Source organism: Schistocerca americana, chromosome X, assembly GCF_021461395.2.
Source record: "Schistocerca americana isolate TAMUIC-IGC-003095 chromosome X, iqSchAmer2.1, whole genome shotgun sequence".
Lineage (NCBI taxonomy): Eukaryota > Metazoa > Arthropoda > Insecta > Orthoptera > Acrididae > Schistocerca > Schistocerca americana.
In genome coordinates this window covers 902,203,334-902,347,512 of record NC_060130.1, presented here as the reverse complement: position 1 = coordinate 902,347,512, position 144,179 = coordinate 902,203,334, and the positions used below count along the sequence as shown (strand labels likewise).

The following is a 144,179-nucleotide window of genomic DNA, read 5'->3' as shown; positions in this document are numbered from 1 at the left end:
GAGGCAGACATCAGTAACTGCCAACCTATTTCACTGCTGACATCATTTTCCAAAATTTTTGAGAAGGTGATGTATTCTAGAATAGTATCTCACCTTTCCAACAATAATATCCTCAGCAAATCACAGTTTGGGTTTCAGAGGGGTTGCTCTACGTGTTCATGCACCAGATATTACAAGCATTAAATAACAAAATAGCACCGGTAGGTATTTTCTGTGACCTATCCAAGGCATTTGATTGTGTGAATCATAGTATATTCCTTGATAAATTGAAGTTTTATGGGATTGATGATACAACCAACCAATGGATCATGTCATATCTAACCAAAAAAATGCAGAAAGTTGTAATTAGTAGTAATTCAACCAACAGAGTCCGGGGACATAATTCTGACAGGGGAGAAATCACATATGGGGTTACCCAAGGCTCAATCTTAGGTCAACTACTGTTTCTCCTATATGTAAATGATCTACCATCTAATGTACAACAAGCAGAAATAGTTCTTTTTAGAGATGACAGCAGTATTGTAATCACTCCCAGTGTACATACAGAAATGGAAGAAATGGCGAACAGAGTTCTCAAAAGTATCATTGACTAGTTTTCTGCAAATGGTCGCACCCTGAACTTCACAAGGACACATCATATTCAGTTCTGCACCTGTATGGGTACTGCACCAGTGATAAGTGTAACACATTGTGATGAAATAATACATAGGGTGGAAACTTCAAAATTCTTAGGTGTCCATATAGATGAGTATTTAAATTGGAACGAACACATTTTGGAACTCCTAAAACAACTTAGTTCAGCCACATTTGCATTTAGAAACATAGCAAATTTTGTGGAGAGAGAAATCAGCAAGTTGACATATTTTGCTTATTTTCATTCAGTAATGTCATATGGAATAATGATCTAGGGTAACTCATCTTTAAGAAAGAAGGTCTTCATTGCCCAAAAACATGCTGTAAGAATAATATGTGGTGTTCACCTGTGATCATCCTGTAGAAGTCTGTTTAAGGAGTTGGACATTCTGACTACTGCTTCCCAGTATATTTATTCCCTCATGAAGTTTGTTGTAAATAATCCAACACAGCTCAAAAGGAACGATGAGGTACATAATTACAATACTAGAAGAAAATATGACATTCATTACTCAACATTAAGGTTGTCTTTAGCACAGAAAGGGGTGCACAACCCTGCAACAAAAATTTTTGACCACTTACCCAGTGATATAAAATGTCTAACAGGCAGCAAGGTAAAATTTGAAAATTATTATTATTATAATATGTAAAATGACTTGTTCCACATCATGACGATTTATCGTGCAAAATGATCCATGGAACATGAAAGTAACTAACTAACAATAGGGGAATGCCACTGTCATCAAAGCTGCCACTTACTGTATGGCTGTTGGCCACCGCTCGACCTGATGTCACCATCACAGGATGCCTAAGCAAGCATCTCCTCACCAGGACGGAAGCAGCTGTCATGAGCTGATGCTAGCCAGAGTTGCCGAAGTGAGGTGTATCTGTCTCGCATTACTAACAATGTGATGTGTACTTAAAGCTGAATAAAACATTTCTCTCTGTGAGTCTGGGCCCACCGGCCAATCACCACCTCTATTCACCCTACCAAGTGTCATCTCCACTTTACAGAGTGGTGTCAGAACAACTGATGTCACAACCAGTGGTCAGTGGAGGGTGTTCCACCCCGGAAGGATGATATCTGAACCACAGGCTGCAAAACCTTCATTGTAGTGTGACTAAGACTGTTATTTATGTTCTGGTGATAAGCACAGGGGCAACAGTTAGGGGGTGTCACAACTGCAGGGTTACTTTTGTGAGGCCAGAAGAACTGTTGGATGTCTCTCAGTTTAAGGGTAATTCTAGGGATGAATGGCTAGAGCCCATGTGATGTGCACAGTGTAATTTACTAGGGCGTTCTGCCACTTGTGCAGAATCTGTGACAGTTGTTTTTTCATGTGTCTCGTCATATGGCCGTGCAGCAGCAGAATCCAAGACCATATAGTAGTCCAGGTGGTTCATGACTAGGCAAAAGAAATAAGTGTGATAGTGTGCATAGCTAGGGAGTGTTTTACCCTTGTTATTGTTGAGTTGTTATTGCTGAGTTCGTGAAAATGAGTAAGGGTGGTACAATGGTGCAAATGGAGACACAAGGTGTCACCAGTGAGGAAGCTGTGCAATCATTGCATCAAGTAGTGCATTTAAGGGCAGACAATATATTTGGTAGTGAGAAGATGGCAGAGGAGGAGGACGAAGAGTTGGCACTCTTTAAATCACACTGTCTAGGGATGTCTCTAGCTATAGGGAACCTTGTTTCTCTTTTCCAGTAGGGAAACCAAAGACGTGTTGTCATTTATAGAGGGCCTCGAGGTCAGAAAGGCACTTACTGTAAAAAGCAAGGTTATATTTTTTGGGGGAAATGAAGTCATTTATATGCTGCATAGAGGCACTGGAAAAGGCAGATACTTTTGAACAACTCAGGCAAGGATTGGTACAACAGCACAAAAAAAGAGAATAGTGCACAGTTTTTCCGTGAACAGTAGAGTATAACTCCTAAGAGGCATAATGGAGCCAGAGAGGATTTTGCAGACAGGATTAGGAACGTTAACGTGTTTCCACATGAATTGACACAGAGTGGAGAGCCAAACAAGGTGTTGCTACAGGAAGCCAAACAATGGGCACTCGATAGTTTCCTGAGGGTTTTAGCATCAGAAATGTATAGAAGGGTGCACTCTGGTCTGCCTAGGTATTTCCATGTAGGAGTTAGACTAGCTATGGAATTCGAGGAGACTGATGGTGCAGCAGGGGTGAGTGATTGGAAAAATGTGTTTACAGCCAATATAAGATGTTTTAATTGTGGGCATATGGGGCATGTTCAAAAGCAGTGCCACCAGGCACAGAGTAGTGGGATGGAAATAATTATCAGTGGTTTTTTGGGAATAACAGTACCTATAGTATGGACCAGTGCCAATGTTTAGAAGTAATGGTAGGGGTGGTAAAGGACACCTGTTAAAACTCCAAAGGGATCCACAGACCCACCAAAAAAGCATTCCCAGTAAAAGTGAATGTGGTGAATAGGAACGCAGAGGTGGAATATGCCATAGTGAGTGTAATAGGTATAAGAAGTAGAAGTTTTTGTTGGATTCAGGGGCACGTGTATCATTGGGCTCAATAGATTTAGAGGGTAAGAGGCAATTGGTCCCACCACATTATAATTTGTGTCAGGTGGGGGATAATGAGATATGGCCACTGGAGCCGTAATGGTGAATTTTCAATTAGAGGAAGCCGACTTTAGGTACTGTGTGGAAGTGGACTCATGAAAAGGACTACAGCATGATCCTAGGGTTAGACTTTCTGCATCAACATCATGCCGTAACTGACCCTCAACGGCATTTGGTGGAACTTATTGGGAGGACATTCAGGCTAGGGGAAGCTGTTGTCAATTTTGATATGTTGCAAGGATCATCTGTTGTACAAGTCAATCCAGTTAAACCACGAACAGTGACATTAAGGCTGAATTCATATGATTATGTGTCAAGTGGCATTGGGAAGTCACTATAGGTAAATGTGGAGCCTGACTTATCAGTTGATATGTTGCATATAGTGGAACTGCTGGAGAACAGTGAAGTATTAGATGCAGCATGCAAGATAATACCTGTCAATGCGGATAATTTTGGGGCTGAGAAGGTTAAGTTGTTAAAGTGAATGTTAGTGGCAACATTAGAGGAGGAGGAGGAAATTAGTGTTTAACGTCGCGTCGACAACGAGGTCATTAGAGATGGAGTACAAGCTCGGATTAGGGCATGATGGGGAAGGAAATCGGCCGTGCCCTTTCAAAGGAACCATCCTGCCATTTGCCTGAAGTGATGTAGGGAAATCACGGAAAACCTAAATCAGGATGGCCGGACATGGGATTGAACTGTCGTCCTCCCGAATGCGAGTCCAGTGTGCTAACCACTGCGCCACCTCGCTCGGTTGGCAACATTAGAAATTCCAGAAGAGGAATATTGCTGCACGGAAGGTGTAGGCTATTAAAGGGCACAGGATACTGCTAAGACTGCAATGCATTAGGAGGTGAAACATTTGAGGGGAGGAGAGAAAGTACAGATGGAAGAACTGTTGCTAGAGTTTCAAGACTTGTTCTTTCTGCGAGGGCCATTGCTTGCAGTGCCAGCAATGCAACACAGGATTCCAATTGGAAATGAAGCATACCGTGGTCTCTGCAGCTGGTTTTGGAGCAGTTTAACAATCAACAGTTGACCAATGGCATAACAGAAGACAGTAGTAGCCCTTGGGTACAGGAATTATAATTGGAGCAAAGAAGTCCATGGCCAGATTGAGAAAATATTGATTCCGTTGAGACTACCACCATTTGAACAGTAAGACTCTGACAGATGCTTACCCCACTCCAAACTTCACGGAAACCATTGATAATCTGGAGCAGTGCCGATATTTCTCAACAATGGACTTAAAAAGTGGGCACTATCAATTAGAGGTGGCTCCAGAGTATAGAGGGAGAACGGCATTTTCAGTACACTGGGGACATTGTCAGTATACAAGGATGTCAAGCATGCTCCAGCTACATGCCAGCATTTATTGAACTGTTGAGGATTAAAGCCTCGTCAGTGTTTAGTGTATCTGGATGACATAATTGTCTTTTCAAAAGATCTGCTAGAACATAGGCAATAACTGAGGGAAGTATTTGACACTTAGTACTGAAGCATTGAAAGAAGTAAATTACTTAGATCATTTAATTAGTAAGGATGGTGTAAGAACTGATCCAAAACTGATGCAGGCAGTGCAAGATTTTCCTGTACCAGCAATGAGCAAAAAGCTGCAGTCCTTCCTGGGCCTTGCATATTATTATACAACATTTGTGAGGGGGTTTGTGGACAGAGCATAATCACTTATGTAATTACGAAGGAAAAATATTAAATTTCTGTGGTCTCAGGAGTGTTAGAAAGCATTTGCTGAGTTAAAAGAAGTTCCAGTTTCCAATCTGGTGCTGGTGTTTCCAGATTTTTGGAAGGAATTGATATTATCATGTGATGCATTGAACCATGCTCTTGGGTATGTTTCAAGTCAGGAGGTCAATAGGGAGGAATATTGAATTGCTTTTGCATTGAGACACTTCAAAGAGCTGAAAGGAATTATTCTACCATGGAGGAAAAGAGATGCTTAGCATGGTGTATGGAATAAAATACTTCTGTGTTACCTGTAAAGGAGAAAGTTTAGAACAGTAACTAACCATGCTGACTTGAAGATGTTACTGGGTTTGAAGGATCCATCCAGTAGACTAATATGATGGACATTAAAACTCAGGGTATTTGAGTATGATGTATCGACAAACCAGGGAGGAAACAGAGAAATGTGGATGTATTAAGCAGGAAGGTAGTGGTGATACAAGCACTAGGTCAGAGCATTGCCGATTGGCAACAGTTCAGCAGGCGTGATGGGTTATTGTGTAGGGAGATGAGATTAGGGTATTGAGTGAGTGTATCAGCGAATTTAAGGGAAGAAGTTCTGAGGGAATGAATGATTGCATTTTGTCTGGCCATGTGGGTTGTAGAGCAACAAATTGGAGGCTGGGAGAGAAATACTGATGGAGAGGAAGGAAATGTGATGTGGATCAGTATGTCAGAAATTGTACAGTGTGCACACCATACGGATTTGATTCAGAAACATGTTGCCATAAGTGATGGAATTGTTTAGTTTTATTGTGGTGGATGTGTTTGGACCATTCAATGAACACCAACAGGGAATCATTCTGTGTTGATGTTGTGTGGCTACGGTTCGCATGGTGCAAGTCTTTCGAGTTGACACCACTTCAGCGACCTGCGTGTTGATGGGGATGAAATGATGACAATAAGGACAACACAACACCCAGTCCCTGAGCGGAGAAAATCTCCGACCCAGCTGGGAATTGAACCCGGGCCGTTAGGTATGACATTCCATTGTGCTGACCACTCAGCTACCACGGGCGGACATTCTGTGTTGATTGTAACAGATCATTTGTCTCATTTCATTGATATGGTGCCAATGCTGAACCAGCAGGCAGTACATCATGCAAATGTTGGTTAATAGATGTCTGTTGAAGTTTGCAGAGCCAGAGACAATAACTTTGGATAAAGAGATGAACTTCAAGTCAGACCTGATGAAGGAATTGTGTCGGCCGTTGAAAGTGAAGAAATTAAGAACCAGTCCACTTCATCCTCAATCAAATGGAAGGACAGAATGGGTTCAATTGGGAGGATGCTTCGTTATTATGTGAACTCGTAATATGGTGATTGGGACATGTATTTATCTTTTTTGGTGAATGTGTATAATTCAAACATACATGGTAAGAACATTCTATCACCATTCGATATGATTAAGCAGAAAGGAAGCAGGAACAAGGAGCCAGTCTCAGAATTTGCGAGAAGGGTGAAAGAAATGTGAAAGAAGGCCCAACAAGTGAACAGCAGGGCACTGAAAAGACAAGAGGAGGGAGTAAAGTGTATGGGAATTTTACCTCAGTACAAACTGGGCCAGCGGGAGCTGTTGCTGAGCCCAAATACTCCAAAAAGGGGAGACGAAGGAGTTTGTGACGTGGTACAAGGGCCCATATCAAGTAACTGAAACCATGTCATCTATGAATGTGAAGCTACAGTTGCCAATGTGGTAAACGACTGTACACGTCAGACATTTACAACTGTTCGTGTGTGTGCTAGAAGCAATCCCAGAGGGAATATTAGGGGAACCAAGGAAGAAAGGGAAAAGTAAGAAATGAAAGAATGAGCAAAAGGAGGATGAGGTCCAGGTACCTCGTACACTGTATACATTAAGGCCAGGGAGATATTCATGTTTCGTGTTTTTATTATTCTCGTGATTTTCATTATTTTCTTTTGTGTGGGTTGCAAACGTCACGGAAGTAATTTTAGGTATGCCTGTATGCATATAGTAGGATAATGATTATCTTTAGTAGTTGATGAGAGGTGCTGTTCAGAGACAGCAGGCTTGGGGGAGGGGGGGGGGGGGGGAAGACAATGGTCCTTGACCTCAGGTTGCTGCCTGGAGAAGGCAAGGGAAGAAGAATGCTAGTTTTGGTGACAACGCAGCTCTTTGCCGGGAGCAGAGTGGAGGCACTGCAAGAACATCAACTGGAAGGAGGAGTGTTGTTTTCAAGACAGCTAGATGTCCTATATTCTAGTCACAAATGGTCGTTGAGTTTGGTACTCAATGTTTGAGAACTTCAGAACAAGATAAGGAGGTTGGAAGAGCTGTTTTGGGTTTGTAGCAATTAGTAAATAGTAATGAAGTACTCAGCGATGTGTCGGAAGAACAGAAGAAACTGCTCTTGGTTAAGGGGACAGATGCAGGCAGTAGTAGTAGTAGTAGTAGTAGTAGTAGTAGTAGTAGCAGCAGCAGCAGCAGTAGTAGTACCACACAAATCACAATGACTAAAGGATGATAGTGTATTACTGGTGGTGAAAGACAGGGATCGGCATGTGGCAATGACCAAAGGTGAGTCACAGCAATGCCAAAGTGGGTTGGTCACCATATGCCCTTCCGGTACCGCGCGCCGCGGAATTTGAATCCCCGCCAGACGTCGAAGACCCCTACAGGTTTCTGCACCATCGCACCGTAAGCTGTGGCGGCGTGCGCCTCCTGGCCTGCATTTAGTGTGAGGGCGCCACAGTGGAACACGTGGTTCCAGTGGCCAATAGCGGCGCCCTCGATAGAGTATTTAAGCGCCTGCCTCTCGCTCAGCCAGCAAGTCTTATATTGCGTACGTCTCAGGATACATCGCCTCACCTTAGACAGCTTATTTACTTTCTTGTTCTGTGTACGAGTGGACGTGGTTGTTAGGTTTTCTTGTGACTCCGTTGTTTGGATCTTGTTGGTGTTCGTTCTGTCCTTCGTTGGTCGTGTCCATCCTCTCCGTTGTGTTGTTGTTCACGGGCTGCTCCGCGGGTCCCGTTGTGCTTTCCATCACTTCAACCTCATGGCCATTCCGGTCGTCGTTACAACATTTTGGCGACGAGGTAAACGGTGGTCGTTGTTGGTATGGAGGTGAAGTTGGTCTGTCTGCTGGAGCAACAGCAGCAGCTCATGCAGCAGCAGCAGCAGCTCCAGTTAGACATCTTACAGCAGTCACTGCGATTGTTAACAGACAAAGTCAATGCCTGGGACACGTTACCACAACAGCTTCCGAGTCCTCGGGTGTCTGATGCTTTCCCGCGTCCGCCGTCGTTTCCACCCTTCAATGACGCTAAAGATGACAGGGAAACCTACTTACATCGGCTGAAACAACATTTCACGGCTTTTCAAGTCATGGACGACTCCTTGCAGCGGTCGTTGTTTTTGTCTTGGGCCTCCCCAGACACGTTCTTTCTTCTCTGCAAGTTGGCACCATTGTCCGATCCTGTGGCTCTCTCTTTCCGGGAGATATGCCTTTTGCTGACAAACAATTATTCCCAACACTACCATGTGGGTGCCTCCTGGCTGGAGTTCCACCGGTACCATAAACAGCCTGGTCAATCGTATCGTTCCTGGGTCACGAACTTGCAGGGTCTCAGCCGTCGATGCGATTTTACGTGCAAATTCTGAAGGTGGCAGGGTTAAAATAGCGGGAGCGAAAGGCTATTTACAATTTGTACAGAAACCAGATGGCAGTTATAAGAGTCGAGGGGCATGAAAGGGAAGCAGTGGTTGGGAAAGGAGTGAGACAGGGTTGTAGCCTCTCCCCAATGTTATTCAATCTGTATATTGAGCAAGCAGCAAAGGAAACAAAAGAAAAATTCGGAGTAGGTATTAAAATTCATGGAGAAGAAGTAAAAACTTTGAGGTTCGCCGATGACATTGTAATTCTGTCAGAGACAGCAAAGGACTTGGAAGAGCAGTTGAACGGAATGGACAGTGTCTTGAAATGAGGATATAAGCTGAACATCAACAAAAGCAAAACGAGGATAATGGAATGTAGTCAAATTAAATCGGGTGATCCTGAGGGGATTAGATTAGGAATTAGACACTTAAAGTAGTAAAGGAGTTTTGCTATTTAGGGAGTAAAATAACTGATGATGGTCCAAGTAGAGAGGATATAAAATGTAGACTGGCAATGGCAAGGAAAACGTTTCTGAAGAAGAGAAATTTGTTAAGCGTCAGGAAGTCGTTTCTGAAAGTATTTGTATAGAGTGTAGCCATGTATGGAAGTGAAACATGGACGATAACCAGTTTGGACAAGAAGAGAATAGAAGCTTTTGAGATGTGGTGCTACAGAAGAATGCTGAAGATAAGGTGGGTAGATCACGTAACTAATGAGGAGGTATTGAATAGGATTGGGGAGAAGAGAAGTTTGTGGCACAACTTGACTAGAAGAAGGGATCGGTTGGTAGGACATGTTTTGAGGCATCAAGGGATCACAAATTTAGCATTGGAGGGCAGCGTGGAGGGTAAAAATCGTAGAGGGAGACCAAGAGATGAATACACTAAGCAGATTCAGAAGGATGTAGGTTGCAGTAGGTACTGGGAGATGAAGAAACTTGCACAGGATATAGTAGCATGGAGAGCTGCATCAAACCAGTCTCAGGACTGAAGACAACAACAACAACAACAACAATCAGCAGTGTAAGGCTTCGCATGCGGACTCCCTGATGCGGGATGTGGTGGTTCAGTTGGCTCCCGATCCTGAGCTCCGTACTGTGGCGTTGAAACTCGACAACCCCTCCTTGGAAGAGATTCTCTGCATCACCTACTCCTCTGAAATTGCTCAGGCGGCTAACAAGCGCCTTATGGCGCGACCGCAGGTGGCGGCGATCGCGGCGGGTTCCGCCCTCGCGGCGTCGACGTGGCCCGGCCGACCAGGGCCAGCGCCGTCGGGACTCCTTATTGTCCGACGTCTCTATGGCGTCGGCGCCTCTGGCCACCCCTTGTCGCCGGTCGCGCAGCCCACTTCCATCTTGCCCACAGTGCTTTACTGCACATTCGCGGGCTGATTGTCCCCACCGCTGGAAAACGTGCACACTGTGTAACAAGGAGGGCCACATCTGATTGGTTTGTCATAGTCGCTCGACTCGCTCCAGTCCTGCCCCTCCTGGGCCTCAAGATGCAGTCCATGTTCTGCAATCGGTCGTCCCACAGGATGAGCCGTCAGTGCGGAAGCTTTTTCTCACACTCCGCCTTTTCACTGAGGATGTCAGTTTTCAGGTCGACACTGGGGCCACCGTCTCCCTGATTAATATGGTGACATACCCCAGCTGGACTCTTCTGAGTTGTCACCTCCCTCTCGCTGTTTGGTCGCCTACGGAGACAGTCCCATTCCCCTTCGTGGGCAGTTTGTCGTCCAGGCGACGTACGAGCGTGTTCCCTGCCTCCTTACCCTCTTTGTCGTCGACCATCCGTCGGCTTCGAATATTTTTGGCCTGGATGCATTTCGACTGGTTTGCTTTTCAATTTCTGACGAAGTTCAGGTCATGTCCACGGCTGTTCCTTTTCAAGACTTGGATGATCTGTGCTCCGCTTTTGCGTTGTTGTTTGCAAAGGATCTTGGATGTGCTTCCGGTTTTCAGGTGCACATCCAGCCAAATGCACAGCCTCACATTTTCTGGGCCTGGCCCCTTCTGGTGGCCTTATGGCCGGCAGTCAAGCAGGAACTTGATCAGCTCCAGGCCACTGGTATTCTGGAACCTGTAACTTACAGTGCCTGGGTGACCCCATTGGTGGTCATATGCAAACCCAGTGGGTCCCTTCGGCTGTGTGGAGACACACAGCGCCTTATTCCACGCTTTGCAATCTGCTTGTTTACAAAGTTGGCTGGACAAGTGTTGGCTTTTTTTTTTTAATGGGAAGTGGAATACTTAGGCCACTGGCATAGCAAAGATGGCATTTGCCCTTCAGGTCGTAATGTTAAGGCCATTGAGGCCCTTCCTCGTCCCAAGGACTTTTCGGAACTGTGGTGTTTTTGGGCAAGGTTACTTATTACTTAAAGTTCTTGCCCCAGGCTGCCTCCATTGCTCAACCCCTCCATCACTTGCGTCGCAAAGGGGTACCTTTTGTTTGGACTCATGCCTGTGACCAGGCTTTTCTCCATTTAAAGGCGATGCTACAGTCTGCCCCTTGCCTTACTCCCTTCTCTCCGGACCGCCCCTTGGTTGTGGCAGCTGATGCGTCGGCATACGGCATGGGGGTCGTCCTCACGTACTGGGATGCCGATGGCTCTGAACAGCCCATCACTTATGCCTCTAAGACGTTGACCCCAGCACAACGGAACTACTCCAGATTGAAAAGGAGGCCCTGGAGATCGTGTTCGCCGTCCAAAAATTTCACACCTATCTCTTTGGGACAAAGTTCACCCTCCTGATGGACCATAAACCCTTGGTTACACATTTCAGACCCCACTCTCACCTTCCAGAGTGGACGGCTCAACGTCTCCAGCACTGGGCGTTGTTTTTACATAATTATGCGTACACCATCCGGTATAAGCCCACTGCCCACCATGCTAATGTGGACGCTTTGTCACGTCTCTCAGCATGCCCCGATCCTGCCTTTGAACAACAGGAGGTCCTCTGCTTTCAGATTGATTCCGCCCGCTGGGATGTGTTGGATGGACTGCCTCTCATGGCTGCTCACATTGCTGCGGCTACCTGCCGCAACCCTGTCTTGCGGCAGGTTCTCCACTACATGGTCCCCGGGTAGCCTTCCTATGTTACTCGTCCGATGCAGTGTGATTTCAGACCCTTGCACCACCTGTCCCACAGGCTCTCTGTGGTCGATGATGTCCTTCTGTTGGCCACAGAGTCAGATGCCCATGGAGTGGTTATCCCTCCAGACTTGCGGCTTCGGGTGCTCAGTATGTTACACCACAGGCACTGGGGTATGTCCTGTATGAAAGTTTTGGCTCGCCAGCACGTGTATTGGCCTGGCATCGATGGCAATATTGAGTGCCTGGTCTGTGGGTGCACTGTGTGCGTCACCAAGCAAGCCCCCTCAGTCGTTTGTTGCATCCCAGCCTGAGCCTCGCTGGCCCTGGGACCGCATCCATATCGATTTTGTGGGCCCATTTTTGGGGTCCGTGTGGTTACTCATCGTTGATGCCTACTCCAAACACCCATATGTTGTCTGCATGGCATCCACCACCACGGAGGCTACAGTCACGACCCTGGCCCAGGTTCTCGCCACTGAGGGCCTGCCACACACATTGCTCTCCGATAATGGTCCCCAATTCACGGTGTCCTCCTCCCATGACTTCTGTTAGGCCAACAGTATCAAACATATCCGTAGCCCCCCTTTCCACCCTCAATCCAATGGCGCAGCGTAGAGGCTTGTACGCACCTTTAAACACCAGTTGACTAAGGCAGTCGACACATCTCCAACCACATCGGCCCTCGCCCTGTTTTTGAGCACCTATTGCACTACGCCAATTGACAGATGCAGTCCGGCAGAGCTCCTTCATGGGCGACAGCCACGGACCCTGCTCCATTTGCTGATGCCATCCTCCTCCCGACCTCACTCCTGGCCCTCGCAGCGGTATGCCCTTGGCATGGCCGTGTGGGCCCACAAGTACAGGCCCAAGGCGGGTTCGACGCTGCCACAGTTGTTGCGGCCCATGGGCGGCGTATGACGTCGGTGCAGACGTTGAAAGGGTTGGAGCGCCGCCATCATAATCAGCTCCGCCTGCATGCCCCTTCGGGACTCGCACCGCCGCCTCTTCCACTACCTCCTTCGGATGCGGACATGGTCCTCGAGTCACCGTCCCTGCCCCCGGTTGCCATCTCCCCACGGGCCTGCCACAGCCCTCTCCAGCCCCGAGTGGATCGGCAGCTTCCTCTCCCACCCTGGACTCTGGATTGGCTGACATGGATACCTCAGGCGTCCCTTCCTGCCCGCCAATAGCGATTGATGAGCCCGACTCCTCTTCCCACTGCCCCCCACCTCGGCACCGCCTGGGGCGTTTCCACCCTATGCACAAGTTTCAGGGGGGTGGGATCTGGTACCACACGCCGTGGAATGTAAAGCCCCGCCAGATGTCATGGACGTCGAAGACCCCTAGAGGTCTCTGCACCATCGCACCGTAAGCTATGGCAGTGCATGCCTCCTAGCCTGCATTTAGTGTGGGGGCTTCGCAGTGGAACACGTGGTTCCAGTGGCCAATAGTGGCGCCCCCGATAGAGTATTTAAGCACCTGCCTCTTGCTCAGCCAGCGAGTCTTGTCTTGCGTACGTCTCAGGGCACATCGCCTCGCCTTAGACAGCTTATTTACTCTCTTGTTCTGTGTACGAGTGGATGTGGTTGTTAGATTTTCTTGTGACTCCATTCTTTCGATCTTGTTGTTAATTGTTCTATCCTTCATTGGTCGTGTCCATCCTAACCGGTGTGTCATTGTTCGTGGGCTGCTCCGCGGGTCCCGCCGTGCTTTCCGTCACTTCAACCCCGCGACCGTTCCAGTCGTCGTTACAACAGCTCTACTCACGTAATCCAGGGAGGTGAAGCACATGCCTCATACAGCTGTTCAGGGGCAAGATGGATGGTCATCCATGCCGAAAGGAGGCAACAGCTTTAAAGCCATACCTCCATAAAGTAGGGTTACATTGGCTGTAATTGGTGCACAATGACATAATAGTGTTTGCCAGTTGTTATGAACAAAGAAAGCTCGTGGGACCAAGACATTTGCTGTTAAGAGTCAGTGGGTTGTTGTGTAATGGAACAATGTGTGATATTATGGGACCAATATTTCACTTATGCGCTACAATGACTGGAGGTACTCTTTTACATACAAAACAACAGCAGCTATATTGGCTGAATGGAGCTCTTAAAAATGCTGCCTAAACAAAATCGTACCCTCCTAAACGATGCATGGGAACCAAGCATAATCCATTACTAAGTGGGATTATAGCCGCACAGGAGGGACAGATCACTCTGAAGAAACTAATATAGCACACTGAACAGCATCACGATGGTACACATCCTGTAACTATGACCTTGTATGTAGTTGTTCCTAGCAACATAGTAACTCTGAAGTTGCTCTGCATGTTGTTGCTGTGGTCTTCAGCAAGATGAAGATCTGCTCAGAAGCCTGATTCATGGGTAGTTCAGGTTCCAGTGGAAAGGATTCCCCCAGAGAGAGAGAGAGAGAGAGAGAGAGAGAGAGAGAGAGAGAGAGAGAGAGAGAGAGAGAGAGAGAGAGAGAGATGGATAGTAAATTTGTAGAGCTTAAATAAGATGGGAAACAGCTACAAAGTTTAGTGTAGTGAGTGTATGTACATTTTGTAGATCAAGTAGTCACAGTGGAGAACGGGTCCTGAGCAAGACCTGAGGGGCTGGGTCTTCTCTGTGTAGCAATGGCAGTGGGTAATGTAGTGTCACCACCTAGTTTTTTGTGAGACTGGTAAGAAGTTATAACAAAGCTGCCACAAAGTATTGCAGTAGTAACCACAGGCTGATAAGTGCAGGATAACATATATGTAAAAGTACTGCAAGACGGGCTGGCCGTATTCTGTGGAAACTTGCACTGCGCAGTGGTAATAGCCAAAGCAGGCAGGGCGATGTCACCATGCCAGGGCAAGATCCTTATTGTGAGATATGTGACTGGGACCTGGATAATAATGCAAAAACGGTGCCTCAGAGTTGTACAAATAGGTATGAATTTTGAGGCAGATTCATTCAAAATCCAGCAGCACCACCATGATGCCAGCTCTACACCAGAAATGCATTTCAATGCCGACTCATTTTTTGACTTTTCAAGTTTACTGTGACGACCATCATCGAGTTGATACACACTACCGCTGGCACCAGACGGCTGTCTAATATTCCCCTTCTGGGACAGAGTATCAAAATCCATTCCATAAACAATGATTGTGTAGACTTCTGCTCACTCTATTCATCCATGAGACCGAGAAAGCACTAGATACCACGTCCCTGACTTCTGGTCTGTGTTCAACACAATTTTAGAGGTACTCGCATGAGCCTGATGTCTATACTAATACCATTACCGTAAAAATGAGTGTAGTATTCTCAGTTTTCTAGTTGTTGTGGTTTTGAGTCTGTATCAGAAATGGGAACACCGTAATGCGATAATTCAATGGATAGTACCGCTACATGTTAAAACTACACCTACTAAATTCCACCTATTCTGCTAGCTATGTTGCTCTCCAAGAAATACATTTCACTGACATCCATACTCGACCTTTTTAAGGCTATTATGAATTATGTCTAAATGGTTAAGAAACAACAACTACTGAAGCAAAATCTAACAATAATTTCGTAAGCACATGGTGTGATATACCGCCAGGAAACCTATCAAAGGTTTGTGTCATACAGGGTCAATGAGAAATATGACTAACTGCACAGTTCACATCTAGACAGATTATGTTTGTTGTCATTGCAAAGCAATGTATACTTTAGTGGGTTGTGTGTATTGCTTTGCTGATGTATCGTTATGGAATTCTGACGCAGTGATTCACTTAAACAATGAATGTTCTCTATTTGGCTGCCTGTGGTAGCGCAAGTGGCAGAGGCTGCTGGTGCACCTGGGTTACGCTATTATCTTCGGCATATGTTTCAGGTGAACCTTACTACTGTGGAGGCAGCTAGAACTGAACCAGACGCTTACACTTTTCCAACAACAGGTGTCTGGGTCCACAGGTAGCGCAGTTGACTGTTTTTCATGTTGAAATGCTGCACACAGTACTGTTATGGACCAATACTTTCATACAATGTAATTGTTTTTTGATCGTCTATATTTAATGTGCTTTTGACAAGCACGATTCGACTTTTAAATAAGTATAAACCTTCCTGATTCTCAACTGTGCACAATACATGACTGTTGCATACAATACTGGCCCAACTGGGCTGGTGGGCACTGACCATAGCTTCCATCATAGCACTCATGCTTCCTGCAAGTAATTTTCTCGTGGTGACTTTAACAAGCATAGTACTAGAACCTATATTTTCTTCAGCTTCAAAGCCATTCACATGAGTTCTTCAAGAGGATAAGTGTGCATCACTCAGTGTTTTGTACTTCTTTGCAGATTATATGTTTGTGTGTGGGAGGGGGAGGCGGGTGCTAGAGGTCATTTTATATTCCCCACCATTTCTAACATGAGCTGCGACTGTAGCACTGTCGAAAATAGCATACCAATGGTGGGGATTGTAACTACTATATTGGATTTTGATTTCCCTGACAAATTATACTCAACATAGGCGAGATCTTTGATTCGTAGAGTAAGACTCAACATCTGTGGGGACAGTTGAGGTGATGGAGTTGGCAAGGTGTCCCCAGCACCAGTATCTGTCAGGCTGGGAGGTAGGTGCTGTGGATACATGGCTGACATCTGTTGACAAACAACTATTGGTCAGCGGTGGACCTTGGCGGTTGCTGGCCTCAGCTTCAGATTGTGTATCAGTCGGGTTACTTTCAGCATATGCTGATACGATTGCTCCATACTTAGCAATCCTATACAACCTCTCGCTCATAGAAATATTTGTACCTGAAGATTGGAAAGTTGCACAAGTTACACCAATACATAAGAAAGGAAATAAGAGTAATCTGCTGAATTACAGACCCATATCACTAACGCTGATTTGCCGTATGATTTTGGAACACAGTGTGCTCGAACATTATGAATTACCGTGAAGAAAACAATTTCTTGAGAAATAGCGAACATGGATTCAGAAAATATCGTTCTTGTTAAACACAGTTAGCTCTTTATTCTCATCAACTAATGAGCGCTATCGACAGGGGACATCAAATTGATTCCATATTTTTAGATTTCCAAAAGGCACAGTTTTTCATAAGTGACTTTTAATCAAATTGCAAGCTTATGGAGTATCCTGTCAGTTGTGTGACTGGATCCATGATTTCCAGTCAGAAAGATTACAGTTCATAGTAATTCACAAAAAGTCATCGAGTAAAACAGAAATAATATCTAACATATCCCTAAGTGTTATAGGCCCTCTGTTGTTCCTGATCTACATACATAATTAAGGAGACAAAATGAGCAACCCTCTTAGTTTGTTTTCAGACGATGCCATCGTTTACTGTTTCGTATAGTCATCTGATGATCAAAACCAATTGCAAAATGACTAAGGCAAGATATCTGTATGGTGAAAAACAATGGTAATTGTCTCTAAATAATGAAAACTGTCAAGTCATCCAGATGAGTATTAAGAGGAATCCACAAAATTTTGGCTACATGAAAAATCACACAAATCTAAAAGGCTGACTCAAACAATGGAAACTCAAGGTAGGAATATCAACTTTGTAGGAAAAGATAGATTGCTACTTACCACAAAGAAGACATTGGTCTTCGATTCATTAGTAGAATTTTGGGAAGGTGTGGTTCATCTGTAAAGGAGACCGCTTATAAAATACTAATACGACCTATTCTTGAGTACTGCTCGAGCGTTTGGGATCCCTGTCAGGTCGCATTGAGGGAGGACATAGAAGCAATTCAAAGGCGGGCTGCTACATTTGTTACTGGTAGGTTTCATCATCACGCGAGTGTTACGGAAATGCTTTGGGAACTTGGATGGGAGTCTCTGGAGGAAAGGAGGCGTTCTTTTCGTGATTCGCTAATGAGGAAATTTAGAGAACCAGCATTTGAGGCTGACTGCAGTACAATTTTACTGCCGCCAACTTATATTTCGCATAAAGACCACAAAGATAAGATAAGAGAGATTAGGCCTCGTACAGAGGCATATAGGCAGTCATTTTTCCCACGTTCTATTTGGGAGTGGAACAAGGAGAGAAGATGCTAGTTGTGGTACGATGTACCCTCCGCCACACACCGTATGGTGGATTGCGGAGTATGTATGTAGATGTAGATGACATGTTAAGTTGCAGACAGGCACAATTAAAAGACACTTGCATGAAGCTTCTGGCCACAGTCTTCATCAGCAAATGAGAAGCATACACCATTCACACACAAGTAAGCATTTCTTAGGCACATATGACCTCCAACTCTGGCAGCTGAGGCCACAATCCGCCCTGAGCTGTTGGAACTGGCAGTCGTGTGTGTGACATTTGTTTGCCTGTGTGTATGAATGGTATGTGTTTCTCTTTTGCTGATGAAGGCTGCAGCTGAGAGCTTTGTGTAAGTGTCTTAATTGTGCCTGTCTGCAACTTAACATGCCTTCTTTACGGTAAGTAGCAATCTGTCTTTTCCTACAGTGCTGACAAATCTAAAGGCTATGAACTCAGGTAAGTATTTACAGATTACAATTAAGAATAACTTAAATAGGAATGCCTGAATAGATAATGTTGTGGGGAAAGGAAATCGAAGACTGCGATCTACAGGGTGGTCCATCTGAAGTTTTGGATGAGATTATCTCGAAAATTATACATCGGGTAAAAATAGTGGGTAAGACAAGTTCGTAAGCTGAAAGGGGGACATCAAATGATACTACATGTGACCTCCAATCCCTACCCCCCGTGGGTGGGGTGGGGGAAACTTAAATCTTAAATGGAAACACCCATTTTTTATTGCAGATTCGGATTCTTCATAAAAAAAGTAATCAAGTTTTGTCTGAAACATTTTTTAAACCATTGACAGATGGCGCGGAAATCGAGAAAAAAGTAAAATTGAGGAAGATCTCTGATTTATTTAGAATTATCCGAGAAAGACACATCAAATCGATAAAAAATGTGCACCAATTCTTTCTTTACGCCAAATTAAGCTATTTTTGTACCAAATGTATTGTATCCTACTTTTAGTGTCGCCCAGGAACAACGACATGGACATAGTAGAATGATGTTCCCATTAGTGTGAGTCCCCTTGCCTCTCACAATTTGGGGTGCTTAATTAATGAAATTAGCCACGAAGAAATTGTTTAAACTTATCACCATTTGCTTCCATGCATAAAGTCAATCGTCTGCAAAAGTTGTCCACGGTTTTGAGCAGCACATCGCGTGGTATGGCTCCACATGCTCTTCGAATGCATTGCTCCATATCGTTTCGGGTTGTGGGCTGTCTTTCATAAACGTTTTTTTAAATAACCCCACAAGAAAAAATCAGGATACGTTAGGTATGGTGAACGTGGAGGCCACTGAATTGGTCCACCGCGTCCTATCCCCTAACCAGGGTACCGTAAATTTAAAACGTTCTGCACATTTTTAGCATAATGGGGAACTGCTCTGTCCTGTTGCCTGGTTTCTAAATCAACATCTTGCATTAGCTCCGACAAATAATCGCAGCGAAGTTGTAAATTAGATTCCCCAGTAACATTTCGGTCAAAAAAATATGGTCCTATCAAGTAACCATTTAAAATTCCACACCAGACAATTAACGACCATTTGCGTTGAATGTCAACGGGTCTGAGCCAGTGGACCAATAATGACAATCATAACGATTTAATTCGCCATTGTTTTTGAATGTGGCTTCATTGGTGAACATTACGTATCTCAAAAAAAAAAAAAATCATTGTCACCTCTTATCATTTCCAAGGCCCATTGGCAGAAATGCACGCATTAATGCCTGTGTCAGTGTGATATGATACGCATGCCTTCAAAATCTTTAAAACAGTTGATTTCAGTATTGCAGTTTGTCTCTGAATCGCACGAGTACTCATTTAGGGATCCAGTTGAATACAGGCGTCGTCCGTTTGGGAAACTATCCGCATACAACTGCGCAGCTGCAGCGTAATTGTTATGGCATTCACCTAAAATTAACATATCAACAATCTCTGTAGGAGGATAGTGAGCCATGTTTTGCTAAAGAATCATTTACTTTCGTCAGTTGATGTTTATGGTTCACAATCTGAAAGTGAAGTGACGTCAGGTCGCATTGCACCGACCTTTAAACTGGGCCACAGTTCGCAGTTTGGCCACGGTTGCGCCACAGTTGGGTGAGTAATGCAATTGTGAAGAGTTCCCTAACGAGATTTTAATACCATCGCGCCTCCCTCCATCAAAAACTGTGACGGGTTGGATACATTTTGTGAAAAAAGAGCTTAATTTGGCGTAATGAAAGAATTGGTGCACATTTTGTATCGATTTGATGCGTCTTTCTCGGCTCATTGTAAATAAATCGGAGTTCTTTCCCAATTTTACTTTTTTCTCGATTGCAGCGCCATCTGTCAATGGTTTAAAAAAATGTTTGACAATACTTGATTACTTTTTATGGAGAATCCGGATCTGCAATAAAAAATGGGAGTTTCCATTGAAGATTTCGAAGTTGCCCCCCGCCCCACCCAAGGAAGCGGTGGCTGTGGGTCACGTGTAGTATCATTAGATGTCCCCCTTTGAGCTTACGAACTTAGTCTTACCCACTATTTTTACCCCATGTATAGTTTTCGAGATAATCTCATCCGAAACTTCAGGTGGACCACCCTGTATATGTGGAACAAATGCAACTAAAGAGATTACTTACACTACTCTTGTCTGCCATCTTCTGGAGTACTGCTGTTCAGTGTGGGATCCGCATCAGATAGTATTGATGGAAGACATCGAAAAAGTTCAAAGAAGGGCAGCTCATTTTATATTATCATGAAATAGGAGAAAGAGTGCCAAGGATATGACTCACGAATTGGGATGGCACTCATTAGCACAAAGATGTTTTCCGCTGTGACAGAATCTTCTACTAAAAATTTCCATCACCAGCTTACTCCTCGTAGTGTGAAAATATTTTGTTGGCACCCACCTACAAAGGGAGAAATGATCAACATAATAGAATAACAGAAATCAGAGCTCACATGGAAAGATTTAAGTGTTAGTTTTTATCACGCACTGTTCAGGAGTCAAATGGTAAAGAAGTAGCTTGAAGGTGGTGTGATGAACCCTCCGCCAGGCACTTAATTGTGAATTGCAGAGTAATGATATAGATGTAGATATAGATGGCCTGTTGGTCCTCCCCAACTGCTAGCAGTGGTGCGGCCCAATCTGGTTCTCATAATTAGCATGCAGCAGACTTCTTGACTGGTCCAGCAACCATGAACCTTGCAATTGCAGAAAGGGGGCTCCCCTTGGTATGGTGTTTAAATAAAGGTGCAGTTGTAACTGTCCTGTTCCCAGAAGTTGCTTAAGCATAACACAATCAGACTTAGGACAAGACAGATCCAAAGTCAGGGTGATAATTATTTGAGGTTTGATGTCAGAGGGGTGGGGAAAGTGTTTAAAAAGACAAATAGGTTTCAACTTGGGACAGGCAGAATGTGATATCAGGGGAAAACCTGGTGGTCGTCTTGTATTCTGTATTTAGAAGAAGTGACCCGACAACCATGACTGCAAGTCCCTGCACATCTGAGTGAATAATAGCCTGAAGGAAAATGTGGTAAGTTTTTCATGTCACTAAAAGTAGGTTAGCAGACTGGTTACTGTATGCAGGGTGAGAAACAGACTGGCATCCTTTGTCTAACAGACAGGTTTGGACCTGCAAGAGAAGTGAACACCTTTTCTCCTAGAACTGATAGAGGGAAGAGAGGGTGACCTTGCTCTTTGTTCCAGAACCAGAGACATGGATCTGTAAAGGAAACATCCTTTGTCTCAGGGGAAAAACAAGAAATCCTGCAACAATGCAGGTTGGGCCAGTATGCCATCTTGAATTCCAGCATGACAATGCACCATCTTGAATCTTCCATCAATTTATACTTAAGACAACAGCTTTACATACACAGTAATGTCATAGGAGTGGATAGAGGTGGGGGGGATTTTGAATTCTCCACCAATTTTTGAATTTCCCACCATTGCATACACAGGGCATTTGGCCTTTGTCAGAAATCTGGCAAGAGTGCACAACATCGTATGGAAGGAGTTAACCCGGCAACAATACAAAGCATGCCACAATGTGCACTACCTACCTACTCTCGTCAATGACGATTTTGTAAAATTAGTACCAACTAATCATGCTTCATTGAAATCAATTGCTTCCCACATTTTTATTTTTTTTTGCATTACATCACTTGTCTTGTTGCAATAACATTTTGAAAGGGGCCTACAAAATGCTACCTGAATTCCTCATAGAACAGAACCCAAAATGATTTAAGGTTATTAACAAACTGTAGCCGACAGTTTTATGTTATACACTATTCTACAGGTTGTGCATAAAATATCAGTACACAATTTTTAATGTCAGGTAACTTTATACTTGTATACGTGATTGGTGTGTAAGTAAATGATTAGGGCTGCCACCAGAGTGCATTAGTTTTCTTCATGTTTAGTGCTGTTTTACCAGGCCTGGTAGGGTATATAAGGAGAGTGAACAGTATCAGGTGGTGTTGTGCGACCACTATGAAGGACATGGAGAAGCAGTTAATTCATACGAGACATCACTGTCAGCACATTACATAATTTGAAGGGGGCCTCACAGTGAGTCTCCATTTGGCTGGCTGGTGGAATTGTGTAATGTCCAGATTTGAGGAGCATTTGGATTTGGCAGTGGCCTGATGTTGGGTTGCACGGAAACAAGATGGCAGGCATACTCGTCAAAGATCTGGTCGACCACTAAAAAGGAGGGTCACTATTTTTGTGCCAAGCACACTGTAACCCCTCCTCATTTGTGCCCACCATCTGAGAATATATAATGGACTCCCTGCAACATTCTGTGTCATCCTGCACCATTGGTCAGAAACTAGCAGTTGGAATGGGAAATTACTACCATGTGTAGGCTGACGTGTACCACATAACACAAGTGGGGCTGCAGTTGGTGTGAAGCTGTGCCAAGAAGTGTGGACTACTGTTGAATGATGTATTGCGTTGCAACAATTAATTGCGGTTCTGCAGTACCCCGGAAGATCGTCAGCGATTATGATGATGACCTGAGATGCCGAATTCTTCCAATGTTTTGAAGATGCACAGCAGTATTACTGCTGGTGTCTTAATGTGGGGAGTTACCGAGTACGATTTACATCATGGTGGGTAGTTATTGAGGAGACTGATGATAGAATGGTATGTTGCGGACAATCTGTGTCTTCATGCATTACCTCTCATGCGACAGTATCATGCTATCAATTTTGTACATGACACTGTTCATCCTCACATAGCATATGTGTCTGGATGGTCAGCATGATGCTGAGGTACTCCAGACATTGGCAAGACTCCCATCTGGTGCACGATAAAATGTATGGGACTAGCTTGGACAACTATGTCCCAGTGGTAGTATCCAGGATATCAAAGAACATTTATAAGAGTTTGTCTCAGGAGAGGATAGATTGCCTTTATGACACCCACCCCCAATCAAATCTGCATGTGTCTAGGCAGGAAGGGGTGCAATGTCATGCTAATAAGTGTCCTCATGCCCCCCAAGCCCTTTGTAAATTTGACTCGATTTTGTAATTGTGGAAATAACACCACATACCCTTTCAAGCTGTGGAGTTTCATTTCACTTCCTCCTCCCCTTCTGTTTGCTTCACTTTTTTGTTAGGTAGCTTAATTGAAAACGTAAGATCTAGATATTTAATACGAGTTTTACTATAATTATACAGTTACCTTTTTATAACACTGACCAGGTACTAAGAGTACACTGTAGAGACCAATAGGAGAAAATGGTGAGCGGGTAACAACATCCTCAAAATTTCTAAATCACATGTATGAGGAAAATTGCTAATTACCATGCAGTGGAGATGTTGAGTTGCAGATAGGCACAACAAAAAGACTGTTGGAAAGTGAGATTTTGGACAAGGACTTTGTTGAAAAAATAGATCTCTCCCTCTCCCTCTCTCTCTCTCTCTCTCTCTCTCTCTCTCTCTCTCTCTCTCACACACACACACACACACACACACACACAGTTCCTGGCAGCTGAAGCCAGACTGAGTCTGGTTCAGCTGTCAGAAAGAGTGGTCATATGGGTGTGAGTTGCAGTTGTGTGTGTGTGTGTGTGTGTGTGTGTGTGTGTGTGTGTGTGTGTGTGTGTGTGTTTTGTCCAATTTTAACAAAGGCCTTGTTGGCCAAATGCTCACTTCCTGACAGTCTTTTTGTTGTGCTTATCTGTGACTCAGCATCTCCGCAATATGGTGAGTAGCAACTACCCTTTTCATAACATTGATGAATTTGGTAATATTAGACATAACAGTGACAAATTAGTAAAAAATACAATTGTACAGCTTGATCATATGAGGTGCCATTAGTGTTATGTGAGACTCCAACTACAAACAAGCAAAGTCAGATCGAACTGAATCAAAAGTGCTCAGTGTTAAAAGAAAAAAGTAAAGGTTTATGAAAAAATCATTGGTTATAGTTTTGCACATTGCTGCTACAGTAGGCAAATACTTTTCAGAGATTGTGTGGCAAATAAAATGGTGCAGTATCATGTTGTGCTATGTTTGAAATTGGGCTGTGAACGTAATTAGTCAGCTTATGGTAAATGCCACAATGTGCAACAGTGTGATATACACAACGGAAAAAAATTGCAACACCAAAAAATAATTAATGTACAGTAATGAAATTTTGGAAATACATTTGCCTAGGTAACATATTTAAGTGATTAACAGTGCAAGATCACAGGTTAATGTAAGCGTGAGATAAGCCATTGCAAATGTGAAACACTGGCATGTTAACAACCAGCGTAACTGTCAAAATGTTGAACGCAAACATACATGCACTATGTTGTGCAGGTGCCAGATGTCAGTTTGTGGGATGGAATTCCATGCCACCTTTAGCACTCGGTTGGTCAAAACAGGGGCAATTAATGCTGGTTGTGGATGACACTGGACTTGTCGTCCGATGATGTCCCACATGTGTGCAATTGGAGACAGATCTTTCGATCAAGCAGGACAAGGCAACATGTCGACACACTGTAGAGCATGTTGAGTTACAACAGTGGTGTGTGGGCGAGCATTATCCCGTTGGAAAACAGCCCCTGGAATGCTGTTCATGAATGGCAGCACAACAGGCTGAATCACCAGACTGACATAGAAATTTGCAGTCAGGGTGCATGGGACACCATGTGATGGTTCTTACTGTCATATGAATATCGCAATAAAGACAATAACTTTGGGTTTAGGTCCAGTGGGTCTAGGCCACAGACAGGTTGGCTGCATGCCATCCACTGGCCTCCTCCTAACCAACACACGGCCATCACTGGCACTGAAGCAGAACCAGCTTTCATCACAAAATGCAACAGACCTCCATCCTGCCCTCCAATGAGCTCTTGCTTGACACCACTGAAGTCACAAATGGTGGTGGTTTGAGGTCTGTGGAAAGCACACTACAGGGTGTCTGGCTCAGAGCTGTCATTGAAGTAACCGATTTGTAATAGTTCATTGTGCCACTGTGGGGCCAACTGCTGCTCAAATTGCTGCTGTAGATGCAGTACGATGCACCACAGACATACACCAGGTATGACAGTCTTCCCTCTCAGTAGTACCATGGGGCTGCCTGGAGTCCGGTCATCTTGCGACTGTACATTTTTGTGATCACCACTTCTAGCAATCATGTTCAGTGGCTATATTCCTGCCAACTCTTTCTGCAATATCACAGAAGGAACATCCAGCTTCTTGAAGTCCTATTACAAAACCCAATTCAAACTCGGTGAGCTGCGTCTTTGTCATCTTAAAGGCATTCTTGACTAACATCAACTCATCACATCTAATCTAAAAACTAACAGCCACGACCATTACAGAATGTATTTAAAGCAAACCTGATTTGCATCCTCATAGTGGCACTCCTGGTGTGAAATCTGAACACATCATCATCTTTCAGATGAGAAACATGCCTACCAACTTTTGTTTACATCACTCAACTGCTTCTTGTTGTGTATGGTTGGCTGTCTGTCCTCAATATCTGATGCATATTGAGAACCCAAGGGGGGGGGGGGGGGGGAACTGCCTGTCCAGAGAAGGGAAAGTTAAAACTTATACAAGCAGCCCAAAAGTGGTAATAAGGATTTCTACTACTATTAAAATAAAAACATAGCTTTAACAGCTAAAATAGTGAAGGCAGCAGAGGATCAAATAAGCAATAAGACAAATTCTGGTATAGATACAGTTTAATAAATCCTTATAGCAAAATATTATCATTAACTACCTACAGAAGGATGGAAAAACTTGTAGAAACCAACCTCAGAGATCACACTGGGTTCTGGAATAATGTAGGAACACGCAAGGCAATACAGTCCATTTAACGACTGTACAACATATCTCAGAAAACAGAATGAAGCAATGTAAACCTATATTTATAGCATTTGTGAATTTAGAGAATCCTGTTAGACAATGTTCACTGGAATACAGTCCATGGAATTCTGAAGGTAGCAAGGATAAAATACAGGGAGCTGAAAGTTATCTACAACTTGTACAGAAAGAAGATGGCAGTTACATGAGTTAAAGGACACGAAAAGGAGGACGTAATTGAAAAGAAAGTGAAACAGGGTTGTACCCTACCCTCAAAGTTAATTAGTTGATTGGTTTGTGAGATTGAAGGGACCAGACTGCGATGGTCATTGGTCCCTCAAAGTTAATAAATATATACGCTGGGCACACAGGTAAGGGAACCAATGACAAATTTGGAAAATAAATTAAAGCTCAAAGACAGGAAATAAGAACTCCTACATTGGCTGATAAAATTGTAATCCTATCAGAAACTGCAAAGGACTTTGAAGAACAGTTGACCGGAATCAATAGTGTCTTGAAAAGAGGTTATAAGATGAATACTCACAAAATTAAACCAAGATTAACGTAACGAAGCAGAATTAAATCAGGTGATGCTGAAGGAATTAGATTAGGAAGCGAGATGCTAAAAGTAGATGGGTTTTGCTATGTTTGCAGAAAAATAACTGACCATGGTGTAAACAGAGAGAATCTAAAACGCAGACTAGCAACAGCAAGAATATTTCTGAAGAGAGAAATTTGTTAGAAAGTCTTTTCTGAGGGTATTTGTCAGGAGTGTACCCTTGGACATAAATGAAACATGGAAAATAAACAGTTCAGATAAAAAGAGAATAGAAGCTTTTGAAATGTGGTGCTTCAGAAAAATGCTGAAGGTTGGATAAATAATAACTAATGAAGTGGTACTGAACCAAACATGGAAAAATAAATGTATGGTATCTAAAAGAAGGGACTGGTTGATAGAACACATCCTGTGAGCATCCAGGAATAATCAATTTGATAATAGAGGGAAGGGTGGGCAGGCTTGAACACAGTCATTAGATTCAAATGAATGTTGCTGTAGTTATACATAGATGAAGAAGCTTGCACTGTTTAGGCTAGCATAGTGAGGTATATTAAACCAGTCTTCAGACTGGGATGACCACAACAACAACAACATAAAATGACGTGAAATTTACACACCTGTTTTTCTAGGTGAGCATAGTTTTTCTGCACCAATATGCCTGCAATGCATACATTATTGGAGGTTCAGTTCTGTCAGGCTCTCAACATGATAAGGCCTTGGGTAACAGTCAATAGCAATTAGGAGTTGTGTAGTTAGTCAGTTACATTTTCTATGTGTCACATGACACATGAAACGGCACGGAACAAGTCAATTTAAAGGTCATTAACTTAATCAGTATTAATCATGGCTGCATGCTGACTATTTCAGAGGAGTTAACAGCAATTATTATTTATCTGAATAAATAAATAACCGCAAAAGCTGCTGACAGATTTATTGATCAGTTATTGGTTCAGAACCAGTAAAGTCACTTCCTCAGGCACCAAACAGTTGGCCTAAAAAAAAGACACATAAAATACTCTTTGTTAACCTACATAGGCTAAACTATATGACAAAATTTTTAATTACACAGCAAATAACAAAAGAGAGAGAGAGAGAGAGAGAGAGAGTTTGAGTCTCGGTCCAGCACACAGTTTTAATTTACCAGGGAGTAACAAAGAAAGACCACAGACTTCTTTAATTTATTTTTTTAAGCAGAGAAGCCATCCCACAATAAGATGTTGATGTCCCCTATCCTTATGCTGATCATAGAGTAAAAAATGCAGCCATCAACAACTTGGCAGTGGACTACATGGGAGGCGTAACCTAAAATAAACAGGAATACTAAGAACATGACCAATTTGTAAAGGAATCCTGGTGATAAACAACTGACTGGTCCAAAGTGGATTTTTTTGCAGAAACCAAAATAGACCGTCTTTATAGATTTTGATGCACTGAACACAAATATCATGATTCAGAACATCTCCATGCTCAGAGTTGAAAGTAAGTTTGGACTTAATGTCTCACACATATTGCTACCATAATCAATAGGATAGATACATTAATTGAACTTCTCTAGTTCACCAGGACAATTCCTTTGCCTTCCTCTTGTGGATGGTGTCTGGAATACCTATCTGTAGCATCCAGCAGAAATCAGCCAACATAGCAGTAGCCAACCATCCTGTGTGCCAGTGTTCTGTGAGAGAGATATCCTGGTGGAACCACTCGCCATGCTCATCACTGAATGCACCACAGTTCTCAAGTTAGGAGTAAAGAAAGTGCACATTCAGGGTCAGGTTGCAGCCAATGACCTTACATAAGCTAGAATGAATTCATTGACAAGGCCCCTATAATTTTCCGTTCTCCTGTTTCCCAAGAACTGAGTTCACACTGTGTTACGAAAACAATGTCATGCATACAGCTGATCAGGGGATGGGGTGGACTCAAAGTGTGTGTCCCCCAACAGCTAGTATGCCAGTGGACCAATGAATATCCCCTTTATGATCTTCTTTGTGCTGAGTTGTGGAAACTTCTTACACAAATACTGAAATGCTGCTGCATTCCTGTCCACAGTCTTAACAAATACTGGCATGAGATCCAATTTAATGTGCAATGGTGAGAGAACAACTTTGTTTGGATTCGCTAGAGGTTCTTTGGCGATATATTTTCACCCAAGCACCAAGAGATGTTTGTGGAAGCTATTCCCTGTGTGTGCAGCATTTTCCCTTTGGGCAACTGTGCCACTCACACAGGTAATAGCAACACTTAGTGTAACCCCTTTGCAAGCCCAACAGCATTGTAATGACTCTGAAGTCTCCATATGCCACCCACTCATGCTTATTGTAATTAACACAGTTTACAACAGACTTCAACATGGTATAACTTCCTTTAGCTAAGGCAGCTTGTGAAACAGAGATGGACGGCCTTCCGTTACATCGTGTAACAGTACTGTTTTCAGGTTTGTTTATGAACCATCCCTAGGATCTCCACTGAGTTAGTTCATAGGTATTGTTTAGATCTTCCAACAAGCTGTCAATGTCAGTGCTGAATGTAATGTCATCTTCAGTACTAAAATGACACTAAAGCTTTTTCTAATGGTCTTGAAATACAGACACACATACTGTTTCAGTAACAACATTCCACCACTACAACCATAAGGCCAAGAGTTCCTTTATGCTTTGGAAGATCTAAATCCCTAATCAGATCACTGAGTTCACACTGTGTGATTCTCCAGATGACAAATGTCGATGTAAATGTATGCTCAGCGTCATGAGTGGCTGATTGCACTTCCTTAGCTGTATGTGCCTGTTCAACATGATCGCTTCCACTACCTGATGGGAGTACATATGGGGAAACAGGAACTGGCACTCCTTCACTATGAGTCACAGAGCAAATGACATATGGGACATTAGGGTACTGGTTAATCAGCTTCCTCTTGGTATTGACTCCTTTCCCCATGGGAGGTACCATACATAAATAGCAATCCGATGCATGACACGTAGGTTCACCACAAACAGCAGGCACATGGGACTTGGGAGTCTTTTTTATCATACATCCAAGCACTCAGTGTATATGGACATGAGTGGCAACACATATTTGAAACCCACGATTTATCTTGGTCTCTAACTCGACACCTGAAAAACAAGGTGTGAGTCTTGTTTCAGTGCTTTAGTCAATGGTCACCTTCTCGAACCATAAATACGATCTGCACAAATGTAATGAAAGTTATCAGGTTTGTTACTGCAAGTGTGGGGAATTTTGTGAAAGCATACTATGCACATTAACATAATTCTTCAATTTCAACACTTCACATTGGTTCACCGCCAGCTGGCACTACTCTTGTTCCTGTAAACTAATGCAGCACAAGAGCATGCAGCCGTTACAAACAACAATTAAAATTACATCTGGTTTCTACATTCGACAATGCTCACATGACTGTGTGTGCACACAGATGTCATGGTTTAAAGCAGTGTTGCCAAATTATATGGCACTCACTCATGGCAGAGGAACCATTTCACAATACCTTTGTATGTAACTCTTATTATGTCCCATACGTATGACTGAAACATTAACACATTTACTTGTAACCCTCACCTACGAGACAATTGTAATCTTGGAATTCATGTTCAGCACATCTAAATACACTCCTGGAAATTGAAATAAGAACACCGTGAATTCATTGTCCCAGGAAGGGGAAACTTTATTGACACATTCCTGGGGTCAGATACATCGCATGATCACACTGACAGAACCACAGGCACATAGACACAGGCAACAGAGCATGCACAATGTCGGCACTAGTACAGTGTATATCCACCTTTCGCAGCAATGCAGGCTGCTATTCTCCCATGGAGACGATCGTAGAGATGCTGGATGTAGTCCTGTGGAACGGCTTGCCATGCCATTTCCACCTGGCGCCTCAGTTGGACCAGCCTTCGTGCTGGACGTGCAGACCGCGTGAGACGACGCTTCATCCAGTCCCAAACATGCTCAATGGGGGACAGATCCGGAGATCTTGCTGGCCAGGGTAGTTGACTTACACCTTCTAGAGCACGCTGGGTGGCACGGGATACATGCGGACGTGCATTGTCCTGTTGGAACAGCAAGTTCCCTTGCCGGTCTAGGAATGGTAGAACGATGGGTTCGATGACGGTTTGGATGTACCGTGCACTATTCAGTGTCCCCTCGACGATCACCAGAGGTGTACGGCCAGTGTAGGAGATCGCTCCCCACACCATGATGCCGGGTGTTGGCCCTGTGTGCCTCGGTCGTATGCAGTCCTGATTGTGGCGCTCACCTGCACGGCGCCAAACACGCATACGACCATCATTGGCACCAAGGCAGAAGCGACTCTCATCGCTGAAGACGACACGTCTCCATTCGTCCCTCCATTCATGCCTGTCGCGACACCACTGGAGGCGGGCTGCACGATGTTGGGGCGTGAGCGGAAGACGGCCTAACGGTGTGCGGGACCGTAGCCCAGCTTCATGGAGACGGTTGCGAATGGTCCTCGCCGATACCCCAGGAGCAACAGTGTCCCTAATTTGCTGGGAAGTGGCGGTGCGGTCCCCTACGGCACTGCATAGGATCCTACGGTCTTGGCGTGCATCCGTGCGTCGCTGCGGTCCGGTCCCAGGTCGACGGGCACGTGCACCTTCCGCCGACCACTGGCGACAACATCGATGTACTGTGGAGACCTCACGCCCCACGTGTTGAGCAATTCGGCGGTACGTCCACCCGGCCTCCCGCATGCCCACTATAAGCCCTCGCTCAAAGTCCGTCAACTGCACATACGGTTCACGTCCACGCTGTCACGGCATGCTACCAGTGTTAAAGACTGCGATGGAGCTCCGTATGCCACGGCAAACTGGCTGACACTGACGGCGGCGGTGCACAAATGCTGCGCAGCTAGCGCCATTCGACGGCCAACACCGCGGTTCCTGGTGTGTCCGCTGTGCCGTGCATGTGATCATTGCTTGTACAGCCCTCTCGCAGTGTCCGGAGCAAGTATGGTGGGTCTGACACACCGGTGTCAATGTGTTCTTTTTTCCATTTCCAGGAGTGTATATCAAGTACGGATACTTTTGATTCTGCAAAAAATAAAAAATGGAAATTTGTGGACCAGTGTAATGATTACTCAAGGGAAATTGAGAAACCATTCTAAGAACCTCTAGTAATAAAAAGATCTTACACAGGTTGTCTGAAAGGATGCACGCAGAGCGGTCCAGCCAAAAGTATATGATGTACTGACAGTTTGGGAGTAATATACGGAAAACCACTCTGTCACACATGCACAGAAAGATGTGCCCAGTATGCCAAGTCATAGCCACAATAGTGATAAGACACGGTGCAGTGCAAAATTGAAATTAAAAATACCTGCCAGCAACGAAGGTGTGGGGGGATGTCTGTACAATAAAACATTTATACAGAAAACATACTAATAAAACAAGCACTCTCACTGGAAGAAATCCACAACTCAGCATTATAGCAGAGGTTGAAAATACTGCTTCAGTTATCAGGTTCTTTTTATTTTTCAGTAGTTAAAACATAACTTGTTTTGGCTCTTACATGTCCATCATCAGATTTTATACTGAAAATAAACAAGAGACCAGAGTTAATAACAGTTTCTGCACATGCAAAAACTATTATTAGCTCTGGTCTGTTGTTTGTTTTCAGTATAACACCTGATGATGGGCATGTAAGAGCCCAAAACCAGTCATGTTTTAACTCCTGAAAAATGTAAGGAATCTTACAATTGAAGCGGTATTTAAACCTCTGATACAAATAAAAATTATGTTGGGTGTTGTGTCGGCTACTGTACACAAACAAGGAAGGTGAGAAGTTGCGATGCCTGGTGGCAGGAATCCAAAACGATCTGTACATAATACTTCAAGATTAATTGATCACTTTATTTTTAAACAGAAAAGAAACTGAATTTCTTCCTGTGCCTCCTACATGCAAGTACTTTTCACTATTACTAATTGCAGAATACATGCTAAGTATCAGCTTCATATTAATCAGTACCGATACTCTCAAAGTCTGTGACTGAACTGGGCTAATTACCGACGAACATCTGGTTAAATCTGTGTTGACAGGGATTGCCGAACTCTAGTCTTCCTGGAGGTGTGGCACTGCACGCTCCTTCCATTGGCACACAGGTCAGTGCCTTCTTGATGCCGTTTCGAGGTGCTGCGGAGGCTGGTGTGCAGTCAATGCTTTAGGACTGCACATTATGTTCCCCTAACACTAGCTGTACACTGTGTAGACAGACTGATATTTACAGTGTTTTAACTCTTAGCTAATTTTGATTCTTTATAAGGGAGATATGGAAGTTATATTTGACCATTACATGGAGGTGAACTGTTCTTTCTTGTACACTGCTCTATCATTTAGATACTGGTTCACGATTCTTAAGTTAAACACTCAATATTTTTATTTCACCTGGTTCTTTGTTGCTCTAATACAATTGGTATTAGTGGGCAGTTACTCATCTTGGCTATGCCTTCCCCAGTGTTGTTGGTAACTCTCAGGTACATTAAAATGATTTTTGTAGTTTATAATCTTTACTGCTTTTTTATTTGTATATCAATTATTAATTAGTGATTTTGTAACTTTTATTCTTTTTATTTCTACTGACATCTTGTATTTGACAGACCCATTCAAAACTGTGTACAGTTTCCAGAATGAGATTTTCACTCTGCAGCGGAGTCTCGGTCAGGCACACAGTTTTAATCTGCCAGGAGGTTTCATGTATACAGTTTGTTTCCATATTACATTATAGTACTCTGGGAAGATTGGTTTGGATGCCAGAGAAATACAGGAACACTTGAAGCAATACTGACCCTACGACTTATCCTACAAGATAGGTTAAGTAAAGGCAAACCTACATTTATACCATTTGTAGACTTAAAGGAAGCTTTTGATAATGTTGACTGGAATATTCTCTTTGAAATTCTGAAGGTAGCAGGGGTAAAATACAGAGTGTGAAAGGCTATTTATAGCTTGTACAGAAACCAGGTGACAGTTACACGAGTCAAGGGGCATGAAAGTGAAGCAGTGGTTGAGAAGGGAGTGAGACAGGGTTGCAGCCCGTCCCGGATCTTATTCAATCTGTACATTGAACAAGCAGTAAAGGAAACCAAAGAAACATTTGGAGTATGAATTAAAGAGCAGGGAGAAGAAATAAAAACTTTGCTGATGACATTGTAATTCTGTCAGAGACAGTGAAGGACTTGCAAGAGCCGTTGAGTGAAATGGACAGTGTCCTGAAAGGAGTATATAAGAAAATCATGTGATGCTGAGGCAATCAGTTTAGGAAACAAGACATTTAAAGAAGAAGAAAGGTTTTGCTTGTTGGGAAGTAAAATAACTGATGTTGGCCGAAGTGGAGAGGATATAAAATGTAGACTAGCAATGGCAACAAAAGCATTTCTGAAGACGATAAATTTGTTAACGTCAAAAATAGACTTAAGTGCTAGGAAGTCTTTTCTGAAGGTATTTTTCTGCAGTGTAGCCATGTATGGGAGTGAAGCATAGACAAGAAACAGTTTGCACAAGAAGGGTGCGAAAGCTCTTGAAATATGTTGCTACAAAAGAATGCTGAAGATTTGATGGGTAGAGCATGTAACTAACGAGGAGGCAGTGAATAGAACTGGGGAGAGAAGAAATTTCTGGCACAACCTGACTAGAAGAAGAGATCAAGTGATAGGACACATTCCGAGACGTCAAGGGCTCACCAGTTCAGTACTGGAGGGAAGTGTGGGAGGTAAAAACCCTACAAGGATACTGATAGGTAAATGCAGTAAACAGATTCAGAAGGGTGTGAGCTGTAGTTATTTGGAAAAGAACAGAGTAGCATGGGGAGCTGCATGAAACCAACTGAAGACCACAACCACCACAAGGTATGGGGGACATCTGTACAATAAAACATTTATGTAGAAAACATATTAATAAAATCATGTACGCTCTCCTAACACTAGCAGTACACCATATAGACAGATTGATATTTACAGTGATTTACTTCTTGGTGAAAAACACAGTAGTGGGGAACATATACCCACTATTACTGAAGATGTATTACAGTTAGAAATTGTGTCCTAATAAAATGAGAATAACAAGAAATAACAGGACTGGTCCAGCCCAAGTGCCCATAAATGACAAAATTCCAATGGAGTTACCCATAAAGTAGTAGTTGTTGTTGTTGTCGTCTTCAGTCCAAAGACTGGTTTCATGCCTCTCTCCATCCTCCTCTATCCTGTGAAAGCCTCTTCCATACAAATAACCACAGGAACCCACATCCTTCTTAATTTTCTTACTGTGTGCATCTCTTGGTCCCCCTCTCTGATTTTTACCCCCCTTACTTCGCTCCAGTACTAAATTGACAATCTGTTGTCCCAGAATGTGTCTTCTAGTCAGGTTGTGACATAAATTTATTTTCTCCTCATTAGATCTACCCATCTAATCCTCAGAATTCTTCTGCAGCAGCACATTTCGAAAACTTCTATTCTCTTCTTGTGTAAGCTGTTTACCGCCCATGTTTCACTTCCATACATGGCTAAACACCAGAAAAGACTCCCCCACACCTAAATCTATATTAGATGCCAACAAATTTCTCTTCTCCAGAAACATTTTCCTTGCCATTGCCATTCTGCATTTTATATCATCTCTACTTTGGCCATCATCAGTTACATTACTGCCCAAATATCAAAATTCAATCTACTACTTTAAATATCTTGTTTTCTAATAAATTCCCTCAGCATCATCTGATTTAATTCAGTTACATTCCATTATCCTTCTTTTGCTTTTGTTGATGTTCATATTATATTCTTCTTTCAAGACCCTGTCCATTCTGTGCAACTGCTCTTCCAAGTCGACCCTGTCCATTCTGTTCAACTGCTCTTCCAAGTCCTTTGCTGTCTTTGACAGAATTACAATACCTCAAAGTTTTTATTTCTTCTCCCTGGACTTTAACTCCTACTCCAAGTGTTTCTTTGGTTTCCTTTACTACTTGTTCAATTTACAGACCGAATAACATTCTGGACAGGTCATAAACCAGTCTCACTTCCTTCTCAGCCGCTGCTTCCCTGTCCGCAGCTCGTGGTCTAGTGGCTAGCGTTCCTGCCTCTGGATCACGGGGTCCTGAGTTCGATTTCTGGCTGGGTTGGGGATTTTCTCTGCCTGGTGACTGGGTGTTTGTGTTGTTCCCATCATTTCATCATCATCATTCATGAATGTGGCTAAAATTGGACTGTGTAAAGATTTGGACTTTGTACAGGCACTGATGACCGAGCAGTTGAGCGCCCCACAAACCAAACATCATCAACACTGCTTCCCTTTCATGCCCGTCCACTCTTTATAACTGTCATCCGTGTTCTGTACAGGTTGTAAGAAGTCTTTGGCTGCCAATATTTTACCCCTGCTACCTTCAGAATTTCGAAGATAGTATTCCAGGCAGCACTGCCAAAAGCTTTCTCTACATCTACAAATGCTATAATGCTTAACCTATCTTCCTGGAGAAGTCATAGAACCAGTATTGCCTCGCATTCCTACATATCTCCGAAATCCAAACTGATCTCCCTGAAGTCGTCTTCTACCAGTTTTTCCATTCTTCGCGAAAATTTTTGTAACCACAGCTTATTAAACAGATAGTTCAGTAATATTCACACCTGTCAGCATCTGCTTCCTTTAGAATTGGGATTATTATATTCTTCTTGACATCTGAGGGTATTGTGCCAGTCTCATACATCTTGCACACCAAATGGAAGAGTTTTGTCATGGCAGGTTCTCCCATGCCTATCAGTAGTTCTGACAGAATCTCATCTACTCATGGGTGTTGTTTTGACTTTGCTCTTTCAAATTATTTTTGTAGTATCATGTCTCCCATCTCATCTACATCCCCTTCTGTTTCTATAACAATGCCTGCAAGTTCATCTCCCTTGTACAGACCTCTATGTACTCCTTCCACCTTTTCCTTCTTTGCTTACAGCTGATCTTCCATTTGAACTCATTATGCATGTTATGCAAGGATTTCTACTTGGCCTTGTCTCTTTACCTATCTGATCCTCTGCTGTCTTCAATATTTCATCTCTCAAAACTATCCATTCATCTTCTACTGTGTTCCTTTCCCCTGTTCTTGTCAGTCATTGTCTAATGCTCATTCTGAAACTCTCAACAACCTCTAGTTCTACCGAGTGAGATGACGCATTGACTAGCACACTGGACTCGCATTTGGGAGGACAACGGTTCAATCCCGCGTCCGACCATCCTGATTTAGGTTTTCCGTGATTTCCCTAAATCGCTCCAGGCAAATGCGGGGTTGGTCGTTTGAAAGGGCACGGCCGACTTCCTTCCCTAATCCGATGAACTCACTGTCTGGTCTCCTCCCCCAAACAACCCAACCCCTCTGGTTCTTTCAAACTTATCCACATTCCACCTCAATTTCCTACCTTTTTGAAATTTCTTCAGCTTTCGTCTACAGTTCATACCCAATAAATTGTGGTCAGACTCCACATCTGCCCCTGGAAATGTCTTACAATTTTAAATCTGTTTTCTAAATCTCTGTCTTACCATTATACAAACAATTTGAAACCTTCCAGTGTCTTCAGGTCTCTTCCATGTGGACAACCTTCTTTCATGATTCTTAAACCAGGCGTTAGTGATAATTAAATTGTTGTGTGTGCAGAATGTTACCAGGTGGTTTCCTCTTTCATTCCCTTCGCCCAGTCTACATCCACCTAAAATTTTTCCTTCTCTTCTTACTACCAAATTCCAGTCACCAATCACTATTAAATACTCATCTCCCTCACCTATCTGAATAACTTCTTTTATCTCTTCATACATTTCTTCAGTCTCTTCATTATATGCAGAGCTAGTTTTCATATAAACTTGTACTACTGTGGTGGGTGTGGGCTTCATGTCCATCTTGGCTACAATAATGCCTTCACTATTCTGTTCATGGCAACTTACCTCCATTCTTATTCATTATTAAACCTACTCCTGCATTATGCTTATTTGATTTTTATTTAGAGCCTCATATTCACTTGACCAGATCTCCTGTTTCACCTCCCACCGAATTTCATTAATTCCCACAATATCTAACTGTAACTTATTCATTTCCCTTTTTAAATTTTCTAATGTATCTGTCCAATTAAGGCATCTAACATTCCACACTCTGATCTGCAGAATACCAGTTTCATTTCTCCTGATGAGACATCATCCTGCGTAGTTTCTGCCTCGAAATACGAATGAGGGGACTGTTTTACCTCTGGAATATTTTACCCAAGAGGATACCTTCATCATTTGCCCAAACAGTAGAGCTGCATGCATTGGGAAAATTATGGCTTTAGTTCCCCTTGCTTTCAGCTGTTAGCAACACTAGCACAGCAAGACAAGAGGTCAGATCAGTCAATCATTCAGATGGTTGCCCCTGCAACTACTGAAAAGGCTGCTGCCCCTCTTCAGGATCCATACAATTGTCTGGTCTCTCAACAGATACCTCTCTGCTATGGTTGCACCTGTGGTACGGCGATCCGCACTGCTGAGGTACGCTAGCCTCCCCACCAATGGCTAGGTCCATGGTTCATCTTTCGAAACAAAAATTCTTGTATGAAATAGGACTTGCCCCGAAGCAACTTTTGGCTTACTTTCAAATTTAGCTTTTTTTTTTATCTTGGAAGCATTTAATATCACTATGTAAGTGATTTCAAATTGTGACTGGATTGGATTCATGGGGTTAAAGGGACCAGACTACAAGGTCATCAGTCCCTCCATCCTACATGCTTCAAGCTTTTGATATCAGCATTATTCACACATTTCTCAGGTAAAGTCAGTTTTAATTAAGAGACATCAATGTCATGTGTCTAGTGTTATAATTATAGATGTCACTATTTCTTCTGAACTGTAGTGAATTATTTATAACAAATTTTATGAGTGGAATATACATATAATTCCTTAAACAATTCTCTATAAGATGATTATGGGTGAGCAACACACACATTTGTGGCTTACTTTAGAAACATGTAGAGTTTTTCTTCAAGACGACTTACCCGAAAATATAGTTCTGGATGAGAACACTCAAAGTAAGTTCACTTAATAATATGCTTCTCTTAATGACTCAATGACAGTGGCGGCTGAACTGAGGTGGTTGCAAAACTAAATTTATTTTTACAGTTTAAATTCTTGTAACCATGTGCACCCCAAAAAGTTCAAAGGTCCTGCTAAACTCAATAAAGCTTGCTTATTCTTTAAATTTATTGTTGGTGTCATATGCTTCATTGTGGGAAACTGAACAAATTAAATACATGGCTTTTTTTATCTGGGTCACCATTTGAAGGAATCCAGTCAATAATTCTTTTAAGCACTTAATTAACAGTATCTTCTACTGTTATGTCTATTGGGGATCAATTATAATACTTATGGAACTAGTAAAAAGAACAAATTCTGCTCAACATGTATTAAATACATGAGAAGAAACAGTGGACTTAATATTGAATATTGTAGAACTCAATGAATTTCCACAACTCATAAAAATTACGTCTACAGCTGTTGAATTATATACCACAGCTTTCTGCATTCCTTTTACTGAGTATAATGAGAGTAATTTGTTAATTATATTGTTCATATAGTTCAGTGTTGAGTAAACAGTGATACAGTGAGTGCTTACGAGTACAGTTTCACAGAGCCACAACAATGAGGAAAACCAGAAAAATGAAGATGACAAACTGTACCAACTTATCAATTACACTGCAGATAACAGATAGCTACATGAATGACAGTGTGTGCTGTTACGAGAAGAAAAAAAAAAAAAAAACCTCACTGATGTTGGTGAAACCTCATTGAAAGATGTATTAGTGAAAGACAAAGAAAACTGCGTTTAATTACTTGAAAGCAAACAGAGGTACAAAAATGGAGCATTAACCTCAAGATGAATATCAGTAAGCAATTGTATAATGTATCTGCAGGTGAAAAGTACAATCTTACCCTCAAAGCCTATAATGTCACTTATAATTTCAGTCCATATTTAACTTAAAGCAATAAAACTGTCATGCTCAATTTGGCAAATTCTGGCTCTGAAAGGCTTCAACATTTCCTATTATCTACAAAAATGGAAAACTATTTAAAAATAATAAAAATTTTCCTGTTACATAAAGGGAGCTAGCAGCAAGTAACTGAATGAATCTTGATACACTTCCATGTATCTTCATTTCTTTTATAATATATTTTGAGAATATTTAATGTGTTCACTCAAATGCTAAAACAATTGTTTTTCAGATTTTCTAGCAAACAATGAAAGTCACAGTCATCTGGAAAGTTCTTGCAGGAGACAGTTTGGCAAAATTTGCTCCAAATGTTTGTATCAATTCTCATATGGACAGGTCACTACACATGTAATCTGAATACTAATGTAGAGTTTCAGAGCAGCTGATATCTGGTGCAGATTACAAAAATGTTCTTGTCATGATGAACTGTCCATGAGTAAGATTTAAGTAATGGTGGTTTCCCAGCGTTTACCACATTACTTTCCTTCCCCCAGGCAAATTGTGCATGTTAACTTTTGAATAACTGAACATATTTTGTTGGCTGGTCACTGAGAACTACGGAGAATGTTCAACAAAATGTTGTCCTATCTCCAGATTTCCATAACTAGTCAATTGACAGTAGAGAGAGAGAGAGAGAGAGAGAGAGAGAGAGAGAGAGAGTGTGTGTGTGTGTGTGTGTGTGTGTGTGTGTGTTTTTAGAGAATGCTAAAGGTGGGAAGTTCATTAATAGTTAAAGAAATGATAAAAAATCCCAAAAAATCAGTCTTATCACATTGTACACAAATAGGAGGCCACCAGATACATTGACACAATAGTACTTAAAAAGCACAATATACATATATATATATTTCTGCCACATAATGTATACAATAAACTTCCTGAAATACAAAATATATATTTTAATAAATAGTAACACTATGAAACAAAGTCAAAGTCAAATACAGAAAGTACCGTCACCAATTCATGAAACTCTACAGTGACATAATTCCTCAAACTATAAAAGTTTATAAAATATTGTTTGTAAAACACACGTTAACTGCTCTGTGAAGTGACTAGTAGCATTCTGATGTTCTTTGTCACAAACAGGGAGTGTGTGTGTGTGTGTGTGTGTGTGTGTGTGTGTGTGTGTGCGCGCGTGTGCGTGTGTCTCCAAACTGAGAGGTTACCAAACTCGCACTGCAACACAACAGCATACAACATGTTGTTAATACTGACAATCTAGTAAAATGAAGTGCAGCCACTTGAAAGTGGGCAAGTTACTGAATATCAATCACACCTTCAACAAAACATTTTCAAAAATGAATGCTGGCAGCTCATTTTAACAGTATTCATGATATACTAAATACATTGAACTTGCCACAATAGATATAGTAATTGTTGTCACGATCACATTAACACCTATTGTATGTGTTATCCTTACACCTACATTCTGTAGCCTAGGTCATCACAAATGTGGGATTACTATTTCTTTTAATCTAATGTGGAAAATGATACAATAAAAGTGTTGCATCATCCAATATATTAGTTTTAGGAATGAAACATTGACATATGCTGAATTTCAGCAATCATGATTCTGTTTTCTAAAAATAAAGTGACAATCTCTACACAGTGAGCTAGGTGAGATTCCAAGCTAAAAAGAAAAGCAACATTAAACAAAATGTATGACAAGTCCATAGGAAACAGATGGCATGAAACTCCACTACACTAATGGATATTTGAGCTGCTGGCAACAAACATTTTAATACCATTAAACAGGAAGCTGTCTGTCGGAGAACAGCAAAAGTAAGATGGTGGCAGGATCAATTTGGAGCTTTTGGTGAAGGAAACTTTGAAGTGAACTGGAAAGACACAGGTCTAATAACAATGCACAAGACACCAAAAGTACTACATCTCTGCTAACAAACAATAAAATTCATACATACAGACAATATTGCACAACAGTTTCTATTACAAAAACTAGTCAATAACATTTTTAAACTATCAAACAATAAAAATAACATTTAAATAATAATTAAATGCATAATACAATTTCTGCATCTTCAGTCCCTATATTGAAGCAGTGAAATACCCCTAACACTGAATATATTCTTCTGTTCTTAACCACATAGTCCTTTCTACGTTAAACGTACCTATGCAAATTTACCACTCCTTAATGAGGTAGGCATGTATTTTCTGTAGAGATAACCAATCAGACTACAACATTACAATGGGCTAGAGGTCACCCATGCATAAATGAGATACACAATTGTTCACAATGTTGCAACACTGAATTTGGTCCCAATTTAACATTTACTTCACCCTGATATGTCACAGTGTGTCTTTTCTGCCATTACATGCGCAGAATGAGAAGGTAAACACACTCTGAAGAAGACATTTTGTTTAATACAAGTCCTTGCCAAATTAATATGGAAAGCAAATAGTCAAGTACATTTACTTCACTAAATACATTAAGCATTCAAAATTTGAATAGAAGCTACAAACAATTAAAGATCATTACAAAAGGAAATGAAAAGTATATCTACAGACAAGTACAAAGAACTAAGAGAACAAACCTTCCAGGTAAAAGAAAATTAAGTTTTATATATGCTACATTTTGTCAGTTTAAAGAATAAGAAGTATAACAAATGTATAACAACATTGTGCATGCCATATCACTGCAAATACAAACTGGGGTATTGGGAGTAATACACACACACACACAGAGAGAGAGAGAGAGAGAGAGAGAGAGAGAGAGAGGGGGGGGAGGAGGGGAGGAGGAGAGGAAAAGGGAGGGAGGGGGTTGAGAGATGGAGTATGGAGGGGAAAGAAACAACAGGAAGGTGGGAGAATAAGAGGAGGGAAGAGTGGAAATGGTTGGAGTACTTGGGATGGGTATAGGCCCTGTGGTGGAAACAGGAGGGTATAAGGGGTGAGCACTACAATACACTACACACTTATCATTACAGTTGCCGATACAAGACAGTTACACGCCTCACACTCACAGTGGTGTCCACTATAAGGGCCTGAGCCACATGAGTAAAATAAATCAATCGTTCACACAATGTGCTTTAATGAAATCGTAATTTGAGATGTGTAACTGAAGGAAAAAAGTGTAAAGGATGATGGGAAATTTAACTGAGAGAAAGAGGGGGGCTGTAATGGAGAGAGGGAAAATGGAAGAAAGGAAATGGGGAAGAAAGCTGGAGCGAGGAAGGTATGATTACAGGGAGGTGAGAGAGGTGTTCGAAGAGAGAGGGTATGTGTAGGATAGTGGGAGTTGAGTATGTCAGAGAGAGAGAGAGAGAGAGAGAGAGAGAGAGAGAGAGAGAGAGAGAGAGAGAGAGAGAGGGGAGAGAGAGAAATGGAGGGAGTGGAGTAGGGGAGTCAGTACGGGACACAGGAAGGAAGATTAGTGGTTATTGTGCAGTCAACATAGAGGTAATTAAAGATGGAGCACAAACTCTGAATGTTTTGAAGATGGGGATGGAAATTGGCTGCATCCTTTCAAAGGAGCCATCTTAGCATTTGCCTGGAGCGATTTAGGGAATACAGAAAACCTAAATTTGGATGGCCGGATGCATATTGAGCCATTGTCCTTCCCAATGAGAGTCCATGCCCCAGCTTCCTTGGTAGGAAGGGAAGGAATGAGGGATGGACTATGGGGAGAGAGGGAGGCGGGAAGGAAATGTAAAGAGATGGAAGAGGGAGGAGAAGGAGGGGGAAAGAGGAAAGAAGGAGGGAGGAAGGGGAGGGAAGGAGGAAGGAAGGGAATGGAAGAAGGGAGGAGGGGGAGGTAGGGATTGAGTAAGCAATGTGTGATGGAGAGGGGGAGAAAAGTGTAATTAAGATGAGAAGTATGAGGTATATGTGAGAAAGGAAAGTGTCCGGGATACAAGGTCAACTGCTTATGACATGATAGAGGACAGTGGGAAAATGTTATAATAATCTTAAACTGATGCATGCTTCTCTAACCTGGTAACTGTTTTAAAATAAAAAAATTTCATGACAAATTAAAACTGTATGCCAGACCAGTACTTGAAGCTAGGCTACAAGCATTGTGACAATTATCCAAACACACAAATCAATCTGTCTACCTAAAACCTCCAATCAACCAGAACCTTTGCTCTAATTTAAATGTTACTAAAAAGATGAAATTTATAATGAACAGCAATTTTTAATTCATTCTAAAAGAAAATTAGTGAATGTGCTCTCCCTGCAACAGTCCATACTTCATGATAGTTGAGAAGAACAGGGAAAACTAGCCTAAAGGTCTTCTGTGTCAATACTTGCAACTTTCGGCAGAGGACAGCTGCTTGAGCCTCTGATTTCCATTCCCTGCATATCAATGCAAAATGTACGGTTTTTCATTAGGGATACAGACAAATCTGTTCTTTGAACACTAGTATAATGCTTCTCATGGATCTTATGATGTCTGACTAAATGTTCTTTGCGAGTAAATCTCTTATGACACACAGTACAAATGTAAGGTCGCAAGATGGTCTCCTTCATACTACTAGCTGTCACTTGCCAGTGTTCATTTTCCTGATGTTTGATAAGGTGCTCTTCTTCAGAAAAACACTGTCCACAGAAATTGCACTTGTAAGGCTGGTCTGTCCTACTGTCTTCTGATTCCTTCTTAATATTTTCAGTTGAAGACCCTGCAGTCACAAAAATTTTATTAGGATGCAGTTCTGAAAAATGAGTAATGTTTCGATGCCTTGCCAAATGTTCTTTTCTTGTAAATGGTTTCGAACAGATGTCACAATTATAAGGCCTCCCACCTGTGTGAGAAAGAGTGTGTCTCGACAAATGTTCCTTTCTGTTAAAGGCTCGGCCACATAAATGGCAAGGAAATGGTTTTACATCTCCATGCAATGACAGATGTCGTTTTAGAGAACTTCGGCGAGGAAAAACTTTGCCACATATACTACAAGCAAATGTTCGGAACTCAACACCAGCTCCATTATTGTCAGTAGTGTCTCCAGATAATGCTTCTGCGAGTTTGTAACACTGGCCACACAATGAACAAGAAAATGCTGCCTTGCTTATTATGTATCGCCGATGTGTTACCATAGAATTTGAACCATGCTTTTCAAAAACATCCCACATCTGTGGCAGTTTCTCTTTCCTTTTCTGCTGAACTTCAAAAATATCCTTATCAGTTTCAGCCTCATGCTCTGAGAATTCCAGGTTTATCTTTTCCTCATTACTGTTTGAACCCCTGAAACAACAATAATGCACATATTGATAACAATAAATAAATAAATAAATAACTTTTGATAAGATTCATAAATCTAAAAATATGGTTGATATCTCTCACTCAATTGACAAAAGCATTAGCAACTAATAACAGACATTAATCTTTAAATTACACACTTATGTAATATGTAACAAACATGCATTATCAAGCATTTGAGAATTCCAATCAGACTGACCAAACCAAAGTACATTAACTACTCCCAAATGTGTAGTGTGTTATTATGGCACCAAATCAGTCACAATGTAAGTGTAAATTCAACTGTGAAGAAAACCTGACTCGAGATCCAAACCAATAACAAAGTGGATAACACTTAAATTATGTGCTTGACTGATAGCATCTCCAAGTTTTCCCCGGTAGATGGATATTGTCAAAGCAGAATCTTTTCAGTAAAGCATGAGCTGCATCAGCTACAGCTATGAAGTTCTACAGCCACTTTCATCAGCACCAAAGTAGGGTAGCTTGACCTCTTGTTGCAGTCTGCTCGTAGTTTCTCAACTTCTGACTGCCTTGGTTATTATATTGTCCTCTCCACACTTTTATGTGGCTTTCGAGACTATGCTTGTGTTGTACAGGCACAGGGTGAATTGACCACTACCCATAAACATTGAGAAGCTGCATTTGCACTGGCTGATAGGCTTCAGGCTACTACCCTAAGGTGCAGCGATGCTGGAGCACCTGTAGAGAATGCTGTGATGACTCTGGTGCCCCTGTAATCCCCATGTCATCATTTTCCAGTGTGTAATATCTGACCAGTTTGTCCTCACTTGAGAGTGAGTCGTGGACAGGTGGGATTGCGTATCTCTGGGCAGAAAGTGAATGTGGGAACTGGGTGCACAAGCTATGACCTTGTGCCATAGCAACAGTTATGAGGTGCTGCCCAGTGCTGATAACACATCTGAACCAGTACAGGACACCTCGTTTGTTGGGCCAGTAGCCAATTTTCCAGCCAAGATTACACAAGCACAGAGCACACGTACATTGGTCGTTGGGTATTCCAATATTAGGTGGGTAATAGAATGCCTCTGGGGAACAGCAGCTACATTGGGAAAGAAGAACAGGGTGCACTCAGTCTGCCTGGAAGTCTTGTCCAATATGTGGAGGTGGCTCTGGTCGCCTGAACCTACTGGGTGCAACCAGCTGCAAACTGTACCTCCTGTCAGCATGAATGACACTTGCAACCTGGGTTCTGAGTCTGTCTGTCCTTTCTATTGGATGGCTGGTTGAATTGGTAAACACAATTTAGCCACACACATGGAAATACTGTTTGCAGCATCACATCCAGTACTGATTGCAATCCTCTGGTTTCGAGCTGAGAGAATGGCCTAAACTAGAGGCTCAAGCAACTGTATGACTATCTTGGATGCAAGTTTCTCATTTTCCACTATCAGGCGGAGAACTGTAGCCCTCAAATAGGTTAGGTGTGCTTTACACAAAGGAAGCAGCTACTCGAATGTGACTTGCCAACTGGGTATTTTTAGGCTGATTCCTCCACAGGGTCAATGATGAGTTACCTGCCATAATCAGAGAAGGATCACTCACGTTACACTTGGATGAATACTTTTGTCCTTGCTTATCAGAAAGAGAATATGATAATATGGTATTAGTAACCTGCAGGATCATCCATAGAAAGGTCCCAGAATTTGTCTTGCTTATGAGTTAATAATGCCCACACAGTATTACAAACAGAAAGCGGGCTGAAACCAGAATCGCACAGCAGTGAAATATTAAATTCAGACTGCATATGTATCACAGGGGAAGGCTAGATAACTACGATGGTGGCATATTTATTGACACAAGGAGTTCAATAATATCTACTGAGGATATTACAAATTTTGGTTGTAAAATAATGTGGGAGGAGTTAAGCATACAAGGCACAGTGGGGCAGAGCATTTAAGACAAAAAAATTAATAAATATTGTAATTTCACTCATCAGATTATAGCATTAGAGGGGAGGTTTCAACTTACCAGCTATAGAATAGGAGAGTCATGTGATTAAATCTAGTGCCAGGTACAGGAATTTGAGAGGGATTTAATTACAACTTCTTTGTGAAAAATGCTTTGAGAAGTTAGTAACAGAACCAATTCGTGTGGATAATGTCTTACACCCCCAAATATACAAAGGAATAACCCCAGTGGGATGGAAATCAGTACATGTGATATACATGTACAGACAAAAAAATGTTCAAAATTTCAGAAAAATTGGACAATTTATTTAAGAGAATGAGCTTTTCAAACTGACCAATTCACTAATATGTTGGTCCACCTCTAACCCTTATGCAAGCAGTTATTTATCTTGGTAATCATTGATAGAGTTGTTGGATGTCCTCCTGAGGGATATCATGCCAAATTCTATCGAACTGGCACATCAGATCTTCAAAATCCTGAGATGATTAGAGGGCCCTGTCCATAATGCTCCAAATGTTCTCAAATGGGGAGAAATCTGGTGACCTTTCCGGCCAAGCATGGAGACAAGCAGTAGAAACTCTCACTGTGTGCAGGCAGGAATTATCTTGCTGAATTGCAAGCCCAGGATGGCTTGCCATGAAATGCAACAAAACGGGATGTAGAATATTGTTGATGTACAACTGTGTTGTAAGGATGTAGCAGAAGACAACCAAAGAGGTTCTGCTATGAAAAGAAATGGCACCCCAGATCATCACCCATGGTTGTCAGGCGGCATGATGGGCGCCAGTCAGGTGGGCATTCCACCGCTGTCCAGGGACATTTTCGACTTGGAATCTCATTAACTGGAGTAGAACTGTCTTCAGTTGTGAGCCCCTCTTCAAACTGAGTCCGGATGACCAGTGAAGACACGTCTGGAGATGGCCCTCAATTCCCAGACAGTATTCAGTACAACACCATACTGCCACTTAGTGAATGAATTATGAGCTTACCAAGTAACGGATCAGATTTGTAACTGGATCAGAAGACTTAGAAAAGGCAAAGCAACATAGTGTTCTCACTGGGATTAAATGATGCACAGTTAATTTTGCGAGTACCCCAAGCAAGTGTTACAAGGTCGGTAACATTTATAATATATGTGAACAATCAAGTGGATAATGTCAGAAGATCAGTGAGGCTGTTCACAAATTATGCTGTTGTCTACAGTCAGACTATTATGCCAAAAGCCTGTAGCGAAACACAGGAAGACCTGAAGACTGTCACTCCAAGTACTGGCAGTTGATCCTTAAGGTAGATAAATGCAACATATCATGCATACATAGTAGTAGGTGAAGAAATACAATACTTCTCAATTACACTATTGGTGACACACCACTGGAAATGGTACCAGCCATAAAACATAGGTTTTGAGTACTGTTCATCAGTCTGGGACCCTTGCCAGGTGGATTAATAGAAGAGAGAGAGAAAAAAAATTCAACAAAGAGCAACATGTTACATCACAGGATCATTTGATAAGTGCAAGAATGTTACGGAGATGGTCAAAAAAACTTCAGCAGAAGACACTACAGAAGAGGAATAGCATATTCTGAAGAGGTTTATTGTTGTGATTCATAGGAGGCAGACAAATATGGAAAAACCAAAAACACATCACCATGCCCAATATGGAGTAGGAAACCTTTTGGCATTCCAGTCGCTTCGGAGTGGGTAAACAAAGGTCCTCTATAGTTTTCAATGGAATCTTATATCACATTTCCTGCAAAATATTGCCAAGTTCAGGCAATGATGATGGAGGTAGATATAAATCGCACACCCTTCTCTCCAAAGCAGACCACAAAGACTCAATATTATCAAGATCTCGTGGCTGTGGTGGCCAGGAGAGATACAATTCATTCTCATGCTAATAAGGCCAGTCCTGGACTATGCAGGCTGTGTAAGCAGGGCCCTGTCATCTTGGAACACAGCATCATCACTGGGAACAAACACTGTACCATGGGATCATCCTCATCAGATAAAATGGGCATAAAATCCTTGGCATTAATGCAAACTTTGAGAGTAACCATGGGTGCCATGATATGGCTGTCCAAATCATCACTGAACCCCTGTCACGTTTCACTCTTCAGACAAACTTGGCCAGAAGTTGGAAATAGCGTGAAACAAGACTCATCCGACCAAATGACATCCATCCATTGCTCCACTGTTCGGGTTTTATGGCTTCGGCACCACGTTTTCCTCTTACGGACATTTGCATCACTGATAAGTGGTTTTGGAATTACAGCTCATCCTGCATTTCCCTTTTTACGGAGCTTCCTTTGTGTTGTTTTGGTGGTGATAGGGTTCACAAGTGTGATATTAGTTCTGCAGTGACTTTTACAGCTTTTTGTCACAGTCCTCTTCAATTACCATCTGTCATGATCACTTGACACACTTTTATCCGCATTGTGAATTAGTGCACAACATTTTTCTTCTTTCCTTGCGCGCAGTATAAATCTTCTATATGATGCCTCAAGAAACACCAAACACTTTGGCTACCTTGGTTACAAAAACCCCACCATACCAACACCAAAAATTTACCCACATAAGAATTCACTCAGCGCAAATATAATGCACTCACTCACAACTACGGAGAACACAGTTCCGATACTCCATGACACTTGCAATGTATTGAGGACATTGCATAGGTGCCTTTAGTGGTCAAATACAACAGTACAATCTGGAGGCTTGGCTAGCATCTGTATTTATGTTAAAAAAATGCATTTCTCATGGTGTTTCCAATTTTTGTCCAGCCCCTGTACATTCCAAGAACAGCTGAGCTACAGTTTACTTTCTAGCACATACCTCTTGCAAAATGAGTAACACACTAACAACAATTCTGTTATGAGTGTTTGCATGCTTATGTTTCCAATAAAAGTGTGACGATAAGAAGCTTCTCCGTTCTTCGCTGTCACAATCATTATTGTCTTCCTCATTTTCACAGAACATTGTACCCTCTCTTGCATTTACTATCTTGTAATTTCATTTCATGCTCAAAACAGTACATCTGTCTGCTTGCTGAAGAACAACTTTTGTCGTAATTATAGTAATGAGTGCATTCTTTCTATCAAATTAATCAAAATAAAAATGAATTCTGAATTATGTATAGAAATGACCAAATATTATGCTGTTACATTAAAAATCTTACAGTCTTGATCAGTATTTCTGTTTCCTGTGGTCATGTGTTTTTTGAGATTTTTATTGCATTTTCATTTATTCTCAACACTAGTTATTTCATTCAGCCCCCAGTCTCTATTCACATACAAAGGCATGTTAGAAAGTAATGCCTCTGAATTTTTATAGAAAGCTCTTAATAGCTTTTTAAATAAAACAAATGTTATTAACATTCTACATCTTCATTCTTCATGTCTACATATTATTTCTCAACATAGTTACTCTGGTGATGAACATATTTCTCACCACAAGAGACAAGTTTGACTTTGTTGATGGGCCATACCCTTACCTATTCTTGCACTGCTTCATCACTATCAAAGTGAAATTCTCCAAGAAGTTCTATAAGTTCTGGAAACTGATGAAAATTGGGTCTGTCCAAGCCAGGACTGTGTGGAGGATGATCGATGACAATGTTGTACATGTTGCAGTACTCATGTGTGGTCTGGCATAGTCATGATGAAGGAGAAGATGCTCCATGCATATACAAACTCTTCAAATTTGAAACTTCATTACAGCACACTGTTCCTCATGTGCTGACATAGTTACATTGCACACCATCATGTTACACGTTACTGTTCAGAGCCCTCTAGTGGCAGAGTGCTGCAAAGATGTAGACATGAAGAATAAAGGTGTATGAGGGGTGTTCAATAAGTAATGCAACATATTTTTTCTGAAAGTAGGTTGTTTCCACTCAGGATTCTTATACCTATATTATTTCCCACTCTTTTCACTACAAAACCCTATTTTTTGATATAACCTCTGTTTAATGTGATGGCCTTATGCCAACTTACTGGAAGGGCTGTATGCCTCCGCATGGTAACACTCTAATGGTTGATGTCGGAGCTAACATCTTCCTGCATCCATAACCTCCCCATCATCTATGTGCTGCTTCCCACAGAGTGTACCCTTCATTGGGCCAAACAGAAGAAAGTCGGAGGGTGTGAGATCTGGGCTGTAGGCACACACCTTTGAGTACCCCAACTGGTGGATGAGTGTGTCAGCACTACCTACAGAAACATCCAGTTGAGCAGCAAGGAGTTTGTTTGTGATCCACAATCAGTCACTTCGAATGAGTGTGTCCACATGTTCCAACAATGTAGTACTCGCAGCTGTGTGCGACAGGCCGGCAGACGGGAGATTGGACAGGTTTGTATGACCTTGTTGTGATGACGACAGATGCCTCACTCAACAACTCACCATGCCACCACTGCCACGTCTCTGCAGACATTCTGGAAGTGCCTACGAACATATGTGATGCTCTGGTTTCCTGCCAAAAGAAACTCAATGACAGCTCTCTGCTTGGAACACACCTTCATTAAAGACACCATTTTGAAACTATGTATAGCACTTCCACCTATCTGAACTTCATGAAACTATAGGGGCTGAACTGGGAATATTCCACAATGTCCTACAACAAATTCCACATTTTTTTCAAATGAAACTGACTGAGAGAAAAATGTGTTGCATTAATTGTGGAACATCCATTATACAATGTTAATACCATTTGTATTATTTAAAAGGCTTTAAGAGTTCTCACTTAAAAAATCTGGAGGCATTACTTTTCAGCACATCCTCACACCTTCCAATGTTTAAACAATCAAAATTTCATTAATACTATTAATAACAGGATTACATTAGTTTTATTCACCATCACTTTAATGTGACCACCTGTCAACAGCCTGAATACGGTCCCTACGGATAGACGCATAGTTGTGTAGCTTCACTGTACCTTTCATAATGATGAGGTCACCCAGGGCATGCCACAAAAATATTCCCCAGACCATAACACTCCCTCCTCAGGCCTGGAACCTTCCGAACATTGTTCCAGGATGTTTGCTTTCAGACCTTTCATGCCGCTCACACCAAAGGCCAACTGTGTAATGGAGAATAAAATGTGATTCATCTGTAAAGGCCACCGGTCGCCACTCAGTGGATGTACAGTTGTTGTACTGGTGTGCAAATTCCAATCTTCATCACCGATCAACAGCAGTCAGCATGGGTGCATGAAACACATGCCTGCTGTGGAGACCCAGACACAGCAACGTTCACTGAACAGTTGTTGCGGAGACAATGTTGGTAGCCCCTTGGTTAATCTGGGTGATCAGTTGCTTAACGGTCGCATGTCCATTAACACATAGATATCTCCGCAGCTGTTGCTCACCCATCTCCTGTGGTGCACCACAGTTGCCTCAAGGCCAGTTTTGTATAGTGCCATTTTGTCATGCATGGTATATTTTCACCATGGTGGCACACAAACAGTTTACAAACTTAGTCATTTCAGAAATGTTTGCCCCCCTTGGCCCAAAAGCCAATGATCATGTCCTTTTGGATGTCAGATAAATCACTCCATTTTCACATTACAACAACAACTGCACTGTTTTCCATGTTCCCCTGACATACTTCATATACCTTCCACTGCTAGTGCTGCCACCTGTGAGTAGTTACTGAACGTTGATGTTGAACATAGGCAGTGATCGTATGAATGTGACTGGACCAAGTACTATAAGTCTGTAAAATCATGTTGTACTCAAGAATATTAATATTATGTGTACATTTTGGTATCACAGAATTGAGAATAGATAGTTTAAAAGGTCATTCCAGTGGCAGCAATTAAATTTACAATCCAGCCTCATTAGATATGGAATAACTCCATCTAGCACTGCGAGTCTAACCAACTCAAAATGATGCGCCTGTTAACATGGGTGTAGATGGCAGATGGGATATTTATTTATTTTACTTGTTTTAGGGAAGTTCTTGTAGAATGTAAATACTTTAGTATTAAGACAGACCACTCACTGAAAAGCAGAAGCAATGAGCCATCGATAGGTACACACAAAAGTACGAAAACTTGCTACCTATTATAGTTATCCTTCAAACACTCTCTCTCTCTCTCTCTCTCTCTCTCTCTCTCTCTCTCACACACACACACACACACACACACACACACACACACACACACACACACACACGGTGCCATCTAGACTGACAGTGCCAACGCTACTTGCAGCATGTGGGCTGGTTGTTGTGGGGGTAATGTCGGGTGGGGTGGGTACAGGGAGAGGGGCGTGAGTGGTAGCAGGAGGGACTGAGGGTGGGGTTAGCAGGCACAGTTGTAGCAGCCAGTGGGAAGCAGCACACACTGAAGGCTATGTGGGGACATGAATTGGGAGGGGTTGACAGGATGGAGGATGAGGAAATTGTTGGGCGGAGGATGCAGAAACAGTGTGTTACCTGAGATTGAGGCCAGGGTTATTACACAAGTAGGGGACGTATTGTATGGCTAACTCCCATCTGTGTAGTTCAGAGAAGCTGGTGGTGCAAGGATGGATCCAGATGGCTTGGGTTGTGAAGCAGCCATTGAATTTGAGTATGTTATTTTCAGCTGCATATTGTGCCACCAGGTAATCAACTTTGTTCATGACAATAGTTTGGCAATGTCCATTCATCCTGGTGGACAACTGGTTGGTAGTCACACCAACATAAAAGGCTGTGCAGTGTTTCCAGCAGAGTTGGTATATGACATGGCTGTTTGTGAAAGCACGTAGTCCAGCCTCTGATAGGGTAGCATAAGCCTGTGACGGGATTGGAGTAGGAGGTGCTGAGTTGATGGATTGGACAGATCTTGCACCTTGGTAAGCCACCAGGATATGATTCCTGTGGCTAGGGATTGGGAGGGGGAGTGGCATAGGGATGGACTGGGATGTTGTGTAGGTTGGGTGTGAGACAGAACAGTGTTTTAGGAGGGGTGGGAAGGAATTTGGGTACAATGTCCCTCATTTCAGGGCAGGATGAGAGATAATCAAAGTCCTGGCGAAGGATATGGTTCACTTGTTCCAGTCCAGGGTGATAGTGGGTGATGAGGGGGCTGTCCTTTGTACCTGATTCTCAGGAGTGGTGGGAGAATTGGGTGTGTGTGAGGGAATATGGCATAGGAAAGCTATTTGTGGACTAGGTTTGGGGGAGGGGGGGTAATTGCCTGCCTGTAAAGGCTTTTGTGAGGCTTTCAGCATCTGGGCGAGAGAGTTCTGGTCACTACAGGTGGTTAGGCTGAATAGGAGCCTTATTTTTTTTAAATTTTATTATATTTTTTTCGTGTGGAAGGGATGGCAGCTGTTGAAATGCAGGTACTGTTAGTGGTTGGTGGGTTTAATGTGGACAAAAGTGTGGACATCGGTGAGATGGATGTCAATGTCCAAGAAGGTGGCATGATTGGTAGAGGAGGACCAGGTGAAGTGGATGTGAAGGAATGTGGATAGGGTGTCTTCGCCCCAAGTCCAGATCATGAAGATATCATCAATGATACTGAGCTGGCCTATGGATTGGGAGCTTTGGGAGGCTAGGAAGGTTTCCTCTAGATGGCCCACAAACGAGCTGGCATAGGAGGGTGATATGCGGGTCCCCATGGCTGTATCGCAGACTAGTTTGTAAACATTCCCTTCACAGAAAAAGTAGTACTGGGTCAGGATATAGTAGGAAAGATGTTTATGAATTGATGTGGTTGGATTGAAGTCTGATGGATGTTTGGATAGGTAATATTTGATAGCAGAAACGTCATGTTAATGAGGGATGTTTGTGTATGGGCAGGTAGCATCAACAGATGAGTAGGGTTCTGGGAGATAAAGGTGTAGTGATCATCCTGGCCTCAATCTCAGGTAATTCACTTCACTGTCCCCACAACCTTCCCCCAACAGCTGCCCCTTCCTTCATCCGGTCACCCCCTCCCAATTCATGTCTCTACATAGTCTTGAGTGTGTGCCACTTCCCAAGGGCCTGACTCTACCACCACCACAACCAGCCCACTGCCACAAATAGCATTGGCATTGTCAATCTAGCCAACACCATGTAGGAGTATGAATGTGTGTCAGCATGTGTGTGCAAGCAGGTGTTTCTTCTCTTATGTGTGCCTATTGATGACTCAATGCTTCTGTTTTTTGGTAAGTGGTCTCCTTTAATTTTGAAGTATTTACAATTGACAAGAACTTTCCTACAAGATTTATATGCCTTGTGGCTCGCTTCCTTCCACACCTCGTGCTGTCCCTCCTTTGTTACACAGGGTGTATATGCGGACAAGGAAAAAAAATTCCCGGATTTTTCCCGGTTAAAAATACACTTTTTCCTTGTTAAGTGACAGAATATTTTCACTCGGAACCATAAAACTTATCAACCTTTTGAATGGTTAAGGTTTTATACACTGGCGTGGAACTTCCAGGCACTTTAGAAAACAAACCATTCTCTCCCCCCCCCCCCCCCCCCCACACACACACACACACACACAAAAAAAGAAAGAAGCGCGTTTTAGAAAGATCTTTGACGTGCAGCAGCACATACGCTGCATATTTTTGTATTATGAAAGTATATATTTTAATTCCACCAAACATAGCACCTTGGTTTCCGAAGCATTGAAATCGAGATTGTGATGCACTTTAGTAAGCCAATCATAGTTGATGTCGTGTGATCTCGCCAACTGATGAAAACAGATATTCAAGGCATAGGACACGTGACATAGTCAGCCAATAGCAACCAACATCACTGCTCAGTAGCGCGAACACATAAATAGGAAAAGTTAATGGTTTAAATTAATATACATGGTGTAGCTACAAGATAAGCTACGCTTTCACATATAATATTGGTCTTTTTTGCAAGTGTTAGACTTTAATATACATCACACAAATGTGCCAGTAAAATTTTAAATAATACACAAACTTCTGGGCTCGAAATTGTTGCCCTTTCAGATTGTTAGGCTTTCAATGAGAATAAAATGCTCTGTGATTTCGCACACATAATGTAATTCATCCTGCGTAAAATGAAATTTACTTTGAAAATAACACTTTTCAACCACCATTCACAATATTTTCCTGCGACCTGTTAGAATTAATTGCAGCAGTTGTCAGAGCGCCAGGAAACTGTGTTACTATGCATGCGCAGCTACGATGACGTAGGAAGCCCACATATTCGCATCTACCACAGTCTAACATAACAGACGCGACACTCACTATTGAAAAAGTTGTTAGTGTTTGACAGCTAGAGCGACACTAGCACTCCAAGGGGTGAGAAAGGAGAACTTCAGATGAATCATAAACATAATATTTGTTTTGCATCCCTTTCCTATGTGATTTACAAAATATTTGAATTATTTTTTGCTATCCACGAGAAGACACAGATGTTCCTAAAAATGATTATAAAGTAAGCTGAAGTAGGGATAAAAATCATGAATCCAGTGGCAAGTTACAACACATTCGTGAAGAAACACTTGTTACGTTGGATAGAACTGTAGCTTACCGCATTGATATCAACGGAATATAAACACATAGACTCACACATAAGAAGCACAGACATCTCTACATGCACAAGGGATTGACAACCCACTTGTCTTTCTGTAGGCCTACTGTGTTTTAATCATTGTCACCTGTTGCCACAAGCACGACCTCCATCCGTTATATTATTCGAAGTGGGACAAGCAGCTAAGTCCTCAAAGCCAATAAAACTGTTAAAAGTGCTGTCATATGTTAAATTTGCCATTAGAGATGTTTCATCCAATGAGATATGCACTAGTTTATCATTATTGGAGAACTGCTGTACCTTCCGCATTAAAAGGTGGAACATATTGTCACTTAACCCACATTTTATTTGTATGCCTTCCACATACCTATGTAATGATTTATTGATTCATCCTATCAATCTTTCCAGATTGTGGGAGATTATATACAATACAGTAATTATTTCAGCAGATACATTAATTTTAGCTTTATCCACAAAGGTTCTTGCAGTAGCTGCACTGTCTTGTTTCAAGTCTTTTGCATCTTAAATAATCTAGAAATTCTGCTACTGAATAGAGGCAATGATCCAATAAGAATTCCCTTAGGGTTTTACAAAAGAGTAAGAATGATGATATGTCTTTTACTTTATTTGGAAGACTATTGTAAATTTGTGTAGTGCTGTTTACTGTGGGGGTTTTATAAGCTGATGTCCTTATTGACTTGACATGAAACTTTACCGTTTGTCTTGTATCATGTTCATGGATACTAAAATTTTCCATTTACATCTTTTAAATTGTTTCTAATATATTTGCAGATTTCTAGTATACACATACAGGGAAGAGGGAGAATTGATGACTTTTGGAAGAGGGGTTAGCAAGAATTTGTTTGTCGAGCAGGTTGGGTTGCTCTTACAGTTCTTTTTTGAGTTAAGAAGATGACTGAACTAGATGGCGTATTTCCCCAGAATATAATTCCGTACTGGAGGATGCTGTGGAATTGTGCAAAGTAGACAGTTTGGACAGTGCTATAACTTGCTTTGACAGAGAGTGTTCCATTAATTTTGTTTATATGTGTGTGCCATTTGAAGCTATTTTGAAGCCATAAGACTAAAAACTTTGTTTCTGGAGAAGATGAAACTTTGTTGGAGTTTACTGTCACACTGGTGCAGCATGAATCACCTTTTAAACAGAAATTTAGGAATGTTGCTTTTTGGTATTTATCCTAAATTTATTCAGCTCAAACCATCTATTTAGCTGTTCTGTAGTATTATTAACAGCTGTTTGAAGCTGATTTGGGGTATTTCCTGTAATTAGGATGATTGCGTCATCTGCTAAAAAAAGTGTTTGTTTGTGACTCAATGGTCAGGAATGTCATCAATATACACTCCTGGAAATGGAAAAAAGAACACATTGACACCGGTGTGTCAGACCCACCATACTTGCTCCGGACACTGCGAGAGGGCTGTACAAGCAATGATCACACGCACGGCACGGCAGACACACCAGGAACCGCGGTGTTGGCCGTCGAATGGCGCTAGCTGCGCAGCATTTGTGCACCGCCGCCGTCAGTGTCAGCCAGTTTGCCGTGGCATACGGAGCTCCATCGCAGTCTTTAACACTGGTAGCATGCCGCAACAGCGTGCACGTGAACCGTATGTGCAGTTGACGGACTTTGAGCGAGGGCGTATAGTGGGCATGCGGGAGGCCGGGTGGACGTACCGCCGAATTGCTCAACACGTGGGGCGTGAGGTCTCCACAGTACATCGATGTTGTCGCCAGTGGTCGGCGGAAGGTGCACGTGCCCGTCGACCTGGGACCGGACCGCAGCGACGCACGGATGCACGCCAAGACCGTAGGATCCTACGCAGTGCCGTAGGGGACCGCACCGCCACTTCCCAGCAAATTAGGGACGCTGTTGCTCCTGGGGTATCGGCGAGGACCATTCGCAACCGTCTCCATGAAGCTGGGCTACGGTCCCGCACACCGTTAGGCCATCTTCCGCTCACGCCCCAACATCGTGCAGCCCGCCTCCAGTGGTGTCGCGACAGGCGTGAATGGAGGGACGAATGGAGACGTGTCGTCTTCAGCGATGAGAGTCGCTTCTGCCTTGGTGCCAATGATGGTCGTATGCGTGTTTGGCGCCATGCAGGTGAGCGCCACAATCAGGACTGCATACGACCGAGGCACACAGGGCCAACACCCGGCATCATGGTGTGGGGAGTGATCTCCTACACTGGCCATACACCACTGGTGATCGTCGAGGGGACACTGAATAGTGCACGGTACATCCAAACCGCCATCGAACCTATCGTTCTACCATTCCTAGACCGGCAAGTTCACGAACGCTGGTCCAACTGAGGCGCCAGGTGGAAATGGCATGACAAGCCGTTCCACAGGACTACATCCAGCATCTCTACGATCGTCTCCATGGGAGAATAGCAGCCTGCATTGCTGCGAAAGGTGGATATACACTGTACTAGTGCCGACATTGTGCATGCTCTGTTGCCTGTGTCTATGTGCCTGTGGTTCTGTCAGTGTGATCATGTGATGTATCTGACCCCAGGAATGTGTCAATAAAGTTTCCCCTTCCTGGGACAATGAATTCACGGTGTTCTTATTTCAATTTCCAGGAGAGAGAGAGTGTGTGTGTGTGTGTGTGTGTGTGTGTGTGTGTGTGTGTGTGTCTATATATATATATATATATATATATATATATATATATATATATATATATATATATATATATGAGAAAGAGGATTGGTCCAAAAATGGATCCCTGAGGGACTCCTTTATTTAGAACTTCTGCATCTGAGAAGCATGTCCTGGTGTTTTCCTTTAGTTCATGTTTTATTTGTAGTTTTTGTATCCAGTTTGTCAAGTGCGAAGCGAACCATTTTATTGCAGTGCCTCTAATGTCATATACTTGGAGCTTTCCCAATAGTTTGCTGTGGTCCAGAATGTCAAAGGCTTTACTTAAGTCTAAAAATATGCCAGTGGCTCTTTGTTTTTTGTCTATTGCTTACAGAGCATTTTCTATCAAATCATAGATTGCATTGGTTGTTGATTTATTTTTCCTGAATCCATGATGAGAATCAGTGAGAATTTTGTATTATATATTACTTTTTCTATGATTTTACTAAAGCCTGATAATAATGAAACTGGTCTATAGTTTTCTATATTTGTTTGGTCTCCTTTCTTATGGATAGGGACTACTTTAGCAATTTTTAAACTGTCTGGAAATGTGCCTGTCAGAAAAGATGAATTTACTATATCTGCAAGAGGAAGTGAAATGTTTTTAGTACATTGCTTTATGATGTAATCAGGAATATCATCAATCCCTGATGACATTTTCCTATGAGCTGATGCAGCACTGATGACTTCATCTGGGGTTGTTCCATCAATGTAGATTGAAGAGGAACTAGGGTGCACTTTGTTTTTCTGTTTCTTTCTAGTATCTGTTTTGTCACTGACTATTAAATTATTTGTGATCTCTGCAAAGTCACATTTAAAAAGATCTGCGATGTGTTGGGAGTTAGTTATACTCTTGTTCTCATGGTTACGAGTGATATTTTCCATTTTATGGGACACTTTATTTGCTTCCTTCTTTATGACTTTCCATACTGCTTGGCTTTTATTTGCTGGTTCTGTTATGAACTTATCATTGGCCATTTTTTTGCCTGTCGTATCACTCTTCTGTAGATTAGAATGTATTCCTGTATGTAACTGTTTAGAAGAGGGGATATGTTATTGTTTTTCCTGTATATGAGTAATTCTCTTTTCCTCGCACTTGATATTTTGATCTGTGTTGTTACCCATAGCTTTGTTTTTTTTTTAGCTGTGTCTCGTATGTCTTGTGTTTTGAGAGGGAATGCAATTTCAAAGTAATCAATGAAGATGCTAGAAAATTTCTCAAATTTTTTGTTGGTGTCATCTATTTGCAAAAATTCTTCCCACCTATCTTCAGATAACAGGGAGTTGAATACACACTGATGGAAACATAAAACATTCTGGAAAAACTTGTTTGCCTTATTGCTATAATATAATAAATGTAGAGCAAACGGGTTATTTTTGTCTTTCCATCTTGTAGACGGCATGCTAATCTGGCTTAACAACAAGTCAAGGGCATCTTTTTTTTTGAAATAGCAGGATCCTATAGTCTTCAAAATTTGTTTGTCCTTCTCCACTTTAATCCTTCTGATGCAGTTTCTGTTGCTGTCTGTACTTGACCTTGTCTCATAACAATTTTGCATGAAGTCTAGCGACTTGCATATTCTGATACTCCGCACGCTTTTTCTAGATACGAGTAACTGCACTTAATTTTACCACTTCGTCGAAGGAGGTCTGTGTTGAAGATTCAGACGAATCTGGCACTGATATATGGAGAGTTGAACTGGCTGCTTCTGAGCCATAGGAGTGTTTTACAAATTTAGACGGATTGTCGAACCTTTGTGGCAATTTCCTCTACATTGTCAGTTGCGGTGGCTTATTTGAAATGTCAAACAATGTGGTTATCCGCATTCCACACGAGTTTATTATTGTCTGCATTCGTGAACTGGTTTCGTTCGACGTGTAGCGGACAAAACTTAATTTTATTATAAAAGTAAACAGGGTATTTTTTCATAAGATCTTCTCATCTGCTATTCATTGGCCATGTTATGCCCCTAAAACGAAACATTAATCATCAATATAGATGTAGTTTGCAAGTGAATCCTGACGATACAGTTTAGTAACATGATGGTATATACCACTCAGGGTCCTTAGGAAACATAAAAAAAGATGTGATGTCTTTTTCTTGTTTTTACTGCAATTTATTGGGCTACGCTGCGCTCCGATTTGTAAAAGCCATTGTACAAACCAAAATAAACAACTACTATTCGCTTTCGATTTCACGATCACTTCGAACTTAACAGAGAACTGGCCGCTTGGGGCGCAGCTCGCGCAGTAGGCAACAAAATCGAGGCGAAGTGTCACGACTGTTACGTTAGACTGTGGTATCTACATAGCCTTAACAGATCTTACGCACGTCGTAAACGAAACATAACATCAGAGGGTACTCAAACAGCATCGGAATTTCGTAAACCAGACTAAAATACATAATTCAGCTGAAAGTGCACATTCGTATGTCCAGATTCACGAAGAAGTGAGCCCCAATCCGGACATTTAACTTTTCATTGTGGTTTTCGGGCTGCAAATTTTCTTCGAGTACCAGTACTGGAGTATGTTTGGTTCTTTATGGCATAACGCCATACGTGCCAGGAGATAAAAACGGGTACTTGTAATTCAGCAAACAGTTGACACTAGCCAGTACTGCGGAATGAAACACTTCGTTACAAATAAACTGACTGCCTCTGCGGAAACGATTGATAAAAGCCAAGTTTCTTTAGCAAATCGACAAAAACAACTTCATTGTTCTGCAAGGCAATTAATGCTTGACTTCCAAAAACTTGGAAATAAAATCAAATCAGGAAACTAAAACTAATACCATATTTTAGCCGGAAACAAAAGAAAAATTCAGAGTAGGTATTAAAATCCATGAAGAAGAAATAAAAACTTTGAGGTTCGCCGATGACATTGTAATTCTGTCAGAGACAGCAAAGGACTTGGAAGAGCAGTTGAATGGAATGGACAGTGTCTATAAGATGAACATCAACAAAAGCAAAACGAGGGTAATGGAATGTAGTAGAATTAAGTCGGGTGATGCTGAGAGAATTAGATTAGGAAATGAGACATTTAAAGTAGTAAAGGAGTTTTGCTATTTGGGGAGCAAAATAACTGATGATGATCGAAGTAGAGAGGATATAAAATGTAGACTGGCAATGGCAAGGAAAGTGTTTCTGAAGAAGAGAAATTTGTTAACATCGAGTATAGATTTAAGTGTCAGGAAGTCTTTTCTGAAAGTCTTTGTATGGAGTGTAGCCATGTATGGAAGTGAAACATGGACAATAAATAGTTTGGACAAAAAGAGAATAGAAGCTTTCGAAATGTGGTGCTACAGAAGAATGCTGAAGATTAGATGGGTAGATCACATAACTAATGAGGAAGTATTGAATAGGATTGGGGAGAAGAGAAGTTTGTGGCACAACTTGACCAGAAGAAGGGATCGGTTGGTAGGACATGTTCTGAGGCATCAAGGGATCACCAATTTAGTATTGGAGGGCAGCGTGGAGGGTAAAAATCGTAGAGGGAGGCCAAGAGATGACTACACTAAGCAGATTCAGAAGGATTTAGGTTGCAGTAGGTACTGGGAGATGAAGAACCTTGCACAGGATAGAGTGGCATGGAGAGCTGCATCAAACCAGTCTCAGGACTGAAGACCACAACAACAACAGCCTTCCATAAGTATGTAAATGTATTTTGATTCACTTGCCATCTCACTGCCACAGAAATCCGTTTTCATTTGGCGTGAGAGTTGTAAATGAAGAAGAAACAGCAAAATCACTAAACCTAAACATGGGTCACGTAGAGACTACCGCCCTCTCCACTGCAACTTCGACTGCTCTGCGCATGCGCTACCAAGCTTGGCTGCTTGTTGCTACTGCTGATAACAGCTACAATAACAGCCGTACGCCCATGTAGCCATAAGCGGAAGCAGGTACATACGCGACTCAACTGCTCAAACGAACCTAATGTAAACCGTTGTGACGTAACAGTCAATGGAATCACTTTGTTGTTATAAAGTATTGAATAGTCTTCGTCCTAAGCGCTTTCACACATTTTGGTGTTGGCAGACGCTTGTGTGTGCTTTGGTTTTCTTTCCCTCGTTTATGTTTTATTGTTGCAGTACCTAGCTAAAGCAAAATTCTTTGTTAGAGTATCAGTTCTTACCAGTTAAAATTACAAAAATTTAACTGAAAACTAACACAATCAAAAATTCCAAAAAGTTTTTCCCTGTTTTCTCCTGGATGGAAAAATTCCCGTGTTTTTCCCAGATTTCACGTTTGTCCCAGTGCATATACACACTGTTACAATATGTGATCTCCATCCCTTGTCTTCCTGTATTGACCATCTGCATCTTTTCCTGCATTTTCCTGCCTGCTTCTGTAATACACACATTTCGCCTGTGCCGGATAACATCACATGGTCGTGCACAACTTTCGTGACGTCCAGCAGTACCGGACGCACCCATTACAACCGCACTGCAGACTTTTCTATGTAACACTCATCCACTGGATCTCAGTTATAACACCTCCCAGCTATCAACCACAACATTTAACATCCGAATCCACCCATCCTTCCTCACACATGGTTCTAGTCATTACTTTCGTCTTTCCTTCTTTTTTCCCCCACATGTAACGATAAGTTATGCGCGATCTAAATATCATCATGCCACAAAACCATCCTATTGTTCCCAGCATAATTTATTCCACGCTTTCCACTAAACGAACTGAATGGGGCTTAATTTCCTGTTCTCCTTATAACCACCTAACACTTTCACTCGCCCATTCCCTGTTTCTTATCATCATCCCTACCCTAAGGGGCCCTGGCTCCACCTTTCTGCACCAGAACAGAAAATTATCCCTTTCCCTGGCAAAAAAACAGTCCCATGTGCTGGTCTTTAAATGTTGTCTAAACCATGTAATCCCCACTCTGTTTGACCTGACCACAAAAATCCCCTTCCCTGGATTCCACCCCTCCTTTCACAACAGGCTACACCTTTCTAGATTCCAGCAGTCCTTATCCCTCATGAACCTGGTACTGCAAAAACACCTCTCCATGGCACAGACATCCCTGACCCACCTCTACTCTCTACATAAGATACTGTTACTGTGCAATCTTCATTACATACACAACATTATGAAATAGAAACCTTTGCACTCCAAAACCTGCATGTGCACTCCAGACACCACTGCCACTAACTGTCCAACCTGTTGACATCCTACTTCCACCTTTGGGTACCATTACCCGTCAACATCTAGTCTCCTCACAATGAACCCCCACGCCAACTCCTCATGGCACACAGAAATTTTTCAGTCCTATCAAAAGGCCTAACTTTCTGCCCAGTCATGTTGGACTTGTCAAGGACCTACTCTCCTCCTGATCCCTACAGTGGAAACATTTCTTTGCCACCAATCCCTCCAACCACAGCCAACCTAATCCCATCATTGAACCTTGTCCAGTTCATACCACCATCCAACTGTGACCCTCCCCCCCCTCCAACCAACTAGTCAGTTTCCAGGGATTCATTACCTCCAACTTGGTCTCACCATCGTTGCCCAGGTCCCTTCCTAAGAACACTATCCTTTCAGCAGAAGAAAGCGACAGCATACACAGCCTGAAAACAGATCCAGACCTACTCATCCTCCGACTCCTACTCGTTGCTGCTCATGTCACTTCTTCATACACCAACATCCTTCATGCCCATCGCTTTGCCAATATTGAACACTACCTCTCCCAATTTCCATCAGACACCAAACCCATCACCCCATTCCTCATAACCTTACAAACTATATCCTCACCCACAACTACATTTTCTTTGAAGGGAAGGTATGCAAACAAATCCATGACACAGCCACGGGCAACCGCATGCCATCCTCCTATGCCAACCTGTTTATGGGCCATCTAGAGGAAACCTTCCTAGCCTGCAAAAATTCCTAAACCCTAGTCTGGTTTAGGTTCATTGATGATACCTTCATGAGCCAGACTCGGGGCAAGCACACAATATCCACAGTTCTTCACATCCCCAACACTTTTCCTTCAATCTGCTTCATTCTTCCATCCACTTCACCTGGTCCTCCTCTACCCATTGTGCCACCTTCTTGGGCATTGACCTCCACTCCTCGCTGATGGCTCCATTCAGACCTCTGTGCACATTAAACCCACTAACCACCAACAGCACCTGCATTTCGACTGCTGCCACCCCTTCCACATGAAAAAATCCCTCCCACAAGGCCTAGCAACCCATGGACGATATATCTGCACCGAGTAGAGACCGAGCTAGGTGGCGCAGTGGTTAGCACACTGGACTCGCATTCGGGAGGACGACGGTTCAATCCCGTCTCCAGCCATCCTGATTTAGGTTTTCTGTGATTTCCCTAAATCGTTTCAGGCACATGCCAGGATGGTTCCTTTGAAAGGGCACGGCCAATTTCCTTCCCAATCCTTCCCTAACCCGAGCTTGCGCTCCGTCTCTAATGACCTCATTGTCGACGGGACGTTAAACACTAACCACCACCACCACTGAGAAGAACTCTCTCGCACAGTATGCTGAAGGCCCCTCAAAGATATTCACAAGCAGGTAATACATTGCAAAACCTAGTGCACAATCACCCTGGACTGTAACAGATGAACCCTATGCTTCACCAAAACTTTTATCATCTCACGTCCTGCTCTGAAATGAGGGACATTACACCCAAGATCCTTCCCACTCTTTCTAAAGTGGTGTTCCATTGCCCACCCAACCTACACAACATCCTAGTCTATCCCTAAGCCACTCCAAACCCCAACCCCTTGCACAGAGATCATATCCTTGTGGCTGACCAAGGTGAAAGATCTGCCCATTCCACCTACCCAGTACTTCCAAACTCCAGTCCTGTCACAGGCTTATCCTACCTCATCAGAGGCCAGGCCACATGCTTTCACAAGGGGCCGTGTCATATACCAACTCTGCTATAAATACTGCACAGCCTTTTATGTTGGTATGACAACCAACCAGCTGTCCACCATGATGAATGGCTACCGCCAAACTGTTGTCATAAACAAAGCTGACCACCCGGTGTCACAACATGCAGCTGAAGCAACATGCTCAATTTGAACAGCTGCTTCACAGCATCTGGATCCTTCCCTCCCCCACCAGCTTCTCTGAGCCATGCAGGTGGGAGTTACCCTTAAAACACATCCTTCACTCCCAAATTGTCCTGGCCTCGAATCCCAGGTATCCACTGTCCCCACACCCTTGACCGAACAGTTTCCCCTTCCTCCGTCCTCTTATCCCCTCCCAATTCACGTCCCCACATAGCCTTCAGCATGTGCTGCTTCCCACTGGCTGCTACAACTATACCTGCCGCCACCCCCCCCCCCCACCCCCCTCCGGCATTCCTAGCTGGCAAACCGGCCTCCTTCCGAGGTGTTAGCCACCCACCCCCAGTCTCCTTCCTGTGTGTGTGTGTGTGTGTGTGTGTGTGTGTGTGTGTGTGTGTGTGTGTGTGTGTGTCCACTCTAGCTCATAAAAGGATAACTCTGAAGGCTTGCAAGTTTTCCTTCTTCTATTTATTTTATTTACTGTTTATTTAGCCTGACTAGATTATGGCCTTAAGATCCTCTCTTCTCACCTACCAGGGATTTTAACATTTACTAACTGACAATAAAAGGTGTCCAAATGCTTCAAAAAACCATTTTTTTCTATAACTGTGTGATAACTCCCTCTGGCACTCGGCGCCTCAAATGTACAGTATTCAGCTACTGCCACATGAAATACAACAACAACAACAACAACAACAACACTGTAAACATTAAAATGTAGTTATGGTGCTATCTAAAGAAAGGGGCATGTGCTTGCTTACTTGCAATGTTTGTCCTTCGCTAGTTCAAATGTTTCCTCCTTTACTAACACATAATCTCCAATGCGAGGCTCTTTAATGTTGAACGTAGGCTCAACTGGTGATTCAGCTCGTGCACACAGTTCTTGCATTACATCATTTGGCTCAACTGGCACACACAGTTGATCTTCATTTTCCTTATCTGTAATGAGAAAAGTGACTGCATAAATGTGATATGTGGAAAACTATTGAGAAGTAAACAGATTTCAAAGCAAAAAATCGCTGACATAACTATTTTATCAGGCTACACAGCCATTACTATTGACACATGGAGTCAAAGCAATCACTGCAAATAATCCTACTGTTTCCACCAACCACATGCCCTGGGTCTACTGAAAAATTCAATCAGAATGGCAATGGCAAACATTTATCAGGCACTGCTGGCCTCCTGCCATGGTGGACTATGGATCAAGCTCAGAGTCATGCAGCTGTTCAGCTGTCATCAATCATGTGGGAACACTCCAAGCTGCCTGCCTCTGCTTGTGTGGGCAGGTGCTGCTGTTGTGAGCCATCTTATCCATGCTGAATCCACAGTGTGATTCTGCGCACCTCAGCACACCCTGTACTGTGCAGCTAGGCAGCCGATTCTGAGACTGACAGACAACTGATCTTCCTCCAGGTGCAAGGCTTATACATGGCTGTAGCTTGCATTTTGGGCCACCACCCACTGTTGTGGTCAGCATCCTTGCCAAGTCACTGCCATCATCATTCTACCAATTGGGCACCACTGCTGATGGCCACTTCTGTTCGCAGGCCCTCTACACCTTACATATCCTGGGATTGTTGGCTTCTCCGAGCACTGTCACAACTGTTATAGTTTGCTAAGCAATAAATGAATGTTTCAACAATATTGTTCCATGATGATATGTTGGAAAAATACCAGGCATTCAGTCACCACTCCAATGGCATCCTGCCCAGAGTGGTGAACTACTGGCTTCCTGATTTCTGCCTACCCACTTCAACCACCCACCAGAGAGGCTTGCCATCCCAGCCACTATGCATTATAGGTTGCCCGGCATATCGTGTTCCTCTTCTCTGTGGGGAAAAATACGAACAGTCCTGGGCAGATAAGCCATTCAACCTTTTTTTTGACAAGCCAAGAAGACAACAGAAACAGAGACACTAAGTTCAATAAGGCAGTCATGGTTAATCGATTCCTTGAATTTGTAACATTCCTTGTGATTGTGACAGCAATTGTATTGCCCAAAAAGAGCACTGTTGCCTAATTGAATTAATGCAAATTGGTGGTTCGAGAGTAGTCTCACAGACAAGCACAGAACTGTCTCTTGTTCCATGGCTCAACCTACTGAGATTCCCTCATAAAGGAAGTTACTAAGATAGGAATATACAACATCAAATAAAACCATGGTAGTTTCCATATTCTTAGCAGTGCATAGCAGCAGATATTCACTGCTACAACTATGTACCTCAAGTTACCTAATTTCTAAAGAGATTCATGATTCATGGTGTTCTTAGCATCCCTCCATTGCAAACATCAACACAATCTGTGATGCATAAAGGCAGGTAAAGTTTCACATTCTGGGCCCCAACACACCAATCAGACCTGACAGATAGCCAGGTCATCCTCTGTCAATGGTGTCAACGAATGCAGTGCTGAGGGCCATGCAGTCAGCACATCACACTCGCAGTCATCGTCAAGTTTTTTGACCTTAGAACTGCTACTTATTAGTCAAATAGCTACTCAGTTGGCCTCAAGAGGTTGAATGCACCCTGTACTACTACTCCCATCAAGGAAAATTTCCTGATAGTACTGGGAGTCGAACTCAGGTCCTCTGCATGGCAGTCAGCTGCGCTAATCACTATCTACGGAGGTGAACATAATCTGCAGCAGCATGTGCAAATTCCTTGATTTTTGCACATCATCAGCATAATGCTTCTGGCCAACTATTAGGTATAAAAGGCCAACATAGCATCCATTAGCCAGACAGTTACCGACAACAATGATGGATGAAAGTCACTGACGGCTTGAGTGCTCATTCATGCTTCAGGAAGAACAAAACCATGAAAATTTTATCCATTCAGTAAAGTTATTTACAGAGTAACTAAGAAAGCTAGATAATTTAAATGTGAGATGACCTTGCTGAATCACCCGTGTGAGACAGTGTGCCAACCATCCTAAATTGAGGGGTGTAAAATTGTACACCACTCAAGTAAAGAAAGAAAAATATGGTGTTTACAGTCCATTTAATATGCTATCACTATTTCCATGAAAGCTGCATCCACAAGTTGCAAATAAGTTTGATTTGGACAGATAGGCACCCCATTTTACCTACACAAGAAACAAAGGCTGGCATCCACAAATTAGGATCAGAAATGGTAGTCAACACTATTGATGACAACCTTAAGAGGTATGGCAAATAACAATCAACTTTAAAGGGACCATTTGTGGCTATTCTTTTTATGTTTAGAAAGGTCAGCATCAGATGTGCGAGCACCCCAGAAGGCCCATTTTTTGAGGCATTCTGAGGATGTTAGGTCCTCATCAGTACTCTGTGTTGGAGGGGGGAAAAACATGTCATGAGCATACAAATGTCCATTTTGCAGCCATATTTATCATCAAAAATTAAATGATGTCTCTCAAATGGACAATGACTACAAACGCTCTACATTCCTCCATTGTGCACATTACACTAGCTTACAGAAAACATAAATATACTATATATGTACCTTTAGTAACAAGTCTACCAAAAGCTAACATTTACTACAAACTGTTGACTAAAATATGAAAAGAGATGTATTCACCAAAAAACTGCACAAGTTAAAAATCTGAGCTGTAATGTTAGGCTTTTTCTCTCTCTGAAAAACCTATTCATATTTTTGAAACAGTCACATTCGATTAACAGTCAGTATGGTATTAGATTCTTGTTTCTGTGCCTAACTATTGCTTAAAGTTTATTTCTCTATGTCAAATGGCTGTCTTGTACTCATATCAGTGTTAACTGCATGCTCAATAGAAGATTTGTGCGACATTTTTTTAACAATCTGAAACCAGGTAGTTTGCAGGTTATTTAAAAAACTTAAATGCAATACTTATACGGGCACATGCTGCCAATAGTAACTAAAATAATTTAGTAATAACAAAAATTAATTCTCTTATGCAATACATTCTCCAAGTTTCTAAATAAAAATTATTTCAGAAGGATATAACGAGTAGGCAGAAACTTATCACCATCTATCTATCGAGCAATTTACATAACTGGGTGAGTGATCAACAAACTTTTTCTACAGGATAATTTGCTTCTTTTGGAAACCAGGGCTAGATTTGACACACACTAATAATTTTTTTTCTAGTTGAGTAACTGTGGATATTATCACTTATTTCAGAATATAACAGATGACGAAGAACAAACTTCATAAGAGTATACATGTACTGTGAAATTGTTGTCAGACTGGTCAGCTCTTTAAATTGGCAACTATCATATGAATGAGTGAATGCTACATGATACGAGTAATCTGAAACAATGTCCTTTATAGATACTGTTTGTTAACATTCATCCCCTAAACTGTTGTTGTTGTGTAGTTAAAGAGAATCTGAAGAAATGTGAGTATTTATCAATATTTCAAGACTGATACAACAAAAAATCCACTTCAGTTTCTGGTAATTTCCATTTACTGCACAACTTGTTTTGAAACCCAAAGCTTCAACTTGAGGCACCACCAACTACGAACAAGAGGAGGAGCTACGAGTTTAAAAATATAATAAAAACAGTCTAGACCACATACAATATTTTATTTTCGAAAATGATGACTGGTTTTGACCAATACCTGATCATCTTCAGACCATTACATATTTCTTGCTGACTGCTGAAGCTTGTGGCATGGAGCACTAACGGCTCCTGGCTGGTGTTAAGAACAACTGCCACCTGAAGTTGCTCTTCACACCAGCCAAGAGCAGTCAGTGCTTCATGCCACCAGCTCCAGAAGTCAGCAAGGAGTATGTACTGATCTGAAGATGATCAGGTATTGCTCGAAACTGGTCACCGTTTTTAAAATAAAATATTTTACATGGTCTAGACTGTTTATATTATATTTTTTATAGTATTTTATGACTGCAGACATTTCCTAAAACCATGTTTCAAAAACTTATAAACAGGAGTGTTCGGCACAAAATGTCTAAAAGTCAGTCTATCAGAGGGCATCAGAATAAAAAGATAAAAATACAACTAAAACAGGATGTATGAACAGTATAAAAATATATATCTAAAAATTGAGCAGTAAGACAATGACAGGTGATGTGTGGTAGGAGAATGATGCCAACCATAAAGATCAGTAAACGCACATTCACTCATCTTTAAAAAAAAAGAGTCAATATAAAAAGCTTTGTCACAATTACAGCAATATATGCAACAGGAATAGCAATGTACATGTATAAGACAGCATGAGGCATCCACACAGCACCAGACATAATAAAAATTAGCAAGAAGCAAAAAGTGATTTAAACTATGACTAAAGAAAGTGAGTAAAGAAACTGAGCCTACGTATAGTGGATAAGAACACTATAATTAGGGAAAGATGAAAATGCTACTAACACAAGAGTTACTGATAGTATACAAAAATATATCTAAAACTTAAGCAATGAAATGACAACAGGTGAAGAGTGGCACAAGAATGATGGCAATCTCCACCACTATCCTAAAAGACATATCCTTGACATCCTTCACGAAATACAAAATTTTGCACTATCTGAACCAGAACCCTGTGTTTAGGGTAAATGGACAAACTATGCTTAAACCCAAGTTTATTCCCAATAACTATGAATTTCTTAAGCACTAAGTCTGCCAAGCTTCTATTCTTTAGTACCTGAAAAATTATTTTCACATTGATACTCTCATGTATTTAATATACCTTATGTTATTTCATTTTAATGACTTCGTCATTACACTGAACATCCTGTAACTGAATTTTAGCATTCTTATCAACTACACGTAGGTTTAGTTTCTTCACTCAGCTTCACTTGTTCTAGTTTATAGGCCATTTTACTTATCACTTATTTTTATTACATCTAGTGCTGTGTAGATGCACCGTTCTGTTTCATATATTTACATTGCTATTCCTGTCATGTATATCAGTTTAATTCTGACTAAGCTTATTATAGTAAGACTTTGTTTTGGCTCTTGAAGCCAATACTGGTTCCAGTTCATCACTGGCAGTTCGGTACAGCAACTGGTTATGATATTTCCTTGAATAAAAGCAGTCTCAGTTGCAAAATTGTTTTTATTCATACCAATAATGCATTTTAGCCTTGTGAAATATCATCAGATTATCTGAAGAACATAAAACAGAAATTTTTTAATGTAACAAACAGTAACATAACGCAGCATGATTCTTAACTGTGCAACCACACAAAAATTGATAATAGCGTATCTCTAAACTCACATAAAAATGTAGAAGAAGTAGTCTCATACATGAGTTGCAACAACAGGGCATAAAATAAGAACAGAAATCATCTGGATAAGGCATCAGCTGGTCAAAAGTCTTATCAGACTGAAGAGAGTCTAAATGGAAATCAAACTAAATTAATTAAATTACTGGGAGGCAATGAAGGATGTAAAACAAATAAAATATGTGAACAGTTAGATACCTTACTTGTGCTAAGACAAGATCAGAACATTGTGCAGAGTGTAAACACACAAACAACATCCACGCTACAAGCTAGAAAGTGTTCCTGTGAAACACGTCCGCTAAGCACTACAGGAAAAGCTACTATGAGGTATACAATAAGAGGCACAGTACCTGTACCACCTGTGTGGCCTAGATGACACAAGCATCAACCACAGCTGAATAAGCCATATGCATTACTTAATGGGAATCAAAATTAAAATTAATTAAAGTGTATATGGCTATGTTCGCAAGGGGCAGAGACAACTTACATTATGGAAGGTTATGACATTTAACTGATAACACCTGGGGCTAACAAAACACAAAGTGCGGGATAAAACATTGCTGTTTACAAAATTGCTGAGAAGGAAAACTTGTGAGTAAAAAGGTCTTAAATTGTAGCTTAGGCCACCACAAACCAAGTGGGGTAAGTAATACTGCTATCAGAGGGTTACGATGTTACCACAATAAAATATATAAAAGCATCTAATAAATGACCAATTAACTGGTGACAATTAAAGATCACAGAAAAATAATATATGGGAAAAACGTTGCCACTCACAAAAATGCTTAAGATGAAGTGTTTAAAATTGCATAACAGGATCTTAAAACATAACTTAACCCATAGAGTGAATGATCGAACTGTTGGAGGATTTACGAAGGCAACATAATTAAATACATAAAAGAATCTTTAAGCAACCAGGAGTACATGAGAGGGGGAAAAAAAGAAAAAAACACAGCTTACTAATAAATATCCTCTGTGGATGTACTTTTATTAAAAAATACTATAACCAAAACATGCAAGTAGCAGAAGCAAGAATAATAAAGTATGTTAGTCTTACCTAAAAGCAAAAAATATTATGGGAGAGACATTATTGTGGGCATCATTCAGTTTTACATTTTCCACAAACCCACCACTAGTGATGCAGTCATACATGCTTTCTCCTGTCACCTTTACCGCAGTAAGATTAGCTTCTTGCAATCCATGCTATACTGCATCAGTGACCTTCCGTTAAGCCATTTATACAAAGACAAAGAGTTAGCTAATCTAAAACATATTCCGATCAGCAATGGGTATAGCTCAATGATAGTCGATGATTTTTATAAACAAAAGACCCCACCAAATGAGTCCAGAATCCCACTAATCTTGACAAAAAATTGTGAAGACCCCATTTGTAGCGAATCTCTCATGTGGCTTTGCTAAGCTGTTTAAGAAGCAAGATATGGAAGTTGTTTCCTCATCAGCTAATAAAGTGCAAAATTATTACACCCACAATGAACACGACACGAAGACAAATATGCAGGTTCTGGTGCTTACAGGATCGACTGCAAAGACTGTGATGCATCACATGGGGACTGACTGATAGAAAGCTTATAATCAGATTTAATGACCATTTACTTATTAAGAGAGGACAACTAAAGCATCATTCTGCCTTTGCTGAGCACCTGAAATCAAGTGGCCATCAGCCTCCAACTTGAATAACATAAGCATGCTGCACACAGCTCACAAAGGGAAGAAGATGAATTGGCTCCAAGAGATGGGGATTATAAAACACCTAGATGATAGTCATGAGGGTTTTTGAACTATCAAAACCCCAGAAGCACGTTATTGCCTACTCCCACCATTTCCAACAAAAAGTCACCACCTCCCCCACTCCTCCTGCCACCCATACCCCAGTCCCTGCCCTCCACACCTATGTCCTGTCAACCCCAGACCCTAAGTTCCTTGATGCCCGTACCCTCACCATGGAGATATGAAGGTGTCTACCTGGTTGTCCCATCTCCCAGCTGATTCCTCGCAGGGACTCGGTCCTCATCAAGTCCCCCTCCCCCTCCTTTCACATGGATTTCCTCTGTAAACTCCTGCGCATTATGTTTGGTCCACATGCTTCTCTGACACCCTTCCTTTCCTCTTCCTCTGGCCCTTCAGCCCCAGTCTCCCCGTCATCCCCCCACCTACACTGCCGTGATCACCAAGCTCAGCCCGGTGATCACGGAGGCTGAGGTGTTGGCGGAACTGAAATCACACCCGGACCTGGAAATTCGCTCTGACTGACATATCCACAATGCCTCTGGTCCCATTAATCTCATGTGGGTCTTTTTGGAGTCCGCCCCCTCCATTTACCACCTCCTCACCCAGGGTGCCCTGATTTTCCACCATCGCCACCCTGTTGAATCCTCCAAATCCCCCCCTCAATCCAACCTCTGCCAACACTGCCTCATGTACAACAATCACCTGACCCCCAACTGCAAAAAGTCCCCTCACCTGTCCTCATTGCAAGGCCTCCCACTTTCTTAAACACTGCCCCAACCTCACCACCCATCCTGTAACACCTACAATGGCCCCTATCCCACCTACTCCCACAAGTGTAAAGCTAAACCCCCTCCTGCTACCCCTGAGCTTACTGACCCTGTCCATCCCATTGATCCCCCCCCCCCCCCCTCCCCCGTCCACACCAACAATTCCCTCCGTCCCACCCCCCACAGCTGAAGACATCATCTGGTTCCTCACCATAGTCCTCCAAAACATTCACCCTTTCCAGCACCGCCACACCCTCCAACAAATATCCTTCGCTGCCCACTCCGTCTTACACCTTCTCCACTTACTCCCACAACCAAGCCCACTTCACCTTCACCTGCCTCGACACCCTAGCCTAAGTCTCTTCCCTCCCCTCTCTTCAACCCCCCTCTGCTCCCCTCACGGTGCAGCATGAGTGTCGCATCCTATTCCAGTATGTCCGCTCCTTCCACACCAACAAATACCTACTCATGAATACCCTCTCCCACCATTGGGTCAACACCTTCCTCCTGAATGAAACCTTTCTCCAGCTCCACCATACTATCCACACCTCTCCCTATATCCTAAACCGCACTGATGCTCCTGGTCCTAGGGCACAGGGTGGAGTCGCCATTGGCCACCTTAAGCATATCTCCATCCGGCCACAACCCCTCCTAAATTACCCCACCGAACACCTTATCCTCAACATCATCTTCCCCTCCCTCACAATGATCTGCACCACCATCTATGTCTGCTCCATTGCTACTCTTCCCTATGACTTCATCTCCCGCATTGACCACACCTTCTCCACCTATGTGATTGCTGCTGACATTAACATCCATAGCCGCTCCCCTGCCGCCCTTCAGCAGTGGTATCAGTTCCTCTCCATGATCTAAGGTGACCTTATTCCCCTTCGCCAGCACGCCTGTCCCGAAAGCAACATCATCCCCGATGTTGTCATTGCCTCCGCCAACCTCCTTGGGTGTATCACCGTCGACATCCTTGAACCCACAGGCAGCAACCACCTCCCCATCCTTCTCACCATAACGTCTGCTCACCATATCCCTCCGGCTCCCCACCCTGCACCCCTTCCCAAGGTCGTCCATGACTACCGTCGTGCCAACTGGGATGCCTACTGGGAACCCATCGTCACCCAGGTCGAAAGCCACCCTCTTACTTATCACCATCCTGACGATTTCATCCACGCCTCGTCCTTCCTTCAGACTGTAATTACTGACGCCGTGGAGGCCCATGTTCCTTCTAAAACAATCCAACCCCACCGTCCCACTCTCCCTCCATGGGCTGTCCTCCTCCTCCGCGAATCCCGCCGCCTCTATCGCTCCTTCCTGCACACTTGTGACAGGGATACACTCCATCATCGGCAAATGCAGGACACCCACAGAACCTTATTACAGCAAAGAAATACCTGGACTGGTGCCAGACCTGTACACAACCCAACACCACCCTTCCTATCAACTCCTCCAAGTACTGGTCCACCTTCCATCACCTTACTGGTTCCCATTCCACACCCCATTACCCCCTTCTCCGTAACGACTGCCCCCTTCCTGACAACCTCAGTAAGGCCAACCACTTCGCTTCCCACTTTTCCAAGGTATTATCCGTCCCTGACGATCCCCACTTTGATTATTCTCTTTTCCCCACCGTTATGGAACGTGCCGATACCTCAGTCGCTCCACTTGCTCCTGGTCTCCAATACTTGGGGCAGTTGGCCCCCCTCTGTCTTGAACACTCCAATCACAGCACAAGACATTAAACTTATCCTCCAGTCAAAACGCAACATGACCCCTGGTCACGACTGTGGCATCTACCACCACCTTAGAGAAAGCCCCTTCTCCTTCCTGACTGTCCTTGCCAATCTCTATCACGTCATCCTCTCTACCGGCTTCTACCCCGACCTGTACAACACTTCCCACGTCCTCTTATTCCTCAAACCCGACAAACCTCTTCCTATCGTCCCATGTGCCTCATCTCCGTCTTCAGTAAGGTCTTTGAATCCATCCTCTCCCGTCGTATCCATCAGCACCTTCATCAAAACCACCTACTCCCCCTTACCCTGTGTGGCTTCCGACCCTCCTCCTCCACTGAACACCAACTCCTTAACCTTGTCCACTTTCTTTCCCTCCAGCTTAACTCCCATCACTCCGCCAATTTTGTTTCCCTCGACCTCCAAAATGCCTATTACCGCATATAGCATCCCGGTCTCCTCTTTAAATTCAAAACCTATGCTTGCCTGTCAATTTTGTCCATCTGGTCACTTTCTTCCTCTCACACCATCCTTCCTACGTCATCATCCACAACACCAACTCCCGTATCTTTTATCCCACTGCTGGCATGCCCCAGGGCTCCGTCCTCTCCCCTTTCCTCTATCTCCTGTACACCGCTGATATGCCCAAGCCACCCCCCACCTGTCCACCTTCTCCAATATGCTGATGACACTGCCTTCCTGGCTCTCTATCCTACCCTTCCAACGGCACCAACGCTCCCTCCAAACCCACCTTAACCAGTCCACCACTTGGTGTAACCAGTGGTTCCTTCATCTCAACCCCTCCAAAACCCAGGCAACCATCATAGGCCGCACCACCCACTACTTCCGTCCCCATGATTTCCACCTCACCATTTTTGGTCGTCCCATCCAGCTCACCCCCACCCTAAGATACCTTGGCCTCACCCTCAACCGTCGCCTCACCTGGACCTCTCACCTCCTGACCACCCAGCAGAAAGCCCATTCCTGCCTCCGCCTCCTGAAACTCCTGCCTGGCCAGACATGGGTATTGCATCCTTCCACCATCCTCAACACCTACAAATCCCTCATCCATCCTATCCTCTGTTATGCCAGCATTGCCTGGATCTCCACACCCACCCGCTTTTACAAGGCCCTCCAAATCTTCGAACGACATGTGCTCCGCCTTGCCTTCTGTATCTGCCTTCCTTCCCCCACACAGCTCCTGTTATGACCCAATCCCTTTCCCACACCTCCTTTTCCTCCAACATCTCCGCATCCTTTTCACTGTCCGCAGGCTTGATCCCCCCCCCCCCCTCTGGCTTCCTCCTTCCTCTCTACCCCCCCCCCCCCCCCAGTCATTGCCGTGCCTCTATCGCTGTATCCCTTCGTCTCTCCACCTCCACACCCTCCATTTCCTTCACCAGGGCAATTTCTAGCACCTCCCCTCCCGGATGTTGAACTTCAACGTGACATCTACCCTTTCTTCCAACTATAACCTGTACTTGTAACACCCCCCCCCCTCCCCTTCCACAGGGCCCCCTTTTTTTTCCTCTCCCCTCCTTCTCCCAAGAGCGGATTTTTTTTCCTTCCCTCCCTGAGTCCCTGCACCCCCTCCTCGACTGCTTCCCTCCCACGTCCTTCCCTCCCCAGCCCTCTTCAGCGCACTCCTCGCCCGTCTCCCCCCCCCCCCCCCCCCATCTCCTCCCCTCACCACCTTCCCTTCTTCCCTCCTCCCTCGTCTGTCTGCCCCTGGCAGAGCCTCTCTGCTCATCGGCGTCAGTGTTGTGTTTGGTGCTGTTCTCCTATGCATCATGAGCTGTGATTTTAATTGCGTGCTAGACTTGTACATAAAGTTATTGTCAGTGATTGTTATATGCTACGCCGTCCGTCGATACTTTTATGGTCCTGTGTGTGGTTTTGTTTTGTGTGCGCCAATTTTTTACAGTTTTTATCTCCATTTTACAGCGCCGGTAAAGCTATTGTCCCGCATGATCGCGCAGTCTATGTGCGCATAACACAGCGTAAAACGTATCCTTATGATCGTACTTGACTGTACTAGAGACAGCTTCGCTGCAGTCCCGTGTGAGCGGAAATCCAATGAGGTTCCAGCAAACGCGGAAGAATACATATTGAAATGTTTACATCAGGTTTATTCTTATAATTAATTAGTACTGTACCTGTTATCATTTACCTCATAGTAGCTTTTGCTGTAGTACTTAGCAGACCTGTTCCACTGGAACACACTAGCTTGTAGCGTACATTTTGTATGTGTTTACAATCTGTACACTGTGCTGATCTGGTGTTGGCACACGTAAGGTATCGAACGGTTCACATATTTTATTTTGCATTCTTATTGCCTCCCAGTAGTTTAATTATTTTATTTTCGTTCCCATTTAGATTGTTTTGTCTGGTAAGGCATCTTACAAGCAGATGCCTCATCCAAATGATTTTTATTCTTATTTTATGTCCTATTGTGGCAACTGACAAATGAAGCTGCTGCTGCTATTTTTGTACGTTAGTTTCCACATATATTATTATCCTTATATGCATGGATGCACAGTTTTGAATCGTGCTTCATTATGGTACCATCTGTTACATTAAAAATTTTCTGTTCTATGCTTTTCATATAATCTGATGATGCCTCACAAAAACAAAATGTGTAATTGATAAAAATAAAAACCAGTTTGCAACCAAGGCTACCTTAAAAACAAAACACAACACATTAAAGATGAGTGTGTGTGTGTATATATATATATATATATATATATATATATATATATATATATTGTTTTAGCATTTTTATTTTTTCCTGATTATAGTGTTTCATTCACTACACATAGGCTGTTTCTTTATTCACTTTCTTTGGTCCCACTTTTACTTCTCACTTATTTTTATTACATCTGGTGCTGGTAGGTAGGTAGGTACGCAGGCTGGCTGGCTGGCTGGCTACAAGCCATCTACTCACTTCCTACTGACCAACACATGGCCCTTACTGGCACTGAGGCAGAACCAGAATCCATCAGACCTCCACCCTGACATCCAATGAGCTCTCGCTTGACACCACTGAAGTCACAAATGGTGGCAGTTTGGGGTCAACGGAATGCATGCTACATGGTGTGTGGCACAGAGCTGTCCCTGAAGTAACTGATTAGTAACAGTTTGTTGAGTCACTGTGGTGCCCACTGCTGCTCCAATTGCTGCTGAAGATGCAGTATGATGCACCACAACCATATGCCGAACAAAATAGTCTTCCCTCTCGGTAGTGCCACATTGCCATCCATAGCCTGGTCTTTTGTGGCTGTACATCCTCGTGACCATCACTATCAGCAATCGTGTACAGTGGCTACATTCCTGCCACGACTTTCTGCAATATCACAGAAGGAATATGCAGCGTTCTGTGGCTCTATCACGTGACCTCATTCAAATTCAGTGAGGTGTCGATAATGGTGTCTTTCTCGCCTTAAAGGTATTCTTCACTATCCTGATAGTGGTGCTGCTAGTGCCACTCTTACGCGACTGGTGCGAAATTTGAATAGCCATCATCTTCCAGATGTAGTAACACACCTACCAGCTTTTGTTTATGTTGCAAAACATCTCATTGTTGGTTTTTTTTTTCCATCAATGTATATGTGAACATTGGTATTTGTATTGTGTATGTCATTCTAATGCTGACTAAGCTTTTTATACTATGACTGAGTTGGCTCTTTAAGACAAGTCTATACATTATCACTAATCTTTTCGTGGCTGGTATCATTCTCCTACCACACTTCACCTGTCATTTTATTGCTCACCTTTTAGATATTTTTTGTATACTTTGCGTACCCCATTTTAGTTGTATTTTTGTTTTCTATCTTTTTATTCTGAAACACTGTTACATTGATTTTTTACGCATTTTATGCCAAACACTCATGTTAATACGTTTAAATATACTTATTATATCTAAAAACAAAGACTCTGTAACTTACCAAACGAAAGCGTTGGTACGTTGATAGAGACAATAAAACACACACACACACACACACACACACACACACACACACACACACACACACACACACACATTTCAAGCTTTCGCAACCCACGGTTGCTTCATCAGGAAAGAGGGAAGGAGAGGGAAAGACGAAAGGATGTGGGTTTTAAGGGAGAGGGTAAGGAGTCATTCCAATCCTGGGAGAGGAAAGACTTACCTTGGGGGGAAAAAGGAACAGGTTCTTAGATCTGTAGTTCTACTTTGTATCAATCTTGTGAACCACACTTACCTGGGAAGATGGACCAGTCAGCCCATTTCCTGCACTTTTTCGGCTATCTATTTTGGTTCCCCACCTAATTGGCACCCACATCAGTCACTTCCCCTGACACTGTCAGCTGGCTCCCTTGCTGGCTGCACTAGTAACTTCTGTGTCATTCAGTCAAGGCAGGCGAAACAGCTGGAGGAGGAGATTCTTGTTTAACGTCTTGTCAAGAGGGTCACTAGAGGCAGAGCACAAGTCCGCATTAGGGAAGGACAGAGAAGGAAACTGGCTGTGCCCTTTCAAAGGAACCATCCTGGCATTTGCTTTATGATATTTAGGGAAATCACGGAAAACCTAAACCTGGATGGTTGGATGCGGGCTTGAACCATAGAGTTGCTGGTCCTACAGTGAGTGCAATTATTTATTTATTAGTACATTTTTGTCCAGATCCCTCCCTCTATGTCAGCGCCTTTGTTTCAGTCCCATGTGTGTGTTTGATGTGAGTGTGACCCCCCCCCCCCTCCCCAACCCGACTGATGACTGACTGGCCTGACTGCCACACATTTCTCTCTCCATAATTGTGTGTATACTACTTTTCACACCTTTACCTTTCATTTTGGTATGTCAGCCACACAGTTGTATGCCAGTAGCTCCTCTTATTCACAGTTGGTGGCACCTGAAAATGAAGCTTTGGGCTTCAAAACAGGTCATGCAATAAAAAGATATTACTGGCAGCTGAAGTGGATTTTTGATTCTATTATTATGTTCCTCAATTTCAGATGTTCGCCTGATCGAATATTTTAAAATGTTTAAACGAAATTAAAGCTAATGCTAAATATTATACACATTTTAATTAAATACAAGTAGATGCACATTTGAAAATTATACATCCAACATTTATGATGAATCATATTGATCTGACTTTTTACAGGTAAGGTTTCCATCTCCCCTTCCACATTTCTTTTCATCAAGACATAGAAACTGTGAAAATTTGGCAACTGGTTGAAACATTGGATGGTTCTGTCTGAAATACTTCACTATAGCTGCTGAGAACAAATGGCTCTGAGCACTATGGGACTTAACTGCTGAGGTCATCAGTCCCCTAGAACTTAGAACTACTTAAACCTAACTAACCTAAGGACATCACACACATCCATGCCCGAGGCAGGATTCGAACCTGCGACCGTAGCGGTCTCGCGGTTCCAGACTGTAGCACCTAGAGCCGCTCGGCCACTCCGGCTGGCTGCTGAGAACATTCTTCATCAGATTAGACTAGAATTTTTTGGGATATAGATTTTGGAACCATTCTCTTACATCTGTTACCCTTTTTACTTGAGCACTTGTGTCTATCAAATTCCTGTTATTACATATTAATAACAACCTAAACTTGTCAGTTCACATCTGTAATCTCTGTAAAAATTCTGCAGCATTTGCCATTCATTTGATTGCATCTGTGATGCTAGTAAACCTCCAAAGAATTTTTTTAAAAAAGACCTTCAGGTACATAAAGCCAACTTAAATGATACAAGATTCATTGAATTGCTGTCCTACAATTAAATCTGAATGATAAAGTAAAATAAAATTGATATAAATGATGATGACAACAACAACAGTACCTAAATCTTCAGTGCAAAGCTAAATTTGCCACTGTAGTTTCCTGTGCAATCGAATTAGAACCCACAGAAATTTCAGCAATTTGCTACACTTTTCATGCATAATGTCCTCACTAGGAAGATGTAAATGCACACAGGCTAAATAATTTGCAAAATTTATTTCATCATGTGCCAAATAAAATTTGCATTTCACTGAACATGACAATATTTACATTCCAAAATTTACAACTGCTCCAAATAAATACCATAGCATGACATTTTGGTTTATTACCCAGAGTGTCTGCAATGTGTGTCATAACCAGTAACTGCGTTACATTTCCGAGATTCTTACAGAACTTGGTTTTCAGCCTGGAAACCTAATATATCAACACCTGGCAACTTTGTCTCTTTAGATGAGGATGTCAAAAACACATGGTCACACTTGTGAGCAAGAAACCTACACTGAAACAATGTGATTACTATCTATAATTTTCAGTTCCTTAACTTTTATTAGTTCTCTAACAGAAACCACCTATAGAAATAAAGACAGATAGTAAATAAATAAAACAAAACAGGGATCTGGAGGTGTCTCATCATGATTGATACATTTCTCTTAGCTAGAAAAGGATCTGGTAGAAAGAACTGGTAGTCGCAAGCCTGGAAAATTTTTCTTTACAGTAAAGTTTTTCCTGTTTCCCATTTCTGGTGATCTAACTTACAATCGAAACTGTCTGAATCATTAATATCTAAACAGAACAACAAATGCCAACACCCTACAGCAAACTGCCACTGCAGATGTATGACACAACAAACTAACTGCTCACAGAAATACCAACTTCACAGTCAAATTAACAGAGCACTAATTGGCCGAGAAAGGCAGATTACCATCAATCCATGTTATTATCCACAGAACTCTAGTAACAGGGTGACTGAACATATCTGCCATAAACTAAAATACAACTGTTGTTCAATGTAAATATTTTGAACAGTTCTCAAGTAAACGTTTCTTGAGCTACAACAAAATAATGCATAAATTATTATTATTATTATTATTATTCCTTTAATGTTCAATTATTGAAGTCAAATATGAATAAATTTAGTACTGACGTGTACTCTTTCTTGTTTTACACTTTTATTGTGGGTTAGAACTTTAATACCATTTCATTGCAATTTATTCTATCACTTAAATTTTGTTAACAAACTGAAAAAAACTGGGAATTTACTTCTGATTGGTGACATTGTAACAGTGTGATTGTGCACTTTTGTATTTAGAAACCATAGCAAGGAAAATAGCAATAAATTTAGAACTATACCTGTCTTAGCATCAGATCCTTCGATAACTGCAGGATGACTCACTCTCAGTGACTGCTACAGGACATAAAAAATATTTTTTTAAAAATAAATCATTACTCTGTACCACATGTATAAGGAAAAAGAAGTAACAAAACACTACCAGCACTAAGCACCAAAATAATAAAATTATTTTGTTTCTGAATTAACTAACTCTCTGGACTAGGTTACACACACACACACACACACACACACACACACACAGATTTATACAGGGTGATTATAATTACAGTTCAAATGCTGTAAAAACAGAACCAATGCTGAGAATGATGTTAAATTTAATGAAAATTTTACTACTAGATGGCACTGTAAGCAGCAGAACATGCAAAAATAAGACAAGAGTGCATGGCTGTTCTCAGTTAGCATCTGAGACACTCGGCATCACTGTCTCAATACAGGATTGCGCACTACTGGTAAAGCTCTTTTTCAAGAATGGTAACTGTGCGCCAGTAGCTCTGCAGAAGTTCTGGACACTCAAGCATATGAAAAATGGCACTGGTCCAACGTCTGTCAAGGGTCTGCAGAAAATGATTACAAAATCCGAAAACACAGGTTCTTTTGAAGTGCAATGTGGCAGAGGGAGGAAAACAACTGATCAAACAACAACAGAAGATTTGTAGGAGGGGTCAAGTAGTGGTCTGAAAATATGCAGTGCACGGGGAATTGCCCAAACTTTGGACATACCAAAGCATAAAATTCTACTTAACATCCTGCATGGCTATCCATACGAAATTAACCATATTCAGGAGCTGCTTCATTGTGAATTGCCCGTATAAGAAACAGTTGCTCTTGAATTTCTTGCTCACATAGAAGTAGACAACATGGGTTGATGTATGACATGACACACAACATTTACCTTTCTAGTGCTGACTGCAGGAATGATCACTTCATCCAGCACACAGTCTCCACACACTCGGATGTGCATCTTCCTGTCCACAGTATCTCACCTCGTCTAGCATTATCTTCGAGTGACAGGTGAACCCATTTCCATCTCCAAGGACAGATCATTTCACAGAACTGCAGAATATGAGCAACAGAAAATCTGCTCGCACATCAACCAGCACCAGTTTAATCTGTAAAGGTAACTGTGTAGTGTGGGTTGATGACATTGTTTATCATAGGGACACATTTTTTTGGAGACATGAGTCCTGTGGGGCCTGTGCCCTGTACTGGCACTGGTGCATGCTATGAGAGTCTTTAGCTCACCATCATTACAACTCTTCAACAGTGTGGACGTGTGGTAGGAAAATATTTAGGCAAGATGGTGCTTCCTAATACATTGCACAGCCAGTGAAGCAGCTGCTGCAGGGCATCCAGATCACTTAATCTTTATCTGTGTGACCTCTGGCTGTCGTGTAATCTGGAAGATGATGTATTGAGTTCTCTGGTTACAAATATAGTTGAACTGAAGGTATGTGTTAAGCAACACATGCAGCATGCAACCCCTGAGATACTCCGATCTGTTGTGAAAAACGCTGTTTCTCAATTTCAACTTGGGGCACAGAACAATGGACAGCATATTGAACATATCTTGCACCAGTCTCACAACAATTAAAAACAGATCTCATCACTGCTTTTTATGTGGTTCTTGGCCTTAGGATAGTCAAATACCTATTTTTCCCATACAATGTGGTACAATCTTGCTGTGGTGGATGGGCATACTTAACAGTGCCACAACTGTTGAATACCAAACTTTGCGGTCATTTGCAACTCACACCAAAGCTATCATACCACAATTCATATGTTATTCGTAGTCAAACCCATTTACGTAATATTTCATACTGGGCAGAGGTTCTCTCTCTCGCTCTCGCTCTCTCTCTCTCTCTCTCTCTCTCTCTCTCTCTCTCTCTTCCACATTTTCAAATTAGAGCTGGGCCAGAATAAGTTTTTCAGGCTCCTGTAAGACTTTATATTTTCAATAGGAAACACCATGACTTGAAAGAGTATATAAGAGTAGACTGATGGATTTGATTACCTCAGATTGAAGATTTGGATCTTCCTGCAAGTTACATACAGAATCCAAGGTCAAATTGGCTTCTTCACATGCTCTCCAAAAGTTATAAAATTCTTCCACTTTATTACTGCAAGACACACATATAAGCTTAGGAAGACGATCTCCTGGATGCACCTACACAAAAGAAACATTTATACAATTAACCTTCAGATCTTAGAATTCTGGAGCCCACTACTGTACAATATATAGCTAAAAAAATGAGAGCACAGTTAATGCTCCAGGTCCTCCCTCCATTTTACAACATACATGATGCAATTGCTGAAGCAGAAAGTCAACTCTGCAGCAACACCAAATGTAACTGGTAATAAATGCCAGGAACTTTTTAATTTTTTTTCCCCCAGTGCAACAAGTGTCTTCACACAATAATAGTGTGAATCTGTACCTTTGTTAGTAAAATCATCTGGATCACCAACATGTGACAACTGTGAACCACACTTTCTACTCCATGGTTGGATAGCAGAACTGATGATTATTATTATTATTTTAGGTCAGAGGTGCTCAACATCATGATCATCAGCGCCCTGACAAAAAGTCAGCATGCCAACCTCATGGGTGGTGATGAAGGCTGTGCAGTTTATGCAGAGCAGCAATAAAGTCTGCCTCCCTCCCCCACCAATTCAGGGTTGAGGCCTGACAGTTCACAAAACTTCACCACTCTTGTAACACTGAAATCAGTACTGGCAAGTATGATGGGCAGATCTCTATCGAGACTGAGGGCTACCTGATAACAGTATATAAGACACACATTGCCAAAATATGCTCAGCTAAAAGTGGCACACCACAAACCTCAGAGTGGTGGATCCTCTCGCCGTTTGAGGAAGCAGTGTGTTAAAGGGGTATATGCGATGCACAGTCTGGTAGGCAGAACTCCTTCCAGCAGTGCAGATGTCATGAAGTCCGTCATGCCTGTGTGGTCGATTTGAGGGACCACAGTTTTTTTCTGTCACCTTCAACCATTCAGTCCCCGGCTGACGCATGACGTGTCTGTCACAAAATGAGATGACAGCAAGCAACGGGACGGAACACTGACAGACACCACCATCCCGAATGCTTCTATGGCCGCTTTGTCAGCCGTGTTTTTTCCCTGTATCCTGATGTGGCCAGGTACTCAGCAAAAGATAACCTCCTTGCCACACCACAGGAGTTGCTGTAAGGAATCATGGATGAGCTGAATCAACTGGTCTGCACTGGGTGAAGTGCTTGTAGTGCAGTGTGCAGATAAGAAACGAACAACAATGCCCGTGAAGCCTCTGCTGTGTCATAATAATGCCATATAACTCCGCATCATAATTTGTAAATTGTTCCAGAAGATGCACTTTGAAAACCATATTAGGGAAACAGTGGAAGAACTGAGGACATCCTCTTGCTCGGGTCCACCTGCATATACAATGATAAAACTGTGGTACATTCTTAAACTGGAAGAAAATAAAGTTGTAAAAAACGTAATCCTGAGTACAAGTTTTCTTGTACCGCGTCATGCTTAAAATCACTTTGGGCCTCTGAAGACAGCAAGGGGGCAACATGTTCCATCCCTGGCTGTGTATTCGGAGGTGTGATAGATCCAGGTCATTGAGATAGTCAATGGCACATATTCTGAATGGCTTGGTCACATGGGGCCAATTCCTGAACAGCCATTCAAAGTTGGGTTGGGCAACTACACTAAATGGCAATAACTGAGGTGATGCTGAGACTTTCAGTGCCTGTTGAGCCAACAAGATAAGTCACCAAATGCAGAGTGGTGGTTCACCATTCTCTAACTGAGCTGGTCCGAAAGGCTCCAGTTGATATCCGAATGTCCTCATGATGGACAGTGCCTAACATTTTATCACAGAACAAGCTGGGCAGATTTGTACAATCGGCAGTTTGGGTCTACAGCAATATCACAGCTTCATGGCTAGTAGTGTCCTACTCTGCTATTCCAGCTTTCCATCTCAACTAGTATGGTGCATGCCAACAATGAGTACTACCAAACAGTTATACAGTGACAGAGGAAAAAATAAATAAAAAGAAAGGTAAGAGTGATTGTCTTCTTTTGGATAAAATGGAGAGGACATCTAGAAATTTGAAAGCAGAGTAGTAGTAGTAGTAGTAAAATTTCAAATATGAGAACAGAACACACAACATAAAGCTCCTAATACAGATATGTGAGATGTGGCACATGGACACAAAGGAAGGAAGATCAGGGTTTAACATTATGTAGGCAATGAGGTCATCAAAGACTGTATATAATAGACTGCATATAATAGAAATGGGGAAATTAACAAAATATCCCTTTCAAAGGAATCATCCCAGAACCCACCTCAAGAAATTATGAGGAAAGAAACAAACCTAAATTTGAATACTGGGGTGGATATTTCAATCTAACTCATCTCAAAGGCAAGTTCAATATTTCAGACACTGCATCACCTCATTCAATTCAAAATTAAGCTGAGAAATGCACGATTGTGTCATTTATGACATGATTATAGGATAATGAATCTTCATCCTTGATGTTGACATATTTTTTGTTTTTTGTGCCATTCTTTATTTGGAGTGTGGCTTCTGTGGGTGAAAATCTGTTGTCTTTTCAACCCATTTACAAATTTAATGAATCACCATGATCTGTTTAATGAAAATAAAGTTAAACAAATTTACAGCATGTGTAGTCAACATGGATTAAACACAAAAATGAGTGTCTGGCCACTCATACCATCTATCATGACAGCTAGTCTGTAAAAATTTTGATATTTAAAATAATTCCTGTAATATGGTAGGGCCATTCACTATTCCCTTTACTTTTGAAGAGGAAAAGAAGCTTGCTTTCTTTTTTGCATCCTCACTTCTGAAGAATACAGGGCACACGCTTGTTAATATTAAAAATGTATGTGTGTAGTTACTTTGATCCGTATTTTCTACATAATCCATTCCTTTCTTCATATTTAATGACAGGCTATTCTCTTTAACAAAAAATTGTGTTTGAGGACATCATCAGTTATTTTCCTGGTCAAATATCAAAAGTCATCACCCACTTTTAGTGTCCCGTTTCCTAATCTAATCTCATCGGTATCACCTCGTTTAATTCGAATACATTCCATTACCTTTGTTTTAACTTTGTTGATATTTATCTTATACACTTTTTCAAGATTCTGTCCAGTATGTTCAACTGCTCTCCCAAGTCCTTTGTCATCTCCTACAGAACTACACTGTCATCAGCAATTTTGAAAGTTTTTATCTCTCCTCCCTGAATAATAATTTAATCCCTTTCCTAATTCCTCCTTGGTTTCCTTCACAGCTTAGCTAATGTGTAGATCGAATAATGTCAAGGATAGAGTACAATCCTATCTCAGTCTCTTCTCAGCTGTTGCTTCCCTTTCATATCCCTTGACTCTTATAAATTGCAGTCTGACTTACATGCAAGTTGTAGATAACTTTACACTCCCTGTATTTTATCCTCTCCAACTCCATAATTTCAGAGTGTAGGCTATTCAACACTGCCAAAAGCATTCTCTAAATCTAAAAATGCTACATATGTATATATGTTTTTCTTCAGCAAGATATGTTGTGGGCTCAGTATCATATGTTCCTACATTTCTCCAGAACCCAAACCTATCTTCCTCGAAGTTAGACTCTACCAGTCTTTCTATTCTTCTATAAATAATTTATGCCAGAATTTTGGTAACCATGGCTAATGTTTCTTTAATATTCGTGCCTATCAGCACTTGCCTTCTTTAGAATTGGAATTATTACAGTCTTCTTGAAACATGAGAGCATTTTGCCTGTCTCATATATATATCACACGATTAAAAGTACGCTGATACCTATTGGTGGACATTGATATGGAATTTGTGCACCCTCTGCCTTTATAATGAGGACATTGAGAACCTCTTTAAAGCAGCTGGAAACCTTTCAACGAGTTATCTGAATGTCTGTGGAGGAGTGGTAGACCATTCTTCCTCTGGAGCTGAAATCAGAGAAGGTTTTGATGTTGGGCACTGAGGACTGGAGCAGATCCAAGGTTCTGACTTTTCCCAAAAGTGTTCCATCGGGTTCAGGTTGGGATACTGGACAGGCCAGTCCACTTGAGAAATGTTACTGTCCACAAACCATTGCCTCACAGATGCTGCTTTATGACTTCACTGTTGGCACTACATGTGATGGCAGGTAATGTTCTTCAGGTATTTGCCAAACCCAAACCTTCCACCAGATTGCCATAGGGTGTACGGTGATTCAGCTTTCCAACCCACTCACTTCCAGCGATCCACTGTCCAGTGGCATCACTCTTTACATCACCTCACTCATTGCTTATTACTGACTACAGAAAAGTGTGTTTCTGAGAACCTGCTCAACCAATGCCCCTTTTTTTTAACTCCCTAAGCACAGTAATTGTGCTAGATTGATTGCTGGTAGGACTTCGGAATTCATGAGTGAGTCCTTACACTGATTTCATGTGATGCTTGACACCACTGTGCATCAGTACATGAAGTCTGACTGGTCTTGGTTTAGCTGTGGTAATTCCTTCACGTTTCAACTTCACAATCGCACCACCCACAGTCGACTTGGGCACAAGGGTTGAAATGTTCCTGATGGATTTATTACTCAGGTGATATCCAATAATCAGTCCATGTTCAAAGTCACTGAGCTTTCCTGACCAACCCATTCTGTTGTTACAATTCTCTAGTGACAACACAATACTGCCTGCCTCATTTTATTCTGGCAGATCAATCCAACATTACACAGGGGTGTCTGGATATTTTTCATCAGATGGTGTACATCTTACATACCAGGTGGAATATTATTGTCATGGCAGGCTCTCCCAAGGATCTCAATAAATCCAAGGGAATTTCATTAACTCTGTGATCTTTGTTTGAACTTAGGTCTTTTGATCTCTGCCAAATTCTTCTCACAATATGTTTGCCTTCTCGTCTTCATTTACTTTCTCTTCTATTTATATAATGTTCATTTCCCTTGTATAGTCCTTCCATTCACATCTACATCTATATGGATACTCTGCAAATCACACTTAAGTGCCTGGCTGTGGGTTCATCGAACCATCTTCACAATAATTCTCTATTATTCCACTCTCAAACAATGTGCAGAAAAAAGAAACACTTATATTTTTCCGTGCAGGCTCTGATTTCCCTCATTTTATTATGATGATCATTTCTCTCTATGTAGGCTGGCATTAACAAAATATTTTCACATGCTAAGGAGAAAATTGGTGATTGAAATTCGTGAGAAGATCCCGCAGCAACAAAAAATGCCTTTGTTTTAATTATGTCCACCCAAAATCCTCTATCATGTCTGTGACACTCTCTCTGCCCTGTTTCTCAGTAACAAAACATGCTGCTCTCCTTTGAACTTTCTTGATGTACTCTGTTACTACTATCTGGAAAGGATCCCACACTCTACAGCAGTACTTCAAAAGAGGACAGACAAGCATAATGTAGGCAAGTCTTCTTAGTATGTCTCTTGCATCTTTCAAGTGTTCTGCCAATAAATCAGTCTTTGTTTCACCTTCCCCACAACATAAAAACTGTTCTTTCCAAGTTAAGTTGTTCATTATTGTAATTCCTAGGTATATGGTTTAATGTACGGCCTTCAGATATGATTGATTTATTGCGTAACTGAAGTTTAACAGAGTCTCTTTAGCACTCATGTGAATAACCTCACACTTTTCACTGTTTAGGGTCAATTTTCGCACCACACAGATATCTTTTTTAAATCATTTTGCAATTTGTTTTTATCTTCTACTGACTTTACTAAACAATAGATGACAGTACTATCATCTGCAAACAACCCAAGATGGCTGCTCAGATTGTCTCCTAAATTGTTTATATACATAAGGAAGACCTGAGAGCCTTTAACACTACCTTGGGGAATGCCATAAATCACTTCTGTTTTATTCAATGACTTTCTGTCAATTAGTACGAACTGTGACCTCTCTGACAGGAAATCACAAATCCAATCGCGTAACTGAGACAATATTCTATAGGTACGCAATTTTATTTCAATCTGCTTATGATGAACAGTGTCAAAAGGCTTTTAGAAATCTAAAAATACGGAATCAATTTGAAATCTCTTGTCAATAGCACCCAACACGTTGTGTCTGTAAGGAGCTAGTTGTGTTTCATAAGAACGATGTTTTCTAAGTCCGTGTTGACTGTGTGTCAATAGACTGTTCTCTTCGAGGTAATTCATAATGTTTGAACACAATATATGTTCCAAAATCCTGCAGCGTATCGATGTTAATGACACGGGCCTTTAAGTTAGTGAATTACTACTATTGCCTTTCTTGAATATTGGTGTGACCTCTAAAACTTCCAATCCTTGGGTACTGATCTTCCGTCAAGCGAGCGGTTGTGTATGATTGTTAAATGTGGAGCTATGTGTATGATTGTTAAGTGTGGAGCTACTACATCAGCATACTATGAAAGGCATCTAACTGGTATACGGTATGGACCAGAAGACTTGCTTTTATTAATTGATTTAAGATGCCTCACTACTCTGAGGATGTCCACTTCTAAGTTACTCATGTTAGCAGCTGTTTTTGATTCTAATTATGGAATATTTACTTGCTCTTCTTTGGTGAAGGAATTTCGGAAGGCTGTGTTTAGTAACTCTGCTTTAGCAGCACTGTCGACAATAGTATTTCCATTGCTATCACGCAGAGAAGACACTGACTGTGTCTTGCCACTAGCACGTTTAACATATGACCAGAATCTCTTAGGATTTTCTGCCAGGTTTTGAGACAGTTTCATTGTGGAAAATAGTATGAGCATCTCGCATTAAAGTCCACGCAAAATTTTGAGCTCCTGTGAAACACTGCCAATCTTGGGGTCTTGCGTTCATTTAAATTTGGCACGTTTTTAATTATTTCTGCAACAGCATTGCGACTCATTTTGTGCACCAAGGGAGATCAGCTCTGCCGTTTGTTAATTTATTTGGTCTCTCTCTCTCTCTCTCTCTCTCTCTCTCTCTCTCTCTTCCTGGTGGCACTATTTCTTTGCATTCAAACTACATCTGGGTCTACACTTACATTCTTAATTTGGAAGGAGTGAAGATTGTCTCTCAGGAAGGTGTAAAACGATCTTTTATCCGATTTCTTGAATAGGTATATTTTTCATTTATTTTTGGAGAATTTGAGAGTTACAATACTCAGTCTAACTGCAACAACACTGTTCACTAATCCTTATATCTGTTTTGATGCTCATTATTAGCTCAGGATTATATGTTGCTAAGAGGACAAGTATGCTTTCACAACCTATTACTATTTGCGTGGGCTCATGAACTAACTGCTCAAAATAATTTTCACAGAATGTGTTTAGCACAATTTTGGATGATGTTATGTGCATACCTCCAGATTGAAACATGTATTTTCGCCAACATATTGACGGTAAATTGAAGTCACCACAAACTATCATTGTACGAGTTGGGTACGTTTTCAAAATTAGACTCAAGTTTTCTTTGAATCTTTCAGCAATTATGTCATCTACTCCTTCCACCTTTCAGCTTTCTATTCTTTGCTTAGCATGGGCTTGCAGTATGAGCTCTCAATATTCACACAGCTGCTTCTCTTTTCCCCACGGGTTTCTTGACTTTTCGTATAGGTGGCACCTATCTTTCTCATAGTCAACACAACTGGGGAAATCTTGTTTTTCAAAGGCCGCCAGGGAGGAGTAAAGCCGCCAGTCAGCCTTAATAAGTTTCCATTTGAGTGTGCACGCAGATGGGATAGGAGTCAGCAAATGGATAGCACAAGGGAAATGGTCGCTTGAGTAGGACCACTCAAGACAATGGGCAAGCTGGGCAGTGCAGGATAGGTCCAAATGGGAATAGGTGTGCGAGGAGTCAGAAAAGTAAGTGGGTGCTCCAGAGTTAAGGCAGAGGAGATTGAGTTCATTAAGAAGATCAGCCAAGAGGGCGCCTCTCTGACAGAACCCCAAAGGGGATGATGCATATTAAGGTCACTGAGTAGCAGAAAAGGGGGGAGACAGCTGCCCAATAAGTTGAAGGAAGTCTGCCATGGTGATATTGAATGACAGTGGGAAATAAATGGTACAGAGGGAAAAAGTCAGGTGGGGAAGAAAAAGGTGAACTGCAACAGCTTGAAGGTGGATGGTCAGGGAGATGGGCTGACTATGAATGTCATCCTGTACGAGCAGCATGATGCTCCCTTGACATGGAATACGGACTTCAGAGGGCGGTCAAGACGAACCGGGAAAAATGTGAAAGCTCAAAACAGTCGCAAGGGTGCAATTTTGTTTCCTGAAGGCAGAGTACAAGGGGATACTTCGATGCTAAAAGCAGCCATAAATGTTCAGCTGGAGGAGAGTTATGATGATGAAGAGATGTAGGGGTGACACCTCAGCGGCTGCCGAGTGACAGCCTGTGAAGAGTCGCTATAGGACACAGAAGCAGGAGGATCCTGCTCCATGGGGTCCACAGAAGCATCAGCTTGCTTGTGCTGTCAGTCTGTGGAGTCCAATGCTGAAAAATGGTTGGTGGTGTGCACCGGTGACATGGAGGCTGGCCGGGCTAAGATACCACGTGGCAACACCGTCGAAGAAGATCTTCGAGTCAGCGAAAGAGAAGACTGTTTGCCTGTGGTGGACTTCTTTGAGCTTTTCCGGTTAGAGGAAGACTCGGGTGTTTGGCTGGAGGGACGTAGGAAGTGTTCACGAGAGTACTACTTCTGTCCCTTCCGGCGTACCATTGTGTTAGCTGATGGCTTCACCCCTTGAGGCGAGTGTGTGATGGGTTGTTGCACAGCTGGACGGGGGGATGGCGATGCTACCTTCACAATGGGCAATTTCACAACCTCAGAGCTGAATTTGAGGTTGCATGTCTGTGTAGCCATGTCCTTCATGGACCAAGGGGTAACAAGAACAGAACTATAGGTGCCAGACGGGAGAATGCAGGGTTTGTGACTAGCCAATAACTTGTGAGCAATTGGGTAAGGCACTTTTTCTATTACCCGGATCTCTTGGACAGCCTGCTCATCAAGATAGATGGGAAAATCCTGAGACAAGGCCGCCACTGCAGTTGATACAGTGGGGAGAAGGAGGCGGACAATCGCTCTTATGCGCATCCCTACCACAGGTTACACATTTGGCTGGGTGTCGACAAGACGTTCTAGTGTGGCTGAAGTGATGATACTGGTAACAGCACATCGGGTTTGGAATGGTACGGCTGGACTGTGATAATTTCATAGCCTGTTTTGATCTTGGACACCAGCATCATTCTATCAAAGGTGAGAAAAAGAGTGCAGGTGAGCACTAAGGAGGAATCTACCTTTTACATCACCCGATAGATGGCAATGACACTCTGATCAGAGAGGTGAGATTGGATTTTGGCCTCAGTGAGACTGACGAGCAGCCTAGTGTAAATAACACTACAGGAAGAATTCAAAGTTCTATGGGTCTCGACACGAACAGGGTAACTGTGGAGAAGCGAGACGGCAAGCAGTTGTTGTGCTTGAGAATTAGAAGTAGTCTCCAAAAGAAAAGTGCCATTCCGTAAAGGAGAACAGGATTTCACAGGGCCAGCAATTGCATCAACACCTTTCTGAATAATAAATGGATTTACTGTGGTGAAGAACTGACTGTCTTCAGTATGTGAAACCATGAGGAACTATTGTGCAGCAGGAAGGGTCTTCGAATTGTTAGCCTCATTATGTCTACATTTCGTAAATGTTGATTGTGAAGACGATTGGCTCATTGAGAGACTGCCAGCATCTCCGATGGTGCACTCCTTTCATTTGGGGCCCCCTTCAGAAGGGGGCACACCTGCCTTAGGTGGTTATTCACACCTCAGGTCACAACTCCCGAACACCTGACAGAGGGACCAATTGGCAATTTGGGAAGGTTGCAGCTCACGCAATCACCCCTCCCTGGGCCTGGCCTGTACCAGGGGGTACGTGTGAATCATACTTGTCGACCACGGGCTAGGAATTACAAGTTACCAAGTCACCTGTTACATGTCAGACGCATGGGCCGGCCTTCAAGAGCGCAGAGGCAGAAAGAAGAAAAAGAGGAACATCAAACTCCGAAGTGGAGGGACGAGAGAAGAAGGAAAGCAAAGAAAGGAAAAGCAAGCGAAAAACAGTTGAGAGACTGTTTTTATGTCAGCGACAGACAATGCAGAACATTCCCAATAACACCCCAGACATATTCCCCAAGGGAGGGGAAAAAGAACAGCAAATGGATGGACATGCAGCACAGAGGGGAAAAGATGCTGCAAAGGCTGGGGCCCCATGGTAGCGAAACATGAACTGGTCAAAGAGTGGCGAGCCCCCTGGGGGGAGAATCCATGCTGTTGGCCTTGCAACTACTGAAAAAGCTGTTGCCTGTCTTTGCAGACCACAAGTTTATCTGGTCTCTCCACAGGTACCTCTCCATTGTTACAGTATATTGACAATTTTTACTAGCTGACTGTCTAATTACAACTCAATGAAACAAAATTTTGGTGCCATACGTGTTTCGCCTTCATTCTCTACAAGGCACCTTCAGTTGCCTGGAATGTGTAGCTGACGCCAGAGAGAACCAAAATTACTAATGTTGTGTAGGTCAACAATGCACCACTTTTAAACTATGGAAACTTGGCACCACGTGCTCCTATGGGCTGTGGCATTGCCCTGTTGCCGTTTATTGGTTGACAGGCAGAGCTATGGTTTTCAGTTCACACATGCAAATGTCCCTCACCCCATCACTGCCCTAACGTGATATGCACACATGTCGACTAGGTCTTGCTGTTTGTCTCTACTTCACGTTAGAGGCATTCACACATAAGCTTCGCTTCAGAGCCACACTCGCCACCTGTGATTTAGTCATATAGTAAGCATGGTGGTAGAGTATTCGGTTGAAGAACGACGACTATGTTTATGGACTAGCCAACTGTAATGTGCATGAAGCTTGACGCTTGTATGAGGAACAGTACCCAGCAAGACACCACGCACACCCTCAAACGTTTACAGCAGTTCACCGGCAACTTGGTGAAACAGGTTCGTTAGTGGGATATCATGGTGATGCTGGAAGACCTCGAACACGACGGGATGCTGCATTTGGAGAGACTATTCTCGAGTGCTTCGAGGAAGCACCTACGACAAGTACTCAAGTGGTTGGATATGACATGGGGGTCACTTATCGGTTAGTCTGGTAGGTTTTGAGGGATGATGGCCAGCATCCATTTAGTTTCCATGCTGTCCAAGACCTAAATCCTGTAGCGGACTATGAACACAGGCTAGGGTTTTGCCGTGTCTGTGATGTGTTGCACGAGATCCTGACTTCCTCACTATTGTGTTGTTTACTGATGAGTGCACCTTCCATCGGCATGGCCTTTACAACACTTCAAACATTCATTACTGGGCAAGAAAATCCTCATGTCATGTACGTCCATGTACACCAGCAACGATTTTCACTCAACATTTGGGCAGGCATTGTGGGTGACCATCTGATTGGGCCGGTCCACCTACCTCCTTGACTTACCAGGGCAAATTACCTTCACTGTTTGCAAGAAACTCTACCCAGCCTGCTGGAAGATGTTCCCCTAGAAATATGGCTATGCACGTAGTTGCAGCATGATGGAGCACCTGCACATACTTGTGCTGTGCGCAGATATTTAAATGAACTCTTTGATGGCCAGGTAATAGGCAGAGGTGCTCACGCCACCGATCTTTTTCCAGTGAGGATTCTTCAATGTTCTAGTTCACCCACCCGAACAGGAACCACCTAGAAATGAAGAGTAATTAATGGAGCGCATTCAACATGCTGCCAATCACATCAGGGCAATGGCAAGAATCTTCGAAAGAGTTCGGCAAAACACCATTTGAAGTTACCAAGCTTGTGTCGCGTTAGAGGGTCAACAGTTCGAGCACCTGTTTTACGTAAACAATGTCCTAGCTACAAAAAAGGCCCTTTTTGGGGCTGACACAATTTGTAAAAGACTTTCTGTATGCAAACTAAAAGCTGTTGATGGATTTGTTCCTGGTACATCTTACCATGAAACTACAATGGATGTTTTGAGACCGTGGTGGATTCGCCCCCAGGTCCCCATAGTGGAAGGCTGGCACGCTACCACCGACTTTGCAGGCTGCCTTGGATACATTGTGATCCCCGGCAGGCAAAGCATTCGCGGTCACACGTTGTCCAGAGAATCCGGCAACAGGGCAATCCTGTGGCCAATCAGAGCATGTGGCGCCAAGTTTCTGTAGTTTAAAAATTGTGTGTTGCCAACCTACAGAACATTAGTAATTTAGGTTCCTACTGGCATTAGCTATCCATGGTTAAAATTTTGTGACACAATTTTTCTCCACTCTGTATAAGTTATAAACAGTTCTGGTGGTTGGCTTTTCTATGGCATAGTAATATTTTAAATTCTACTTACAGATTCCAGGGATGATTTTCTACATGTGTTTTTGTTCAATTTTTGATGCTGTTCTTCTTCTAATAATTGCCATTTGGGTTTTTGTTTTCCACACTTCTCAGCACTAGGAACCGAACACTTGTTTTGATGGTATGTTTTGGTCAACAAGTAAAAATTATCAACATATCATAGTATTACACACAAGTGAGGAAGGCACGACTACAACAGTTGAAGATGTTAATACCTCTCCATCGTGATTGCACCTATGGTATGGCTCTCTGTATCGTAGAAGCATGCAAGCAACCCCACATCGCCAAGGTTCATGGGTGGATTTTTGTGTTATAAATATAATATATTGACAAATTTGTTACTGTCGCTGTAATGTTTTGACTTGTGGCATTTTTATGTCACATCTTAACTAAAGTTTGTCTTTGCTAGTTCACAAGCAGTTAAGTTTGAACTATGAAAGCTAAGACAGCTGTTCTATTTTCTTGAAAAAAAATGTTACTTTCTGTTACTATTACATGAATGATTTGTGTAGTTATCGCAAGCTGATATAGTAATTGTATTGCTACAATTACTATATCAAAATACTATACTACAGTATTACTATAAATACAAGTTTTGAAATGAGGAAAGACATCTGATACTGATATAAAAATTGAAGCTGCTGCTTGTTTCACCATTGCGGTCTTCACTAAAGTCGAAAACTGTCGTCATGAATGAACATACTGATAACCAACTGATTAAAGCCTAAATCAAATAATTTTCCTATTTAGACTGGTGACTAATTTTAACGAACAGATTCACATGTGGAATTGCTCAAGGTAACGTGTACTAACCCTTACCTCAGTTGTAAGTATTGGCATTGCAGTTCTGACACGAAAAGTACTCAGTTGAAGCATCAGTCTTTATGTGCGTCAAGAATAGTCATGTAAGTGTGTTTTAGGTAGCTGAAGATTACGACTGCCTTGGAACGGACAAATATACGAGGGTTATTCCAAAAGTAAGGTCCGGTTATAAAAAAAAAATCAAAACTAAAATGTTTTTTCAAAACAATTGTTTTATTTACATTCCTTACATCTTTATCTATTTTTCTACATAACTTCCATACTTATTTAAACATTTGTCACATCGTTCAACAAGCTTTTGAATGCCCATGTTATAGAAATCGGTCGCCTGTGACGATAACCAGTCCTTAACTGCTTCTTTCACTTCATCATCTGTGTCGAAGCGCTTGCCGCCGAGAAACTCCTTTAAGCAACGGAACAGGTGGAAATCACTTGGCGCCAGGTCCGGACTGTAAGGAGGATGGTCCATCTGTTCCCATCCAAATTTCTTGATCAGAGCTTGCGTTTCATTTGCAGTGTGGGGTCTGGCATTGTCATGCAACAACAAGATTCCAGACGACAAAAGACCACGTCGCTTATTCTGGATTGCACGTCGAAGTTTAGTCAGGGTAGCGCAGTAGGCGGCTTTATTAATCGTTGTTCCTCTCTCCATAAAGTCGACTAACAATACTCCACGTCTATCCCAGAACACAGTCGCCATAACCTTACGTGTTGAGATTGTCTGCTTTGCCTTGACCTTGACTGGCGATGACGTGTGACGCCATTGCATTGACTGACGTTTAGACTCTGGAGTGATGTGAGAAACCCATGTCTCATCCCCTGTGACAACATTGTCTAAAAGACTGTCACCTTCCTTATGATATCGCTCCAAAAAATCAAGAGCAAAAGCCATTCCTTTCATTCGTTGGGGCTCAGTAAGCAGCCTGGGAACCCAACGGGCACACAATTTGTGAAACTTCAAATGTTCAGACACAATTCTGTACAAAGTTGTTCTACTCACATTCGGAAAATGCATGTCTACGTCTGTAATAGTGAATCGGCGATCTTCACGAATTTTTTTGTCAACCGCATTGACCAAATCGTCTGAAATCACTGATGGTCGGCCACACCGTGGTTCATCGTGCACATTATCCCGTCCTTCATTAAAAGCTCGCACCCACTTGCGCACTTTACTGTCGCTCATTATGTTAGGACCGTACACTTCAGTAATCTGCCGATGGATTTCCGCCGCTGAATTGTTTCTTGCAGACAAAAACCATATCACTGCCCTTACTTCACAATCGGCGGGCTGATCAATTGTCTTAAACATTGTAAAGTGACACTGTGAACTACACTCAGCAACAGTAACAAAGCGAATGGCGGCGTTTGACGCGCAAGGCTTTCCGGGAGTCGGCGCGCATGCGTGTTTTGTCATTGGCGCCAAATTTCAATAGTTACGGCGAATCGGACCTTACTTTTGGAATAACCCTCGTAGTTTTTCATGCCATGGTTGGTTAGTTTGTTTGTTTTTCAAGAAAAGATTATTTTGAAATTGTGTTTTACAAGTAAATAAGACTTTGGCCTTTAATTGTGTTGTGTTGGATGGCTGTGCTCCTTTATATTGTTGCTATCCACTGATAATTTAACTACACAATAATTGTTTGTTCTACTGAAGCATACATTTTTTTTGTATTAAATGATTAACTTCTGGCAGTAAAACCCTTCATGAATATTGTGAATTCATTGTGTCAGGTTGAAAATTCTGATTTAAGCTTATCCCTTAGATTCAACACAACATAATAAATAAACATTAAAATAATAAAAGTGTTAACTCCCAGACCATTACACTATTCTTTTGCAGATATCTGTGCCCTACATTGCATACGTGGGCTTCACAAGGAGGCACACAGACATCCATAAATAACTAGAAATTTAACTGATCTATTCAAGAGGCATAGGTAACTGGAGAGCAGTTTATGTCCAGCATTTTCAAATGTAGAGGCATGTCATAGTTGTTTTTTCTTCCCTTTTGTTGTAACAGCTGCAGTGTTGGCTGTAATATTTTGTTGTAGTGCAAGTTTTAGTTATTATTGAATTGGTACAAATATGAAATAGGGTGGCATGGTAATTACTGGTAAAGGTACATATGACAGGTGTGGATACTATTAGGGGGTGGGGAGGGCAGTTATGATCTCACCCCCCCCCCCCCCATTCCATTTTAGTAGAAGCATTTATATATTTTAGTTACACCAATTTTCAAAATTCACAGCTAACTTTCAGAGAATGATGTAGCATTAAACCTCCTTCTTGAAAGTGTTCAGAATTCTCAAAATTACTAGCTATGTTTAGCACAGGATATCTATCAGTTTCTTGCAGAACAGCCTGCACATTGTATGAGCTTGCAGTCTGACCAATAGCATTGCAGCCAGATGAAGGCAGAAGTTTTTCCTCAATATTGTGGACTTCATTATCTGTTGGGTACATACATTTTGTAGCTTGAATAGGACTCCATGAGTTTGAGCAGATGTGGAATTTCACAAAATTAATACGTTTGCTATGTACCAGTGCCCTTGAGATCATGTGTAAGTCTGCATCAAAAATATTGTATCAAGAGATACTTAGTACAAGCTGATATACAACTGTAGAATTAGTCCTATGAACAAATTAGTTTATTTCTAAGAGATAATGCAACCACCTGAGGCTGCAGAGACTTGATGCATCTGGTTATCTGTGTGTTTGTGAGTTAGTGCAGTGTCTACTAAACCACAAAAATGAGCAGATAAGCAGGTCTCAAAATCTAATGTAGAGTTTGCCTACTGCAGAGTGTGTGTGTGAGTGTGTGTGTGTGTGTGTGAGAGAGAGAGAGGGGGGAGAGAGAGAGAGAGAGAGAGAGAGAGAGAGAGAGAGAGAGAGAGAGAGATTGATTGACTGCTGTCACACATCAATCAGCAACAGGTGAGGGGTTGCTTAGCAGTGACTTAAAAATCAAGTATTTTAGAAGTATGAAAAGCCAATGGAATGGTTTCAGAATCTTTAGTGCAAAATTGGATTGATGTCAGGAACTACGATAACAATTATGATGAGACTAATAGAAGTACTAGAAAGGTAATAGAAAACATATTCACAATGAAAAATAAATTAATAGGTTACTTATTCTCATGCTGTCCACAAAGCCTAAAAGAATACCTAGAAGCTACATATTAGGGAGGACCTTCTTCAAACAAGTGATTATTACAGGGTGTACACGCGGACAAGGAAAAAAATTCCCGGATTTCCCAATTGAAAATGCACTTTCTCCCGGATGTAAACACGCTTTTTCCGTGTTAAGTGACAGTATATTTTCCCTCAGAAATGCAAAATTTATCAATCCTTTGAGTGATTATTGTTTTATACACGGGCATAGAATTTCCCGGCACTTTAGAAAACGAAATTCATGGAAAAAGACATGTTTTGGAAATATCTTTGATGTGCAGCAACATGTTCGTTGGTTTTCGTATTACGAAAGTATACATTGGAATTGCACCAAACACCGCATGTTACCTTCTGGATCATTGAAATCGCGATTGCGATGCGCTTTTGTAAGCCAGTCATAGCTCATGTCACGTGATCTCGCCTGCCGATAACAGCGGATAGTCAGAGCATAGGACACTTGATTAGTCAGCCAACAGCAACATCACTGTTACGTAGCACGACCACACAAACAGGGGAAGTTAATAGCTTAAATTAATATACATAGCGTTGCTACAAGAAAAGAAAAGCTTTCACACATAATGTTGATCTTTTTTGCGCGTGTTACACTTTTAAGATATATCACACAAATGTGCCAGTAAAATTTTTAATAACGACATAAATGTCTGATCTTCAGGGTTCGAAATTCTTCTAAATGGCTCGTCATCAAAGAATTGACTTTTAAATGAGAGTCAAAAGCTCTGTGATTTAAGAAATTCATGGTACATTCTCGCTCATAGTTCAACTTACGTCAAAGGATATTTACTTTGAAAGTAACGCTTTTCAAACCACCATTCGCAATATTTTCCCGCGACCTGTAAGAAATGGTTCGTTTCAACAGTTGCCAGAGAGCGCAGATAACAGGTGACACGGCGCTTGCGCAGCTACCATGACATGGGAACCCCATATGTACATGTAAAGCATAGAAAGATCATACATTATGTCATAGAAGAAACAAGACATCAAAGGATACTCCAAGCCCATCGGAATTTCGTGAACCATACTAAAATGTGCACATTTAAAGTGCATAGTTAAAGTGCACATTCGTATGTCCAGATTCCCAATGAAGTAGACCCCGACCTGATATTAAACTTTTCAGTGTGGTTTCCGGGATGTGAATTTTCTTGGAGCACCAGTACGACATTATATCATGTTTGGTTCTTTATTATGGCTTAATGCCATACGTGCTAGAAGATGAAAACGTGCACTTGAAATGCAGCGAACCAACAACTAGCCAGTACTGTGGAATTAAACATTTCGTTTCAAATACATTGACTGCCTGTGCGGAAAATGTTAATAAAAGTCAAATTTCTTTAGCAAACAGACAAAAATAACTTCGATGTTCTGCAAGGCGATTAATGCTTGACTGTCAGAAAGGTGGAAATAAATTAAAATCTGAAACTAATAACCTATTTTAGCCTTCCTTATGTGAATGTATTTTAATTCACTTGACAGCTCCCGGCCACAGATATCCGTTTTGTTTTCATTTGACGTGTTTGACGTGAGAGTAAACGAAGGGGAACAGCAAAATCACTAAATGTAACAAGGGTCACGTGGAGACTACTCACTATAACTCAGACTGCTCTGCCCATCAGCACCGGATCTACGATATTTGCTAACCGGATCAAAAAAAAAAAAAAAAAAAAAAAAAAAAAAAATCGAATTTTCAAAAATCTGTTCATCTTGTAGCGCACGTCTTTCTGAAAAGGTTGAAAGATAAAACATATGTGTTCGAGGCAATGTAAGACAGGTTATTTGGTCTTAAGTGTGCCAAAGTGCAGTGCCACGCCTCTTTCTACAGCATTCCTCTATCGCACGTCACTGTATTTCGCTCTGTGGAATTGAAACGTGTACATTTTATAATGGATGCCATCAAACTATATTCAGAACAATGTCCTGTGGTGCCTCTCCTGCTCCCAGTCGGTCGGTTTGATAGCCTGCCCCTCTTAAAATTAGAAAAAAATCTCGCAATTAATAACGGATGGAATTATTTCTAATAGGGAGAACAAGAACTCGTCAGAAAATTTGAGCTCTTTATTTCCTGTTACCTAATAACTTGCTGTTTTGTGTGACAATATTAAATGGTTCAAATGGCTCTGAGCACTATGGGACTCAACTCCTGTGGTCATAAGTCCCCTAGAACTTAGAACTACTTAAACCTAACTAACCTAAGGACATCACACACATCCATGCCTGAGGCAGGATTCGAACCTGCGACCGTAGCGGTCGTGCGGTTCCAGACTGTAGCGCCTTTAACCGCTCGGCCACTCTGGCCGGCGACAATATTTAATATAGGATTCATAAAACCAATGAAGGGAAGAGACAAGCAATAAAGTACACATTTCTTCAATCCTTAGATCGTAGCATTTTTTTCTCTCAAATCTTGCTACAGCTTTACATGGCGTTCTCTCCTTTCTGCGAAAGAATCTATTACCTCATCAAAGTTCGTCAAACGTTTTGCTACATGAAAAAACGAAATGTTATCTAATACTGAAAAGCTGTTAATACAAATAATACCCAAGACTGGTGTGGTTTCTCGATGTGATTACGCCTCTTTTGTCGCTGTCTGCTAGATAAAACAAAATACGGCTTTCTAATATTCCAGTAATTTTGTAATACACACCAAATAAACGAGACTGTTTAGGCACAAATGGTCGTTTTTATGACACGGCAGAATACAATTCACGAAGTATCAATATCAAATGCCTATTACGCCTACTACAAGCAAAAAGCTTTACGTAAGGAAATAGTTTCACATTTCATTCATACGCACCAGTTTCAAGCATGAGATCGAAAAGTAGTATTACGAAGTATTTATATAAATTTGGAATCGCCTTATTCTTCCATAATTTGTGTGATGTCCCCGTTTCTTCTCCTTCCTCGTTCTAACAATCAATCATCACCAATTCTGTAGCTATTCCTGCCATTGTCAAAATTTGTTCGCCGATTAACTTCACTACCCCCTGCCGGAACCACAGGTTTAGCTATTCCGCGATTATTCTCCTGTTAGGCGTTATTACGTTTTCCGCGTTACTTCCAGAACAGAACTTAAGCGGCTCCTAGCTGGGGACTGTACAACTGGTCCTTACTAGTGTAGCGATCTGGCCAAAAATGTTCTGTTAAAATGTCATTTTCTTGGGTAGGCTACACCGAGAAGATAATACGTAATCTTTGTCACCTGTTATTTCTGTTACTCGTCTATTTCCATTCTGGTGGTCTGAATCTATGGATTTCGCTAGTAATTATAACAACGCTGATCATTTGCAAACCCAATCAACCACATAATCAGACAGCGATTGACATTCATCCGTTTGGCTTTACTCCGCTCAGCTCGTATATAGCCCCGTCCCCTTCTGTCTGCGGAAAGTTTATTTCTAGATGCGACGAGTATTCTCCTGACAGAGACAGCACATACACTATGCACGCATTCATAAATCAACTTATGATTCATTCAGAAATCTACTTAAAATGTGTTCGAAAACCAACAGGGATGCGTTTCAAAATCACATGAATAATCGATAGACCAACGTGCGAGGCGCTTTGTGAAACAAGTTTTTTTCCTCAAGAATATGAATTTGGCGCCCCCCCTTTTCCAGGTAGCATCTAGCTGCTTGCTGTGACTGCTTGCACAGCCAACAGCCACAATTCTTGTAGCCAAAAGTGGGAATCTATTACTCAAACGCGACTCAACTGCGCATGCACATGAGCCCGCTCCTGCTAAAACGAATCTAATGTAAACAGTTGTGACTTCACACTCATCGGAGGCAATTTGTTGTTATGGAGCATTGCATAGTCTTCCTAAAACCTTTTGACACATTTTGCTGTTGGCAGACGCTTGCATGAGCACTGTGTGCCGTTGCTGTATATGGCACATTTCCTTTGCAATTTAAGTTATTTTCGTTTTTTCTCTCGTTTATGTTTTATTGTTTAAGTATTGTTCTACAGCAGCGGGGTACAGTAATATCCTTTGTTAGAGTATCGGTTCTTACCAGTCAAAATTACAAAAATTTATCAAAAAACTAAAACAATGAAAAATTCCCGGAATTGTAAAAAATTCCCGGGTTTGATCCCGGATGAAAAAATTCCCGGGTTTCTCCCGGATCGTATACACCCTGTATTAAGATACCTGAATTTTTTTTCTGGAGAAAGGAAAAAGTTTCTTTATGTGGTAATGCTCTTAGGTGACTTAAGTACCGTACCCATTTTCAAAACATACTTTGTACACTTGGCTTAATTTTATGAACTAAAATAACTAATTACTAAATAATCTGTGATGTAATAAATTTTAAAATGACCATTCAACAATTACCATGCAAAATAACAATATTCAATTACACAGTAGAATATAGCAAACAAACCAAATCCACGCATTCCGGTGGTAAAGAGCTGCTACGCACTGCTACATTCACTTGCTTATATTTTGATAGTGATAACCAACAGTTGGCAGCACTTGCACATGATGAAAAAGTTGTGTCCTCAGGTTTCCATTGGGGAAAAAATACTTCTGTTGCAGCCAAGACACAGTAAAAGTTAATGTACACAACTGTAGCTAGAGGGTCTGAAAGGGTTAAATAATGTTGAGAATTCAGCAAATTTCACATTTACATTGGTTTCTTTGTACACTTCACCCATGAGCTTTGGTTTGCAAGTTCTTTTCAAAAATCTTGTATTTTGGTTTATGATAAATGCCTTTTGTAAGCTTATAGTTTAGGGAATTTTTCCATACCCGATTTTACTGTTATTATTTGGCAGTAATGGTATGACAGTGCAAGTTCTTTTATAGCTGCATCACACTTCTCCCTGCTCATATTTGTGGCCACATGGTCAATTACTGATGCATTCACTGTACTAATCCTAGTTTCACCATTGACCAACAGGGACGTGGCAAAACTCTGAAGGATATTTATGAGAGCGCCAATATATTTCATTTACAATATTTGTGTTTATGTTTATGTCACCACAAAAATTTATGTTGACTTTTGAATTTGAGACGTTTAGAACTTCGGTTAATTTGTTGGAAAAAGTGTCCACATTACCACTGGGATATCAATACATACACAAAATAATTAATTCCCTGGTGGTATCAAGCCTCATTAGTTCAACAGCTGATATTTCAAAGTGTTTGTCTTCACTTACTGTACTAAGATAACGCCTTGATTTGAATTGTGTTCCTTATCTGATCTAAATGTATGACCTTCCATGCTTTGAAGTAGTCCTAAATTAAGAGTTTGTCCTTTCATACAATGATAACAGTACATGTTGTATTTCTGAGTCTCTAAATTGTTGTGTTTTACTTTCAATTGGTTGCATGTTTTAATGAAGGATTGTTATGTCTGTGAATTGTCCCGTGTTGCTTTTTCCAATGGTTTCATTTTCTTAGTGGCATGTAGTATGTGTTTAATTCGGTGATTCAGAATCTATCTTGTGAGTGATTGTTTCAGAATTTTTTAAACTGCTAGAAATACTCTTTAAGCAGGGGAACCTGTCATCTGGATTTATCCTAAAAGAGACCTACTTTTCCTTTCTGTGACGACAGGTATTTGACCAGACATGGCCCAAGATCTATCCCCTACACTTTCGTGGATCAACTGTACCAATTTTCCCTACCCAGCCCTCTTTAAGTGTAGACCATACCTAGTGAATCCCCATCTACTGATAGTCCCAACAGGCACCAGAGCAACATGCGCAATGTCGACAGCCATAAGTGCCATCTCTAAGAGCATATTAATTGGCCTCACAGCTCCATTAAGGTGTGGCCAATCATGACCCTGAAACAGCTCAATGAAGTGTACATTAGACCCCAAGTCAGGGAAACTACAAGGTGTGATCAAAAAATAAAGTGAATGCATTTTGAGCAGCAACTGTTGACAATACAAATGCATTTTTTGAGCAGTGTTAATACAACCATTTGAAGTAATTTCTCCGACAGGTGGATCTGTTGGGATAGACAGCATCAAGTCCATACACATTCTGGAAAGTAAGCCAGGGTCCAGAAATGCTAGAGTGAGGTTGTGTTTACAATGTTTGTTATGCATCATGGATATCAAACAATGCATGAACATGAAATTTTGTTTCAAGTTCCAAAAACATGCCAAAAAAACTCATGAAATGTAGATATCTGTGTATGGTGATAATGCTGGAACTCTGAAGACTGTTTGCAAGCTGTACAAGCTATTTCAAAACAGAAATAAGTCAGTAGATCAATGTTTGGGATGCACACTAACTTCAAAAACAAAAGAAAATGTGCAAAAATTAGCAAAAATTGTTTGTTGAAACAGGTGAATAACTGTTTGAGAGCTTACTGAAGAACTTAGCGTCTTCTTCAGGTCTGTGCAAAGCGTTTTTACTGATAATTTGTAAACAAGGTGCGAGTGTGCAGACTTTGTTCCCAAGACTTTTGAGGTGTGAACAGAAGGAAATTTACATGTCAGTCTGCATAGAGTTGAAGGATCATCTTCATTCAGATCTGGGCTTAATGTCCAAAATTGTATGTGGAGATGAAATCTGGGTCTATGGGTATGATCCTGAGACAAGAATTCAATGTTCCCTATGGCAAACCAGTGAATCTCCTCGCCTTAAGAAGGCACATCAGTCAAACCCTAATATCAAAGTCATGCCCATTGTTTTTTTCAAGACTGAGGACATAGTGAATCAGTTCGTTCCAAGGGGAATAACTGTAAATGCCGAATTTTACAAGGGCTTACTACAAAATTTGTGAAACAATGTACAAAGAAAGAGAACAGAAAAATGAGCCAATAGCTTCCTCCTTTATCATGACAACATGCTGTGCCACATCTCACTTTTGATTCACGAGTTCCTGTCTGTCCACATCTGCCCTACACACCAGATTTAGCACCATGCGACTTCTGGCTCTTCCCAAAAATTAAAACAGTGTTTAAAGGAAAAAGGTTTGATACCATTGCTGACATTGAAAAAGCCATGACAGAGCAGCTGAATGCTCTTCCAACAGAAGCTTTCTAGAAATGCTTCATCATGGATTCAGCATTGAGATAAGAGCACTGCTATTGCCAAGAATATTACTTTGAGGAGGATTAAATCAAATTCCATGTTAGCTTATTTTTTTGTTTCTAATAAAATTATTTATCTTATTTTTTAATTGCACCTCACATCTTGTCCAAGTCACCACCTATGCCATACACCCTGTCCAAACTGTTTCCCATGCCACCCACTACCACATGGTCCTCTTTCACTTGACTTAGCTCTGCATTTGGTTTTAAAATGCTGATGGCTTGGTATGCTGCCCCTAAGCTTTCCTCTAACTGCAGATTTACACCTCACTCATGGCTACTATCTAGCAGCAGCACTTTATTTTTCCTAACACTCCGCACATTCCTAGACTTCCTGAGATCTGCTGAAGTGTGCTGCATATTTCCTGCTCCTAGTCTTGCCTGTGGCTTTTCTCCACTTAGCAGCAGCTAAGATGGGTAATTGGTTGGATGAGGCAAGTTTGGACATAGCCCAGCTGTGATTGGTTGGTAATGGAAATATGTATGTCATGTACCATGAAGGATTAAATATGGCGCACACATCTGAACGGCTCGTGTTACCAAAAACAAATTAGTGCTACATTTTTTTCGGGAACAGCTTAAAGGATTCTCTCATAAACAGGATGAGTCAGTGGATGCATTCTTAGACAGGATTAGAAAAATAAATCCACAGACATATAAACTGACACAGAATGAGGAGGAAGAAAAAACATTCTGCAAAGGGTGGAATACATGGTGTCAGATGTGTTTCTGAAGTGGCTACCAGTCAAAGTGTCGAGTGGTATGAGAATGAGAAATCTGAATTATTTGGCCACCGCCATTATGGTTGCCACACAACTTGAGGAGACTGACAATGAAAAATATGGGCAGGATAAACGGAGTGTCTTTTCCTCAATGTGCAGGTCACATTCGGAAACTGTCACCAACTGAAGTGCTGTGAGTGCAGAGAAGTGAGGCATTGGGCACAAGACAGACAGAACAGGAAGCAAAACTGACAGTGTCATGATAAGTGTTCGTTAAACATCAACAGGATTTCCTCAACCACCGGACGGTGTTCCAGATGAAATAGAATGTTGCAAAAGCTTATGCAGGGGGAAAATGCAACCTGGTGGGCATGAGGAATGGAAAGGAACATAAATTTGTAGTAGACCAGGGGGTCATGTGTTTGTAGCTAGTCGCGAGCTCCTAGGCGGGAATAAACTTAAGTCTCCACAATATGGGTTATGTGGAGTAGGGGGACAATGATGTGGCATCATTGGAGTCGGCACTGGTCAGTTTTAATGTTAGTGTAATGGATTTTTGAGAACATATGAAAGAATTGCCACATGTCGGTGAAGGGGACTACACGATCCAAGTGCTGGATTTTTTAGCTAAGCATCACGCAAAATTTATCTTTTGCTGTGTACTATCCAAATCAATGTAACATTATTCCAGCTGGAAATGACAGCTGAAAATGTTACCTTGTTGCAAGGTTCACCAATAATGACGGTGGTACCAAACAAACTGCAGATGGGCATTAAAGCTCAGTTCACATGATAAAGTACAAAGAGGCACAGCAAAGTTACTCTGGGTAAGTGTGGGTACTGACCTACTGAGCATTATGCTTTCTGTGTTACAGAGCCATTGGAATGGAATGACGAATCAGATACTTGGCATTGTTTTGTTCGTAGAAGCATGGCACACGTACAATAAAGAGAGAGGGATTATATGGTTCTGGTGTGTGTGGATACTTTGGCTACGATAAAAGTCTGCCAAAGGGTTTATTGACAATCAACTTGCATGTCCTAGATGAGGATGATCTGAATAGGTTGAGTAGAGACATTGTAAGCCACTACTCCATACTCTTTATTGATTTACACATGATTATTATGTGCTATCGTCTGGCTGGTTGGAAAATTAGCCATCATACATTCATAGGTAGCTAGTTTTGGAGTGTGAAGTTGCTCCCAACATAACATCACAAGCAAGTGGTTTGACTGCTACAGGGTGGACTGAATCTGACAGGTGTGGGCCAACATGAATGTTTATTGGGGCAGCCAGCAGTCAGACAGCCTGTAACACACGAGCTGAGCAAAGGTAAAGGTGGCTAGCAAGCCACAAAGCCCAGTTGTCATCAGGGTTTTCAAAGGTGTTAAGAAGGTTGTGTTCCAGTGGCATAGTTGTGGGATGAGCTGAGCTGGAGGGGCTTGTGACTTAGAATATCATCACTATACAATTTTAATGGAAATACGTAAAATGCCTTACAAATATGCTAGAATGACAACTTTGGAACTATGGTAGTGGGATGAGCTCATTGAACATAAATCCATGTTTCAAGCTTTAATAGTTAAAAAACAATAACATTACTGCCATTATCGTTAATAATAAAATGTAACAACTGAACCGATCACGGAAGTCGCACTTATACACCAGATGAAAGAGGATAATATCAGCAATATAATGAACAGATTACTTTTCTGATTACACAAATATACAAAAATGTTAAAAACAATTTCGTTTATTTACTTAAATAGTGCCATAACTACAGAATCCTTCACAGGTATACAAATCATCTTATCAGCATGAGTTTCCTCCTTTAATATTCTGATAATTTTCAATGTAGATTTAATTATAGTTGTGATTTATAAAATAGGTCAAAGTTAGTATTTTGACTCAAGTGCCAGTTGCCGATATTTAGATGTTTGAGATTTGTTTAAAATTGCTGAAACAAAACATAAGTTATTTTATTAAGAGGTCACAAATCGACTACAGGAATTTTCTATATGCTTTATCACAAGTACTTAAATAAAATTACTGTGAAAATTATGAATGGTGGTCAGGCTGAAAGTACCTGCACTGAATTGACGTGTGGTCACGTGATTAAACCTTTAAATAAATGTGCATGGCAGAGCTCATGGTCTTTCATCCATTGTCCTGCAACTGCAGTTTTCGGTGAGGTATTTTCATCTCGGTTTCATCTGGAGCAAGTCATGTTATGGGTGGTGTGTATGCCACAAATGTTGTTTTCGTGTAGCAGGACTTCGAATAATCTTGGGTGCATGCAATAATTTGTAAATCTCGAGACTCTGTTTTCACTCTTTAGACGCAGTTTAGTTAGTGATGAGATCTTGCGTGAGCGACTTTAGTTTTTGTTGTATGTCACTGCAGTTGTGAACTTGTGAAGACTTGTGGTTATACGAATTTATGTTAAGATGGACTTGAATTGATTTAGTTGGAATAGCATGGATGTCTATAAAATGTAGATTCACTGGGAATGATACAGCTCATGCTAGTGAACGTTGAGAGATATTTCAGGTTTTTGAGAGTTTATTGCATTGATGTACTTTATTACTTAGGAGATGTGGCTGGGTGTAAATGCTATGTCTGCACAAAACTTTACAGTGCTGATAGATACTGACCACTTATTCACTGAGTTATTTCTATGTGGCCACAATTTGCATACATTGAGCATTTCTGAAAAATAAAAGGAATTTGTACCAACGTTAAAATCAATCTGTTTCCTGCAATACTATTATATTTTGAGATTTCAACTGACAGATCCAACCTCAGTTCATCTTTCATTAAATTATTCGCTCCCTGCTAGTATAAGGTTTTCGTACAAACATTATCATCCTGAGTTGTTGGGCTATAGAACGATAGTGTATAGCCACCCCCCTATTGAAGATAGTGTGCCACGCTCAAAGTTAATGGCTATACATTGAATTGACTCTGGTGGAACTTGCTCCTGCATAGTAATTGTTTGTACTGAAAGCAATACGTGATGTTAGGAGTAGGAGAAAGACCCTGCGAGCTGTGTCGTTCAAAGGTACACGTGCCGATAACTCAAGTTCTGACTGTGAGTCTATGATGCAATCCCCATCTATTATCCCACATTGTTCTATAACTTGTTCCCTACCAATGATTTTAATTATAATGATGAAGAGGTTACAATGTGTGAACACTTTTGTATGACACAGTTAATTTATTTCGCTTTCAAATCAAGCATTACATTTCTATTTGTTCTGATCACACTCACACTACAATTACAGTCACTCATTTATCATGAGCTTATGAGTTTGCCACTGCCAATTTCTTACCGTATGACTGCCTCTTAACCCTTTCAGACCAGAATTTTTTTCTGGAGGAAGGAAAATTTCTCTCCAAGTGTTAATGCTCTTAGGTGATTTTTTAATCATTTTAGGTGTAAGTTTTATACAAAAATATGTGCTCATTTTCAAAACATACTTTGTACACTTGGTTTCATTTTATGGACTAACTATACGAAATATTCCATACTGTAATAAATACTGAAATGGTCATTCAATAATTACCATGGAAAAAAACAATATTCAATTACACAGTAGAATATAGCCAACCAATCAAACCCATGCATTCTGGTGGTCACAAGCTGCTGCACACCGCTACATCCACTTTCTGATATTTTCAGAGTGGTGGCTAACAGTACGCAGTACTTGCATGATGAAAAGATTGTACATTCACAAATGTGTATCTCAGGTTTTCATTGGGAGAAATACTTCTGTTGCAGCTAAGACACAGTAAAAGTGAATGTACACAATTGGAGCCACAGGGTCTGAAAGGGTTAATTATACCATGACTCCCCCAATACAAAATTAATTCTGAGCTTCAAAATCATTATTTTGACCATGACACCTCTCTTGCATATGTATGCACCCTACTTATGTGATGGCTCTGGCGTGACTGACTCACTCCTTCATGCCAAACGATCTCCAGGCACCAATCTGTCCCTTCTAGAACTATGGGGCATCCTCCGCCAGTAACACCGCTGTGCTGTAGCTAAGAGGCATAAGGGTAGATATGATCTGTCAAAGTACAGGATTGATATCTGCACTTCTACAGCCCTCCCCCCACCCCCACCCCACCCCGACCAACTGTTTTCAAGATCCACATGAAACAAGGATTTTTGAAAAAGAATTAAAACTGCCTGTCAATTACTGAAAAAGAAATCCCCTAATAACATAAAATAATCAAAGGCAATGGCACCCTCATAGCTTGAGGATATATTTTTTATCACAAAATTTATGTTTCACACACACAAAATCCATCCATACCTATTATTTTTGACATTCACAAAAGTATATTCAATTTCACAATGTATATGATGTGTAAAAGTCCATGCTGAAAGACAAATATATAGAAACACATTTTTCAAAGTTCTTCACACCATATTTTGTTATTTACTTTAACCAAATAATCCACATCTGTTAAGTACTTTAAGTAAAAAAAAACAACGACAACAAATCTAGAAATCAATACACTTCATCAAATTATTATTGTGCCATAGAAATGTTTCCCTCCTTCAATGTCCCTCTTCCATTGTCCTAAGGTTACCATTGATTGTTCTAATGCTTTTGAAATCTAATAAACGTGAATGATACAACTAACAAGACATATATTGAAAATTTCAGTTTGCTGCAAAGGAAGAAAATAACACAAATATGGAAAAAAAAGAAGATTCTGAGCATTCACGAGTACGTCCTTACATTGCACAGATAAACACACTGGGAGACACTACTGGAATATCAAACGGGATCCACGCACACACCGCTTAATCACTGTGATGCACTGCAAATCACTCTCCTTGCGTACCACCCTGGTATAGTCCTGCGTTACATACGCAACTAGGTGAGCTGCTGATAGCTGGCCCGCACCTGCTGTTGTGTGCTGATGGGGTCGATGTCTCTTTTTGCTGAAGACTTCCAGCTGGCTGCTGAGTTCTCCTCGTCCCATCGGCTGCTTTATATGCTGCCTGAAGACTCACCTATGATCAAGCTGCTCTCCCCGGCGCCATTCTGCAGTTATGTGCACCTCCTCACCCCGCCGGCTCACGACATGTAACAACAAATTATGCTGTGTGAGCCACAGCTGCTTCTCATAAATTCTTTATGACCGCTCGCACCTGCCACACAACCTAACGAGTGTTGCAAGTGCTGCGCCCACTCTATCTATCTTTTGAATCACTACACTTTCACACAACAGTCTAAATAAGTGGCTGCATAACTGAATACATTCAAAGCAACCTTAATTAGCACAAAATGGAGGTGTACACGTAACACCTCTTCAGCACTGTTCATTAACAAGGTCAAGACAAACACACACACAGCATTGTCCTTAAGAGAAGCGTATCTGACACACATTACTGACACTGTTCGCTCCTTACAGTCACATCTAGTACAACTAGGTCTTACTTTTTCAACATTGCTAACTTCTTTTTGTATTTTTCTCTTCCTCCTCTTTTGGGGTTGACGGATCTCTGGTAAAATATTTCTTTACATTCTCAATGCATTCATTGCCATGGTGCTTACTGCATGTATATTCCTGAAGTTCCAATGTGTTAAGGTGTTTCAAATACTGCAATCTTATATACATTGTGGAACTTTATTTATCTCACGATCATTCTTTTTCGACTGAACGTGTGTAAATTATAGGATGCACCAGTTTATCATGCTGTCTTTTTCTTGTTTCAACTCTTTTAGTAAAGCATCTGTTCAGCCCTCTCAATCTTTTCCTCCCATGTATTGCCTTTATCTGGTGTTTTTTTATCTCTAATTGGGCTGCTCAGAATTGCGTTACATAGTATTTTCACTAGATCGTAGTCCGTCTAGTCATGAGACACATTGTTGTGACATCTTCAAATATATATTTTGGTTCCACCTTGTATTGTCTCAATGTATCGTTGCATGCCTTACGAAAGTACTGAGTTCCACTGGCACTGATAATGCACTTAGGCAGGCATACCGTATTACAGTAGTCTTTGGCCATCGTCTCAGCCATCTTGCTGCCAGTGGCTTTCCTTAGTAGGTATAACCACTGTGACGGTTTCTTTTGGTAGTACAGCATGCATAGTTACTTTATGTTTTACTGTAATAGTTTTTGTTCTTTGACATATTTCACAATTATTCAATAATTTCCTTATTTACCCAGCCATATTTAAAAACCAATACTCTCATTGCAGCTTTTCCATACATTTCTTTGGACCAAAATGCCTGCAGCTAAGGTGGATAAACCATATTAGTGTTACACATTTTCCATTCATCTTCGTTTGCATTGTTTCTGTAGTACAGTACATCCTCGTACACAAAGTTACATGTTTTGGATCTATCTTTCCTGGCATTGTTATATTTTCTCCTGATTAGCACTAGTTTTCAGTCTTCATTTTGCTCTCTCCTGATGTTCCTTATCATCATCCTTTCTACCACTCCTTCATGCGTAACCCCTTTTATAAGACAAATACAATTTTCCCTTGGCTGAGGTGGTGTCAATTTGTCCTCTAGGCAAATGTGATAGTTCATCCAGCACTATTTGTCGTGAGACTAGCATGCAATGAATATCAAAATCACATTCTTGCGCAGCGAGCATCCATCCCATCAATCTGCCGTGCCAAAGTCTACAGTACACGTTAACATACAAGACAGAGGCTTATGATCTGTTACAACTGAGTTTCACCTTGTCACATAGAGCCTAAACTTTGTGAATCCGAACACTACCACTAATTCCCCCCCCCCCACCCCCCCCCCCCCCACCCCACTTCAATTATGAAGTACTTCTGTCCACGGCCATTTGATGCCAGACTACTAAAGACAATTGTTTTTGTTACTTCCTTCCCATCTTCTTTTTCTTTTTGGTATAAATGGACCCTGATACCATAACCCAATGCATCACAAACTAGGCAGAATGTTTTCCGCACATCTGGATGAGCCAGTATTGCAGTGTTACAGAGCCTTTGTTTTATTTCCTCAAAATCTGTCATACAGTCTACCGTCCATGACCATGTGGTATTTTTCTTCAATAGTCTATGCAGTGCTTTGCCATTTAAAGTTCATTCGCCACAGGACTGACAATAGAATCCGCAGAGACAGAAAAAACTTTTTAATTGCTTCTTATTTCTTGGGCAGGAAAACTTTTCTGAGTTAGGTTTTATCCCTTCTAGCCCTACAATGTGTGCTAGGAAAGGTATTTCCAGTCTTCAAAACTCCGATTTTTGAAAATTAAGTCTTCCACTTTCAAGTGAACACTTTTATAGTATCTCTTCTACTGTGTGTTCCTCCCAACTTAATTTGGCTGTTAATATATAATCCACATAAATGGTAATTTTTTTTTCATCACTTCTTCCCCTAGCACTTGGTCTAGAGTCATGATAAAAGCCGATACCATTATATTCAATCCAGAAGGTAGTTCTCCGTATTGATAACATTTCCCTTCATATAACAACACTGTATACGGCCTCAATTTCAGGTCCGTCAGAACTTTACAATATCCAGATGTTAAATCAAGCTTTGTGCTCAATCCCTCTCTGGTTCAAATACTTTGTTTGCTTGCTGTGTGTCCAACCCAAGCTCCACATTTCCACTTTTCTTTGCCACAATGACTATAAGGCTACTACACTGACTTCGACCCCTCTCTATTGTATTCAGCATTTTTTGCAATTCTTTTTCTACTGCTTCTTTTATGGCCTGTGGAATTGGATAAGGTGACTTAAATAAGGTTTATGGGGCTTTAATTTTATATGATATGGAGGGCCATTTATTATTGCTGTTCTTTTTCCAAAAATCTCCCTGAACTTTTGAATTAATAAGGATAACTGTCCAGCTGTTATGCTTCCTACGTCATAAGTACTATTTATTCTTCTGTTAATTTCTTCTCATGTAAACTTATTTGCTTCTTACTTACTATTCAGAAATATGCCACTTTGGCTAGGATCTACTGAATTTTCTTTTTACTTCACCCTCACAAGCTCCTAATCAGTGTATGCGAGAAAACCTTGTATTCTATCTACTGTTGTTTTGTCATTAAATTTTACTTTTTTCTCCTCCTCTCCATCTAAAACCTCATTTTATTTATTACGTAATCTACTTCTGCATTGTGCTCCATCAACCAATCAGACTTCCTCTTGCAAATTAGGCACAACTACAGAGTCCGTACAATAAGATTCTTCTTTATATCATTCTGCAACATTCTCTGACAGCTGTTTTCCGATATCCACATACAGCCCCTTTTAGTTTGAATCCACTGACCAGGAAATTATTATTGTAATCTCCCGATTTCAGTAATTCTTTATACACACTGTTTGCCACTGCACACAGCTGACTTCCTAAGTGGACTAACGACTTAGTCACATGCCCACATATTTTGACCTCGATTGTAGGAGTGAGTACTGCCTTATCTTTCAGTGTAACATCATCTTCTAAAAGGTCTTCTCGTTCATCTTTTCTGATTTGATAACAAAAGTTTCTCATATATTCCCTAATTGTTCGAGGTCCCTTCAAGTACGTTTCCGGTCGGCCCAATCCAAAACCCCTATACTTTTGCCACGCTCTCATTCTCAGCCATCTCCACACTACTTGACCTCCATTATTTGAATCTTCCTCTCATCCACCTGCCCTCTTTCTTCATGGTATCTGAAAGCATAATTGTTGCATCCTTGGCCTCTTCTGTTTCTATGTTCACTTCTCGACTGTTGTTCAGTGTATCCCGCGTGCTGCAGTGCTTCATTACTGTAGTCATCTCTTTGCGTTTCTGGTTGCCTATCTTCACATCTAATTGCACAAATATGATCCTGGACTGCTCCACTGAGTCAATAATTGCTCCTATTGAATGGCTACGTACTTCACACAGTAATCTTTTTACCATCTATCTCACCGCATTTCTATTGTTGTAGGGTGTGTCAAGACCTTGGTTTCTCTCCAATTCCTTTAACAAGAACTCACTAAGTTCCAGCCATTCGCCTATGTATGGATTATTACATATAGAAGCAACAATATTATCCTGTTTCCTCTTGGACCAATGTTTGTTTAGAAACTTTTTTTTATTTTTTTATTTTATTTTTTTATTATTTCAAATTCTGCATACTTTTAAGGGTTCCTTTTCTAACTGTGTATCCCAGTTATATGCTTCGTTGTCCATTTGATGTATGAAATAAGCAATTTTTGTTTTGTCATCTCATACTTCTGGCAATAGCCCGTGGAAATTTGTTATGGTTGCAAAAGGACACAACTTTGGGATGAAATTAGTACATTTACAACTATGTATAAATTCCACTTGAGGGGTTTGTCTTGGCCACTACTGCAGTTTTGCCAGACGCTGATTTTGCTTCACTGTGTAGTTTGCTATTGACTGCCTCTTCAACCTACTGTTTTATAGTTTGCTGTACTTTCTGTGCTTCTCCTACAACTTGGTTAGTGATTTCCAATTTTTGCTTGATCTCCTTTATGTGTTTATTAGTTCTCTCTTGCCTCTGTATAGTCATATTTGTCAGAACAGCTATCACATATACTTTTTTCATTACATTCTCATGCTGATGTTCCTTTCTTTTCTTAATTACTGTTCGCTGTCTCCCTAGCTGTGATTTTACTTCTTCATTCATTTCCTGTTGTTCTTCCCTTCCTTTCTTTATTTTCTCACCCACCTTTTTGTCCTACTTTTAAACATTTTCTTGACATTTACATTTTGTTTATCCCATTTTTTATCAATCTTCTGTATTATTGATGCTTTAATTTTTTCAACATCTCCCTTTTGTTTCCTCATTTCTCCCAACACTTCCATTAATTGTTCGAGATCGATACCGGTTCCTACCCTTGGTTTTGGCGTTTCTACAAATGCGCCAAACCCACTATATTTGCTCGCTACTACTGTTTTGTGCCTTTCTGTTCTAGGTGTATGTATTCATGTTTCCCTCATTTATCGCTCAGGGGTGTAGCTATGTTTCCTGTACTCAGATATTCTAAAAGAAGAATTCGGTCTCGTCACTATTAAGATATTCTTCCCTATTACACTCTTTTTTCCTGTTTAATTTTTCTTTCTGATAAAAGTAGTTGTTCTTCCTTTACATTTGCACAATCGTCTGCCATCTGATAAAATCTCTCTCTCTCTCTCTCTCTCTCTCTCTCTAAATCCCATCTATCAGCAATTTCGGCTCCATTTTTTGCAATTCTAAGTTTACTATTATGTTTCCTAAATATTACACAACTTCTATCAGTATTTAAATTTCTGAAAATATCATTTTTTGTCACATGCAGTTTTAATCACTTCACTTCATAGCCTATGCTGCACTGTTAGACTATTTCTATAGAAATAATTTTTGTTAATGGCCTACAGCAAATTGCGACACTTACATTCTATATTTTCCACTGCTGCTGGCTGCTGTTCACTGTGATGTAGCATCTGCTTGATGTATTCTTTGTCTCGTTCTGTGATGAGGCTCCTTCTTCTTTCTTGTAGCGGTTATTTCGTCCTATCCAAACGTTTGAAAACTATTCTTGCACGTGTCCCATACTTCCTACGATCACCTCCGATGATTTAAGCAGTTAAGAGTTGTCACATGTCACAAATGTAAGCAGCCACTCTGTAGTATTTATTGATTTACAATTGATTATTACTTGGTATAGTCCGGCTGGTTGGAAAATCAGGCATCGGACATTCATAAGCAGCCAGGTTTGGAGAGCGAACTTGCTCTCTTGATACATGCACGCAGAACTAAACATCCGATCATGAGCCTATGATACATGCCCCATCTTTTCTCCTACACTGTTCTACAGCTCATTGCCTTCCAAAAATTCTAATAATAATGAAGAGGTTGCAATATGTGAACACTTTTGTATGACATAGTCAATTTATTTCACTTTAAAATCCAGTATTACGTTCCCACTTCTTCTGGTCGCACTCGCATTACAATTACTCACTCATTTATCACAAGCTTATACAAGTTTAACATCGCTGATTTCTTACCGTACAATCATTTTTTAATTATATAATAATTCCCTTGACACAAAATTAATCCTGAGCTTCATAATTATTGTTCACACTATGATGCTTCTCTCACACACATACATATCCTACTCACGTGATGGCTCTGGCACAATTGGCTCACTCCTTCACTCCAAACAATCTCCACACGCCAGTCTGTCCCTTCTAGAACTATGGAGAATCCCCATCAGTGAAGCTGCCACAAGCTACTACAAGAAAACCCTCAACCCATATGCATTATGCGAGAATGTGAAGCATTTGGAAGGGAAGGATAAGCCATCTATGGAAGCTTGGTTAGTACGATTCACAGATCTGTTCAATCTTGGTGGACCATTACCACGAGCACCTGTGATACAACATAGAATACTGACAGGTAATAACCCTCTGTTCTATATGAAACCATAAAGAATACACGAGCACCTACAACCTACCTACATCTACATCCATACTCCGCAAGCCACCTGACGGTGTGTGGTGGAGGGTACTTTGAGTACCTCTATCGGTTCTCCCTTCTATTCCAGTCTCGTATTGTTCGTGGAAAGAAAGATTGTCAGTATGCCTCTGTGTGGGCTCTAATCTCTCTGATTTTATCCTCATGGTCTCTTCGTGAGATATACGTAGGAGGGAGCAATATACTGCTTGACTCCTCGGTGAAGGTATGTTCTTGAAACTTCAACAAAAGCCCGTACCGAGCTACTGAGCGTCTCTCCTGCATAGACTTCCACTGGAGTTTATCTGTCATCTCCGTAACGCTTTCGTGATTACTAAATGATCCTGTAATGAAACGCGCTGCTCTCCGTTGGATCTTCTCTATCTCTTCTATCAACCCTATCTGGTATGGATCCCACACTGGTGAGCAATATTCAAGCAGTGGGCGAACAAGTGTAGTGTAACCTACTTCCTTTGTTTTCGGACTGCATTTCCTTAGGATTCTTCCAATGAATCGCAGTCTGGCACCTGCTTTACCAGCGATTAATTTTATATGGTCATTCCATTTTTTTTCACTCCTAATGCCTACTCCCAGATAATTTATGGAATTAACTGCTTCCAGTTGCTGACCTGCTATATTGTAGTTAAATGATAAAGGATCTTTCTTTCTATGTATTTGCAGCGCATTACACTTGTCTACATTGAGATTCAATTGTCATTCCCTGCACCATGCGTCAATACATTGTAGATCCTCCTGCAGTTCAGTACAATTTTCCATTGTTACAACCTCTCGATATACTACAGCATCATCTGCAAAAAGCCTCAGTGAACTTCCGATGTTATCCACAAGGTCATTTATATATATTGTGAGTAGGAACGGTCCTACAACACTCCCCTGGAAGAATTCATCAGTCAGCAGTTGGCTGATGGCATCACTGAATAGACTGATAGACCTGAGGAGCAGCAGTTTTAACTGTTCCCAAGAAGTCATCAAATGATATGATGTGGTACAGCTTTTCTTGCAATTAGTGATATCTAAACCCCAGAACAATCATGGACGCATGTCCTAGCATAACCTATACTGAACATAACACAGACAACTAGTTCTACGCAAAAACTTCTCAGCAGTGGATTTAAAGAGTGGTTACCACCAACCAAAGCCTGCATTTACTGTCCCATGGGCCGCTATCAGTATCGAAAGACGCCTCTTGGTTTTAAGAATGTTCCAGCTACTTCCAGAGGCTATTGGATGGACTGTTGAAGGGACCAAAAACTGATGAAACAGAGCAGGTTTCATCTGGATGACATTATTGTATTTTTTAAAAACCTATAGGAGCATGTGCAACAACTGGAGGAAGTTTTCAAGAGGTTGTGTGCAGAACATCTAATGCTAAGTACTGAGGGTATCACTTCACATCAACAAGAGTTAATTATCCCAGACTAGGTCATCTGACCAGCCAAGATGGAACCAATATTGATCCAGGTTGATCGGGGCTGTATGCAATTTCTTGCCACTGCAAACGACAAAATCATTTTTACGATTCCGAAATTATTATACAAAATTCATTAGGGGCTCTGCTCAAAATTGCTAAAACCTTAACGAAATTCTTGGAGAATGGTGTGCAATTTCACTGGTCAACTGACTGTCAAACCACATTTGATAAAGTGAAAGAGGCATTAACAAGTCCAGTGTTAATATTTCCGAATTATGAAAAGTAATTAATCTTAAAACTTCCTGGCAGATTAAAACCGTGTGCCGAACAAAACCTCTAACAACTCAGGAGCTTTGCCTTCTTTGGGCAAGTGCTCTACCACAATTTTAATCTGCCAGGGAGTTTCATATCAGTGCACACTCCATTGCAGAGTGAAAATTCATTCTGGAAACCCCCCCAAGCCACGGCTAAGCCATGCCTCAGCAACATCCTTTCTTCCAGAAGTGTTAGTCCTACAAGTTTTGCAGGAGAACTTCTCTGAAGTTTGGAAGGCTGGAGATGGGAAACTGTTGGAACTGAACTGTGAGGATGGGTTGAGAGTTGTGGCTGGGTAGCTCAGCTGGTAGAGCACTTGCCTGTGAAAGGCTAAGATTCTGAGTTTGAGACTTGGTCCAGCACACAGGAAGTTTCATATGGGTGCACATGATGCTGCAGAGTGAAAATTCATTCAGGAATTTATCATATCTTGTGACGTGAGCAATCAGGTAATTGGATGTATTCTCAGCCAGGATACAGATTAGAACACCTGATAGTGCACGCATTGACAGTTGAATAAAGCATAATAGAATTACTCAACCACAAAGATGGAAATACTAAGTGTTACTTATGGTATTAAATATATCTGTTGTCACTTCAATCATATTAACATGTTGGGTACTAAAACCAAGCGAATTTCCAGTAAGAAACACAGCAGTGCTGATGGTTTGAGCGGGAAGATTGGGGTCATGTATGTGCTTGGCAGACAGCTTGCTGAATGACAAGAAATGCAGATTGCTGATGCGGACTGTCAAGTATTTAGGACACAGTAACAGTTCACAACATACAAGGGGCTATTATGTACAATGACAATGTATGGACCACTGTTGTGATACCTGCAGCTTTGAGACACAAAATGTCAAATAAAAGCACACAGCAATGTATTCGCAGGTCACGGAGGGCAGTCGAGAAATACTGGTGAAGGACACATGGGCAGGACATCAGATAGTATATAAGAAATTATATACCATGTGCATAACATCACCATCACGATCATCAATGCGTACCATTGTAAATATAACTGGAGGCATCCAAGCAGCTTGAAAGGGTAGGGATGGACATTCTGGGTCAATTCAGCCTAATACAAGCAGATAACCACTGTACGTCGACAATCACAGACCATTTTTCATGTTATGTTTTTTGTGATGATTGCAATCTCTTACCAACAGGGAAATATGATGGCAAAGGCCATGGTAAAAATGGAACGAGCAGGTGGGAACTGTGGTAGGGAAGGCAAATGGTTGACTTCTGTTTATTGTGAGAATTTTAGGAATGAATTGGTCACCTCTAAAGGAGACCACATTTTGTAGGATACTGGTGCAACCTATTCTTGAGTGCTACTTGAGTGTTTGGGATCCATACCAGGTCAGATTGAAGCAATTCAGAAAAGGGCTGCTAGATTTGTTACTGGTAGGTTCGAGCATATAAATGTTACGGAGATGCTTCAGGAACTCAAATGGGAATCCCTGTAGGGAAGATGATTTTTTTTTTTTTAATATATAAATGCTATTGAGAAAATTTAGAGCGCCAGCATTTGAAGCTGACTGCAAAACAATTCTACTGCCACCAACATACACTGCATGGAAGGACCACAAAGGTAAGGTACAAGAAATTAGGGCTCATACAGAGGCATACTGTCAGTCATTTTTCCCTCACTCTATTTGCAAGTGGTACAGGAAAGGAAATGACTAGTAGTGGCACATGGAACCCTTCGCCACGCACCATATGGTGGCTTGCAGAGCATCTATGTATATGTATATGTAGAGTTGGTTACTGAAATTTGACGTTCCCATTAGAATTCATTACCGCTCAAGGTACTAAGTTTGTGTCTGATCTGTTTAAGCAACTATACCATCTAGAATACATTCCGAAGCTCAGAACGAGCCTGCTCCACCCTCAATCAAATTGAAGAACAGAATGCATTCAACGTAATGTTGGCAAAATGTTAAGTTGTTATGTGAACAGCCATCACATCAACTGGGACATTTACCTTTTTACTTCATAGCGGCATATATTTCTAAAGGACATAGCACCGTTAGGCTATCACCAAATGAGGTAGTATACAGGGACAAGACACCTTCACCTTTTGAAGTAATTAAGCCTAAGTTTGGGAAGAATGGGAAGTCTGTGAATAAGTCTGCAAAGATATCATGAGATGTTTAGAAGAAGGTAAAGAGAGCAAATAGTTCGACGCATTAGTAAGCTACCTGAATACTATATCGGTCAATGGGTCTTGCTGGTGAGTACCTACAGACCAAAGGGTAGGACGAAGAAGTTCCTAACTCAATACCAGGGACCATACCCAGTCATAAGAAATGGCATCACTTGTAAATGTGAAGTTACAACTCTCAACAAGGACTTCCATTGTGCATATGGGGCACATTAAGCCATTTAAAAGATCTGTGGACACTTTGCTACAAGTACTAGTGTGCTTACTGGCAAAGAACTTTAAGAAAGATAGGAAGGAAACGGAGATTGACAAGCAGGGTAAAACTGGAATGCCCTATGTATTTAGACCACATTGTAACAGACAGCAATGTCATAGGGTTTTATGAAGTAGTTTATGAATAATGTGTATGGTAATTCGGTCACTGATTTACTGTATGTTGTGGGATTGTTTTTATGATTATTGTTAAGTTTAATTATATCTTTCTCGTTTGCTAAAGCAAATATTTAATTTCAGTAAATGGGAAGGGATTACTGTGATGCTGTGTGAATGTACTAACAACTGTTGTACGGCCACAGTTACAAAAGAGGGAGTAAGAATTATGCAAACAACTTTCTCCCAGGTGGCATTGCCACTGAGAATGTACAGAATACGTGTGAAATAGTGACAATACTGCACCTCTTCAGGGCAGAAGTAATGGAAGCAATGGCACAGAGCTTGTTAATGTTCCATCACACATCAACAACTGTAATTAGGTAATAGAGACAGAGCAAGGCCTCATGTACTGATGTGATTGCCAGTAGGGGGGCTGGATGCACATTACCAGCACTTCATGATTATCCCCACCCAGTGAAATTAGAAGATTACATAAATTTGCGCAAGTGAAAATGTAAAGTACTGTTAGCTTAGAAGAGGAAAGAAACCTACATATCAATGTCAGCAGAGAAACTAGGCTTGTGTCATAGTGCGAGTATTAAAATATGACTGACTAGGATGGTCCAGATGGGAGCACGGGCACTGGAAGTTCAGTTACTTTTGGGTAAGTCAGAAGCAACAGAATATCAGAAGGAAGGCCTGATGCTACACCCATATTTTCAGAAGGTGGGCACGCATTGGGTTTATTGTCCCCCCCCCCCCCTCCCGAGATGGTAATAGTAAACTGTTACGAACACCTAATTGAAGGAGAAGGTTGAAATTATACGATAGAGGAATACTAGGCAATTGGATGAACTGTGACATAACGAGTACAACATTTCGTCTTTCAGCTACCATCATTGGAACAGCTATAATAAATCTGACAAAATCACATGAGTCCTCCAAACATGTTGTCACCCCAGAACCATGCCTTTTTAAATGCTTCCCTGAAACTAGACTTCCTTCACTCATTAGGTAAGCCAATAACTTCACAAAAGGTACTGATAACCACAGAAGATGTCAGTACTCTGATAGGCAAGGTCACAATGTCATGACTTAAGTGTCACGGTTTCTAGTGCTGTACTGACTCTGATAGCATTTTGTGTAACTTACATCTACCTTAGGCAAAACCCAGTCCACCTTCATGGCAGTGCATCAAATTCCAGTGGAGTGGCTCACTACTTGCAAGTAAGCATTAGTCGATGAAGTATTAGAAGTTATTATAAACTGAACTTATGAGACAGATTTTTATACTAGAAAGAGAGGGAGAGCCAATATTTTCTTGCATGTCATGCCTTGGAAGGGAATGTCCCACATAATGACTCAGCTTGTAATAAGAATTCTAAGTGTCTGGAAAGGTTTTTCAGAGACTCTACCAGTCACAAAATTTGCAGATTTACTTAAATAATTTAATGAAGCAACATGTTTCTAGACACAAACATCACCTTGACACTACAATGGTAATACAAAGACACAGACGTAGATATTTAAGTCTGTCTTTACAGTCTTGTATCCCTTCTGTGGAGGAGGAGAAGTATGCACATTGTTACCACAGATGCAGATGGCAAAAAGCAGAGTCCAAAATCAGTAGCACAAATAAAATATTTTAAAAGAGGACAGATGGATAGCCAAATATGAGGGAATATTCACTTCATGTGTTGGTCAGCTGTTCATATAAAGCTTTTTTTAAAATATTCACTCACTTTGTTCAGATAAAATGGCTGTCTTCTTTTGATGTGTTCAGTTACCTCCATTGCTAGGGCTTCTTGTTAAGATCCATTGTAGCCCAATACTGATGTCTATATCTCAAAACATGTTGCTTCATTAAATAAAGTAAGTCAACAACTTTTCTGACTAGATGCATTCTCTGAAAAATGTTTCCATATTTTTGAAACAGTCATGGTCATTTGACAGTCAATATGGCTTCAAACTGAACTACTTTAAATGTTTCCCCATCCCATATCATATTTAGTATATTAAACTAATCAACTTTTTGAATAGTTTCGCCTGTGAATGTCTGCAGTGATACCAATCCACACCCCACTCCACTGTACGAATGTTTCTTGTTTTATTGCAAGCTCGTCAACCAAACCATAATGGTGGTATTTTTTGGAATGGATGGAAGTACGTTAAGAACTTTATATGAATCTAGAACAGACTGTGTTTAACGAGCTTCTAAGTTTTGCACTGTTGATGATCTACATCTACACTGACACTCCGAAAGCCACCTGATGATGTGTGATGAAGGGTACTTCTGGCACTGCTAACTGCCTCCCTCCCCCCCCCCCCTTTTTCCCCTGTTCCATCCAAAAATGGCATGTGGGTTAGAATAATTGTTGGTAAGCCTCTGTATTTGCTCTTATTTCTCGAATTCTCTTGTCATGGTCATTTCGCAAGATGTGTATGGGAGGATTTAATATGTTATCTGAATGTTTCCCGAAAATACTCTCTCAAAAGTTCAATAGTAAACCTTTCATGATGTCCAATGTCTCTCTTGTATCTGCCACTGGTGTTTGTTGAGCATTTGTGTAGAACACTCGCGCTGACCATACAATCCCATGATGAAACTTGCTCCCCTTCATTAGATTCTCTCTCTCTCTCTCTCTCTCTCTCTCTCTCTCTCTTCCCCTCCCCCCCCCCCCTATCAGTACTACCTGATAGGGGTTCCAGATGATGATCAATACTCACGAATCGGTTGAACAAGTGTGTTGTAAGACACTTCTTTCATGGATGAGTAATATTTCCTTAAGCTTCCTCCTATGAATCTCTCTCTGGCACCTGCTTTTCCTACTATCTGTTTTATGTGGTCATTCCACTAAGGTTACTCTGGATTAGGGATGGTTAATATCGTTGAAACAACCAGTTTTCAGTTTTATGTTTTTCCCCCCCTCTCCTACGCCAGTTTAACCTAACTAAAAAAAACCTCTCAAACTAAGTGGTTTCTGATAAAATTACTGGTTCTCAGTTTTTTATACTTATTACGGGAAGTAATAAACATAGAAATCGAACACAAAATGGAGAATTTTGACTCTCTCTGTTTCAAGATGCACAGAATCAAAAACATTACGTTAAACAGCTAAATAAAATAAAAATTTAGTCTGTATACTGTTTGTTACTTTTCTGGAAAGAGGATAAGCTTCAATTAATTCTAATTTTTGAAACTCTGCTCAAAAATCATGTTGTCATAGAGGATAATGCCACTATTTTCGCATTATGAGTAGTCAGTGCTAAAGGGTGAAAATTGAAGTTCAAAAACTATTTTTTTGTGTTAATCTGTCCATTTTCAAAGGGCTAGAAGCACATCAAGGCATATTATGTCAACACAGGCAAACTTTCCACTAATTTTTATTTGTACTGTACGCTGAGAATGAATAGTGAAGTTTTCTCGCTCTATGATGTTGCAAGTTCGCTGTGGCTCATCCCATTTCTAATCTTTAAAGCAAATGCAGCATTGTACTTCACTGATATCACACTTCATAAAACACTTAGAGTTCAGGGATCGTGCCATTCTGTAATACAATTGCTGTCCGACAACCACACTGGGGTACTACCACCTAGAACAGATGGGGAAAGTTTTGCACACTACATGTACATTTTCTAGACCACAACAAATGGTAACCTACTGTCTCAGCAATTGCATACCATTTCTTATGCCAAGTGTTTTGCTCATTTCTGTTGACATCATTATTAAAATACCACTGATAGCTCTTCCCATTTTCTATAATGATGCAATATTTCAGTGCAATGGAAATATTACAAATAAAAATTACTTGTTGTTAAGAAAAATTTATTTAAAAAATTAGCATTGCTGCTATGGCTAATTGACATTAGATGACATAAGCATCGCAGAACAAACCTTTTAACTACAGGAGAGGGCTGTAAAAAGTCTTCATCACTTTGCCACAAAGAATCAAGCAAATTTCACAACTATGCAACTTTGAAAAATAACTAAAAAAACATGCTAGCAGCCAACAGCTTTTATTGCACTGATGAAATTCATATAGTTGGACACATCAACTTTACACAAATTTTTGTGGAAGCCTTAACGAATCTGTCACTGTTGTCACTGGTCATATCCCTGATCAAAACAGATTGGTGGCGTCCCAGTCTGCCATTATTTATAATGTCTGACAGTGAGAATAGTGATCATATGTAAATATTATACGTTTTTGTAAATTTTCTTGACAAATCTTGTATCAGTATCTTGGTGACATGGACTCAACAGAAATACAATACCATTCTCGGTGATAATGTTGTCCCTCTGTTATACAAAGTATGTCAAACATTTCTGAGAGGTTTTTAATACCTACCTGCAAATCCGGGGTTTATTTTTATCTTCTGTATAACATGAAAAAAATATATATATGCAGAGTTATGATATTCCCTAAGGAGCAATAGTTCAATGCGAACGGGTTGACCATTACTGTGAAGAAAACAAATGACATAAAACTTGGGAAGATAAATCAAACCAGTACCTTAACCTCGTACTGTGTGGAAATGAGTTAGAAAAGATACATTGCACTAAACTTTCAGGGATGTATGTTGATCAAGACTTAAACTGAAAAGATCATGCAGCTAAACTGAGCTAGAGACTCAATTCCGCATGTTTTGCTCTGAGAATTATTTCTAAAGTTTGCTCCACAGATGGTGATAGAATGACTTATTTTGGTTACTTCCAGTCACCTGTAATTTACAGAATAGTTTTCTGATGTAAAATTAATAGTCGATTCATTGAAATTCTTACATTACCGATAATAGCTATCTTGCTACACAGTTCCACTAGGGCTAGTCGCAAGCCCATATATTAAATGCTTTTTGCTTACTGTACTCTCTTTGTATATGTGTTGGTTACATGAGCTAGACTCTGACCTGCAAATCAGCTCATATTACCACAGTTATAATACTTGCAACTGTGGATCCCTCTAAATAGACCAGGTTAAAACAACCCATACTCGGAAGACATGCGAGCCACTTTGGCGTCATTCTTTATAATGCACTGCCAACATACATAAAGGGGCTGGAGGGAGAAATGGCTTTTAGATCAGAGTTAGAATGATTTCTTGTTGAGAAGTCTTTCTACAATGTAAATGCTGTACCATCTTTGCTGTGTTTGTCTTCACAAAGAGTGTTTCTGCTGTTTGTTTTCTGTTTTCCTCTGAGAAGGAATCTGGTACTAGCTTCACTGTGCTTGATATAGTGTTGGCAGGTTTTCTTCTGTTACACTTTCCTGCAGTGCTATACAACATGTTTGTATTTTTACTTTTTCAGTATACGTTTTGCATCAAAGTTTTATGTTTTACCTATAGCACTGACTTACTTATTGTACGTTATACTTTTCAGCACTCTTATGTAATGTGTTCATGGTTTCCACTATTCCAGCTGTGTGTTTATTTTCAAAATTTCTTGTTCATTGTTTTCTTACACATGTTACACTCACAATGTACAATACGTATTTGTGATTCCCCTTGCCAATCATGTACTGAGTCAAGGTGGCTACTATAGTTGTAATGTACTGGACACAAATTCAGGAGTTTGTTCCCCATTTGGCCATTCTGTCGTGTTTTCCATGGTTTCCAAAATTGCTAAGTTGAATGCTGGGATGGTTCCTTTAATAGGGTCATGGCTCTAGTCTGCTCTTGGCTCACCTAATCTTAGCCCACTTTGTAAATGTTTTATATAAGTATATTTTATTTCTGTCATGTATCTCACATGCCATACTTTTGTACTAAATTGTCTATCAAGGAATAAATACATAAATAAATAACAAAATTAATTCATAATGCCAGTAATTTGCTCACATTCAATGTCTTCATTTAGATTCCAGCAAACATGCTTAACCTAAAAAATTGTTATAGCTTTAAATGTGTGAGGGTTAACAGTTTAAAACTAGATCACTTTCATAGACTTCACATTTTGTCGTTATAGTTCCTCTTATTTGTTTTGGGTGAAGTAATTTACTTTTCCCCATGACTGTCAAGGCATCTAACACTGTACAAGTCTCTCACAGCATCATATTTTATTGTGGTTTCGTTAACTGTCCCCTCTGCGGGCGATCCACAATATTTAGTCAAAGAAGGTGCCAATAGTTACTTACCACGACTGGTAGGCATTCGTTGATTTTCAGGGCGAGACGGCGAGCATGTCCATCCTCACTGAATATTTCAATTAAATTTTCATTAGAGGTACACAATCTACACTTCACAAGTTCCATTTGTTTGCTTTAGTAATAAAATTTATGCTCGCGCTGAACGCTTTTTAAACCGTAGTAAAAGGCATTGTCAACACAGACTTTGTTTACACGATTCATTTAAACAGTCCCTAACACTTTCACCTTTTCTATTTGTTTTACCACAAACAAAACAACAGGACTCTGTTACTAGCAATACAAAGATTTTACATGCAACAGAACTTGACATGCGTCTAGACGCAGCAAATCTTAGTGCCTACTGCCTATCGGGTGCGCCCGGCTGGCCTAGGGGGTGCAGCTTGTAGTGCTATCTGGCGGAAGACAGCGAAAGCTTACGATACTAGTCTATTTTTAGTACTGTGGCCTTGGTTTGGTTATTGTAGTTTGTTTATATTACGAAAGCTCTTGTTTGAAAATAGAAAAATATAGTTGCAGTTTGTACACTGCAAAATATGGCAGTAATTTATATCGCCAAACTGTCCAAGAGACAAATATAATAAAAACAAAATTATTCGTTAAAATTAACAATACTACCCAATGGCCATATCTTTTTTCTTTAGTTCAGCTGAGAAGCTAAGAAAAACAGATTTTTATTTAACTTACAAATCCTTACTACAAATTACATTTCAAGATCATTCTCCCTGACTTTTAACCTTGAATGTCTTACACCTTCTAATCTAGAAAATAATGGAAAGAACGATGTCGCCACAACGTTCTTATACTCTCATACCAAGTATCGGGTGTCTCATATTTGTAATTTATATCAAATTTCATGAAAATTGAAACTGATGGAAAAAATAACACTTATTTGAGTAATCTGATATAAAATGTATCATTTGTTGTATGCACAATTTAAAATCTCGTTTCTGTGACATTTAGAAGTTTACAAATTGTATCAAAAAAACATTGTCACCTACTCTGTCATATTATCATAAAGAAATAAGCTTTGACTGTCTGCTTTACTTCTTTAACTCATTTTCATCGGCAGTGACAATTCACTTTGCTTTTCGTTTATCAGTAAAAACACCAATGGCAAACAGCACGTGCTGATTTTATTCTAACCTCACACTATTGAATGGTACTAAAGTAGCATTCATAATAAATAGTCATGAATTCCTGCAACACAGTTTGCAGACTTCTAGCAATTTCTTCATCCGAAACATCTTTAGCAATAAAATTTCTTAGGTCACTACTACTTGGGCTAAGCACTATAAAACATTTCGCCCACTTTTAAAAATATTTCATACGCTGACAAAACTACATAAACATTGGTATTACATAGCTCTCGCAGTATAATAGACTCGTTACGCTAACTAGCTTATATCACAAAGCCTGTCAGCTTATTCTCCACTCCATTACAATCCAGGGATAAATACTTCTGCACCTGCAGGATTGTAAAATATAGTTACAAGTCTTTGTACATAAAAATTCAAAGCTACTCGTAAATTGCTGAGATATATACGAACTTCACGAGAGAACTACATAAAGTTCCGCTACTTAAAGATAAAATTCAGCTCCAGGTTAATGAAGGAAACTAGTGTCCATGATGTTTGTGCAGCCATCGGCGATAAACACGGGATTCGGGCCAATGTATCCCCTTAGACCTCTGTAGTCAGAAACATATACTATTAGTCAGTTACTATAATAACAGCTGGAATACTTTTATAGGGAAGAACTACTCTTTGTCTGGGGAGACCACACCTATGTTTTCAGTTGGGTTTATTTTCAAGAATTTTTTTGTTAAGTTCTTCATTACCGTAAACTGTAGGTCCTAAAAAATGCATAAGCGGCCTAGGCACTTTGGCACATCGTGATGTGAAGTCTGTGACAACGTACATGAGATTAAAACTTAAGTAATTAAAATACAATTTTGAATATCGCGCGGAAAGAATCAAAGGGCTCCTGGTCCTGAAAAGGCGAATTTAAGCTTTCACTGTCTGCCACCAGAAAGCGCAACGAGCGGCAGATCCAAGGTCAGCCGACCCCAACCGACCACCTCACCCGATCTGCAGAAAGATTTACTTTCCCAAGACACAAGTGAGAACCTGAGCGGCAGCAAAAGCAGCCATACCCGTATGGAACCACCGAAACAGATCACTGAGAGAATTCTACTCCTAAAATCAAAACTGTTTATATATCATACAGAAATAGTTTGAAACTGCAAACGATATTCGCCAATTATTTTAAGAAAAGACAACATACTTTGATAGTCTGTAGGCTGTCTGAGGACAGAAATTACAGCATTAAAGATGACCTGGATCAAAATAGCAACTAAACACTCAATCGCGAGATTTTCAGGACGTCCTACAGCGCCATGAACCCGGGGTAACAGTGCTGTGAGGCATGTGAATAATGAGCTGAATTGAATTGAATGGAATCATTTTCCTGTCAAAAAACTTATGTTTTACAGCATCGTCAGTTCATGCACACATATTAAAATATGATTACAGAGATATTACTTATCTTGTACTCATCATGTAATTAGTTTTATCACACGGATTATTCGGACAATAAATTAGGTTGTATGCCTTAACTTAAGATTTTGTTTCTCACAATCACATTTATAATAAAAGATTATCATTTTTCATTGTAAATGAATTCGTTTCTGTTATAGGACAATTTTGTATTCAACAATGGCTTCAACACTACTTTAAATTTATTTTCATGTAATGCCCTTGCATCATGTGGTATAATGACATTGTTAAAAATGTTTGGCAGCATGTGGAAAATTATTTTGGACTTCACTTAAACGACTTCAAGGAAGTTCCTATCTCAAGTTTAATATGCAGGCACACCTGGCCTATTTTCATACATGTGAACATTCTGTTTGGTGTACATGAGTACACTGAGTCTGTATAGCCTGAGGACTGAAAGTATTTTGTGTTTAATAAGGTATATCTGCAGGACATTAAGTTGCTCAAACCAAAATAGCATGTAATGGCTTTCTTCTGCTAGCGGAAAACCTCTTTTGCTCCAGCAGAGTTTCTCAAAACAAGTATTGCATAATGCAAGAGTGCATTAAAAAAGGCTTGCAAGGTGCAAGATGGCGGCAGAGCAGTTACATGTACGTGAGTCGAACTCCCGATTTTCAAGAGTTCTGATCTATGTAAAGTTCGGAAAATGTTCTAGAGTAGTGAAAAATAGAATAATGTGTGATTATTGTGACAAATGGTATCACTTCCTGAAATGCTCCAACGTAAGTGAACATGATATTCGAGAAGAGACTTGGAAGTGTTGTTGTTGTGCTAAGTCACATGTGCCTACAAGCAACGACTACGATTACTTCAAGAAGGAAATAGACTCTAAAGACGAAATAATAAGACTGCTAAAAGAGGACGTAACAGCGGAAATTCCGCTCTCAAATTCCTTCAAAGTTCTCGAGGAAAACGTAGAAACTAAATACGACTACACACCCATGCAACAGAAGGCAGTTAGTGAAAAAAGGAGAAAGAAGATCAAACTAGGGAAGGCGCTTATTTATGCAGACAGTCATGGACGAGGGGTAGCGGCGGAGATTCACAGGAGTAGCCCGGAAATAGAAGTTTCATCGATGGTCAAGCCAGGCGCCCATATAGCTGAAGTTACGAAGGACTTGAAACGTGAGTGTGCACAACTATCATCAAACGATTTTGTGATTATTATCGGTGTTGCAAATGACGTTTATAGAAACGAAGGGGAAAAAGTGAAAAAATCATTGAAAGATTCATTGTCATCACTCACTCACACTAATGTAATTGTCGGAAATATACCACACCGCCACGACTTGATGGAAAATTCTTGCGTAAATTTAGCAGTGAAAACAACAAACTCTAATATATTAAAGGTCAGTAAGCACTTAAAAATGTTCAAGTTGTAGATATTTCTGACCCTGAAAGGGGAATGCACACCAGACATGGACTTCATTTAAATCAGCCAGGAAAAAGATTATTGAGTGATGAAATTTGTAAAATTGTACTATCTAAGCATAAGGATATTAGTAACATGTTGCCATTAGAATATTATTCAAGTTCAGTCAGTCAGGAAAGTAATACTTTTTAGATTAGAAATATGTACCCATAACAACTGCACAGAGAATGCCTTACAGAGTAATTGTAAAACAAGGCCCCTAGTACATAATACTCAGGAATACAAGCAGAAATTAGGGAACTTTTCTATTGAGAAGGATATTTTAAGTGTTTTTCATATCAATGTACAGTGTCTGAGAAACAAAATACATTAGCTAGAGAATTTTTTGGAAGATTTTCTATGTGATATTCTATGTATTAATGAGCACTGGCTCTCAGAGGTTGAAGGAACTCTCTATGTTCCATCTGGGTTTGAATTAAAAAAAGGTTTTTACAGACAGAGAGTTGGTCATGGAGGTGTCTCAATTTTTCTGAGAAGTAATAATCATCTAGACCATCAGTTATTGAATCTAGGGACTTTCTGCTTAGAACAGTCATATGAAGTAGCAAGTGTCATTTTCTCAGGAATTAAGCTGATTCTGACCTCATTCTACCGAACCCCAGACGCAGACATAAATATATTTGTAACCCACTGGGAACAACTGACACAGCATCTACAGAAATACAAGAATTTCAATATAATTTATCTATGGGACATTAATATAGATGTCTTAACCCAGTCAAATGCTAAGGCCCAATGTAATACTTTAAGATCATACAACTTCTATCTGATTAATGGCCAACCAACAAGAAAGAAGTCTTGCCTAGATAATATTCTCACCAACATGGACAGAAATTCATTTTCATACAGAGTTGAAGATCCACTCATCTCTGTCATTTTCCAATGACAAGAACTGAGCATTATAAAAGGAACAGAAAATGTCAGAATGTTAGGGGAAAGGAATACAGAAAAACTGAGATTCATTTTAAGGGAGATGGACTGGGAGAATAAAGTTTTAAACTATAAGAATATAAATGAGGCCTTTACAAACTTACACTTAGCTTTAATATTAATAAATACTGTCCAAAGATAACAAAGGCACTAAATAACCAAAATAACTTGAAAAGGAAACAGAGCTGCAAATGGATCACTCCAGAACTCGCAGCCCTTAGGGAGGTTACAATCATCCTTCATAAAAAAGCCAAATAGGGAAACCAGGCAGATAAAGATAGGTATACCAGGGCAAAACAAGCCTATAGAAGGGAAATAAAAGCAGCCAAGATAAGAGACAATGACAATTTTATCAATAATTCTAAAAGTGTAAAGCTGCCTGGGCAGTTATAAATAAAGAATTAGGAAGAAAAGTAAGAAAGGAATCAGTGCCTATTGCACCCAACATACTTAATGAGTTCTTTGTAAATAATGTTAAAAATATTACTCCCACTGACAATCTCGAGTTAGCATATAAACATAGAGTGAGCAACTACACCGCAGATAGAACTAAGGGATTAAATTTTAGTTGGAACAAGTCACCCCTACGGAAGTGTCTAAAATAATTGCAAAATTAAGTAACTCCAAAACCAAGGATTATTACAGTTTCTCTAATGGGATATTAAACAAATCTCAGACACAATATTGTTAACGTTAACGTATCTCCTAAATTGCATCCTTGAGGAGGGAATCTTTCCAGGTTGTTTAAAAATGACTATCACAGTTCCAGTCCAGGGGACAGAGACTGTCCAAATAACTACAGACCAGTCTCGATTGTCCCTATTTTATCAAAAGTCATTGAATATTGCATGAAACCACAACTACTGAAGTACTTTGAAACGAACAATTTATTTAACAACACTCAGTTTGGATTTAGGACAGGTAAATCAACCACTAAAACCATAGACAATATCATCAACGAGATTGTTACCAATTTCGAGCTACATTTAATTTTTTGTATTACACTCTTAGACCTTAGTAAGGCTTTCGACACTATTTCCCATGAGATCTTACTTTCTAAGTTAAAACTATACGGAATATAGGGCTCACAGTTATCGCTAATAGAATCGTACCTTGATAACAGACAACAAATGGTCATAATTGAGAACCAACTATCAGACATACTCAAAATTGAAATCGGAGTTTTTCAAGGATCAGTAATTGGTCCATTTCTCTTTCTAGTGTATATCAATGACCTCCCACATAACTTGCCAGACAAATCAATTCTATATGCTGATGACATCACCTTAATAAAATCAGACGGAAATTTGGAAACTTTACAGGACAAAAATACAGACATGGTAGAAAACTCCATCACATGGTTGCAAAGCAATAAATTGGTCTTAAATGGCAATAAAACAGAGACAATATATTTTCATTTGAGTAAGTTGAAACCAGAAGGGACGGTAAACACATCTGTCAAACTGCCAGGAATTTATTTAGACTCGAATTTGAACTGGGGTGAACATAAGACACAACTATGCAAGAAACTGTCCAGAATAATTTTTTTATTGCCTGAACTTAGGACTTGTGTCAGTAAGAGCCAAATCTTAGAGGCATACTACGCCTTTTTCCACTCGCACCTGCTCTATGGCATAATACTTTGGGGGAACTCTTCAGGGGCTCAGGAAGGTTTTAAGTGACAGAAGAGGGCAGTTAGGGGTATAAAGGGCTTACCCGACAATGAATCATGCAGACCAGTATTCAGGGAGCTGAAAATAATGACTCTCTCTATAATATTCATACACCACTGTCTGATAGACATCAAAGAAAACCAGAGTAACTTCACAGCAGGGGGGGGGGGGGGGGAGGTACATTCACAAAACCCAAGAAATAAACGTTACATTGACACGCCCCAGGTAAGCTATTCAACAAACTGCCTATAACACTGAGGGAAATCACAGTACAGCAACTAGGGAAGAAACTAAAAAAACTGGCTGATTCTGAATACAACTTACAACATTCTGGAATTCGAAGAAAACTTGAGACGCCTACAGAATGAATGATGATTCTAGCATGTAGTGAAAATATAGGCAGTATCATATTCTGTGACAGATTTGATCCAAGGAGATGTATAACTGTAAATACTTTACTTTTCTGTATATTTTTCAAAACTAATTGGTACCTTTAAAAAAACCTATATTTAAGTATTGTATTGTGTTTTGGTACCTTTCCTTGTATTTTTTGATGCTGTCTATGACAACACTAAGTTGTTTAATGCAATAAAAATTGATTTGATTTGATATGCCGTAAGCCTGAGCTCTTTACGGCATCCAGTGTCATGTAATTCTTTTATGTCTTCACTTTTGATTCTAAAAAATTTCTTAATTTACTTACAGTGCATTTTGCACTCACAATGTAGCTGATGTATTTCACTATTCTCCATCCAATCGTGTACTGAGCCAGGTGGCTACTCCGCACTTACTGTACTGGACTTGCATTCTGGAGGACTGGGGTTTGTTCCCCACCCCACCATCCTGACTTGGGTTTTCCATGGTTTCCTCTTTTGATATAGGTGAATGCTGAGATGGTTCCTTTGATTAAGCCATGTCCAATTTCCTGCCCTATTCTCACCTTATGCTGTTTTATAAATGTTTTATACAGATATATTATTAACGTTTGTTTCTGACATGTCCAATATTATTGTACCGAATTGTCTAAGGACAAATAAATAAATAAACTATGAATGAAACAAAGTGTTTGATAAACAGAAAGATGAGGAAATGAGGCCAATTCCCGCAAAGAGGCACTTGTGATGTACACAAATTTCTGCTTTATAAAGAAATACTGTTTCTCAAATAAAGATAGCAGTACGAATCCATTCTATTTGTCGCTGGTGTACCAATTATTTTGCACAATTGTTATGCATACTTCAAGTTATCTAGATCAAGCAGGTAAAAAATGTTAGATTCATCCTCCTAAATAAAGAGAAATCTTCCAACTCCAAGTCGTCCTAATTTTATATTTATTTAGTTTCTTGTGGAGAAACATAGCGTTGCTCAGGTATTTATTTACAGCTCTGGGGCCTTGTCCATGTCACGCAACCTATTGTTATATGTTTAATGTTTATGAAGTCATATCTCCTACTGTGTGTTGTAGAGTGATATCATTTTGTAGATACATTCAGCAGCATACATAGATACATATTGCGAAATTTATTGAGAATGGTGTTAGTAGCAAAGAAGTAACTACGTGATGACACAGTTTTTCACCCATCTCATTGTTTATGACGGCATATCTCCTGAGCTATGCGTCGTACGACGATATAATTTTGCACTTAAATTCAGTGGTATACGTGCAGACTCTGTAAAATGTGTTGGGAATACAATTGCTAGTAAAGAAGTAATAAAGTCAAACTTCATGTGGTACTTTTACTGCCTGAACATCGGAAGTGTAGTAAGCGATAAACATATTTCCTTTCATCATTTTGTAGGGATTGTCAGAGAGAAAAAAATTCGTAAAGGTTTGAAATTATAAGCAAAGTTTGTTGCAAGTCGCTAAGTGCTCTCATTCTGAAGTAATAGATGAATAAAGTCAGGGAATTCATGCGTCACGGAGTACGCCTCTTTTTCCACCCTCATCTCCAACCCCTTGATAGGTAGATGGTTCTTATCTCCACAGCGATTATCACCTGACAGTAAGGTGTATGTGTACTAAGTTTGTCTGAAATCAATCTAGTGGTTTAGAAACAGTTGTGGAACATACATCCTCACAAATACTTTTTTATAATGTGTATTGATTTCTTTATTCATTCAAGGATCATCTCACAATGATATAGGATTTGTCAAGGTAATACAGTGCAAATCAACAGGCCAAAACACGAAGCTCCCAGCATACATTACATGCTTTATGAGGATAGGACAGGCAACCTATGGTAATAGGACTGTTCATTATTACTTATTTTTTAAGTAGATCTGAGAGTTATTAGCGGCTTCTGAATTACGGAATTGCGGAAGACCCGTTTCAGTCTGTCCGACAGCATTTCAGAAAGAGCCCTTTTCATGACATGTATTTGCTGCAGCTGATTGCTGTTGTGTACCTTGCGGCACAACGTGGGACGATTGATCGTAAATACTTCGATTTCACTCCTTACCAGACTCACAGCACAGTTCAAGTAGCATGGAATGTGAGAAAATGCTACTGCGAGTTTTAGTAACTACACGTTACGTTTTCCTCAAACACTACCATGCCGTGCCTAGGAGTGAAGACACTAATGTTGACTGAACACGCTTCGGACCACATGACCACGACACTGTGGGAGTCATCGCTGCAGTGAGAGCGCCTGCCAGCTCAGTAAATGCCATGTGACATTAGTATGTAAAGCTACCACAAGGCTCTCCATATCACTGCCATAAACTGGCACACTGAATTATAACACTCTACTGGTTTTTAGAAAGCATCGCTAGAGCTAAACTGGGCTTGCCCTTTTCTCACATGATGTACTACGAACTATGGACGAAGGGCAATAGGCAGGCTCCAAATTTCCAGGTTTATGGAAAGCGTTTGACACAGTGCCCCAGTGTAGGCTGTTAACGAAAGTACGAATATATGGAATAAGTTCACAGATATGTGAGTGGCTCGAAGGCTTCCTAAGTAATAGAACCCAGTGTGTTGTACTCGATGGTGAGTGTCCATCAGAGACAAGGGTATAATCAGGAGTGCCCAGGAAAGTGTGATACACCGCTGTTATTTTCTGTATAGGCCTACATAAATGATTTGGCAGACAGGGTGGGCAGCAAGCTGCGATTGTTTGCTGATGATGCTGTGGTGTACGGTAAGATGTTGAAGTTGAGTGACTGTAGGAGGACACAAGACGACTTCGACAAAATTTCTAGTTGGTGTGATGAATGGCAGCTAGCTCTAAATGCGCTGATGAGTAGGAAGAACAAACGTGTAATGTTCAGATACAGTATTAGTAGACTCCTGCTTGACACAGTCAAGACGTTTTAATAACTGGGCTTAACGTTGCAAGGCGATATGAAATGAAACGTCCATGTGAGAACTGTGATAGGGAAGGCGAATGGTCGACTTCGGTTTATTAGGAGGATTTCAGGAAAGTATGGTTCACTTGTAAAGGAGACCGCATATAGGACGCAGGGGTGACCTAGTCTGCTCAAGTGTTTGGGATCTGTATCAGCTAGGATTGAAGGAAGATATCGAAACAATTCAGATGTGGGCTGCTAAATTTGTTGCCGGTAGGTTCAAATGGTTCAAATGACTTCTGAGGTCATCAGTCCCCTAGAACTTAGAACTACTTAAACCTAACTAACCTAAGGACATCACAGACATCCATGCCCGAGGCAGGATTCGACCCAGCGACCGTGGCGGTCGCGCGGTTCCAGACTGTAGCGCCTAGAACCGCTCGCCCGCTCCGGCCGGCCCGGTAGGTTCAAACAAGACGTAAGTGTTACGAAGGTGCTTTGGGAACTGAAATGGGAATACCCGGAGAGGAGGAGACATTCTTTTCGAGAAACACTATTGAGAAAATTTGGAGAACCGACATTTGAAGTTGACCGCCGATCGATTATACTAGCACCAACATACATTACGCGTAAGGACCACGAAGATTAGATACGAGAAATTAGGGCTCATGCAGAGGCATATAAACGGAAGAACCAAAGAAACTGGTACACCTACCTAATACGAATCACGCAGAGCCCCCGCCAGGACGCAAGAGTGCCGCAACACGACGTGGCATGGACTCGACTAATGTCTGATGTAGTGCTGGAGGTAACTGACACCATGAATCCAGCAGGGCTGTCCATAAATCCGGAAGAGTATGAGGGGTGGAGATCTCTTCTGAACAGTAAGTCGCAAGGCTTCCCAGATATGCTCAATAATGTTCATGTCTGGAGAATTTGGTGGCCAGCGAATGTGTTTAAACTCAGAAGAGTGTTCCTGGAGCCACTCTGTAGCAATTCTGGACGTGTGCGGTGTCGCATTGTACTGCTGGAATTGCTCGAGTCCGTCGGAATGCACAATGGACATGAATGGATGCAGGTGATCAAACAGGATGCTTATATACGTGTCACCTGTCAGAGTCATATCTAGACGTATCAGGAGTCCCATATCATTCCAACTGCATACGCTCCACACCATTACAGAGCCTCCACCAGCTTGAACAGTCCCCTGCTGGCATGCAGGTTCCATGGATTCATGAGGTTGTCTCCATACCCGTACATGTCCATCTGCTAGATAAAATTTGAAATGAGACTGGTCTGACCAAGCATCATGTTTCCAGTCATCAACAGTCGAATGTCAGGGTTGACGAGCTCAGGCGACGCATAAAGCCTTATGTCGTGCAGTCATCAAGGATACACGAGTGGGCCGTCGGTTCCAAAAGCCCGTATCGATGATGTTGCGTTGAATGGTTCGCTCACTGACACTTGTTAATGGCCCAGCATTGAAATCTGTAGCAATTTGCAGAAGGGTTGCACTTCTGTCATGTTGAACGATTCTCTTCAGTCGTTGTCGCTCCCGTTCTTGCAGGATGTTCATCCGACCGCAGTGATATCGGAGATTTGAGGTTTTACCGGATTACTGATATTCACGGTACACTCGTTAAACGGTCGTACGGAAAAATCCCCACTTCATCGCTACCTGGCAGATGCTGTGTTCCATTACTCCTGTGCCGACCATAGCACCCCGTTCAAATTCAGTTAAATCTTCATACCTGCCAATGTAGCAGCAGTAACCGATCTAACAACTGCGCCAGACAGCCGACGACAGCGCCGTATTCTGCCTGTTTACGTATCTCTGTATTTGAATACACATGCCTATAGCAGTTTCTTTGGCGCTTCCTGTTTGCGAATGGAACAGGAAAGGAAATGGCTAGTAGTGGTACATGGTATCCACCGCACACACTATATGATGTCTTGCGGAGTATCTACGTAGTTGTAGATGTAGAAGTGACTAAATAATGTTATAGTTCAAAAAATCTTTGCTGTAATATTATTCTATTGACGTCTTAAATTCTTCCACTGGCTTATACAAGTCAAATGCATTGGTAATATTAATTTATGCATTAACACTGCAAATAGTAATTATTTTATTTCTTGCTTTATTCTGAATCAAAAACATCTTGTTTACGGAAACAATCATTACATATTTTTACTATATGATTTAGATACATTTTTTTATGTTCTTCACACAAAAACTTTTGGTTTCCCAGTCTTTACTTCTTGACACTTTATACATCTTCCCTTCTTGTTTCTTTCATACTCTACATTTCTTTTTGCAAGCCCCAGTCTTCCTGCTGAAGGTTCTTCGTTTTCACGTTTTTGTGTTGTCATCTTGGCCACATTCTGTCTGATGGATCTGGGTAAGGGTATCTTTTCTGCTCTCTTGTTTATACCGGTTGTATTAACTGAAATCCTAGTTCTCATAGGAACAGTCGTCTGGCTCTATTATTAATCTTATTATTTCTGGTAAATAGTCTTGGAGAACTTATTCCAAAAATATCTAGGATATGGAAATATATTGCACAAGACCAGCATCTAGTTTTTCTTGACGTGGAGCAGGTGGTATGCACTTCATTAAAAGTATCGACTCCTGCTTCTGTGGAATTGTACACTGTGATAATTTCAGGATTCTTTTTCTCTCTTGTGCTGTCATCTATTTTATTACTGAA

At 41.1% G+C, this 144,179-nt stretch overlaps 1 protein-coding gene and 1 non-coding gene across 2 annotated transcripts; one reads left to right on the top strand and one right to left on the bottom strand.

Annotated features, from left to right (window-relative positions):
- Positions 1-42,343: 42,343 nt before the first annotated feature.
- Positions 42,344-131,845, bottom strand: LOC124556682 (zinc finger protein 257-like). Its single transcript, XM_047130649.1, has 5 exons — positions 131,582-131,845; positions 85,527-85,679; positions 83,515-83,569; positions 66,701-66,878; positions 42,344-44,800 (listed from the first exon to the last, which is right to left on the bottom strand). Exons 1-5 carry the CDS (start codon positions 131,696-131,698, stop codon positions 43,843-43,845), a joined length of 1,461 nt encoding a protein of 486 aa, XP_046986605.1. The 5' UTR covers positions 131,699-131,845; the 3' UTR covers positions 42,344-43,842.
- Positions 65,134-65,206, top strand: Trnaa-cgc. The gene has a single exon. It is a non-coding gene; the product is annotated as a tRNA-Ala (tRNA).
- Positions 131,846-144,179: the final 12,334 nt, after the last annotated feature.

Coding starts and splice junctions, on each gene's coding strand:
- LOC124556682 (XM_047130649.1), bottom strand. CDS start 131,698: ATGGAACTTGTGAAGTGTAGATTGTGTACCTCTAATGAAAATTTAATT. Junction 85,680..131,581: donor ACGAATGCCTACCAGTCGTG/GTAAGTAACTAT, acceptor TCTTTTGTGTAG/GTGCATCCAGGAGATCGTCT. Junction 44,801..66,700: donor GCGAAGGACAAACATTGCAA/GTAAGCAAGCAC, acceptor TTGTTGTTTCAG/GGGTTCAAACAGTAATGAGG.